At 39.8% G+C, this 144,179-nt stretch overlaps 2 protein-coding genes across 6 annotated transcripts; both read right to left on the minus strand.

Moving 5' to 3' along the window:
* Window positions 1–15,120: 15,120 nt before the first annotated feature.
* On the minus strand, window positions 15,121–18,178 carry GP5 (glycoprotein V platelet). Its single transcript, XM_032630975.1, has 2 exons — window positions 18,147–18,178; window positions 15,121–16,951 (listed from the first exon to the last, which is right to left on the minus strand). The coding sequence occupies exon 2, from the start codon at window positions 16,924–16,926 to the stop codon at window positions 15,232–15,234; it is 1,695 nt and encodes a 564-aa protein (XP_032486866.1). The 5' UTR covers window positions 16,927–16,951; window positions 18,147–18,178; the 3' UTR covers window positions 15,121–15,231.
* Window positions 18,179–22,132: 3,954 nt separating this feature from the next.
* Window positions 22,133–101,810, minus strand: ATP13A3 (ATPase 13A3). Of its 5 annotated transcripts, XM_032629289.1 has the most exons (35): window positions 101,718–101,810; window positions 100,897–100,940; window positions 85,812–85,869; window positions 79,752–79,850; window positions 79,140–79,313; window positions 78,311–78,493; window positions 77,945–78,015; window positions 75,916–75,996; window positions 74,692–74,761; window positions 72,575–72,709; window positions 72,022–72,094; window positions 69,552–69,683; window positions 67,880–68,059; window positions 67,577–67,734; window positions 66,664–66,852; window positions 64,998–65,059; window positions 61,306–61,456; window positions 58,610–58,726; window positions 57,980–57,997; window positions 57,681–57,834; window positions 57,464–57,584; window positions 53,519–53,643; window positions 51,660–51,835; window positions 51,016–51,138; window positions 50,858–50,937; window positions 50,067–50,109; window positions 49,869–49,978; window positions 49,464–49,560; window positions 48,273–48,345; window positions 46,446–46,623; window positions 45,585–45,781; window positions 40,109–40,197; window positions 34,013–34,093; window positions 32,314–32,403; window positions 22,133–25,591 (listed from the first exon to the last, which is right to left on the minus strand). In XM_032629289.1, exons 4-35 carry the CDS (start codon window positions 79,800–79,802, stop codon window positions 25,394–25,396), a joined length of 3,780 nt encoding a protein of 1,259 aa, XP_032485180.1. In that variant the 5' UTR covers window positions 79,803–79,850; window positions 85,812–85,869; window positions 100,897–100,940; window positions 101,718–101,810; the 3' UTR covers window positions 22,133–25,393. The 5 variants fall into 5 exon arrangements, with proteins under 5 accessions (XP_032485180.1, XP_032485181.1, XP_032485178.1 ...); XM_032629290.1 differs by lacking the exon at window positions 32,314–32,403 and having other exon boundaries at window positions 25,394–25,591; XM_032629287.1 differs by lacking the exon at window positions 85,812–85,869 and having other exon boundaries at window positions 25,394–25,591; window positions 101,718–101,806.
* Window positions 101,811–144,179: the final 42,369 nt, after the last annotated feature.

Raw genomic sequence — 144,179 nt, forward strand, 5'->3', positions numbered from 1 at the left:
AAATTTTATATTTTTATCGAATAAAATAAAATATCGATAAAAAAGATAAAATTTTTTATCGAAAAAAAAATATATATTTTTATCGAATAAAAGCGATTTATTCGAGTTACATTTAATTGTACATTTTAATATGAGACTTCCAAATTTTATGCCACAATAAAACAGAGCAGCCTTTGAAATGATTAAACTAGCAACTTCGTGGTCCTCACGGCTAGAGCAGCTTCCAGCGCGTCACCACACCTAATTAAAGGTCAGAGATGAGTGCTGTAAGAGCTGCTGTGTTTTCCTTAATTATTACATGAATGAACAAGTCTGTTTTGAATGCCCTAGATGACTGAAGTTTGCACAAAAACACAGGGGCACCTGCGCTCAATCCAAGGGGCCTCATTCTTCCCCTGCTCCCCACTCTGAGAAACCTGCCTTGATCAGCACACTCTCTACAGATTCCTCTCAGTGTACAACCCAAAAAGGAGCAAGAAAACGCAGTTAGCTAGACAAACACGTTCAAGAAAGGCATAGACGACAGCTGGGAGCCCAGAACATGGACCTTAGCAAGTCACTTCCCCTTCTGGGTATCAGTTTTCCCATCCATAAAGTGGGGACATTACACGAGCTAACTACTTATGACAGTCTGTTATTCTATGAAAAAAATCATAACTTTTCTCCCTATCTCATCTGATAAAGGAGAAGAAAGGAAGGAGGGAGGGAGGAGGGAAGTGATGGAGGGAGGTGGGCAAATTTTGTTCACAGTTTATGTTTGCATTCGCCTTGACTAATTTCAGACTGTCTTGACTCTGCACTGCCCACCGCACACATCAGTGCCCAGACCCGACAGCTTCCAGCTTTATTTATTATTATTGTTATTATTATCATTTATTACGTATAAATGGTAAACGTTTTTCTGGCGTTCTCTCACCGCACAGGTGCATAGAGTGACCTAGGCTCCTCCCCAGGCTGGGCTGGGGAGCAGCGGCTCTTGCAGGATGGGAATCGGCTGGGCTGGGTCTGGATAAGTTGTGACCAACTCCTTCAGAGGTTTCGTTGCACTTGGAGCCTTCAGCGACTCAGTTCCATCGTAAGGCCTGAAAAGAGCATTTCAGATTGGAGCCCCTTCAGACGGCTTGCCTGAGCTGAGGTCACTGTAATTCTACTGCCTCATTTGCCTTGAAAAACTCCAACCTGTGCTTTTAGGCCATTTATTCAATCCAGTACCTCGAAAGGTTGCAGCACCTGTAGTTCAGAAAGTGAGACATTCTCATGGCAAGGTTCATCTCAGGCCTTTGGCCCCTATTCCCTTTTTTAAGGACTTGTCCAAATAAGAAATGTCTAGCAAAGTTTTCTAAATAAAATCGGTATCAGAAGGAATTGGGGTTTCTTCCGTTGTTCAAACAGTTGCTTATACATATGTTATTATCCAGAACCATTTTTGGTACCTAAAAGTAGTCAGGGTTCTCACACCACTACCCACCCAAACCCTGTGCTTTGGGGGAGGGGTTGGAGGAGAGCGGGGCCCGGAAAGGAGCCCAGACTTCATCTAGTTTAAATCTATGCTCTTCTAGAAAAAGAAACTGAATTCTAGAGAAGTCTCAGTCAAAGGTTGGGATTAGAATCCAACATTCTCTGCGTTACACCACACCTTTTTATTTTTTTGCGGTACGCGGGCCTCTCACTGTTGTGGCCTCTCCCGCTGCGGAGCACAGGCTCCGGACACGCAGGGTCAGCGGCCATGGCTCACGGGCCCAGCCGCTCCGCGGCATGTGGGATCTTCCTGGACCGGGACGCGAACCCACGTCTCCTGCATCGGCAGGCGGACTCTCAACCACTGCGCCACCAGGGAAGCCACATACACCACACCTTTGACTATTAGTTTCTGTTCTTCAGAGGAGCAACACATTATTCCTGAAGACTGCCTTCTGGTCAGCCTTTGCATAAGAAATGAGACAGCTGAAAGAGCGGCGGCTCCTCATAAATGAAGCTAGCTGGTGGTTATTGCTCTGAGGGGAAAACAAGACTAAATGACCGTGGTGCCTGGGTTCCACTGTCAGAGCCGTCACCTGAGTCCTTGGAATGACAGGCTGTCTTCTCTGGCATAGGCCATTTCCCTGCTGGCAAATTAAGGGAAATGACTAAGCTTCGCTGCTGACAGCAGAGGATTTGGAGACAGGAATGCAGTGATAGTGCTTATTACAACTGGGAACCTGGAAGGTAGGCAGGAAGTGGTTAACAGGATGGATGGCGACCCAGGTGACAAGTGATGCGGAGGAGAGAGCTGGCGTCAGGGCAGAACGAGGATGACCCCGGGCTCTCCCCTGCTAAAATCACCACCCCATCCCTGCTGGGAGGCATTTCCTCATGTCTAGGATGGAGTCATGGCCCTCAGGACTGGTGGCTCTGGGTGGATCAGCTTCCCAGTCATCTCAGAGAACTGTGTTTTCATCCATCAACCCATTCATCTTTCTGTGTATTTACTCTCATCCCTCCTGGTTCCAGAAAGGATGTGAGGTAGCTCAAATAAAATGTAACAAAATAACCTAAGTTAAAAGCAAGAAGGGGGACTTCCCTGGAGGTCCAGTGGTTAGGACTCTGCACTTCCACTGCAGGAGGCACGGGTTCGATCCCTGGTCGGGGAGCTAAGATTCCCACATGCCGTTTGGGGCAGCCAAAAAGAAAAATAAAGTTTTAATTAAAAAAAAAAAAAAAGCAAGAAGGAAAGAAGGAGGAAAAACAAAAGTGAAGGACTCAAAGGTACTCAGGAATGCGACTAAAAGTGAATACTTCAAAATCCATTTCGTGGTCATTCATCCAGTGGCACACACGCGATTTATGTACTTTTCTGTATGGATTTACGGATGGGAATTTTTAAAATACATTTACAGCTCTCTACACCTCTGGCTTGTCTGAGAGACATCTTTTAGGGTACCTGGGGGAGTGTATGAGCCACTTCCCACGTCTTCTCTTTCCAGCAACTCGCCCTAAAGATTGCTCCTCTCACCTGAGCTTCGAAACAACATCAAGTGGCCGTGAGGCTGACCCTGCTTTCTCGGCCAAGTGTTGAAGTGCAGGGTTTCCCTCCAGAAAATCCAGACCTGCCCATCTTCGACTTGACTTCTTATAAAATCAAGCGTTTTTAAAAGGGAGAGTCTTTAAATGCCCAACAAAGGGACCACCTGGTTAATCTGAGCAGAAGCGGGAATTCCTCAGGAAGATAGGAAGATGCAGGAACTGGCTTTCCACTGGGCGTTTATGTGATGTCCCATAACTCAATCTAGAAACCAAGTCCAAAGGGCTGGGCTCTGTTTAAGAGGCTGGCACTGCAGGCCTGTCAGGAGAATGACGTGCCCGGGAAGCTGTACCATCCACCATGCGGGCGGGCCCCTGGGAATCAGCCTCACTTCTCCCCCTGACTCCTGCTCGGTGAGGGAGGCCTGTGGAGGATGCAGCCCAAGCAGGGATCCCCATGGCCCCACTGGCTCCCTCCTCCAACCACTGAGCTACCCAGACCACTCTGGTCTCCCTACTGCCTCAGCCTTGGTGACAACTCAGGAGCTGTGTGGTCCAGGAGTCCCAAGGAGGCGGAGAAGAGGCTTGAGTTCACAGAGCCTCACCGATAGTGGCGTGTGGATGTCTGGCATTGAAAGCAACCTTCTCGCTTTACAGTTGAAGTAACTGATTTTAGAGAAAAGGAGAACTTGCCGAGGGCCGTGCAGTGAGGGGCACAGCCAAGATGGGGTCCACGCGTACTCTCACTCTCTCCGTCTTTCTCTCTCTCTCTCTGTCTTGCTCTTGTTCTGGGTCGCACTCTTTTTCCAGGAAGCACCTGACTCAACACATCTAAGCCTACATACAGTAGCATCTGCTGACCTAACACGCCTCCCCAGATGCTACCAGGGAGAACCCAAGTCCTGGGGAGGCCCTACCTCACTGTCCCATGGGTGCCCAGTGGACCTCCCAGATGTAGTCATTCCTCACATGGAGCTCTTCAAATCACAAAGCACTTTCTCACCCATGTCTCACCATGATTGTTCCAAGAACGTCTACTCCCAGCCATCGGCGGCGGGCATAAGAGCAGGGCCACGATAACCCAGGGGATAGCTGGCCATCGCACTAGGATGAGTGAGATTCTAGGCTTGAGGATGAGCCTTCTCTTTGTGGGCAGGGACTGGGCAGCAGGTAGCTGCTGCGGAACACGTGGGCTGTGTTCCTGGTTAGCGGGGAGCCTTGGACTCCGCCACAGCACGGACTGAACCTGGGGCTCAGAGGGGGCCTCGCCAGGGTGCCCTCCAACCATGAGTCACGAGCACCACCAGCCAAAATGCGTTTCTACAAAGTGTGGTGCCGGCAGTAGGAACAAACATGGGCACGGGGACACCTGCACAGGCACTTAGACTGATTCTCCACTCGTTCTGGGAAAAGGCCCTTTCTGTGGCTGCTTAAGTGTTAGGAGGGAGATGAGCAGGGTCAGTCATTCAAGGGCAGCCTGGGGTGGGCAGGGAGGAGGGGACAGGGATGTGTCTTTGAAAGGACAGAGGTAAATGTACAAGGAAGGGAAGTGATTTTTTTCAGGTCCTAGACTCTGGGTTTCTGTAGCATCAGAGTGGGAGTGACCTCCTGGTCCAGACCCCCATTTTACAGATGTGGACACTACAGCCCAAGGAGGGAAAAGAGCTCACTTACAGTCACATAGCTGGTCAGTAGCAGAGTCAGGACCTGATCCCTAGGCAGGGGGCTGGGTATCTAGAAGAGGCACAGGAAGAGGGGAGAAAAGCAGACACACACTTTGGCCGGGGACCAGCCCTCTAAGGACTGTGTGGGAACCTAGGATTGAGCTTCTCCAAAGCAATCTGGGAATATAAACCCCTGGGAGGCCCTGCTGGCCAGTGAGAGGTCTCCTCCCCGGAAAGAGCAAACTGCAAAAAGCCTGCTGTTGGGATGGCTGGTTTTATGTTTGAGGATGTGGATTGACCCCAGGGCATTAAGGACCCATGCTGACACAGAGCCCGCAAATTGCTCTTCCTCTCTGTGCAGATCAGCTCAACAAGGCCACGGCCAGTGTCTCCAGCGGCCAGAGTCTGGACAGCAGGGTACACCCATATCCACCCAGTTCAACCCAGGGCAGGGTCGAGTAATCACAGGCCGTGTGAGGGAGAAGGGACCTCAAAGGGCATGTAGCAGCCTCACATCTGTCTCCATCAAACACTGGAATTCCTTCCATCTCGGGGCTGCGCGGCCACAGCTTGAGGAGCTCACAGAGACAGCTCATGGTCCCACGTGATGGCCACGCCAACCCTGGGACCAAGCGTCTCCTCCACCACCCACCCTGTGTTTCCTGCCAAGTGGTCCTCGTTCTGTCTCTTGAGACCCCATGGAACGAATCCCTTCCTCTTCCCCATACCAACCCTTGGACTGGCTAAACACAGTGATCAGCCCCCCAAATCCTCTCCTTTCCAGGCTGAACACCCCGGCTCTCTCAACCAGTTTCCCTGTGACGGGGTTCCAGCCTTTCATCAGCTCTCTCTCCCACCCTTCATCCTAGTCATTTTCTTCTATACTCTCTCTACTAGGTTAATTATTAATCCTGGCTCCCCAGGATTGAACATAACATTCAAGGTGAAGGCCAACATCTCAGGGCACCCTCCTAGAGACCTAATCCACGTGCCCTTTCCCCTTCCTGTTACCTCGGGTTTAGACCCTCTGTTCCAAGCTTCAGAGAGACACACACGAAGGCCACACTTGCTCAGAGAACAGTGATGGGAACCTGTGTTCATGATTAAGTGTGTGGCAAATCCTGACTTTCCAAAACCTGAAAAAGGAAGAACATTTAACTCTCTAAAGGCAGTGGGGTCAAAGATGAACTCCCTTAATAGCACAGCATGGGCCGCAGCTGACCTCTGTCAGGTCTGATTCTACGGGCCAGTGTAGACGTGACATATTCATTCAGGAGAGCTAACTCTGAGCACCTACTAGACCCAGTAGCACCATGACAGAGAGGCTACTTAATGTATAGCTTTGACCCCAAGGAGGCCAGTTAAGCAGATCCATACACGTAGAATTATGGTAGAATGTGCTAGATGCTGTAATTGAGGCATGGAAGTGGGGAAAGTTAGTTTCCTGTTGCTCTTATACCAAATGACCACCAACCCGAAATGGGTCTCACTGGACTAAAATCAAGGTGTCAGCAGGGCTGGGTTCCTTCAGGAGGAACTAGGAGAGGATCCACTTCCTTGCCTTTTCCAACTTCTAAAGGCTGCCCGCATTCCTTGGCTCATGGCCCCCTTTCTCCATCTTCAAAGCCAATAGCATCATTGTCACATCTTCAAATCTCTCTCCAGCCTCCTGCCTCCTTTCACTTATAAGAACCCTTGTGATTACATTGGGCTCACCTGGATAATCTTCCCATCTCAAGGTCCTAAACCTAATCACTTCTGCAAAGTCCCTTTTGCCGTGGAAGGTAACCTATTCACACATTCATAGGGGACTAAAACATGGACATCTTTGGTGGCCGCTATTTGGGCCATTATGTTCCACAGAGAACAACTAACTCTGCCTGTGGGAGTGGATCCTTTAAGGCTTTGTAGTTTTACAGGAGCACCCTGGCATAAAAGGGAAAAGAGATTTACAAGAATGTGCTTGCACAAGGCATGGGGACAGGATAGCCTGGCTAGTTTTTGTGCCCTTCCCCAACTTTTTTTAGATTGCTTTTCTTTATTTTCTTTTCCAGAAAGAGCCTGATTGCCTCTAGGGTTGTGTGATACATTACCTGTCAAGGCAGCTTGTTTCTTCCTATTGACAGATCTGAACAGAGAACCCTGTTGTTTTCATCATCACTGGAAATGTTAACAGATCTTACGGTGCCCAGGAGTTACTTTAATTGAACCAGAAAGGATGCTGGGCAGTGGGAGGGTCATGGCACACAGGGGTCTGATGCAGCCAGGAGGTTCATCTTCAGATAGACTCTGTTCCACCTAACTGCTCCTGGGCAGGTCATCGGGCCATTACCTTATTAGAATGATAGCATTCCCAAAGCTGGGTGGGCTGCAGAGTTTCACTGATGCCATCTCCTCTATTCCTGTCCTACAAATCAACTGAAAAGAGTTTAAACTGAGGCTGACTTTGACCTTGAGCTTGAAGGGGGCAAAACCTCAGAAACAGCGACATTTTCTGTTTCTCTTTTGATGTCACTGTGGCCATGAATTGCTAGGGAACTGGAGCCAGGGAAGAGGCCCCACTCTCTGCCTTCTGTCAAGCTGGGGTTCTGGCGGGCCTCAATCTGGCAGCTCCTGCTGCGGCGGTTAAGGGGAGAGCGTGGGAGCTCTGGGCTGCGGGGCCTGTGGAGGGAGGACAGGAGCATGGGAAAGGCTTGTGCAGAAAACACATCCTGCATCCCTTTATCTCTTTGCATCTTCTGTTGATGGTTTGCATTCGTGGGTCTTCTTTGTGCCAAGTGGGACAGTTCTGGGTTTGGCTCCGGGATGCGGAGGTGGTGGATGGAGAACCACCCTGCCCCCACGGTGTGCCAAAAACAGGGGACCCTTCGGGACAGAGCTCCAGCTTACGGTGCACTTTTACATCCATCTGACTCCTACACCACTCCAGGAGGATGCGGAAACCCAGTCAGTGGCATTGCTCAGACCCATATCTCAGACCAACTCTATCTTTCCCACCACACAACGGTGCCTCCCGTGGGCTCTGGACAGCTCCTGCTGGGTCAGGGCCACGCTTGCAGCCACTGTCAGAATGACCTGCCCTTGAATTTCTACCTCCTTCCTCTCGTTCCCTTCCCCTCTCAACTACCTCTCTCCCAGCCTTTTTTCTTCCCTCTTTCTCTCTCTTTATTCTCTCTTCTTTTCTCCTTCTTAGCAACCAAAGCCCCTACAAATAACTCACAGCTCTCGGGAGCCCCTAATAAGGCTTAAGGGACTAGAATGCTGAGGTCAGGATGTCTACAACCACGAATGAGTGTCCTCCTGGTGCTCGCCTCCCCCGATCAATAGGTCCTGGTTCGAGCAGGTGACCCGTCCACACCAGGAGAAGCAGTGGGGGAGGGGGCTTGGAATAGTCTAGGCCAGAAGCCAGGAGACAGCTCTGGCTTGAGCTCACAGACAGCTCTGCCAATCATAACCTTAGGTACATTACTGCTCCACTCTGGACCTCAGTTTTCTCATTGATAAAATGGGATAACAATACCTACCTCCCAGGGCAGTTGTAAAGGTTAGGAAAATTGATTTCATGGTACCAGGCATGTATTATATATTTAATAAAGCTTGGTTGAATGCGGCAGCAGCTGGAACACAGAACCATCCCAAGCAGTGGACTTGAAAATATCAATATCTGTGTTGGGGTAATAAAAGCTAGGAAGCACCTGGAAGCATCAACAGAGAGGTGGAAGGGAATGGAGGAAGAGTGTCACTGGGAAGAAGCTGTTCATTGTTTTTCCCCCTGGGCATCTCAGGCTCCCCAGTACCCTGGATCCAGTCACACTGAATTCAATTAATGCTTGTCTCTTCATGATGCGATGAAATCATCTTGTAACATTCCAGATGCCTAATGAGGGTGGGCACAGCTACTGCACAGAGAGTCCTGGTGTCTCCCTGCCTTAGGCACGCCCTGGTAGTAATGGTGATTTTTAAAAGCTGGGAAGCCCAAAGTGACTTCTCCCAAAACAGACTTGGTCAGTCCCCATGTCAGCAGAGATTCAGAGCCCAACCTGCAGTTGTTCCAGAAAGAGAAGCCAATTACAACATGCTGGGGTGGGCGGGCAGAGAGGCTGGAAACTTGGAGAATAGAAATGGAAAGACTTGCAGTTAAACATGCAAATTGCTTGTCCCCAATTATCTCCTCTCCCTCCAAGGACCCCACTTAGATGGTAACAAAGGAATTGAAATGATAAGCCCACTACATCACAGGGAAGGGAAGAGGATTATCACTGGACTAGAGATTTCAACACATTTATGGAACAGAACAGTTGAAGGTAGCTGAGCAGAGAGATCTCATTTTCCTAACGGAGCCCCAGAGAGGTTTGAAAATTGATTACACCAGGTACAATGCAGGACAGGTGTGTGTGAGACGGGGAGTAAAAACCAGGGCGTTATTTGAAAGCTACTATATAGAACATTTGCCTTTGCTCCCACACATAGGAAAACAAACAAGTTATTTTTTTAAATTACAATGTTCTAGAGAAAACAACCCTCCACGAACATTCTGGCTTGTAGACGTTCCCAGTATAATACTCAGCCTGCTACCCCAGAACCCAAACATGAAACTTGCCATGTGTACAGAGCTCTATGATAGTGACTTTTATTGCCTCCCTTTTAAAATATGAGCCAACAACCATGGATTTAAGGGAAGCAAACAACAATCAACAACAAATCCCAGAGAAAATAGACATAGCTCAGAAAGGAAAAGGTAACTTTAAAAACTACAAAATTTTAAACCCTAGCATCCTAAGAGAAATCCAAAAGAGACTGCATCCATTAAACAAGAGTAAGAATCTATAAAAAGGAACAATTAAAGAACAGGCACCACAGAAATTAAAAATACAACTGCAGAAATTAAAATTTTAATTAAAGTGTTGGCAGACAGAGTTGAGAAGTCTCCGGAAAGTAGAAGAGAGAGATTTCAAAGACAAGACACAAGAGAAGATAAAAATAAATAAATAAATAAATAAATAAAGGATTAAAAGAGAGGCAAAAAATTATCAAGGAAGTAGTGTATGATAATTTCATAAAACTTAAGGACATAAGTCTCCAGAGGACCCAGGATGTTTCCAGCTGTGTGAATGAAATAAAGAGGAATACATAGGACATCATATTGACAGCAGAACACAAAAGACATAGAGAAGATCTTAAAGGCTCCCAAAAAGAAAAAAATGAGTCAGCTGTAAATAATGACAATGAATTCTTACCAGTAATCTTGGTGCAAAAGACAATTTGAATTTAGAATTTTATTCCCAGCTAAACTAGCAACCAAGTATGAGGGGAGAATAAAGAAAATTTCAGGTAAGGACTCGGAAAAAAGGATACCCTCTGTATCCCTTCTCCTAGGAAGTTATAAGATGGGAGAATACACTAGAAAGAGGAAGACATGGAATTTAGGAGATAGTGGATGCAACCAATTAAAGCCATGGAGAGGAGTTCCCAGAGGCAGCTGGGTAGAGGTCCAGAGTGGTTTCCACAAATTCTAGAAAGATGAATGAAGTGTTAGAAAGGAAATGTAGTTACAATGTACTACCTGACACTATAGTAAACAATATTTCCAAAGAAACAATAACATCAACTCTTTTGTATTCATTTTCAACAAACACCAAAATGTTAATTACAGTAAGAGAACATAAAAGTCATCAACCTCAACACAGTCCTTAAGGGAAGTTTACGCCCCGAAAAAGAAGAAAGAGTGAAAATTAATGGGCTAAATATCTGACCTAAGAAGTCATGAAGAGAAAAACAACTAAATAGACTCAAAGGAAATGGAGGAAGGAAATAATAAAGCCGAAAATGAATGAAATAGAAAACAATGATACAGTAGAAAGGAGCAGCAAAACCCCAAGTTTGTTCTCAGTAAAAGTAGGAAAATAGAAAAAACACTCGTGAAGTTTATCTAGAAAAAAAAGATGGATATAAACAATATTAAGGATGATTAAAAGGGGGACGACAACAACAGATACAACAGAGAAATTAAATATTATGGAAAATGTTAGGCTAACAAATTTGAAAATGTGGGGACAAAATGAACAATTTCCTTAAAAATATATAATGTGGGCTTCCCTGGTGGCGCAGTGGTTGAGAGTCCGCCTGCCGATGCAGGGGACACGGGTTCGTGCCCCAGTCCGGGAAGATCCCACATGCCGCGGAGCGGCTGGGCCTGTGAGCCACGGCCGCTGAGCCTGCACGTCCGGAGCCTGTGCTCCGCAGCGGGAGAGGCCACAACAGTGAGAGGCCCGCGTACCACAAAACACAAAAAACAAAAAAAATATAATGTAACAAAAGTGAGGAAATAGAAAATTGAACAGATTTATGACCATTGAAATTAAATCGGTAGTTAAGAGTAAACCACAAAAACTTACACACCCATGGTAGCCAGGCTCCAGAATGGCCCCAGTGATCCCTGCCTCCGGGTGTTCTCACTCCAGCTGGTGCCCTCGTACATTGACGAGGCTGACCTGCGTATACAAGTAGGATACTGAGGAACTGATGAAATGTGACTAGCAAGGCTAAGCTATAAAAGACACTGGCTTCTGTCTTGATATCTCTCTCTTGAACACTCGATCTGGGGGATGCCAGTTGCCTATCAGAATTCCAGCAGGGTTTCTCAGTGGAGCTTGACATGCTGACCTTAAAATATGCATAGAACTGCCAAGGGCCCAGAATAGATGAAACTTTTCTGAAGAAAAACAAGGTAGAGTGGTGACTCTACTGAGAATTATCAAAGCTACAATAATGAAGACAGTGAGTATAAGACTAGATAAATAGGCCAATGGTTTAGGCTACAGGACCCAGAAATCAACCCACGCATATAAGGAAACTTGATAAATGACAGCTTTGCAAACCAGCGGGGAGAGAATGGACTGTGTGATTAATGGTCTGGGACAATAGGATGTATGTTTGCAAAAAATACAGTCGGCTCCCTATATCTCACCGTATACTAAAATAAATTCCATGTGGACTAAAGATCTAAATGTGAAAAACTTTACAACTTTTAGAAGAAAATAAAGGAGAGTAATTTCATGGCTTGAGAGTAGGAAGATTTTCTTTTTTTATATATAAATTGATCCATTTTATTTATTTATTTTTGGCTGCGTTGGGTCTTCATTGCCGCACACAGGCTTTCTCTAGCTGCAGCGAGCAGGGGCTACTCTTCCTTGAGGTGTGAAGTCTTCTCAATTCTCATTGCGGTGGCTTCTCTTGTTGTGGAGCATGGGCTCTAGTCTTGCGGGCTTCAGTAGCTGTGGCTCGCAGGCTCTAGAGTGCAGGCTCAGTAGCTCTGGCACCCGGGCTTAGTTGCTCCTTGGCACGTGGGATCTTTCCAGACAAGGGCTCGAACCCGGGTCCCCTGCACTAGCAGCAGGATTCTTAACCACTGCGCCACCAGGGAAGCCCCAGGAAGATTTTCTTAAGACAAGGGTTTTTTTTCAAAAGCCCAAACTATAAAGTTTTATTGCTAAACTTCACTAAATTAAAATTAAAGTTTCTGCTCCCCAAAAGATGGTATGAATAAAGTGAAATAAGAACAGAAAAAAGATACCTGCAAAGCATATAATTTACAGAAGATTAGTATCCAGGATATGTAAAGAGTTCCTAGAAATCAATACCAAAAAGACAAAATGCCCCATTATAAGTTGGTTGACAGATATGCACAGATAATTCTAAGAATAAATCGGAACATTCAATAGACATTTAAAAATAAGTTCAACTTCACTCGTTATCAGGGAAATATAAGATAAAACAACAATGAAATACAATTTCCTACCTATCAGATTGACAAAAATTAAAAATTCTGACATTATCAAGAGGTGGTAAGGATGTAGAGTAATGGGCCATAAAAAGAAAAGAAAAAACACTGGGAGTAAATGTCCATCAACAAGAGAACAGATAAACTGTGGTATATTCATTCAATAGAATATTATGTAGCTACTAAAATGAATGAACTAGAGCCAAATGCTTCATGTGGATAAATCTCAAAAATGTGTTAGCCCAGAAAAAACAGTTGAAGAATACTATATGCAGAGGATGAGTTTTATGCTGTAGGTAGATTCAAAATTGGAGCAATGTAAATAAATAAGCCAAGGAGGCACATAAACACACACACAACCCCTAGAGTGAAGGGTGAGCAGAACCAGTTGGAGTGGGAGGGTGCCTAGTGCCAGATAGCCTGAGAGGGGGGCACACAGAAGGGAATGCTTTAATCTGCTAGGACAGTCAGGGAAGACTTCACCAGGAGGAGACATGTGAACTTGGCCTTGAAAGAGAAGTGCACCTACAATGCCAGGAACCCAGCTCTTTCTGCTCCACATCCAGTGGTTGTTGGAGGACCCATTTCTCTGGACCCTGAGCACAGAGCCTGACCACACAGGGCTGAGACCACCCACAAGTGAAGACTAACTTGAATGTTATCTCCAGTTTGAGGATGTTTGCTCTCATCTTTATATACACAGAGGGGGAAAAAAAAACAGCTCAAAGCTCTTCTTTTGAAATGATGACAGCAGTAATAATTGCTTGCCCTTTAATAATAAGAGCTACCATTTACTGAGCATTTACTATATGCAGGGCACTGGGCTGTCATCAGATGCTTTATTGCCTTTAGTTCTCACAGCAATTCTAAAAGGCACGTACTATTTACACCTTTCCAGGGATGAGGAAACCAAGGCTTTGAGAATTCAGGTGCCTTGCCCACAGTCCTATGGAGTTAGTAGGTGGAGGTGGGATCTGAACCCTTCCGACTCTCCAGCCTGCGTTTTAACCACTGCTTCTCACAAGCAGACACCCAATGAAAGCAACAAGAGTTTTATGCCTTCAACTGGAATGAATGAGAACGTGATCCGAGCATAATAAACTAAACCCCAAGCTTATCATTACATTCATGAACACCTGTCACTGTCAGGTGCTCCGTAAATGCTTGTGAAATGAGGTAGCGTTTAGTTTCAGGAAATGATAACCAACCCAGTGTCAAAATGACAGTCTTCACCCCTGTAGGAAGCAAGTAGTAACTCACAGGCCCCGTGAACAAGCAGGGCAGCGCTTCACGGGCACGCATCCGTGGACAGTGGGCGCTCCCGGCCCCACACTTAGACCCCCCGAACACCCCCGCTCCTCCTCTAACCCCCGTCCCACCTGCTCTCGTGCCCGCCCCTCCCCCGCTCCTCGGCGCTCAGCCCGGACCCTGCTGTAAGGGCTCTGCGCTGGGCACCGACCTCCCAGAGGGAAGGCTGGGTTTTCTCTCTCTCAGCCTATCACACAGCGGACCTGCTCTGAAAATATGCTTTTGTGTGGATGGAGTTCATCGCTCTCCCCCAAACCCCACAGGTCAGACATACATAAAGTGAGAAGAAACAGGACAGAAAAAGAACTGGAAAAATTCTTTTTTTTGTTTTGAAAAGTTCTTTTGTTTTTAAGATAAATTTGTTTATTTATTTTTGGCTGTGTTTGGTCTTCGTTGCTGCGTGCGGGTTTTCTCTAGTTGTGGCGAGCGGGGGCTACTCGTCCTTGCCGTGCGCGGGCTTCTCATTGTGGTGGCTTCTCTTGTTGTGGAGCACAGGCTCTAGGCGCGCGGACTACAGTAGTTGTGGCTCACGGGCTTAGGTGCTCCGCGGCATGTGGGATCTTCCCAGACCAGGGCTTGAACCCGTGTACCCTGTATTGGCAGGCGGATTCTTAACCACCGCGCCACCAGGGAAGTCCAAGAACTGGAAGAATTCTGCTTTTCAAATAAAAGTAGATAAAGCGAGCACTCCATCTTCTCCGCTAGGAAAAGCCATTATCACTGGATTCCCCTGTATTCATGTTATTCATTCATTTCACAAACATTTACCAGACACCTGCCAGGTGCGGGAGGCGGGCCCTGGACTGAAGCTGGCTGCCTCCTTTGCACCTTCCCTCCGAAAAGAGTGGAGAGAACCCTCCCTCCTGCCGGCACGGCGGGCACTGGGAGGGGCCTTCACAGCCCGCGCCCCCTGATGCACAACGACGGAGAAGGAGACAAAGGCACAGCAGGCAGCCACAATTTCTGACTGTAAATGGTACGGGGCGGGGGCGGGAATGGGAGGTGAGACTGAAAGGGGAAGACAGAGGGAGAGAGGGAGAGAGGGAGGGAGGAAGAGAGGGAGAGAGGGAGAGAGGGAGAGAGGGAGGGAGGGAGAGAGGGAGAGAGGGAGAGAGGGAGGGAGGAAGAGAGGGAGAGAGGGAGAGAGGGAGGGAGGAAGAGAGGGAGAGAGGGAGAGAGGGAGAGAGGGAGGGAGGAAGAGAGGGAGAGAGGGAGAGAGGGAGGGAGGAAGAGAGGGAGAGAGGGAGAGAGGGAGGGAGGAAGAGAGGGAGAGAGGGAGAGAGGGAGGGAGGAAGAGAGGGAGGGAGGGAGAGAGGGAGGGAGAGAGGGAGAGAGGGAGGGAGAGAGGGAGGGAGATGGGAGAAGAGGAAGAGGAAGCAGGGAGAGGAAGACAGCGGCAACCCGTCGGGACTCTCTCCAGAGCCACGTCTAACAATACCCTGGTCACGTTTTAATTAATTGCAAGGTTTCACCATTGCCTCAAACCAGAGCTCTCTCTCTGATTAATTTCCGAAAGAGCCTGCCGAGTCGAATCATCGCAAACACTATGATCCCGGTTATTATGGCCTGAGCAGCTAAAAGCAGAAAATAGAGACCCCAGAACAGGTTCTGGTCCTGACTTTTGCCTTCGGCCACCGGCCGGGCCCACGCCCAGGACTCGGAGCGCTTGGGTCCCAAGGAAGCGCGGGCAGGGGCGGCGGGCAGGGTGGGCTGCTGGGGGCCTTCGGAAGAGCCGAGGGCGAGGCTGCGGGAAGGCGGGCAGCCGGGGTCGCCGAGGGGCAGGGCCCAGAGCGGCAGGCCGGCGTGCGGCCCGGGGCCGTGACACAGCGGGGCCTCGGCTCGACCCACAAGGCCCGCGTGCCGCCGCAGCCACGCCAGGAAGGGCCCCAGGCCACAGTCGCAGCGCCAGGGATTGTGCCCCAGCAGGACCTTCGCCAGCCGGGGCAGAGCCTCAAATACGTCTCCGGGCAGTGTCTCCAGCTGGTTGTGGTCAAGCTGGACCTCCTCCAGGCTGCTGACGTTGCGGAAGAGCTCGCGGGGCAGGGTCCGCAGCCGGTTGCGGCGCAGCGACAAGTGGCGCAGCCCGCCGAGGCCGCGGAGCAAGCCGGCGGGGAGGGAAACCAGGCCGGTGGAGCGCAGGGCGAGCACCCGCAGCTCGCCGAGGCCCCGAAAGGCGTCCTCCGGGAGCGCGCTCAGCCGCGGGCTCAGCGTCACCCCCAGGACCCGCAGGCCGCTCAGGTTGCGGAAGGCGGCGGCAGGCAGGGTGCGCAACTGGGTGGCGTTCAGCCACAGCTCCCGCAGGCCGCCCATCACCCCGAAGAGCACCTCGGGGAGTTCCTCCAGCGGGTTCTCGAACAGGGTCAGGAAGGTCAAATTGTGCGAGTGAAGGAAGAGGGCAGAGGGCAGAAACTCGAGGCGGTTTCTGGAAAGAGTCAAAGAGCTCAGGCTTCGCAGACGGTCGAAGGCGCCGGGTGCGACGGAACGGATGTGATTTCTGTCGAGCTGCAACTCCATCAGGGCGCGCAGGCTATCCAACAGCCCCGAATCCAGAGACACGAGCTGGTTCGAGTGGAGCAGAAGCTTCTCAAGCTTAACCTGGACCCCAAACAATCCCTCGGGCAGGTGGGTCAAATTATTTCCCGATAAATCCAACAATTTCAGGTTCCCCAGGTGTGTGAAGAGGCTAGCAGGGAGGAAAGCGAGTTGGTTTTGGTTCAAAAAGAGCTCCTGCAGGTTAACCAGTTTCTGAAACATGTTTTGGTCAAGGCTCTTTAGTTCATTGCCGTCCAGAAACAACTGTTCCAAGAGCACCAGCTTATCCAACAGCGCGCCTGGAAGATGAGTGATCTTGTTGTGCGATAACCTCAGGGTTTTAAGTTTTATCAGGTCGTTGAAAGTGCCGGGAGCAATGGCCGAAACTTGGCTGTCGGACAGCATTAGGCGCTGCAGGACGGTCATGCCACTGAAGCTGCTGTTCAGCAAGGCGCCGGGGCCCATTCGGAAAAGCAGGATGTGCGTAAGGTTGGTGGGCAAGCCGAGCGCCGCGATGCGCGCCACGCTACCCTGCGAGCACTGCGCGGCGTCGCGGAAAATGCACCTGCAGGTGGGTGGGCAGGGGAAGGGCTGGGCGCGCAGGAGCCCGAGCGCGGCGCACAGCAGAGCTCTCCTCAGCATGTCTGGAAAGGCGACCGCGGCAGATCTGTGGGCAACACACAAAGGACAAACGCTCCAATTTCAGTCTTGTAACCCTGCATGATCCTTTCGCCAGGATTATCACTGACTTTGAATGTTACCCAGGTACAAGTGAAGTCTCCCTCTTAGGAGTGCTGATTTTCCTGGGTGGTGAAAAGACGTTCATTCTACACTACGAGGCCTCGTTCGTTTTACTGATTTTCCACTCTTAGTTCAAATCGTTGAAATGAAAGCAGTTTCAAGCTATGGAAAAGTCAACACCTTTAAATCTTTACATAGAGAGAACTAATTAAAACGATCTTTCTCACAGTCAAGCTCACAGACATCACAGAGCAGTGTGCATTGTGAACATAGCCCTGCTCCTGACTTCATGACTTAGCCTGCGGTGGCTATGACCTACAGCCCTGAAGGGAACAGCAAAGTCTGTTAAAACAGCAGCAACCATCACCTGATTCCTTTTATCACAATCATGCTGTATCTTCAGTGCCAACTTACCCTAAAACAGGACCACCCCATCATAGTGAACCACACTGAGAAAAGTAGGTAATAGGGGCTTCCCTGGTGGCGCAGTGGTTGAGAGTCCGCCTGCCGATGCAGGGGACACGGGTTCGTGCCCCGGTCTGGGAGGATCCCACATGCCGCGGAGCGGCTGGGCCCGTGAGCCATGGCCGCTGAGCCTGCGTGTCCGGAGCCTGTCCTCCGCAACGGGAGAGGCCACAACAGTGAGAGGCCCGCGTAACGCATAAAAAAAAAAAAAAAAAAAAAAAAAAAAAAGTAGGTAATAGTAGGTAATGGTACCTATCACTTTACACCACGCATTGTTCTCGGCACTTTATTTAAATTAATTCACTTAATCCTTACAATAACCCTATGAGTTAGGTACTAATATTATCCCCAATTAAAAGGATGATGCAACTAAGGCACAGAAAGGTTAAGTAACTTAACCAGGGTCACAGAGCTAGAATTTGAGAGTAGTATCTCTGATTGAGCCATAAATAAGGAGCTATCACTTCTAAGATGCTTAAATAAAAATTAGTACTCGTGGCACTGAATTATCTGTGAAATACATACAGTAATACTAATTTGCCAAAACAATGTAATTTTAAACGAATTGCTTCTTGTACTAAATTTTATTTCTTATTCGTACAGACTAACCGAGCCCTCCAGTTGCCCATACTAATTTTTAAAATATTTGGCCTTACCTGAAACGGTGCTGCACCCCAAAGCAACTGAAAGGCTTAGAGCTTTGCATGTGACCTGGCACTTTCCAGAGGAAGAGGGAAGTATCCTTGCATCCTGAGGATAAAGGCTTTCCCAGAATAAAAGTCATGTTAAGGACCCTATCTCAGAGGGCATATTCTGGTTTTTAATGACGAATATCTTCAAACTTTGAGAAAGAGACCATATATCACCCAAGTCCTATGGCCAAAGCCGAATGATAAGAGCGGGAGGGAGAGCAGTTTCTCCCCAGAGGCACAATATGACTCTGTGATGTGTGTCCAGTAGTGACACAGCTGGGCCACTGCAGCAACCACACCCCTGGTTGGGCTACACTTCCTTTGGGTGTTCCTTTTTCTGCCGTTTCGCTCCAATTCTACTCCAGTTCCCCTCTCCCCCTTTTAGGAATAAGGCTAAGGACATTCTCAAGTGCCCTACTCATTTTTTTTTTTTTTTCATTTTAGGAGTAGTAAAGCTAAAACCATTCTCAAACATGTTCCATAATGGCCTTGCTGGGTTGAAGGAAGGGTGTCCACATGTTCAACTGAGCACAGGGATGTCAAACTGCTTTGCGAAGTAGCTGTGCCAATATATGCTGCCACCTACTGGGTATGACGGTTCCTGTACATCTCCACCCATGCCTTGGAATTGAATTTTTAAATTTAATTTTTGCCATTCGTATGAAATAACTGTCTCGGTATGGTTTTAATTTTTCATTTCCCTGTTGAATTATGAACTTGAGCATCTTTTCATATTTTTAAGGGACTGTTGTGCCTCATCTTCTGAGAAATTTGGGTTCTTTTGACCATTTTTCTATATGCAAAGTATGTATGATTGTGTCTTTAAAAAACTGAATTGTAGGCATTATTTATGTATTCAGGATACTAATCCTTTGCCAACTGTAGGTGTTACAGATATCTTCATCTAGTTTGTGCTTTGCCTTTCCACCTGCTGTCTTTTGATGGACAGAAATCTTGATATAGGCAGTTATTAATCTTTAAGATTTGTTTTTTATGCCTATTAAAATAATTCCTCCTCTCCTCTCAAGCCAAAAAAATATTCTCCTATAACACCTTATTACATTTTAGAATTTTGTCCTTCGCATTTAGGTCTTTAATCTGTCTAGAATTGATTTTTGTGTATGCTGTAAGTCCAATTTTATTTTTTTCCATTAGGATAACCAGCTGTCCTATATATGTATATCCCTTCTTCCCTCAGAGCTACAACGTCAGCACTGTCATAAATCAACATCTGATGAATGTTGTGTGGGTCTGTTTCTGGGCTATTTGATAATCCCTATACCAACACCACACTGAAATGTAAAGCCTGAAAACGTCCAGTGTTTCATGAAGTGTGAAGAAGTAGATATTCTTACACTACGTTGGTGGGAATATAAATGGTAGCAAACTTTGGGGAGGAAAATTTAGTAGTATCAACCAAATTTTAAACATACATATTCTTTGTCCAGCAGTTCCACTGCTAAAAATATGTCCTATGGGAATGCTCATTAAGACATGTACACAAAAATTTATTTGCAGGATTTTAATAGAAAAAAAAGAAAATCTAAATGACCATCAATAGGGAAGTAGTCGTTTAAATTATAGTATATCCATGCAATAGGATGCCTTGCAGACTTTGAAAAGAATGGATTTGAGCTGCAAGTACTGACATACCTTTTAAAAATTATTTTTGGCCGCGTTGGGTCTTTGTTGGTGCGTGTGGGCTTTAGTTGCGGCGAGCGGGGGCTACTCTTCGTTGCGGTGCGCGGGCTTCTCATTGCGGTGGCTTCTCTTGTTGTGGAGCACGGGCTCTAGGCACGCGGGTTTCAGTAGTTGTGGCACACGGGCTCAGTAGTTGTGGCTCGTGGGCTCTAGAGCGCAGGCTCAGTAGTTGTGGTGCACGGGCCTATTTGCTCCGCGGCATGTGGGATCTTCCCGGACCAGGGCTCGAAACCACGTCCCCTGCACTGGCAGGCGGATTCTTAACCACTGTACCACCAGGGAAGTCCCTGACATAACTTTCTAAAATACACTGGATGACATAAAACAAGGGCAGCATAGCATATAACATGGGGTTCTATGTGTGTAGGATTTTTAAAAACATATGAGCATATGTATTTTTTCTAGAACAATACACCCAAGAAACTTTAGTATTCCCCCTTCGGGGGAGAAACCAGGAAAAAAGGTGACTTCCTTATATACCTTTCTGTGAGCTTTGAAATTTTATCAAATGTGCTTAATGTCACTATTAAAATTTTTTTCATGCAAATATAAAGTGATTTGGAAGGGAAAATGGCATTATTTAAGAAAAAAGGTAGGAATATAGGTATCTTAAAATACTGGGAAAAGTCAATGCTTGAATTGCAAAAGAATAAACATTAACCTCTGGAATCTGAGTGCAGTGGTACAACAGAAGTGGTTCTTAAATTATTTTATTGTTGGGAAAAAAGTCCCCCAAATCGACATTGTCAGGTGTTATAGAAAAGGAACTGAAATCTATTCAGCCTTTAGTGTAGCCAAATGCAGTCGAAGCCCATTAAATGCTGAAGGGACTGAAATAATCTTCTAAGCATATGCAGTCCTAAAACACAGGGAAAGCCACTGAGCCGTCTTTCCGCTTAAATCAAGGGAAGCAGCTCCAGAGCCTGGAACAGCTCCCCTGGTGACCAGTGAGTCAGTGACACGGGCAGACCAAGTGAAAGGCCCCTTGCCCATCAAATGCCACAAGCCAGCATGACAGAGGCCTGGGAAAAGGTACTGTGGGATAATCAGAGTACGACTTCGAGTCAAATTCGGGTGAAGCTTCTTTAGCCCATTTCCCCAGGAAGATCTCCCGTGAGAATTACCTCCAAGTTTTATTTTGAAGAGAGGACATTATGATGGGCCAAGAAGGGAACACTGGGCACAGAAGTTGCAGACAGTGGAGGAGCAGAGTTGATCCAATGAGCAAATTGATGAGAAGTACTTTGAGCACTGAAGTAATGACGGCACCCGTGTTTCAAGTCCTTTGGATTTTGGAATCCATGAAACAAGTCAGGAATCTGCTGTCCTAAGTGGCAGCTTCTGTATCAGTCACAGAACCCTGGCTTACAGGGTTTGGCCATTCAAAACCAGGTATCTACCGAATGAGATATGCTTTTCTTCCTCCGTGGGAGAGACTCCAAGGCCAGGGCGAAGCAGCGATCTCTGCACTTGTAGAGTAACCACAACCCCAACTTGGTACGGGGACAATCTCATTCAAACTCCTAGAACTCCCTCTGTCCTTCCCTGCAGTATATACCCAGAGTAAAGCACCTGGCAGTGATGGAGGGGGAAAAGGAAGGAGCGACATGCAGAACTGTACTGCCACCTGCAGGCTGTGGTGCAAGGGACACGACCATTTGCTACACAACCCACAGAGAATGGAAGGAACTTGGGGCTCAAACTAGGTCTCACACCAGCCAACCATCCACATGGCCCACAGCAGAGGACACATGGCTCCTGCAGAACCTGTGACACAAGGAAAGCCCTCCTACCCAAGCACAAGGCCCAGCACATCCTGCCCTCTCTGGGATTCCTATGGCCGGTAGTTAGCTCCAAGGTCTCCTGTACCATGGAGCGCTCTTTTTGCATCCATGGATGCCGCTTCCCCTCAAACTTACCATGGCTTACATGGCATTAGCTTTCCGTCTGATCTTCCCAACTACTAATAAATTCTAAGTCCCTAGTCTTCTATTTCACCACTTCCCTCAGACCTCCTGATGCTTAACATTTCGCTCTACGCTGTATCTGACTGATGGGTTTCCATGGGCCGGTCACAGACATGACGTGGTGTGTGGCAAGTTACATTATTTTCTTGAAAAACTCAAAGTTAAAAAGAAAGAGAGAAATGGGGGAAGTATTAAGCAGGAAAATAAATCCAGAGTATTTGGGCAGTATTCATGCAACTAAAGAGCAAACAAACGTATATAAAGACACAGGAAAAAAAGAAATGTTATATATATTATTCAAATCTTTATTTTGAACAGCTTCAATCAAAAATTTTTCATAAGGTTATTTACAGTGCTGAATGTACAATTCTGAATGTATGCCTTTTTGACATCAGGGTACCATTCTTGAGCAGCAATACTATTTAAAAAATAGAAAGATGCAGTATCATTTCTGATATAAAGTTACTTAAAAAAATCCAAAGTCTTAGGGAATTCACAAATCGTAACAGGAAGTAATTATTTTATTAATTTCATGTGCACATAATTACCAAATCTTAATACATTAAAAATATGTGTAAATGCCTACAGACTGTACAAAAATTAACATTTTGTTAAAAGTTCCCAACCACCTCCCACCATAAATATACAAAAAGCGTATTTTCAGATATGTCAAAACTGCATGCACGAAATCTTAGAATGTCTTCTAAAGCTGGAATTTTGCTCTTCTCTGGACATTGGATCCATAGCCGTTTGGGGGAACAGAGTACATAAACACTGATATAATTTTCCATGCCTTTGAAACTGTGCAGTAGTTTCATAAACACGGGAAACAAAATGAATAGTAAAAACTGCAACAGTTTTATTTAAATGCAAGTACAATTTGGAAAGCTTTCGAATGTAGGGATTATAAAACATATAAAAAGGTTTTACTTTGTTGTTGGCTTAGCCACTTTTATTCAAGCATTATTTGCAGCATTGCTTTACAGCAGTTGGTGCTAGAAGATACAAAACATATAGTTACCACTATTTATATCTGAGGGAGGAAAAAAACCTTTAAACAACCCTGAGGGAGACACACATTAAAAATCTTGTTATTTATTTAAAAAGTTAAAAAGTTACATATTATTTAACAGTTACTTTCCTGGACATTTCTGTCCTTTAGGTATGTGCATAAATAAAATTTAAATCAGCAATATTTATTCATCTTAATACGTCAAAATAATATATGTACAGATTTTAAAATTTAGATCTGTATACACTCAAATAATTTAATGTGAAATTCAAAATTACTACGTAATGGTGACCTACAGAGAGAGGACTCGTCTATCTATGGCACTAAGTAAGACCCACACCTGGACTCACAGGCGTTCTTCAAATCACATTCTGGAAGCCATCCATTTCAACCTGAACAACCCACCTTGTCTATGTTCAAATCTAACCTCCTACAAATGCTTTGTCCACCTACCTAAAAACCTCATTCCTTTGAAAACAATATGGACAGATGTGATATAAAACCCTTATAAAATCTAAATGTTAAAAAAGGGGGGAGGTTGTCAAAAATATAGCTCTTTATGATCATGCTCTTAAAGATGTTAAATACAATCTGATAGCTGGATTTTTAAGCTGCTACTTCGCAATTACTTTAATTATATGCTTCAGTATTTAAATCAAAGAATAAAATTTACAATTGTGGGAGATCACTGAAGACTATCACTCGTATGTATTGGAAGTGAACTGAATGTGGAAATTATAAAATGATAAAGAGAGTAAGTAACTATAAAAACAGTGCTAATCACAGCTCAAGAGGTCTAAGATGCATAGCTTCATAGAATCATTCATGGAACAATTGTTCTTATCATCTAATGTGTATTAATATAGTATCATACTTTTTTGATGGAAAACTTTGATTATATTTTTGTAAGAATCATCAGTGGCCACAGCAGTTAACAGTGATCCTGAGTGTAACATACATTTTTCTACAGTTAACCAAAAATCATCAGGTCTCTGCAGCATAAAAAATGAGAACCATTTGGTCTTATGGTTCTGGGTAACATTTGATCAAATTGGTAAATATGTATCAGGAAAATAATGATCAGTTAGAAGTAGAAAGCACAAGCATGCTATCGGTCAAGGAAGAGCACAGGATAAGATCACACAATCTGAGTAGTTTAGTGTCCACTTTACAGCAGTATCAGTTTTCTTGTTTATCAGAACTTTGGTCTTTGCCAAACTGCTGGATCTTACCTATAAAGGCATTTTTAAATTACCTTAATTTTGTTTAGAATTTAAACATTAACCAGGCAAAACAGAAAGGTGAAAAATATCTTCCACATTTCTTTTGGCTCAATGAATGACTTTTCTTTTTAACTTTATTTCATTTTTTTTTCTCCCAGAAATTTCCACAACCAAATATGCTCATTCGCAAACACCCAATCCAAAATAGGTAAACTCTGACCTCTGGCGCCACCTAATGGCATAAAACAAACTCGCCAGGTTCATACAGCTTTGAAAAAACAGCAGTCATTCAAAACCACTCATTTTTTTGAGCCTCATTATTAACAGGAGAGACATACATCAAACCTTTAAAATTTTAGGAGGTAAAATTCTAACTCAAAAAACAAAAAACTATTATCCTATGTCTTTAGGTAATTAAAGACGTAGAGGAAAATAAAAAGACATTTAAAATAATATAAAGCCTGAGAGGAAAAAAATAGGTATGAAGAGATATTAGAATGGTAGATCTACATCTACTGCCAAAAGAAATCAGCTTTTTTCCTACTGAAAAGGCTTCAACAACATTTAACTAAAGCAAATTATACTACTGACACCAGACGTAGCACAAGATCCATTTAATAGCTTTGAGGGACATCTCAAGAAGGCAGTGAAGCACCTTGCTGATTAGAAAAAATAAAACCCAGGCAGTTTGTACAGAAAATATAAAACCATAAATGGAAATTACCTGAGTTACAACACCATAAAACTCACTCCTAACTCTATGCTATTAAAGGGAACTGGTGGTATGCATACTAAGTTTTCTTTGGGAGAAATACTGAAATCAAATAAAAACAGGCTTTGTACCTATTTTCACTGGAGGCTAATTAACACCCATTTTATTTATCAACCACAAATTTAGGGCCTGTATATAAATGATGACTTTTCCTAATAAGGGGGCTGTGAAAATAAATTTAAAGGCATAAACTAAAGTCTTAGAAGCTAATATCTAAACACCTTCCAGATACCAACTTTTTTCTGTACCCTATAAAGAGTATCACTGAGGATAACAATCAAGCAAGTTCTGGAAATATATATAATATTTAGAGTTACTGAATGAAGGTATAGGACTTTGAAGTTTGATTATTAATTTAACTGACAGGCTAATCTCTTTTTGTTTGTTTTGTTTTAAAAAAAACCCTCAAATCAGCTCCTATATTGGAAGGGACATAAATTGAAAGGGTGCCATTCTGACGCACAGGATCAGATTAAGTCCTACATTTACATTCTCCTCAATACTGCTACTAGAATACCACTGAGACCGATTCACTGCTATGTTATGGTGATGATCTGACATGATCCATTCTCCTTTACTAAAGCTTTCGCTTCTGTTGTTGTTTGAGGTTTTGGTGGCCATTCCGGGTCAACCAAGAGCTCCTGGGCCAGATACATGTACTTGGCCTTTGGCATCTTCTTCCTACAGTTCAGGGCCCAGGACAAGCAGCATTTTCCCCACCAATCCACTGACTCCTAAGAAAATAAGGAAAAAGAGGAACACCCAGTAGATTAAGAGCTGTTGTTTTTAACAAGTTCGTTAAAGCACAGTTCATCAGCACAGAAAAATAAGAGAAAATTACTTCTGGGCACAACAAATACATGAAGGAAAGGAAAAAAAAATCCACGCTTAAAAAAAAAGTCAGCTTTCCATTATTTAGGAACATTATTTTTTTAAGATTATATTTCTAAAGTATCCATGTAATTTATACTTCATTTTATTTAGTTCTATGTTCCTACTTCCTCCTGTATGCAGATACATTTTAAAAATAACTTGTATATCTGGAGTCTGATTCCATAACATAAAACATCTGATGTATTAAGAATAACTTCCAAATATTCAGAGAAAAAAGTTTTAATATTTAATATGAAAACCCTCGTTCTATCCTAAACTATCTTTTGGTACTACTGCTTCTAGCAACTTAACCACCTGATCATTTTTGAAAGAAAACAGTGTAAAGATACCACTGCTACTGTTAATATCACCTTTCAAAGCATTCTGTAAATACTGTTGGGTCAAAATCAGAACTTAGATCATGTTTAATGTCAATCACTTCTTTTAAAACCACATTCTCATGAACATAAAAACAATTTTATTTTATAATGATGGTTTCCCCATGGTGCTCCACAACTGGAAAGAGGTACATAGAAAACTATAAAGCAAGTACTAATTCTTCGTATTATTTCATTATAAAAAGCTCTGCTGTCACAGAATTCCTTCGGATCAATCCCAATGTTTTTACTGGATGTGATCTTAGATAAACAGTTCTTGAAGGACAAGAAAGCAGAGTCCCTGGTTATTGTACAAAAATGTAAATTCAATACAGGCCCTCAGAATTCGTCTTAATTGGAACCGGAAATAAATGAAACAAAACTAAATGACTATACTGAGACCTGTAGTTATATTCACCTCTGAAGAACAGTCAATTCTTAACTATTTTGGATGTTTCTTCTACAAAGCAAAATTTAAATCCCAGGTTGTTTTGTTTGGCCTTCAACATATAACCTAGGCTACAACCAGGTCTAAGCTCAACTGAAGTAAAGATGACCCTTGAGCAACACCGGGTTTGAACTGCACAGGTTCACTTACATGTGGATTTTTTTAGCAAATACTACATGATCCACAGTTGGTTGAATCTGCAGATATGGAGGAACCCTGTATACAGAAGGCCTATAAACTATATAAATCATAGCAGATTCTTGGCTGTGGGGAGGGTCAGCAACCCTAATCCTGGCATTATTCAAGGGTCAGCTGTAATCTCACAAAATTCCGGAAGCATTCTAATGTTAACTCGCAAAGTATCTTCATGATCAAGAAAGGCAAATTTGCTATAACACAGATCCTGAAACACGGGTTTCTAAATTGGCCAATGGAGAATAGCAAAACTACTTTAAAATGAAAACTCTTTAAAACTTTTTCACACTTTGACTTGGTAGGTCTCATCGTACTGAGACAACCATCAGGAACCTACTACTCTCTCCTTCTTCAGAACTGGGGGTGGGCATGCCGCAGAGAGCATGATACGCAATAACGACATGCTTTTGAAGGCCTTCTAGTTTACTCTGTCGACAAAACAGTGTAAGCTGCACCATTACCAAGAATTTAAAGGCAAAAACGGTGGTTTGTCACAAGTAGGCTATATTAAATTAGGGGTGGGGTGGGTTAGTGGGGATACAGATTTGAGGATTATTCATCTAGTAGCCTCTTTATTGTCATAGCTAAAAGGAGAGTTATTACCATCACCTCAAAGGAAGTCCACAAGAAAACATTTAGCATTAGAATATAGAAGAGGTTAGCTATAGGACTCTTCAGGTGATCCAAATAACAAATAATTCCTTTTCGGTATAGGTGTATACATGACAAACCTTAATATTTAATCTGAGGCGACAGTTCACTACTTGGACCTATCTCTTCCCCGAGGTGTTTAAATTCTTCCGTCTAATTGCAGGGGAAAAAAAAATTTATTGTTCCTAAATCAATGTGAAAGCTGTCACTTTTTATCTTACAGCAAGTAGCACTGTTAAAGGATCACAGAAAAGGGTGAATGGTGAATGCTGACTTTAAAAAAAAAAAAGGCAGAAACATATAAGCCTTGTCTGTCCAGATGAGCCAGCTGTGCTGAAAGCAATGCAAAACAGGCTGAGTTAAGGAAAGTCACAGCCAAGTGTATTCAAATGTAAGACATACACACACACACACACACACACACACACACACACACACACAAAATAATAAAATCCATCATTTCCCCACCTGTGGAAAATGAGGCAAGCAATAAAATTAAAATGAAACCCACTGCAAACAGAATCACAATTGAATCACAATTCTTTTCACATTAATGTGCATGCTTTTTAAAAAAAGAATCCTCAGGTCCCTATTAAAAGCAACATACACTTGTTACAATTTTAAAAATAAATTCAGTCACAAGGAACACTAGGGATTCCCCCTCCACTACAATTAGACTCATATTTTGTTCTTGTACCCTCACCTCCCCCAAACAGCATACACAAAAAATACACTATAAGCAAGCATAGGCTTGTTCATTTACAAACACAAGCATACCACAGACATCCTTAAACAACATAATTCACTGGTACAGAAAATAAACAGTGCTACAGGCATGCTAGAATAGAACTAAATCAAGGGAGAAAAGACAGTGGCAACAGGACAAAGGCAAGCACTGCACAAGGAGAGGGAAGAGATGAAGCATCACGGGGCTTAGAATGAGCATCAAGACCTCGCCAAACATCTACGGTAAGTCTCTGAAGCAGAACACAGGAGCCCCAGCAGCTGGATCTTGTGATTTGCTCCTGACAGGAGTGGTTAAATAACCAAGTGTATCCCTCAGAGAAGGCAAAGTGGCTACCACAGCCCAGCAGAAAAAAACACAAAGAACTTTTAAAAAGATCTACAGCTAAAATTCTCCTGCTTCTTAGACCAGTCCAAGCTGTTCATTCTAGAACCCCAATGCCAGCTAACTCCTAGCAGTGTCTTTTAGGAAATGTTTTCATAGGCAGTATGTAAGATATAAAGCCATGCTTATGGGAAAATGTAATGGTGCTGTGGTTTTCATAAAACTCTTCTTCCATACCAATCCTGAATATAAGACAAACAACCAGAATGAGCATTCTATCTAAATAAACTCGAATAATATCCTAAGTGGCAATAAAGACTACAGCTAACATCTGGATTTTTCCCCCAAAAGGGAAACATAATCAGGACACATTCTCAGGCATTATCAAAATACATGATGGTATGACTCCAGTTCCACATCTAACCACTAAGCAGCCTCAGTTTACCAGACACAGGGTAGGCACAAACGCTTCTTCGAAAGAGAATATGAAGCACAGATCTCAAACACGGGTAAAGCTGTACAGAAAAACACAGGTGATGGGCCCCTCCACTGAAGACTTCTCATTCAGTAGATCAAAGGTGGAGCTCAAGGCATTTGTGATGAATATCCTTACTTGAAAATCACTGCATCTCAAGAATCTTTTGTTTTTCTTTTCTATTTTTGTCAGAGAATAAGTATTAACATCTGGAGCTGCTAAAGATCACTACAGAAAAAAAAATAATTAGTTACATAAAAGTTTTAACTTTGATTATTTACAAATGGTTTATTTAACCTGTTTTCAATTTGATTCAATGGACATTTACTGAGGCCACTGTGCATTAATAAGAAAAAGAACCACTGTAGGAAATAAGTGACTATTATATAAAAATCTTTCTGTATCTAAATTAGATTAGCTGTATGTATGTTCAGTGGGCCAAATAAACATAATATCTAAAATGTCTACTATTAAATAAAATGACACCTAAAGGTTTATTTCGTTTTTAAAGAACAGATGGAGGCTTTCTGTTATAGGAATATTATGTCCTGGGCCCAGATAAAACTGAACCTGAATTCCAGTTCTAACACTGTTTCTTCATCTGTGAAGACAGGGATATCTTCAGTCTCTCTACCCTAACCTCTTAGGTGGTTGTAACAACTAGAGAGAATTTATACAAAATGCCTCACAGTATCTACCATAAAAAGTAGGTTTTGAAAACAGCTGTTCTTTGTCTCCATTTTGTCACTTGATTGTTCTATTAGTTTGCATCTCTGTGGCCTCACAATGTGAGACAGTGTGGCACAGTGGAAAAAACACTCCTCTTGAAATCAGAAACCTTGGCTTCAACTCCCAGCTCTGCCACTCATAAGCTGCATAACCATGGCAAGTTGACTGAATGCTGTTTCTTTATGTATAAAACGAAGTTAGAAACACCTTAAGATTGGAAGGATTCTGGAGGTGTTACATAGCTGCCTTGCAGATCACCAGATATTTTGGACGTGGTTACTTGAGATTTCTAGGTGAGGTTCTCGACTTCACAACTCAACTGCATTAAGACCTGGAGCCTAGTCCAGGGTCTTTAGCTGTGAAACTTCGAACCTTACTCAGTGGTCTCTGGGTTTATGTAGTAAGGAAGGAATGAAGACACATGGCTGTTCTTCCCCTGACATTAACAGAGAAGGTTGAGAGCTGCGATCTTAGAAGACCTCATGGGACTCTTGGTAGGAAAGAGCACAGAATGGGCTCCTAGGTGTAGCAGGTCACTCTCATCTTTACTTGCTTTTTCACCTTACGGCAGGCTTTTTCAGCCTCGGCACTGCTGACATGTTGGCCCAGACAGTCTCTGTCGTGGGCGCTGCTGTAGGATGTTTACTCAGCAGCATCTTCAGGCTCCACCCACCACATGCTAGTAGCAACCTCACCCCCACCACCCCCCCAATTGTAACAAACAAAAATGTCTCCAGATACTGCCACGTGTCCCCGGGAGGATGGGGGGATTACCCCTAATTGAGAACTACAGCCTTACAGTAATCTGACTAACTGATGGGCTCTCCAAGGGTCACAAATATGAACAGTGAGAGCAAACTACAAACGGAAGCGTTGGAAGATGAAAGCACAGCATTCTGTGCTAAGAGGTTATAAGAACTCTCTTTTCTGAAGCCAATGATTTAAAAAATGCTTTCTTAAAACATGACCCTAGAAACTGAAGGCCAAACTTCTTGTGTACTCAGTGGTGCTCAGAACTGGTAAACACATGGGGCCGGTGGGAGCCTCCCTGCTCAGACCACTCTCTCCCCAGAACACTTCAGAGGTACAACCTCACATAAGAGGCACAAGTTCACATAAGAGGCACAAACTCTTAAAAATAATGAGGACACAATTTTAGAAAAAAGATGTAGCAAATGATAGAATTTTCTGCCATTTAATTTTGGTTGAAAAGTGAGGAAGGCTTTCCAATTCAAATGTTTTAAAGGAGCTTTATGATACCCACTTTTGACTTAGGGTACAGCTCCTCTTCAGAACCTGCGTTTCCTGTTTAGATCAATAGTTGGAGATCTCTTTGGAAAAGCTAAAAACAAGGGAAATGTTTTCCTTGGCCAAGGCCTTGCCAGTACAAATATTTTATATGAAGACTGATGACAGGACCCAAAGTTAACCCTTTGAAGCAATGTAGTGAGGTAACCAAGACACAGAGGAGATGTAGCTCAGGGACTTGAGCCTCTCTCTAATACAGCTCTGGTCATACTTACTAGGGACAACTGTGCCTTACACTGCTTTGAGAAAAAGAAACTAAAGCAGATTCCAGACTTATCACATTATTACAAAACTATCCTTACTCATCATCAAGCATTAGAAAAGGAAATGGTGCTCTATAGAACTTCTTATAAAGTGATCCTGTGATACTACTACACCAGGCATCAAGCCTGATGAATTACCAAAGCAAAGCTCAGGACATAGCTATTCAGGTAAAAGAAGGCTAAAAATAAGTGAGTGACCCAGCCAGGGAATCCTCTTGAATTCGGAACGCTGCTTTCTGGCTTGGGATGAGTGAAAGGTTTAGAACTCGTGTATAAAGCATATCGCCCACCTACAAACAGCAATGGGCACAATGAGGGAGTGGAACTTTATGCTGTCAAGTTCTCTATACTCAAAAAGCTGCTCAGAGCTGTGATTCAATGGTACTGGTTTAAAAAACAAGACTAACCTATATTTTCTATCAAGAATTTCAACATCCTAAAAAAAAAAAAAAAAAAAAGAATTTCAACATCCTAACACCAAAAAATGGGTTTTATTCATCTGCTTCTCTTTTCTTTTCACCACAAAGAAAGTCAAAAGTCCTTAAACCATGGTTTGTATAAAAATGAACACTATCTCTCTGAAAATGTTTCTAAATGATGAGAGACATATGCTGGGGAAAACCAAAAAGTCACCCAAAATTGGCACAGTAACTGACAAGAAATCAGAAATAATTCCTCAGAATTTTGACCTCTGGACTCTGATACATGAAGAAACAATTCCCATTCCATAACTTTATTTACATGAATCTCATTTAGCCTCTAATGGGACTCATAAAAACTGAAAACATAAAATTTAAGCCAGACAGAAATGAAAAAATTTACCACTGAGAACAAGACCTTCACACACAGAGAAGATATGGATTGGAATGGAGAAGAGCCTTATGAAATTTCTGAAGTCCTAAAAAGACTGTAACAAATATTTGCCACGAATCTTCTAGGACTCCTTACAAAAAAATGAAATGCCAGGCATAGAGGAAAAGGTTGAGCAACACACAACAGAACACCACCCTACACAATGCAGAGTACACAACTGACGTGAAGAATTGAGAGTAAGGGCTGATTTCCAACCTGTGGTGGCTGTGTGGTGGTGAAGCGATATTCTCCTTGTTTGTCTCGATTGAACACAACTTTCCAAAGGACCATGTCAAGGAAGAAGTTCTGAGAGATAGTCCAGCGAGTTAAGAATTAAAAATGACTATGTCATTCTTTATTAATGCATACATTTAAAAAGGCTCACACAATGCTGAGACATTCGTGAAAAACATGATTTGGTTTTCATATAGAGGATTTCAGTTTATATTGCAAAAGGATAAAGAATAACAACAAGACTTTTGTAACAAATATAAATCATCATAAAATTCTTGATAAATTTTCTACAAAGTATAGCTTTTATATGAATCCTCAGGGTTTTCCCATATTAAAATAATGCTTATAATCTGAAGTATTTTTCTTAACAGTGTATTGAGTTATCTCTATCTATATACAACTATATCTATATGCATATGATGAAAAATAATTCTTTTGATAGTAAGCAAGAATAAATTAAGGGAGATTAAGAAAGGATTCCCTAGAAATTCTGTTTTATAAAAAGATTTTATCTTAAATAACATTTGAGTGAAAAGATGAACTTATACTATAGAAAAAGGAAAGCTTTTAAAGTACAGTATCTTGGACATGCTTTCTACTGTCCATAAAACAGCAAAAATACATTAAAATGGGCAACCTAAAAAGATCAGTACCGTAATAACCATGCTGTCCACTATGGCCCCAATTTAAATACCAAGTCATCTTTTAGAAAAATATCAAATTAAACATAATTTCCAAGTCTACAGCCATTATCTTTAAAGTATACATGTTTCCCACAAATTACCTAATTTTAATTCAAAAGCCTACTCTATGAAACCCTTAACTTAAAAATCACAACTGTATCTCCTTCTTCATTTGGCATACTGCTACTGTAAGAGTGAATAATAGTAGCTCTGAGAACAGACCAAATCTTATTAATAAGCAGCAAGTGAGAACTTACTATCTCCTTTTAGAGAAGCTGACCTAAAGGAATCCTAGTAGAGAATAACTATACAGTATAAAATGGATCAAAGAGTACTTAAGACCTCTTCCCTCTAAGGAAAACTTAGAAGTAAATACCAAGGAAGAAGTTCCAGCAATCAGGCTGAGACTGGGGAAGTTCATCATGGTCACTATTTTACAATTTCAATAAACTCTCTAATGATTAAGATTTACTCTACTTCATGGAGAGAGCCCCCTCCCTTTCCTCCCTTAAATGGGAGATTTTACTGTACATCACAGGACTTGGGTGGTGCTCTGATTTCATGGCCACTGGTTTACCAGTTTATGGGCCACCTGAGCACCAATCTTCTCTCCTTTCTCTCAGTCACTAATTTTTTATTTATAACTGCTTATTTTCTCCCACCTATGACTTCAGCTAAATCATCTCCCTCCTTTTTTGGCCACGTCGCGTGGCATGCGGGATCTTAGCTCCCCAACCAGGGATCGAACCCATGCCCTCGGAAGTGAAGGCACGGAGTCCTAACCACTGGACCATCAGGGAATTCCGTCCTATCTCTTAATATGACTATTATTAGCTCACGGAAAAGTTGAGAAGAGAAGGCTAAATGAATTTAACTGCAATGAAACGAAAATTCTTTGTGGGCTTCCATAATGTTACCGATCCATTTCCCCCATTACCATTAAATCACCGAGAATTGCAAAGCAGCAAGGCAGCCACTTAATTATGTAAAGTGCTTACCTCTACCATGATTGAAACAAAGGCATTGACAAGAACAATGATGAGCATAGTTACACGCCACTGATATGGTACACACACTATCTGTAAGACAAAAATTACGTTAATATAGTACGTAGTTGATATTATAGCATTATATCGTAATTTCCAAATTTATTTAATTCCTATTATATACCAAACACTTTCACATACACTATCTACTCAATCCTCAACAATGCCACAAGGTAGATACTATACCCACTTTTCAGATGATAAAACGCAAAGTGAAGTAACTCAAGGTTTAAAAGATACATTAAAGCGGTCGAACTTAAGAGACAAATCCTATTCAAACTCAAAAGCCCATGCTCTACTAGATCATGAATTTCTAACAAGTCTCTATTTTAAAAATAAAGTCCTTTAAACAATGAAGTAGATATTGGTCTAATAATGAAGTACTACTCAAAACTCTACACTGTTTAAAGACAAATTCATAAAAAGAACTGTGCAGATCAATTTAAGAAGGAAGTTTTCACTTTAAAACCTGTGATTAATTTCTAAGGCCTAAAAAAAAAAGAGAAGAAGAAAGAAGGAAAAAAAATCTCATCCATACATTCATCTCTTTAGTCAGCAAATACTTACTGAGTACCTAGGTACACACTAGTACCTGTGTCAAGTGCTGAGGAGTGGCATGATAAAGCATGTTTCAGAAAGACACTTACGGCTCAGCAAGGATTTGAGGGGTGGAGATTGCTGTACTGATCCAGGCAAGAGACGATGGTAGCCTGAACTACAGTGGTGGTAGACATAATGAGAAATAAATATATCTGGTCTCAGATATATTTATATCTGAGAGTTGAGTTATATATAAATTGAGTTTATATATAAACTCAATTTCCTGAGTGGTGGGAGAGATAGGAATATCTTAAACAGAGCTTCTAAATCCCCTGGAATTTCCTGGGTATCAGGAATGTTTTCATTCTAATAAGGCTACTCTTTTTTTTTTTTTGCGGTACGCGGGCCTCTCACTGTTGTGTCCTCTCCCGTTGCGGAGCACAGGCCCCAGACGCGCAGGCTCAGTGGCCATGGCTCACAGGCCTAGCCACTCCGCAGCATGTGGGATCTTCCCGGACCGGGGCACGAACCCGTGTCCCCTGCATCGGCAAGCGGACTCTCAACCTCTGCGCCACCAGGGAAGCCCTAATAAGGCTACTCTTGATGGGCTTTAGGATGTGGGCTGGTCACCAGAAAGACCAGGGAGAGGGGAGGGGCTAAAGATCGAGTTAATAATTGATCATGTCTATATGACGAAACCTCCATTTTAAAAAAATCCCTAAACTACAGAGTTTGGAGAGCCTCTGGGCTGGTCAACACATCTGTGTGCTGGGAGGGTGAAGCATCCCAATGGCATATGACAGAAGCTCCTGCGCTTGGGACCCTTCCAGACCTTGGCTTATGTACCTCTTCATCTGGCTGTATCCTGTACCTTTATTATATTCTTTATAATAAACCAATAAACGTTAAGTGTTTCACTGAGCTCTGTGAGCTGTTACAGCAAATTACCAAAGCTGAGAAGAGGGTTGTGGGAACCATGACTTATAGTTGGTTGGTCAGAAGAAGTACAGGTGACAATCTGCGACTTGCATCTGGTGCCTGGAGTGGGGGCAATCTGTGGGACCATGCCCTTAACTCGCACGGTCTGTGCTCGCCCCAGGTAGTTAGTGTTAAAACTGAACTGCAGGGCTTCCCTGGTGGCGCAGTGGTTGAGAGTCCGCCTGCCGATGCAGGGGACGCGGGTTCGTGCCCCGGTCCGGGAAGATCCCACATGCCGCGGAGCGGCTGGGCCCGTGAGCCATGGCCGCTGGGCCTGCGCGTCCGGAGCCTGTGCTCCGCGGCGGGAGAGGCCACAGCATTGAGAGGCCCGCGTAACGCAAAAAAAAAAAAAAAAAAAAAACTGAACTGCAAGACACCCAGTTGGTGTCCAGAGAACTGGCTGGTGTGAAACAACCCCACACATCTGGGGTCAGAAGTGTTTTGAGTAGGAAACAATAGTTTCCTTTTAGGTGGCAGATGGGATTGGAGTAAAGAGAGAGACAGGGATACAGAATAAGAAACCTGAGAAAATCTAGGACCAGACCGGCCATGAAAAGAGAAGGAAAAGACAAGTATACACACACACTTCTGCCTTAGATAAATGGGAGTATCAAGAAACAGAATCGAAAAAAAAAAAAGAAACAGAGTTGAAGCAGGGTTGAGGGAGAACATGATGAGCTTAGTTTTTTAAATGTTGACTGAGAGAACTGATGGGTGAACCACGCATATAATGTTCAGTATGTTAGTGGATATTCAGGTTAAAGCTCAGTTGTGAGACTAGGCTAAGGGTATAAAGTCAGGAGTTTTCGGGCTTCCGTGGTGGCGCAGTGGTTGAGAGTCCGCCTGCCGATGCAGGGGACACGGGTTTGTGCCCCGGTCCGGGAAGATCCCACATGCCGCGGAGCGGCTGGGCCCGTAAGCCATGGCCGTTGAGCCTCCGCGTCTGGAGCCTGTGCTCCGCAACGGGAGAGGCCACAACAGTGAGAGGCCTGCGTACTGCCAAAAAAAAAAAAAAAAAGTCAGGAGTTTTCAACACATAGATGGCAACTACAGGGGAAGCCACAATTAAGGATGAGGTCACCTGAATGGATAGGGTAAGACAAGAACACAAATGTGTGGAACAGTAACATTTAAGACACAGGCACAGGGTTTGGAACCACAATGGAGAATGAGGAGTCACAGAAGAAGTAGGAAAAGGTCAGAAGAAAGCAAAGCATCATAGAATTCCAGGGAGAATGTCTCAAGAACGATGGCATGGCTAACTTGTCAAATACTGCTGAGGAGACAAGTAAGACTGAGGGGGAAAAAAGACCACACACACGTCAGGGGTACAAATCCAATGGACTTAACAAGAAGGTTGTTAATTGCCTTGGCAAGGGCAGTTTCAGTAGACTGGCAGGGGTAGTAGCCAGATTAGATTAGTTGATGAGTGTGTGAGAGGTGAGTTGCATGTAGCATTCTTTCAAAAAATAATTTGGCTGTGAAGTAGAAGGCATGTGGTGAGAGAGAAATATTATATAAATGTGTTTTATTTTCTTCTTTTGCCTAAAGTGGTTATCTAAATCCCTGAATGAAGCGTGTGGGGAAAGAGATGCTCATACACTCTTGGTAAGACTATAAACTGTCAACCTTTTCAAAGTTCAATAACATAGTATTTATAAAAATTCAAATTCTAGATACCCTTGGGCCAAGCAATTCTACTTCTGACATTAACTTCTAAATATGTATTTGTCCTTCTTAATGAAGTGTGCAAGAATCTGCAAATACAGCATTGTTTATAACAGCAAAACAGTGGAAACAACCTAAATATCCATTAAAGGGATTAGTTAAAATATGGAAAAGTGCATGAAACGGAATGCTCATCCATAAAGTGCTTATAAGCTTGATGCCCAAACCTGTCAATACATCAAGAAAAGAAAACTAAGTTTGATCTCACTCATGCAACCACAAGCAAAAATCCTAAACAAAATCATAGTCAACCAAATCCAGCAGATATAAAAAGAATGCATCATGACCAAGTTGGATTTATTCTAGGAATGGTGTTGGTTCAACATTTGAATATCAGTCAACTGTAATTCACCACATTCTCCTGGAAGAAACACTATGTTATCATTTCAACAGCTGTAGAAAGAGGATTAGATAAAATTAAACGTCTATTTATGTTAACAACACCACAGAAATAAGCTTCCTCAACCCGATAAAGAGTATATACCAGAAACCTACAGCCCACAATATATCCAGTGGTGAAATACTAGGAACACTCCCTGTAGAGTCAGGAACAGGACAAGTACATCACTATCACACCAACATTCGTGTGGTTAACAGACATGCAAAACACATAGAAGGACTAAGGACTGAAATGTCAGAAACAAAAAAAGTCACTATTTATAGATAACTGTCTAAAACAAAATCCTAGAGAATCTAAAATTTTTAAGAATAAAGTTTGACAAGGCTGATGGATACGAGATGAATATCCAAAATAACTGCACTGTTTCCACCAGCATAAAAGGACTATAAAATGCAATTTTAAACAGATACTTATCAGAGGAACAAAAACCGTAATACTACAGGAATAAATCTAACAAAAATGTGTATAAAAACCTTTAGGGAGGGCTTCCCTGGTGGCACAGTGGTTGAGAATCTGCCTGCTAATGCAGGGGACACGGCTTCGAGCCCTGGTCTGGGAGGATCCCACATGCGGCGGAGCAACTAGGCCTGTGAGCCACAACTACTGAGCCTGCGCGTCTGGAGCCTGTGCTCCGCAACGAGAGGCCGCGATAGTGAGAGGCTCGCGCACCGCGATGAAGAGTGGCCCCCTCAAGCCACAACTAGAGAAAGCCCTCCCACAGAAACGAAGACCCAACACAGCAAAAATAAATAAATTAATAATCTCCTACCACCCAACATCTTCTTTTAAAAAAAAAAAAAAACACCTTTAGGGAGAAAGATATTCTGAAGAAATAGAGATATTCTCCCCCTCAATTTTTTGATAAACCCAGTGTAATTCTAATAAAAATTCCAAGAGGCCTTATCCTGGTATAAACTTAAAATGTATACGGAGGAGGAAAAGCTCAGAAACAGCCAAAAAGATCATGATGAACAATGTGAGGTGGGGATAGGGGTCCTATCCAACCATATATCAAAATTACTTACAAAGTCATATCACACTTTACACCCACTAGACAAACATTGGCAAAGATGTGGAACAAAAGATCTCATACACTGATGGAAGTATAAATTGGTATAATCACTTTGGAAAACAACTGGAACCTCAGAAAGCTAAAGAGCACATGCTCAAACTTATACTAGAACACACCAGAAGACGGTCTGCCCTAGTGGTATGCCAAGGTAGGGCAGGTGGTAATGGAAGGAGTATTTTACCACTGACATTGTTTAGAATTCCCACGACAAGGTGATATTTCTAGCAGATGGACGTTTAGTGGGCTTTACTGCTGGTTTTAAATTCTCAACAGCATTGTACCACCCCCTTGCTGCTTGTACTTGCGATGAACTCTTTGATGTTACTCACTCCCTTACACTAAGAGACGTGTATAAGAATGTTTACATCAGGACCATTAATTCAGGAAAAGTCTACGAACAATCCAGGTATTTACCAGTGGAGAACTGGGAAGTGAATTATGGTATATTCCTATAACGGAATACTATATAGAATGAAAATGAAATGCATGCAGCAGCATAATAAGGCTTTTGGGAAAAAGCAAGTCACAGTAAAACAGCAATTACCAGACACCATTTTCATAAAGTTCAAAAGTAAGCAAAACTATCTTTTAAGACTTCATACATATATGGTATAGTGAAAAGTAAGACAATGAGGTAGTGGTTCCCTCTGGGTGTTTGGAGAAAGGTGCACAATAGAGCCTTACTGGTGTTGGTAATGCTACCTTTTTTTCAGGTTACATGATGGACTCCTAGGTATTATTTTATTGCTATTACGATTAACAACTTAAACGTGTATGCATATTCGTTTGTATAAAACAAGTATTTCACCTTTAATAAAGTTTTTAATGAGAACGAGAATAAGAACTCAATGGACAGCACGTGATGAGGCAGCACAGGCAGACTACTCAAGAAGTAGGTTGGTAAGGGACGGGTCAAATAATGGAATCAATGTTCTTTTATTTTTAAAGACCAAGGGACATTTAATTTGTTTGTGGACAAAGGGAAATGGAACTAGAAGCAAAGACTGAAGAAACAGGAAAGAAAAATATCAGGTAGTCAAGAAAGGCTGCTGTTTTAATTATGCTCCCTTTGGGTTAATATAACTGGATCTTCGAAAATTAGGAAAGAAGAGATCCTGGAAAAAAGAAACAAAGACAGTTTAGTTTCTTTCCCCAGTAACATAAGAGCAGAGGAGGGGGACAGATCTTAAGCCCTAGCAATCATCCAGAAGTCCCATTTGGCTATGTGATACTAATGTGTCATTTTCCACGACTGTCTTATTTACCACTGCTATCCCAGATCCTATTACTCCTCAGACAATCAGTAATAATTGATGTGCTTAAGCCTTACCTGAAGAATCTGGTCAATAGAGGCAACTGGATGCAACATGATGAATAATATGAAAACATACAAAATAATCAGAGACACAACAAAAAAATCTGAAACAGAAAGTAAAACAATTAAATTAGGGAGTTCCTTTAAATAAAAAGGCACATACTGGTATACTGGCGATCTTAAATTTGGTTTTAAATACTTCTATCCAGGTTGATGAAGTATATAAAATGTGTGTTCTATGATATTTCCTAGAGTATGATACATCATGCAGGCCCAAAGGATTTATTTATGTAATGTGAAAATAATCAGCATTTATAAAAAATAAGAGACAGACCTTTACGAATATTTATTTGTGTATCTCACAGATAGATAGCTACTTTATAAGACAACCAAGCCAATCTATAATTCACAAATAGGAGACTAGACTACGTATGGCAAAATTAGATTATCATTTAAAACATACATGCAAAGACAACTGATTGTAAAAATGCTGATAACATTTATTCTCAGTATTAGTTATGTTATAATCCTAAACAGAGGCACTCTAAGCTGAACGTAAGTATATTTCTGTTCAGTGAATCCCACTTTTTCATTAATTTCCTCCGTGAAAATATTTCCACAGAAAACGCTAGCTAAAACCCAGAAACTGAGATGATCTGCTACTTTAAATGTGGGCTAACCCTGTGGCTTGCTGTGGTAGGTAGGGATGGTAAATTCCATCCATCAGCACTTTGTATCACTTTCCTAACTCAAAAATAAAACTCCCTGCTCATTTTGTTAACTGTGTACATTTTGTTAACTGTGTACATACATGCATTCACATGCACGTATACAAGCACACCCTTATGTAACAAGCCATGGGGGTGGAGGGGGCTCAGAAATAGTCTCAATTATATTGACAGACCCCAACTTTTCCCCACTTTTTTCTTTGGTCTGGATATTTATTTCTAAGTTCCTATTTGAGGTTGGCTTCAAAACTCAAACTTTAGTATGACCACATATAACCAAAACTTTATCATGAAGCCTTCAGACTGAGTAAAGAAGTTTAATATACTATTTACAGATTGTAAATGAAGGAAGGGGTCTCAATATTTTTAAATGTGGGAGTCATTTGTAAATATGAAATTTGTTAATCCATCAGTTGAAAACTATAGGCCAACAGTTATTATTCTATAGAAACAATACTGTGTTATATATATATATATGTTTATTGTTTTATATATATATTTATTGTTCTAGAAGCTTAGACTGAAAGTTATACTAACATTCATGCCAAAAGTGGGGAAACTCTTTTACTATGAGCCACTGACCAACAGGGTGAAAAATTTGGAACCCACTTAGATAAAAAAGAAATTTTTTTCTAGATTTTTATCTTTTCCAACAGTCTACTAAATTGCAAACAGGATGGGACTTCCCTGGCAGTCCAGTGGTTAAGACTGCGCTTCCAATGCAGGGGGCGCGGGTTTGATCCCTGGTCAGGGAATTAAGATCCCACATGCTGCGCGGGGTGGCCAAAAAATAAAAAAAATAAATAAAAATTTCACCAAATAATAAAAAATAAATTTCAAACAGGGGATACAACATTCTGTTCAATAAATGCAGCAATGAAAGTAATACATGTTATATAGCCATTCAAATATCTATATAGTCAGTTAAAGAAAAAGTGTTCGGAAAGTGCTAGTTGGAAGTACATGAACACACACACACACAAGCACACACACACAAAGGCTAAATCAGAAAAAGGACCAAAAAAAAAAAAAAACAGTCAATATAAATCCCAAAGAAAGACAGAAAGGTCTTGTTTCAATAAATAGCCCATATTGAATGTTTTTCAACTCCTATTGCATTTTTATAACAATAAGCAAAAACAGACTTGCAATCTAGTCCTGACGTGTTACCAGAAAAAAAATTTTTTTTTTTACTCAAGCTCAAAAACTTCTTACATCTACCTCAACAGTATTTCTCAACTCTTCATCTGTCCTTCTCCTATAACCACCCGCTTTGATCACACCTCTAAAAATCTGCCAAGATTTCCATTTGAAGGAAAAAATAAATAATTGAATCTTTCCTTTGTTTAGCCAGGGGAGAAAAAGAGGCACTATTCAAAGGAATCTGACAGGGGAGGTGGATGGCTAGCAGATTTAGATAACCACCAAAATGAAAAAAATCAATAAGGATTTCAACCAAGAATGGAAAAGTCAGGGATTCATTTTGGAGAGGTATGAGTTTCTAGTAGACTGTGCTCTCAACTCCGGGATTCTCCTGGCATGGTCAGTGATTCCTTAGTGATCGTACTGAAGCGCAAGGAATGCTCTTCACCAGAAGACAGCTATCAAAACAAATTCTGTGTTGGTGGTGACTGGCGGCTGAGGGAGAATGTTCTACAAGTTAAAGAATTAGCTTCTATTTCAGATGCTGCCACAAAGCTATGTGAACGTCGAGTCATTCAGAGTCAAATTATTTTAACTATAAAATGGGGATATGGTGATGATCCTGGAGGAAACAGATTTAAGTTATTATTACATACATCCCAGCTATGGCATCACAGAACTGTTCTTCTAATGATACCAGTTCCTTTTGATGGAATACGGCATCAAAATAAGGCACCATAAAGGATTTCCTTCATATTCCCCTTAGTTAAGTGACTCAAAAATAAAAACCTACATGGAGTAAATAAATCCGCAATACTTGTCCATGGCTCTGATATATACCTCTCTTGTTCCTTCTTCAAAAATACTAACCAGGACTGCCTGATCTATAACACAGATTTCAAGTCTTTCGTACTTCTATTCCCTCCTTCCTTACTCAGTTACTTGTCTTTCAAAGGCCACCTTATTCTGCAGGGCCTCTAGGTATCTGCTCCAACCAATTCAGGCATGGCAGATGAACAGGCAAAAGATACATAGGCCTGGGCTTCCCTGGTGGCGCAGTGGTTGGGAGTCCGCCTGCCGATGCAGGGGACACAGGTTCGTGCCCCGGTCTGGGAAGATCCCACATGCCGCGGAGCGGCTGGGCCTGTGAGCCATGGCCACTGAGCCTGCGCGTCCGGAGCCTGTGCTCCGCAACAGGAGAGGCCACAGCAGTGAGAGGCCCGCGTACACCAAAAAAAAAAAAAAAAAAAAAAAAAAAAGATACATCGGCCTGAACAGGAAGGATACTGGCATGTCAGTAATAATGCCTTCATAAACTGAGAAAGAACCTGGATTTCACAAGCAGTAAATTATAGGGATCAAGTAAAAAAAAACTGTAGCAAAAATTGAAGCCAGATCTCAAGAAATCACATCTAGTTAAGAGAGAGGGTTAGAACTAAGTCCGTAAGATCGTGGCCCCTGAAATGATAGCATAGTCAAACAAGAAAATATAACTGGGCTAAGCTAAAGTTAAAAATGGGTAACCACAGGCTGAAATAAGGTTTTACTTAGATTAAACTGAACCACTAGAAGACAGCAAAAAACTCTATAATGCCTTAAATGCCTAAGATTGAGGTTAATTCTTAAAAATAATCACCTCAAGATAGACTGAATACATTACACTGTTTAGATATTGAGAAGAGCAACTAGCAGGTCCCAGTGAAGACCTGTTAACTGTCTATTGTGCAGGACAAAAGGAAAGGCTAATTAATGTCAGCTCTAGGAAAGCCTTAACCTTTTCCCCACTCTTTTCCATCTATATTTATACTTTACATTGTATATCACTTTATACAGTAGTACTTTATTTCTGTCATTTCTTACTTTCTTCTCTACTTTTCCTTCTTTACTACATTCCAAGATCAGGGGACTTCAATGACAGAAAGACAGACAGACAGACAGGATGTGAAAATCACAAAGTATGTATACGCTAACTTTCCTGTTCCTATTGTATTTTCTGGGAGGCATGTTTTAATGACAGCATGCACTTCTGTATGCACTGACAGACACGCACAAGCTGCTTATAGTAAAGACAAAGGTTTTGTGGCTATATTTCTACTAAAATATAAGTTTTAACACGTTTTAAAAAAAAAAAGTCCAGCCATCAACAATTGAGTTTATTTAAATCAATTTGAAATTAAATAGGAAATCAAAATATTTGAGCCTTTAATTTTTTTGGAAGTTTCCCAAAATAATATAAAAGATGTGTTTAAAAAATAGGCAACTAAAAAAAATTTTTTTTAAAATAGGCAACTAATATTCTCTTTCTTAATTGGAGAAGTATGGATAGGGTGGATTTACTTAGACCTCTAAATTAACTTTCCTGGTGCAGCTTGTCTTACTTATTATCAACCAGTCTGAACACCAGTTTTCTTCATGTAAAGAAAGTTTTGTTCTTTGATAGATGTTTTAGCTACCCCTGGGCATGCTCAGTATTTCCTTAAAATTTAAAAATATTGAACTAAAAATAATAATTAAGGTTGATATACATGTTTTAAGTTCACCTTATAATAAGGTAACTTAAGTTACGAAGTTCTCTTAAAAGTACAGTGATAAACCTTCTATGCAAGGCTTTTTGTCCCCCCTGGTTTTAATATGACTCTCAGTCATACAGCCTCCATTTATTGGATAAGAAATATCAGTTCTTTTTAAAAAAGAGAAAAATCAGATTTCAATTATTATCAGCACTTATATTTTTAAACAGTCTTACCTGTCCAACATATAAAGTAATAAAACCTTCCCTACAAACCAGAGGGTAGAAGTAAAGACTAAATAAGAAAACATATGTGAATATGCTTTGTTAACTCTAACATGAGAGAGAGATGTGAGTAGTTATCACCCCTGTAACACACCAAAACCTGTGGCCTGACATTCTGCCAACTAGAACACTGGCATTTCTTTACAGCAAAAGAATAACTACTACTCATCCCAAGATACTGCAAAAGTCTACAGTTTTATGTGAAAAAAAATTTAAGTTATTCCATATATTAATTAGTACAGTCTCAAATTTTTAAAACTAGCAATTTACATATAGTGAATAATTTTTTCCCCCCAAAACCCTAATTGTAATCAATCAAAATATGCTATCTCCTATTGCCACAGGCAGACAAGCTTACATAGGCACAAGCCTCCATTCTACTGGCCCCTTAAGTGTGGTGGATGCAAAGGTGACAGAAATGAAGAATTCCAGGTGAATACTGGCTGGAACAGTGTCAAAAATGGGAAAAGACAGCTGGTGCTATGCAGACCACCCAGAAGGAAAGTATAATACCCACTGTTCCAACTGAGGAACCTCTGTTCCTGCTTCTAATTCTAACTCTCCTTGCAATGGGCTGTAAAAATAAAAGTTGGAGCCAGAAGTAATAGGATGTGAAAACCAGGAATGTTTAGAACTGCTGGCTTTAATTTTAAACTTAGGGTGGCAGTTACCATGAGAATAAAACAAGACAGTAAACATCTAAATCACTAGGTTCATTCTATTTGTGAAGATCTATTTTACTTTGAAAGGACAGTTTTAACTCTACTCTTGCATTACTTTTAAAGAAGGGAAGCAGGATGGGAATCACAATAAATGCCAAACTTACAATTCTTGTAGCAAGGTTGCCTGAAGGGTTTTCCTTTTGAAAAGGCAATTGCCACTATGAGGTACTGAAAACTGGAGATAAAAAACACTGTGGTATTTTCATAATTTTCTATATTATGTCTATCAGGATTGGTTTCATTGTACAAATGTGAAGAATTCCCATATAGGCTTCCTGTTGTATTAAAAGCTTCCTGTGTACTAAAACACACACAAAAGATTTTATATTAGTAAACACAATATGTATGTTTCCCAAAGGAAACCAGTTTTTCTCTCTAGTCACATTCCAATCAATTAAAAAATTACAAGAAAGTAAGAAACTTCATTAATTAATAAGCCTCTCTTACTTAACCCTTTCCCCATTCTTTAAATTTGAGGAGTAATATTAGCATAGTAAAGGTAAACAGACCTTGTGTTTACCTATATGTAACTGATTAAAATAATGTTATCATAATTTGTGAACTGGAAAACACTCTGCCCATAAACAAATGAAAGACCCACTTAATAGCTTTACTTAAATTTTTTTAGGTTTTAAATGTCATTTCCCAAACTGGGGATAGAGAAGTTAGGAACACAAACATTCTGGGTTTAGAAGAGACCCTAGTGATTAATTTCAACTTTCTTATTTTACAGATAAGGAAAGCAAGGCTCAGCAGCAAATTAAGAAACTGGTCCATGTCCCCATCTTGGTAGTGATTAGGACCTGGCCTGACCACCTTCCTACAGATAAAGTCAAATACAGGCCAAATTATTTAAGTGCTTAGTCAAGCTGCATGCAATTTTTACATAAATTTTAAACTTATTTTTGCATGCATATATATTACATACATTTTACACATACTTTTTAATGGATTGACCAACTTACTCTGAATGTGGATGCGATTCCTTATACCACGTCTGCTGCTTGACCCAAAAAAACCCCAAAGATTGAAATCCAATGCAGATGATAATCTGAGACAAGACGGAGAAGAGAAGGGCCCCAGATATAAGACCTGAAGGTGGTCTTTGTGCCACAAGTTCCTTCCAGGCAGGATTTAAACTCACTACATTGAGAAGAAAGAGAGGAAAGGTTTATATCTAAATTCATCTGTCAGATTCATTTAGGAACATTTAGGGAAAAAAAACCCCTGTTTTTCTCTAACAAATATTTAGCATGAAAAATGTCCAAAAAACAAGCCAGATGCTATACATATCTAAATAATCTGTAAAAGTAAACAATTTAGGCTTTTTCAAAAATGGCTCAGGAGTACTTTTTACATTAGTCTATTGAAATTCAAAGGAAACACTAGTACAAGTAAAAAGAATAGTAAATATTAGCATATATCATCACCACCCTTGTATGTTTATTTCTGAATCTTTAATTGCAAAGCTACAGTTAAAATAATACATATTTCCTCCTCTTAGGAAGATATTAACAAAGGTTTGAAGCTATATAAACATAACAGTAACATAAAAAAAAAAAGGCTCTGATCGCTTATTAAGGTGTTCCACCAAGTTTCTCCACTGTAGCGTTTCTATTTTTCTCTTTGTAATTAAGTAATTTGTAGAAAGATACTAAGACTGTGTAAAAATCCTGTTCCTTATCAACTTTCATTCACTAGTTGTAGCATCCACTAAAGACTGTCAAACTCAGTGGTTCTCAACCAAAGTGATTTTGGCCCCCAGAGAACATGTGGCAATGTCTGGAGATATTTCTGGGTGTCACATATCGGGGAGTGTTACTGGCATCCAGTCGGTAGAGGCCAGAGATACTGGTAAGCATCCTATGACACACACAATAGTCCCCCACAGTGAAGACGCAGCCGGCCTAAGATGTCAGTAAGACAAGGGTCTTTCCATAGTATAAGCCAATCATTCCTTCTGTATTATTAGTTAGCATTTTACTGTAAGGAAGAGCTTTCCCTTCTCTACCAATCACTTATTTATTTCCACTATGGACTTATGAATTTTCATTTGATTAAATAGATCATATCTCATTACCATTATTTTTTATTTTGATGTTAACATCACCAATACTGAAACAAATCAACATCTTGTCTCCTTATACGATGTACTCAGGAGGACAGAGCATCACTTCTTTGGTATTCCTGCCAAGAATGCATAGCCTGAGTCTAATGAGAATACATCAGACAAACTTGGGTAACTGGATTATCTTCTTTCATAAATGTCAACGTCAAGAAGCACCCCCCCCCCCAAAAGGCTGACATACTATTTTGGATTAAAGATGACAAAAGAGATATGATAACTAAATGAAATTTATGAGCCTAGACTAGATCCTGGGCTAGGGGACTAGGGGGGTGAAATAGGTATAAGGGACCTTACTGGAACACATAACAAAACCTGAATATGGGTATGGATTACGTAAAATTGTATCAGTGTTAAATTTCTTGATCATTATAACTGTGTTTAGCTGTATAAGAAAATGACTTTGTTTAGGGCAATATATACTAAAACATTCAGAGGCAAAGGGTCATGATAACATAAACATATTCTCAAATATTTCAGAAAAAAATGGAGAAAGAATAAAACAAATGGGGCAAAATATAAATAACCACTAATAAAAGAACATACTTGCAGGGAAAATGGAGAGATATGCACTGTGTTACAACCGTTCATGTAAATTCACCAAAGTTTAATAAGTCACATCAGAATTTCATATGCTTTAAAAACAATAACAAAGCAAAATACTCACTTGTAAATACCACTACCAAAATGATTGCCAGATCAATGAAGAGAAACTGGAAGTCTCCCAGGTTACTTAAGATCTAGAGAAGGGATTTTTTTTAAATAGTTAGTGTTCAGGAACTATTTTTATAGCACCACTTTTATACCATTTCCCCCTGGTTTTATTAGATTTTTCCTCCCTGGTTTTAAATGACAACTTCAAAATGACACTTGGACATGCTTAAAAATTGAACAGATTTGCCTTTAAATTAGTGAAATATAACATATTTGCAAAATTCAATTTAATATATTAGTATAAAAAGTAGCTCCGGGCTTCCCTGGTGGCGCAGTGGTTGAGAGTCCGCCTGCCGATGCAGGGGACGCGGGTTCGTGCCCCGGTCCGGGAGGATCCCACATGCCGCGGAGCGGCTGGGCCCGTGAGCCATGGCCGCTGAGCCTGCGCGTCCGGAGCCTGTGCTCCGCAACGGAAGAGGCCACAACATTGAGAGGCCCGCGTAACGCAAAAAAAAAAAAAAAAAAAAAAAAAAAAAGTAGCTCCAAAAAATTCATTCAATAAAAACTTTAAAAGTTTTTTGGCAAAAAGAAAACACAAACTTCTACTCACATAATTTGGACATTCTTGAAAATTAGTATCCTGAAGCTTCCTTAATATCTAACACCACCCCGCCTGATACTTTCCACAAATGGTAAAAGGGGATAGTTTCACAAAGACTCCTTGGGATCTCACCAATGTTCACTTAGAGAAAAATCTAAAGTGAGATCACTTCAACTACAAAACCCTATGGAGTACCTAGGGATATCACTTGTTTATACAAGTCCTAAAAGTCCTAAAACTACAGCTGAAACATCTTTTCTCATTCTGGCCTTTCCTTATAAATGGATAGCAAAGCTAACTGCAATTCTAAAGTATGTCACAGCTTGACATTTTGCAGAGTTCTTAAAAAGATGTCCAATCTGCACTAAAGGCAAAAAAAGAATACAATCATCTTTCATTCACAAGGCCGAATCCACAGTTAAGGAAAATGCTATTCCAGATTAATGAGATTTTCAATTTGCTACTCGAAATATAGTACACTAAAGGAATATTTACAGATGCTAGTTATTTAAGTTCCACAATTAATGGATGCATTCAAACTGAAACATATATGCTCAATATCTTAATTTAAATACCATCTCTGTTAGCAATGTCAGTACTCACAGAATACAGTAGAGTAACACTGAAGTACTGTATAATGCTGTACAAAGCCATAAATTTAAACACACAGAAGGAAGTCATTAAAGCAGCACGGCCTTCCCTGTGAAAACAAATGTCAGCATGTGAACAGAAGTATTCTCAATGCCTCCTCCAAACCACAATTATATCTTGAAGATGAACATCAACATTCAACCGTTACAACAAAGCACTCTTCTACCTAAAGAACTTAGCCAAAGCAGAACTGGAAGAAATGAGGAGTAGCAATCGATCTGTTGCTAAAGAGTTATAGATCAAATACACTAACATACCATTAAAACAAATTCAAATTACTTTCTATGACTTTTTTTTTTCCTATATTCTTAGAGCAAGCTACAAAAAGATAATGGGAAGTTTTTCAATGTATACTACCTGATAAGGTTAGGCACACAGGAAATACTAGGAGTTTTGGAGGTAAAGGGAGATGCCACCGAAGCCTCGAGCTCTGATAAGGAAATGCCTCCATGTGCCCTCTTCAGAGCCTAATGGTTTGAAGAATAAAATTACTTGCGTTTTGTGCGTGTGATTTAGGCCACAGAAAGAACTACAAATCACAAAATCTATACTTACACCACAATCATTTGCCCCATCACCGCACATCCCAACAAAGTAACTAAGAAACAAAAATTATGTTAAGATTTTGATTAATTTCTAAAAACATACAACTTTTAACTTAAGATTTCCTCCAACACAGCATTTTGAAGAGCTGACAGATCCCGATTCCCCCAGTGGGACTAATGAATTTTTTCATTACAATGACCACAGGCATGCTGCTTTGCGAACAGCACCAGCCTGCAAGTCAAATGACCTGGGTCACTGCTCCAGTACTGTCACAAGATGGGCAACCATTAGTTTATCATTTTGGCATCTCAGTTTCCTAATGTTTAGAGCAAAGATTGGGCCTGCCTAGTCTTTAGTACACTTACTTTTAAGGCTGTCAGTAAAGACTTCTCCCTTAAAAACTTGAAACATAATTAGTTACTAAAAGTATAACATCACTTCTACCATTCAAGAGTGAATGATATCCTCATGGATATCACCTGGAAAAGGAACGGTGGATATTGTACTTTACCCTAAATAAATAAGCAGATGAGCCTCTTTTAAAGAGGCACTTACCTATCTTACAGGTGACAAGTTTATATACATGAAATATTAGTTACTTTTCTGGTTTTGAAAACAAAACTACAATTCATAAAAAATTAAAAAAACAGGGAATTCCCTGGCGATCCAGTGGTTAGGACACTGTGCTTCCACTGCAGGGGGCACGGGTTCGATCCCCGGTCAGGGAACTGAGATCCTGCATGCCTCGCAGCAGAGCCCCCCAAAAAACCAAAACAAAAACAAAATCCACCAATACTTACTCTACATTTTGCAATGCTTCTACTAACTGTGTCTTCTGATCGGGTGCCATACGAGCAAACACAGTGCCATGTAGCATCAACTGGAAAAAATATAAATTTCTTTAAAATACTGTTCACAGTGTATTTGTATGAACACATACATAACCCAAATCACTAACCTTAGGAACAAGGTCTTGAAAATGTTCCAGTATCACCGAAAATGATTTTCCATTCATTGCAAAGTGATAACGAGTCACCTGAAGATCCTCTAAGTTATCATGGACCAATTTAATTGGAATAGCCTGTGTATAAGACATTCAGAACAATATTTAGCCAAACCAAGTAACACAATCCTACTTTAAATATATTTGATCCAAAACTAAATTCTTTCATTTGATGTTTTACACAAGACAACTGAATGTTTAACATTTATTGAAAGTAAAAGAAAATTCAGTTTTAAGGTAATCTGTCTATATTGTTTATTTAAAAAATAAAACTTAAGGAAGGCTAAATATCAGCTTCGGTTTGAAATGATCCATGAGCTAAACATTATGGATCACTTGCATCATTTACCACTACTTTTAAAATAGGATAAGTATTTGGGATTCTTATACTTTAAAACTGTGCTTCTCAACTTTGGCTAAATTTCAAAATCTAAACACTGAGAGACCTACATCTGCCCCAGTCCTAATGAATCAGAGTCTCTGAGGAGATGGCCCAGGCTTCTGTTCTTGTTGAGTTTTTGTTGTGTTTTTAATGCACATTTTTTCAGAATAAATTAAAACAAGCAAGTTTTGTAAAAGAAAATTCTACTTGATATTACCTCTGAGTCAACTGCTGATGAATCACTACTCTGTGTTAGGGTGTCTGCATAATGCCAATTTATCTTGGCAACTTTCCCATCCTTTGGAGGTAATGCTTCAGCAATAATAACTTTATCCTGAGGTAGTATCATTCCACAGTCTCTGGCCACAGAGACAGCAGTCAACATGTTGTCACCTAATTTTCAAAATATTGAAAATACATTAACATTACAACAGAAACATGAATGCATTAAACAACAAGTACTTACTGAGAATCTACTACAGTCCCCATTACTGGGCTGGGCAAAATGAAGTTAATGTATGGTCCTTACTCTTGGAGTTTAAAAATAATAAAATCAGGATATATATATATCAAAAGAAGCCTCAAATAATTCAAAAGCACACAGATACTAAATATTCAGAACATTCTCACCCACCATTTTTAAAGACAAATACAGTCTCAATCTTTCTGAGTCATGGACTAGTGGTACCCACTCAACGCCTGGCACAGTGCTCAATAAATATTGTTGAAATAACCTGGGAGTGACTGGTAATCTGTTCGAGAATATGAGAGTAGCATCACAGAAAAAACTGAGTTACAAAAGTAAGATTACACAAAACAAAAAGATAAGCAAAGTAACAAGAACACAATCTTTACAAGATATAAAGAGAAGCAAGACAGACAACTTCTCAGTCACGAAAGGAAAGAACTAAAGACACCGTAAAGACAAGATCAAGAGAGGAAAATGCAGATGTACAGGAGAAGCAGGCAAACGTCTGGGAAGCCCACTGCTACCAGAATGGAAGGGCACGATTGTCTCTTCCTTCAATTCCCACACACTATTTCCAAGCGTGTCTTCCTATGACCTGACAGATCCTTGAGACACAATGCCATATTCTGTCCGGGGCAGGAAAACAAGGGCCAGTGATACAGACAAAGTGCTCTGAAGCAGGATCATGAGAACCAAGAACTGCTGGGATGCTCATAAACTTGGTTACTTGAGCTATCTGCTAATAAGTATGGTATTAGATGGATCTCAGAGCCTAAAACAAAAATGTACACGAGCTTTTTCCATATGTCTTACTGTACACATAAATGCCATAAAGTGAATATCTTAAATCTGATTATTTGCTAAGAAAAAAACACTTTAAGAGCTGCCACAATTTCATACGACTAAGAAAGGAATTATCTAATATCATCCACAGTACGATAAACTGTTGATTATAACAGTATGATAAACACCAGGAGAATCATTTAGATGTAGCAGTCAAGAAAGAAACCAAAAAATGGCTCTTTTCACGGTTACACACAAACAATGATAAATGTACTATCTTGTATATAAAAATATAATTGTAACAAATATCTATTAATCATTTTCCATGTATGTGGCACAGTTCTAAAAATTACAGACAGTCTCAAAATAAGTAAATCACATTCTTAACCCTCAAGAATCTTATATTCTAATAGAGAAAACAAATCTACAAATAACTAACACAAGGCAGAGTAAAACAACTGCTATAAGAAATATATGATTAAAGAGAGATAACGAAAAAGAGCTGTTAAATATTTTACAGTGTGCCTTTCACTACTGTATTATACTTATTATATACAGATTTGCTAGACCTCCAAAGTGTATTGTAAGGTTGTCCTCTATCTTGGAAAAGTATTCAGAGCTGAAATAGGGCAATGTAAGAAGGAGCAACTATATAATAAATTTAATTACCTGAGTTATAGGATAATAGTGTGGTATTAGATGGAGCTATACATCAACAGTAATAAGTATGCTTTTACAACTAACTGATCATTCCTCAATATTAGATAACCTGAACTCTAAGAGTCACACTCGATTTTTTTCTGTGTCCTTTTATAAAGTCTAACCTGTGACCATGACAGTGCGAATGTTGGCTTTATGCAAATCTTCAAGTACTGCAGGGGTTTCTCGCTTTAATTTGTTCTGCATTATAATTAATCCCATAAAATCCATGTTGTTCTCAATGGCATCTCTGCAGAAAAAGAAATTTTAACATTATGATTTAGTCAAGAGAACAAGTATTTGTTCATTTTATGTTGATAAGGCGATTTAAAATAGCCAAAAATTATAAATTAAAACATTTTCTATGCTGAATAAACCATAAATGTATAAGTTTATGAGTTCGATCTCAATGAACTTAAATCTGAAAAAAACAATTCCCAAGAAATACATTTTGAAATTAAATTTTACCCTTGAAACACGGGCATATAAAGATCCTTAGGAAATGTATATCTTTGTCTAAGACACTAAATACTTCTAGTACTAAGGAATATTCATCTTGTATCCTACCTACAAAATGAATGACCATAAAATATATCTATTTTTTACCGTTCCCCATCGAATATACTCTAATTTAAATGTTAAGAGAAAAGGAAAAACTGTACACAGGCACATTCAATAGTTATACTGGATTCATTATCAAGTCTTTGAGGAATTTTATAAAACTCCTGATCAAATTCTTGATGCTGGAAGCGTGATACAAAAACTATTAGCAGTCCAACAATGAGATCTACTCAGGATCCAGAGATGGGTCTTTTAGAATATTAATATTCAATAGTTATCAAGATGCTATTTCTTCAAATAGTCGATCATCTACTGTGCACCAAGTAGTACACTCATCACTGGGAAGTCAAAGATGAAAGGCATGATCTCTACTCTCAAGACCCTTTTGTGGGGAAACAGACATGCAAGCAAAGGGATTATGCAAAAATAATATGTGCTTCAGCACTACAATGGAGATGAAGTCTGTTCAGTGACAGCTGCATTCTTAAAAATTCTAAAGCTATCAAAATTATATCACAGAGGGCTTCCCTGGTGGCGCAGTGGTTGAGAGTCCGCCTGCCGATGCAGGGGACACGGGTTCGTGCCCCGGTCTGGGAGGATCCCACATGCCGCGGAGCGGCTGGGCCCGTGAGCCATGGCCGCTGAGCCTGCGCGTCCGGAGCCTGTCCTCCGCAACGGGAGAGGCCACAACAGTGAGAGGCCCGCGTAACGCATAAAAAAAAAAAAAAAAAAAAAAAAATTATATCACAGAAATATTCTTTTCAATAGTGAAAATGGGGTTTGAAGATAGGGGCCAAAATTTCAGACTTACAATAACCAAGTGGTTTTCCTACACAAAATTCAAAATAAGGGTGCTTAAGTAAACAGCGACAAAATCTAAACATCTTTGAAATTATATAATTATACAATGAGTGGTAAAGATATTAAAGAATAGTTAGAAAACTTAATATGAATTATCCTGCTGGTGGTAACAGGAGAAATAAGCCTTGAAGCCTGAAAATGCATTTCAAAGCACAAAGCTGTACCGATGTGAAACTACTGGGTCAAAGCTCTGTAACCACTTTCCTGTGAGGTTCTAGTTTCTGGCTGCAGCTGGTTTCCTAACTCTCCTAGGAATGATACAGGTCATGGAAATCTTGCCCTCTAGTTAATGAACGGTACAATATTCAATTCAAGATATACAGGTTCAAGCTGTAAGAGAAATGCCAAAACCTGTTCCTACAGGTAGAATGGAAACACAGAGAAGATCTTGGTTGAAAGATGAGGAAGGGGAGTAGAGAGAGAGAAGGGTTGATAGGGAGGGTAGGGTATTCTGCACAGAGGGAACAGCCTGTCCAAGGCACAGAAGGATGCCTGAAAGACAGGCTCAAGAACCATAGGCAACTCAGTTCTCAGTCTTTAAGGTGGGGGAGGAGAGGTGGTAAAAGGCAAAGCCGTAGAGAAAGACAACCCTTAATGTTCCCTTCGTAGGAATTAGGGTATAATATTTTACACGTGTGGCTCCCAATCACACGTATGCATGCATCAGATCATTTGGTTGCCCCTGTCTTTTTTTTTTTTTTTAAACGTCCCTGCTTAGACCAAATTCCCCCAGTATTCTGTTTTAATAGGTAGAATTCCTAAAGTTGTTTTTACTTATAGTTATTATTTGGCTATCCACTCCACTCCTTTAGTTCTCGTCCAGAAAAACAGGATTGTACTATAAACACTGTCCTACCCTTTTCACATAATGCGCTTAGAATAATTAACAGAAGTATTAATACTTCAGGATTTAACCACTATCATATCATGTTATTTATACTATTTAAATTTGAACCTTATGCTCACATAGAAATATTTCTTTAGGCTGGATTCCTAGAACTGCACTTGCTGGGTCAAACTGTATAAGCAAGTTGAGATTTTGACAGGTACTATGCATGTTCTTTACAAATTTACAATAGTGCGGTGGCAGTATGCTGTTAAAAATTTTCTCAAGCCTTCTCTAACACTTGATATCATCAATCTTTTCAATTCTGTAAACCTTAAGAAAGAAGTCATGTCTTGCTGTGGTTTAATTCTGTAGTTCCCCAAGACTGAAGTGTCGTATCACTTTCATGTGTTCAGTGGCCATTTGCATGTCTTTTTCTGATAATTATCTGTTTGAATCATTTACTTTTTTTTTTTAACTAAGTATGTATTCTGTTGTTTATTTCCTGATTCATATTCTTGCTTGTGAACTCTGCCAGTAGATGATGGGGAGCTATTTATAAGAATTCCAGGTAGAAGACTAGTATTAGATTTGAATGTTAAAGAGCTCTCTGTAGATATAGTGTGGTACACAGATTAGATATAGGAAAGACTGGTCTAAAGAGCCGAGTCCCTGAATTAGAGACAATGGCAGCAGGGCAGGGATGTGAGAAGAAAAGTCTGTTTGATAGGCAGAATTAGCAGGATAGCCAATAAATATTTCTTTCTGCTTACAAAATGCTAGGTACCCCGTGAAATATTCCTAAACAAAAGTGTTATCCTCAAAAGGTCGATCTGTTATCAGTTATAGTAAAAGTGACAATCCTTGAACGTGAAACCCATAGCTATAACTGGAAGTAAACGTGACGCTGGTAATGGCCATCTGACCTTTGCGGGTGAGGGTGGGAGGGTGTGGTTATTGTGACTGATGGTACTTGGTTTCAGCTACTGGGCAAAAGCAAGTACAGGTGACCCCTGAACAACACAAGTTTGAACTGTGTGGGTCCACTTACACACAGATTTTTTTTCAATAAATACTACAGTACTACAAAATTCACAGTTGAATCCGTGAGGCAGGTCCTGGAGCCAATCCCCTACAAATACCAAGGAATAACTGTAGATCACTGGGGAAAAATAAACTTCTGTAGAATTATGTTTACCAAAAGCATAATTATGTTCCTAAAACATGCCTGACACATAGCAGGCACTCAATAAATATCTAACAAATAAACTAAAAGTAGTTCCAGAGGGACTTCCCTGGTAGCGCAGTGGTTAAGAACCCGCCTGCCAATGCAGGGGACACAGGTTCAAGCCCTGGTCTGGGAAGATCCCACATGCTGCAGAGTAACAAAGCCCATTCTCACAACTACTGAGCCTGCGCTCTAGAGCCCGCAAGCCACAACTACTGAGCCCGTGTGCCTAGAGCCTGTGCTCCCCAACAAGAGAAGCCACCATGATGAGAAGCCTGCGCACCACAACGAAGAGCAGCCCCCGTTCACCATGACTAGAGAAAGCCCGCGCGCAGCAACGAAGACCCAACACGGCCAATAAATAAATAAATAAATATTTTAAAGGTAAGGTAGCTTTAAAAAAATAAAAGTAGTTCCAGAGAGTTGTACTTTTATCTCAACTGCCTAAAACAAACATTGAACTGTTACATATTTGCATATATCCAATAAATATTTAATAAATAGTAATTGAATATAAATTATTGTACAAGACTTTTATAAACATAAATGATGCTTTATTGGAAAAACTGTAGAAAAACCATTCACCAACCTTACCTGCTGATATTCTGCACTTTGTGCCACGTCAGTTTTGACTCCAATTTTCTGTGTGCAAGAGCAATCACACGGAAGCCCTGTTTGGTGTAATTTTCTAAAACTTTTTCAAAGTCAACAGGAACTTTGAAGAAGGAGGAAATAAAGGTCATTATTAGAATTGTGACTACAAGCTTACACAAATAACAGAATCTCACTCAAAGCCTAGCTGCTTCCTTACCTGTTTCAGGTTTACAAAGACCGGCAATGACCTCCGGCGCCCCTTTCACGTAGGCGTCCATCTTCCTGTCCCCTAGCACCCTCGCAACCACACTCATACGTTGCAAAGCAGAAGAAAATGGGAACTGGCGAACAATTCCTATCTCATAAATAGCCTATGTAATTTCAAAAGATGCACAAACCATTTGTTATTTTTTAAGAATTAAAACAGATACACAAGTATATCTACTATACCTCAATTTAAAAAAAAAAATTTTTTAAAAGATATACTTAGGTAACAAGTAAACATTCTTCACTTACTGGAAGTTCAAACAGCTCCTAAAAATAAAACAAGACAAAAAGAATAAAGTAATAGTATAAATTAAGTCCATTGACACACTCAAGCTAAAAAAATTTTAACTACACATCCACAAAACATTATTCGGAAAACAGTAAGGAATTCTGAATATTTCAAAGTCAGGTTTTAAGATTGCTTCTTTACCACCTCCCATTTCTTAAAAAAGTATATTCTTGAGTATTTTAAAACATTCTGCTATCCTAGAAATATTAAAATATTAAGTTCTAACATAAACTAATAGGAACATATTTAAAAATTACCCTAAAAATAAAGCCTTTCACATATTATTTTTATTAAGTCCCAGGAATACAGATGCAATTTAAAAGTCTTAATAACCACCATGCATCTAAATCATAAGGCACTAAGCCACTCAGTATATAGGAAAAAAGTAATAGTACTGAGAATTGAATCTCAATGTTTTACACAGAAGGCCTGCAACACACCAGGTGTAGTTTCTGATAAATGCAGTAAACATATTCATATCTCTATTAGAGTTAGAAAAAGGACATGTGACTTCATCTTCCAGCAATATTTTAAAATGAGGACAAAATGTGAGCACCAACAGTATTATCTAGCTTAAAACAATTCTGCACCATTTCTTGGTTTCCTGCAGGTGTAGATTCAGGAAGCAGCTGTTTTGGGGGACGAACCACAGTGGGCATAATTCGATTATGAAGTGCTGTTTCCTCTTCAGTTGCTTCTTCCAGAATCTGAAAGGAAAATATTCAAAGTATTGATCCATGAAATTCATAAATTCAATTCACTGGTTCCATTTTAAAATGAAACATTACGGCTATCTTCAGTTAAGTTAAAAAAAAAAAGTAAAACAATATATAAACAAAGCTAGTTAGTTAAAGTCCTAGCAACTCATGGGAGAGGGGAGACAGAGGTTAGTAAAGAAATAGAGAAAAACTTCTCTAATTTTGCTCCTACAACCAGTTGGGTTTAAAGACTACTTCTGCAAGATAAAGAAGGTCCTTGCAGTTCCAAAAATTGTCAATCATCCAGGGATTCCTTTCTGCCAACAGAAGAGGATTCAAAAATATGTGGAACTCAGATACGGTTAGCAGAACCACTGGGTCAAGAGCACTCTGAGGAACAAAGATGTGAATTTAGTTTCCCACCTTGAATATGTCTAATTAAAGTACTACTATCCTAACTCCTTGAAATTTAATTTTAAAATATTTCTGGTGAAAAATTCTATCAAAAACTTGTATTAAATACACGCACATGACAATACAACTAATTTGGCTCTATAAGTGAAGGAATCATCAACGGGAAAATGAAGGGGAAGAGAGCTGTGTCCAATTTACACAGTTCTTAGGAAACATTTTAACACCTTACATGGTATTAATCACATAAAATAATAGTAGTGCCCAGTTATGTGAAAACATTCCATAGATACTCTGTGGTAAGATCAAGCATCAAAGCATCTCAGAGTCAAAAAAGCATGCTATTATACAAACTTACTTATTTAAACCCACTTTTTAAAAGATTCACATACAGAACAAAAAATCTACTGAAAATCTATTCAGTTGGAGAACAGCTTTAGAGAATATCAGAGATGAATCAGCTGTACTTTGTTCTACTCCTTACAAATGAAGTGGGTCTCCTTTAAGGAATTAAATTTAATGAGTATTTATTGTGGGCTTTCAGAAAGTGGCAGAGTACTTCTTCATTCATCTCCCTCCCTTTCAAAATACTAACAAAACACACAAAAAGAAATAACCCTGTAAAAGTAAACAGAAAGCAAAGCAAGGAGACTGAAACATATTGATGGATATAGCAATGAAGGAAATAGTAGCCCAGAATAAACACAAAAGGACATACAGGAGAGGTGGGAACATTTCTTATCAGCCAGAATAGCTGAGCAAAGCAAAAAGAAACAAAAAAAACCCCAGGAGTCATGCTCTACAGATACGAACTACCTACCTGAGAGGAGGAAGGGCTGCTAATATGAGGGGCAGCATTCCAGAGTACTGCGTGTGCAAGCATTGGGGGAGTGGGCGGGGAAAGCAACCTAAAGACTACTTCTGCTCCCCTGAAACTGAAGAATGCCTGCTGAAGGCGCCCCACCCTCAGTACACAACAGGCTCCCCCAGTCAGCCTTCCCATTCAGGGAAGACACTTCTCAGGCAAACAGACCAACATACATATGAACAAGGATGAAACCTTGTTGCAGCTACCCAGAACTATCAAATCAGACCTTCATTCTTAAATATAAAAGTACCATCAAGATGCATAATGAAAACCAAAAGCATGAAGGAGATGTCAATGACACCTCAATTTTTTCTAAAAGCATAAAGGAGAAGATTAATATAGGAAGCAGGGGAAGAAAACCTGACCCAGAGAAAATTAAAAATTCAGAAGCAAGAAAGGAACTTTAAAAACAAACTATTATTACATCTATAAAAGAAGAACAGAGAAAACAAACCAGAGAACACAAGCGAGCACTCAGAAATTAAAATAATCAAGGACAAAACAAACAAAGAAGTGAACAGACAGAAACCTCTGCGCATGCGTGTGTGTGTAAGGACACAGGAAGTAGTACATGGATGGGGACTAAAGAGCACTGAAGACACATGCCCACTCTATACTTCTGCCCTATGCCCAACGAACTGTGTCACTGAGATCTTCTTACTGACTTAGACCTACTGCCTCAAGATACTGATACCTGCTTTCTCTTGTAAACATGAAGCAGGGCCCTGAGCAGGTCATCCTCTATTAAAGGTCGTTTGAATGAGTCAATTTAACTAAAACAGACTTTTTAGACAATTATAAATATCTCTCCAGTGATGTACCTTTAGAAATTACAGGGCTTCCCTGGTGGCGCAGTGGATGGGAATCTGCCTGCCAATGCAGGGGACACGGGTTCTATCCCTGGTCCGGGAAGATCCCACATGCCATGGAGCAACTAAGCCTGTGAGCCACAACTACTGAGCCTGCACTGTGGAGCCTGCGAGCCACAACTACTGAAGCCCACGTGCCTGGAGCCTGTGCTCTGCAACAAGAGAAGCCGCCGCAATGAGAAGCCCACACACCGCAATGAAGAGTGGCCCCCGCTCGCCGCAGCTGGAGAAAGCCCACGCGCAGCAACGAAGACCCAATGCAGCCAAAATAAATAAATTTTTAAAAATAAATTAATTAATTAAAAAAAAGAAATTACATAGTTCCTTTTATGGTACAAGATAGACCACTGTCAAAACAATGTGAAGAAACAATTCTTTGCAAGTTAATTTTTACTATTTTCCTAAAGTTAATTAATTGTACTTTAAAACACTGAACTTACCCATCCAATGGCTTCAAACATCTTCAAATCAAGTGGATCGCCAGAAAGCACTCCTTCAATTTTTGTAAGTGAATGACAAGTAGCCATACAAGCGACAAACTGAGACTTTACCAACATCTCATTGCAAACCTTTTCTTCTGGCAAAAGAAAACTATGTAGAAAATTCACTGAATTAGATTCATAAATCCCAAGACTGAAGACAATAGTCTAACAGGACTTTTCAGGTTTTATTATTTTAAAAAGTAGAAATAAAATGTTTGCATTTATGCATGTATTAATTTTCACTATAGATTTTGACATTCAAAAACATTTTCTTCCATGAAAATTATTATACATGACTAAAACACACTATTACCTTAGATTCTGAATAACTAGACCAGACATTAACAGTATAGAAAATGCTACATACTAAACAATAATTAAAACTCCTGCCTATGGACACATGGCAAATTAGAACACATAAAAACTCTCTTGTAAAAACATAAAATGAATGTGTAATGCATTACCTTTCAAATGCAAAACTGGGCTCATAAGAAAGAAAAGGAAAATTTCAAGTGCCAGAAACAGGGAAAGGAAAACCAGAGGGGTGTGACCTTAAACAGATGCTGTGACTGCCTGGGGGAGAAGGAAGAGGGAGGAGAGCCATCTCAGTACCCTTAAGGCCTTGGGTTTTAATAACCACACGGGGAACAGGAGACAAAGTTGTGGCCACATACAAAGTGGGGAGTTGGAACGGAGAGAATCCCTCTCACCTAAGACAGCCAGTGCTCTTGAAGAGCTACACCCTTGGAAAAAGAGTATACTAGAAAAAATTTACCCACAGACAAAGGCATAACTAAGAATAAGCTTACCTCTTTTCCCCCACCCAAAGTTCAAGAAAACAGTTAATATCTATATAACATATTTACTATGCATTAGGCACTGTTCCAAGAACTTTAAATTTATTTGACTCCTCTCATCCTTATACCACAGGAAGGTGTTTTATTATCTCCATTTTACAGATGAGAAAACCGAAGCAGAGTGCTTAAGTAACTTGCCAAGTCACAGCATATAAGTGGCAAAGCAAGGATTCAAACACAAGAGGTCTGGTGTCAGTACCTAAACTCTAAACCATTACGCTACTCAGGATGGCATTTGGGCTTGAATGTATGTTACTGCCTGGCCTAGAAATCCCCAAGTTATGAAAGTAACATTACAGCTTGTCTGGCACCACTGACACTACTTTTGGCCAAAGTCTAAACTCTCTAGAGAGGAGCTCCCACAACACAGCCACAAAGGAGACTCACAGAAAAATCCTGCTAAGGATGAGTCCATAATTTAAAAATGAACCAGGAAACAATTCTCACGACTCAACAGAATTAGAATCCCATAAACTTGAGATAATAGAATGGCAATCTGAAAGAATGCAAAGAAGGCATTTTAAAATTACAGACTTAGAAAAAGAACAAGACACCATGGCGGGGAAAAGGGGAGAGGCAGATTTGGAAAGAACCAAATGAAATTTCTTGTCCAGGGTATGGTTAGGATTCCCAGATGGAGAGAAAACAAAGAATGGGGGAAAAGCCATAATGGAACAGAAAAAGGCTGCAAATTTTCCAGAATTTAGGAAAAGCATGAATCTTTAGAATCAAGAAGCAAAATGAGTACCACACAAAGAAAAAGATCATGGTAAAACTGCAGAAATCAAGCATAAAGAAGTATTTTTTTAAACAAAGTAGAAAAAAAAATTACTAAAGAAGACTAAGACTTCTCAGTAGCAATAACAAAAGTAGTTAGGAGAAATGGAATAACACCTCCAAGGTGCTGAAGGAACACAGCTGTCAACCTAGGAATCTATACAGTTACATCATCATTCACGAGAGAGAACGAGAAAAGAACTACTAATGAATGTAGTTACGGAAGATGGCAATTTAATCCAGAGGAATGGGATACAAGAAGCAATGGTTAGCAAAGGTATCCGTAAACCTAGGTAAATCCTTGCATGCAGACTGTATAAAACCAAAATCATAATCATAAAATGTTATGCAACAAATACATATAAAAAGGGAGGTGAAAGTAAAAGTAGTGTACAGTGCATGGGTTTTGGGGGGTTTAGAAACTAATAAAGACTTTATTTTAGTTTAGACTAAACTATGGACTAGTTTAGACTAAACCATGGACTTTAGACTCGAAATATGAATATTAATAACTTAAGGACAAGTAGTAAAAGATTAGGACGTATAAATTCTGAGAAAATGAGAGAAATATGAGAAAATGTGTTTGGGAATTGGGGTGAGGGATGGCAGAAATAATTTCAAATATATCTGAAATCACAATAAATGTGAACACGATGGCAATAAATGTGAACGTAAAGACTGAAAAGTAAAGAGATAGAAAAAAAGATATAGGAGGCAAACATCAGGCAAGAGCAAGCTGGTGTAAAACTATACAAATATTAGATGAAACAGAATTTAAGGCAAGATGTATCACTAGGGATAAGTAAGGTCACAATGTGACACGCTATTTACCAAGAAGATGTGAGAGCTCTGACATGACATGAACCAAACAATAGTCTCTCAGACTGTATAAACCAAAATCCCACAGACTTTTGAGAGAGAAAAAATAAAAAGTGGCATAGACACAGCTATAGTAGTAAAACTTTTAAGCATCAAAGACAGCAAAAACAAAGTAAAAAGATGAAACAGAGACTGGTGAAATATTTTTAATGTATAGTACTGAAAAAGATGATCACCCAGAAAATACAAAGGACTTTTACCAAGTGAATAAGATAAAGACAAACAACACCATTAAAAAAATTAGGATATAAACTGACAATACAGAGAATGCTAAATGACCCTCCTTCCAAAAATGTGAAAATACGCTCAAACTCCAAACAAAGAAACTCTGAACAAAGCCACAATGAAATACCATTTCATATCTATCCATTTGGGAAAATCAGAAGTCTGACAATGGCAAGTTTTGCAAGGATATGGAGCAGCAGGGTCTCTCACCCACTGAGGGAGAGAATGTAGGTTCGCACCATCACTTAGAGAGCAAGCAGACGGTACCTACTAGAGCTGTGGCCATGCATGGGCGGTATGACTCAGCAGTGAAACTTTTAAGAAGCTGGTTTACTGAAACTCAACCACATGCTCACAGAAGTTGTGTGCCTAAGAATTTTAATTGCGACACTGTTTGTGAAAGTGGAAGGAAAAAGGGAGAAAAAATGAAACTGTCCCTTGGCTGAAGAACAAATATTATGGTTTAATCACATAACAGCATACTAAACAGCAGTTAAGATTAATAAATTGGATCTATACATATCAACATGGATGAATCTTGAAAACAATGTTATGAGGCAAAAAAGCAGCAAAACACATACAGTACATAACAGTTGTGTATATTTATTTATAAACAGATCTTGTTTATGGGTAGATATATATGAAGTAAAAATATAAAAACATGCAAAGATAACAATACAACTTCAAAATGGTGGTAGGGATAGAAAAAGGGATAGGTTAAGACTTTAGCAATATCTGTAATGTTTTAAATCTTTTAGGAGATCTGAAGCAAATATGGCAAAATGTCAACTGTATAATCTTAGTGGTGGGTACATAGCTATAATATTACTTTCTATATGTTTGAATGTTTCATATATTAAAATATTTATTAAAATTAACTAAAATAAATGATCAAGTCTAGCTAATAATTACCGTGTATTTTCCACTCGTTGAATCCCCCAAAGATCTAAACCATCTTCAGTAAGAGTTCCAGTCTTAAAAAAAAAAAAAAAAAAAAAAAAAAAGCACACATTTACAAAATCATGAAAAGCTATGCTCCATCTACATAATGGAGTATAATACAGCTATAAGATGGGGAGGAAGATAAGTAAGATCTCTGTGCGTGTACTAATAGAGTAACTTGCAGGACAAAAAGTGAGGAAAAGTGTGCAGAACACTCCCTATGGTGTGGTTCCTCTTTGTGGGTGGGGCGGGGTAGGGGGAGATATGTGTAGAATAGTATACTTATGTACTTATAGTATTAAATGGTGGAACAATGCACCAATCGACCTATCAATCAATGAAGGATGCCAACACAAGATGGGGAGATTAGGGCATAGGGAGCCAAAAAAGGGAAGAGGAACAAGTTAAATGACATCAAGAGGTGCAATAAGGCAAATACAGGATATAAATAACCTGGTTTCCTCAATAAGATGACTGGGAAAGAGAGGCAAGAAAAGCAATGGTCACAGATTAATTATAACTAATGAAATCCTTATTTGGATTCTGACTGAAAACACACACTGTAAAAATTTGAGATATTTTTGAGAAAGGCAGAGCAACCTGAATATGAATTGGATATTAGGTAATACTAAGGAACTGTTAATTTTGTTAAGTGTAGTAAGCAGTGATAATGGTACTGTGGTAAGTTCTGTTAAAACATTATCTTTTAGAGCTATATACCGAAGTATACGGATGAAATAACATAATGTCTGATGCTGCCACCTTCAAAATGAGGGGATAGTGAAATAAGACTGACAAAATGTTGGTAACTGTTTAAGTTGCATAATGGGCAAACGAGGATTTATTATACTTTCATCTTTTTCTCCACTTTTGTGTCTGCTTAAAAATTTTAAAAACATTTCCAAAAAAGATTAAGCAAAATTTTAAGTAAAATTTTCTGAACAGATTCATATAAAACACAGTCATGGGATATGACTTTATTTTTCTCTTAATAAAATACATCTCATATTTTTTTCTTTAATAATGAAGATGCACAAAAATCAAATTCTTATCATGTTAGTCACCCAGAAGAGACAGATGGAAAGTTTTCTGACCAAGGTTTAATTCTCTAAACTTTTAGGAAAACTAATTTCAGGTGAGGAAAGAAGAACCCTTTGTAAGAGGCAAGGTATATTTCACACAGGTACAAAATTTGTCATTTTCACATAAAATCATATAATCAGTGTCTTTCATAATTTTGTAACACATTCAATGAAATCATAGAGCAAACACTAAATGTATATACTTTACAGCAATAACATTCCAGTACCTATATCTGTATAGAGCCTATTCTGTTAAAAAGATGAAAGAGAGGATAAATTTTACTCCTACTACTATAAGGCATAATTCTGGATATGAATGGTAGATTTGGGCAAATAAGCAATATCCAAAGTATTAAAAATTGAAAAATAATGAGAAGAAATAATACAAAAATGATGCATGTGCCAAATAAGTTAAAAGAGAAAAATGAGAAGAACATTTCTTTTAAAACGTGTGCAAATTAGTTGATAAAGAATACAGAAACCATTAATCTAAATACTTTAGACTTACAAAGCTACAAAGTGACCTTTGACAATGATTATGACATTGAACCAACCTTGTCAAAGCAAACAAGATTCAGTTGTCCACAGATGTTTATCCTTTGGGGACTGATACAGAAAATGCCCACTTTTTTCAGTCTTCTTTGGGCATACACAATGCCAGCAGTCATTGCGGCAGGAAGTGCAGGTGGCACAGTAATTGTAATGATATCAAGAGACTCGATAATTATATCCCCAACTTCTACCTACAGTTAACATAAAAATAAATGTCAGACCCCCAATATTAAATATTTATTAACCCAATGGGGGTGTTTCTTTAGTGAAAAGTCTATAAACCATTTTTAATCTTATATATAATAAGTGTGTTATGTATATTCATGTATTAACTATAATTTTTTTCCCTTTAGACATTCTGCAAAATGGAAAGCTCAATGAATTGTCAGTGGACTGTGGGAATGAACTATTTTTAAAGCTAATTCTTACTTTAATAGCCCCATATACTTCATACACTACATACTTCAAAGTCAACAAATATTATCAGATATTGACTCTTACTACTATGCTAGTCTCTATAGGGGATAGAAAAAAGAAATTTGACAAGGTCCCTTAGAAATACCTTCAATTCAGTAATCACAAATAATTTTAAGGCTGTATATACCAGAGGTTAAAAAAGAAAAAATAAAGCTTTTGGTGAGTAGGGGATCACTCCTCCCTTTTTTAAAGTAACTAGAGAGCAAATAAAAGATCATCTAAACCAGAGCTGATCAAAACTTTCTGCTTTGACGGTGATGTTCTAGATCTGTACCTTCTAACATAATAGCTACAAGTCTCATATGGCTTTTTTTTAAGTTAAATTAATTTAAATTAAAATTTTAATTTTTTAGTCTCACTAGCTACATTTCAAATCTTCAAGAGCCACACGTGAATCAAACTAAGAATCAAACTCTATTAAGGGTCCCATGTACATACCTCATTTAAAATGCTATTGATAATAGTGTAGATAAACCCAATGCCAGCCACCGCCACAAGACACAGTAGAAATAAGTAGGCATCTCTGTAGAGTTTAAAATCAGTTGGTTTGGGATACAATATGGAGCGGACAAGCTGTCCTTTGGAAGTACTAAATCCTTTCAAAAAAATTAAAGAAGAAAATGATTATATAGTATTTTTATAAGAAAATGAGAATTATCTCTCAAAACAGAATCTCTTATTAAGCATTCGATAGGCTTCAAATATGCTAAACCATGCAAGACAAGATTAAATATTTTCTACCTGTTCTAACTACTATGGCTTTGACAAGCTCTCCAGTGTAGAAACGAGTTTGAATAACAGTTGTCCCACAAAACAAAGTGTGTCGTCTATGTGTTTCTGGACTGTATAATTCATCTCCCATTCCTTTTACGTCCACTGAAGGATTTGGCAAATTAGTCTTTGTCACTGGAACACTCTCTCCTTTAAAAAAAAAAAAATCCATAAGTTAAAGCATAGAAATCAGTATCAAACACACAAATCTTGAGTTGTTAAATATCCTAAATGTTATCATACTGTTGACAACAGTTATTAACAGTTCTCACATGTGAATAACATAGCTTAATCAATTAGCTTTTGGTCTAACAATTTCCTTTCCCAGAAATATCAGATTTTGTCTTCCACAATAATTCCTGAAAGTGATCTGTGACTCAAAGGTTATCAGTTGGAAATAACTGTGCCAAGTTTCAAATAAGAAGACGAGGTTGCTACCGTCGCCTCAGCACCTGTTCTGGTATCCCTGAGAACTAACCTAGGAAGCACTCTGCAACCCCAAGCACACACAACATGTGAAGATCCACTCCTAATCCCACCCACTCCCCGACCACAAGCGCGTGCGCACGCACACACACACACACACGAGTAAGAAGAGAACAAGCATCCGAGCAAGGCAGAGGAGTATGGTAATTCTCTAACAGTAAAAAAGAGCCAAATTCTTTTAACATTAAAATGTAGTGCTCTGTATCATTCACACTTCTTATGTCAAAGGTGACAGGTGTGTGGGGATATTTATGTGTATGAGTGTGTTTTATGACTCTTAACAGTTCAAAAATGTATTATATAGGAATCACTTTCTTGCCAGGTTGACTATGACAATTAAAAAATAGTCATGGGGCTTCCCTGGTGGCGCAGTGGTTGAGAGTCCGCCTGCTGATGCAGGGGACACAGGTTCGTGCCCCAGTCCGGGAAGATCCCACATGCCGCAGAGCGGCTGGGCCCGTGAGCCATGGCCGCTGAGCCTGCGCGTCCGGAGCCTGTGCTCCGCAACGGTAGAGGCCACAACAGGGAGACGCCCGCGTACCGCCAAAAAAAAAAAAAGTCATGATAAAAAGATACATACACATAGCTGATTCACTGTTATGCAGCAACTAACCCAACAATGTAAAGCAATTATACTCCAATAAAGATGTTAAAAAAATGTTCAAAGAAAAAAAATTTTTTAATTAAATTAAATTAAATTAAAAAAAATAAAGATATAAAGCTCTACCTCCAGATTGTGAGTTTCCAAAGGGAAGCTATTTTAAAGTCTATTTCTCCCCAATTTAATAAAAATATCAACTCTCCTAATCCCACTTTTTGCACATCAAAGTGAGAAGTAAATATGCTGTGGGCAAAGGATTTCTTTCCTCTTCCCTTACTATAAAGCATTTCCTCATGTCAAAAGAATGGACAGAAGAAGGACGAGATATCGTGAACAACAGCATTGTGCTTTAGTATCACAGCTGAGTATAAGGCAGAATTTGGTTCCCTCAAAATAAAAGAAAATCTTTTCACAAATATCTATCACATTCATGACATTCATGAGTAAAGGACACAAACAGCACAGTTAATAGTGACATAGCTTAATCAACAACTACTTAATCCTAGTATCATTATAAACAACTCATCTGGATTTTACTCATTTAATTTAGTTTACCTGTTAACATGCTTTCATTTACAATACAAGTCCCATTAATAAGTACTGCATCACAAGGCATGACTGTCCCATTTAACGGAATGACCATGACATCTCCTGGCACAAGATCTGTAGAAAAGATCTCTTCGATTTCTGAATTTAAAGAAAGAAAAGTCTGAAAAGAATATTCTTTAACTTGGAATAAGAATACAGCAAACAAAAGATCTATCCAAAGGTCACCTGATCTCAAAAATACATTAAAAATATAATGGAGTTAAATAGAAAAATCCCAATAGATGAAGAGTTTTGATAAATAAGATTATTATTCCTTAAGCTAACAAAGCATGGTGTCTAAATGTGTCAGCTAGTTTGTCCCTGGATAGGACGCCAACTGCACAGAGTTGATGCCAAGTCCCCTCTAAGCTAACAGGTAGGTGGGCTTCAACACTCATTACAATGGTGGATGCTCAATCTTAGCTATCAGCCCTATGAGTAAACAGATGATGAATCCACACAGGAGACCCCCTGCAACAGGTAAATAAACTCAGATTTCTGTAATCCCTTGGAAACAGATAAAAGCATTGAAATTTTAGCACTTTCTTTTTTAACAGCATTCTTTTTCTTGTTGCTACTATTTATAATCCATAATGTCTCATTGTTTTCTCAATATTCCTAAAATAGTCCCAAAATATCTTAGACATTTTAAATCAATTTATAATATAAATTAAACTGTGTCATACCTAGTTCATTATTTCCTTAGAAATTTATGTATTATATTCAAGTTAGTTAAACATTTCTTTAATGATCTTCCCAAGTAAAAGGTGGCCTTATATTTGGGCATTCTCTCTCTCTTCCCCTACCCCTAGATTTTATTAAACTATGCTTAGAAGAGACTTACACTAGTTTCTAAGCAAAGATGGGTGAGGAGAAAACTACTGTTTGTGATGTCAGTCTGCAGGACAAATACTCTTCCCTTTCTAAAAAAAGGTAGAAGTAGTTTACTAAGCTATGAGGAAACAACTTTTAAAGAATTCTGATGCTATTTTGCATGTAGTAAGTATAATAATCTTCATTTCTTAATAAGATCCCTTATTTTAAAAACGTGACTCAATGCCTTAATGCCACGTGAAATTCTAACCCTCTTAGGTGCACTGAGAAACTAAATATCAATGATCTGTTGGACTATACAAAGGGGATAAGGAAGCTAAACACTGAGCAGTGCATCTGTCCCAGCATCCTCAGGATCTTCGGCAGCGGCAGAGTGCAGAGAGGAGGAGCACCAATAAGCTACACATCTAAGACTGCAGCTAGGGAGGCAGAAACTATCAGCTGGTACTCTAGCAAGTGACCAGGAAGCGCAAGGAAGAAAGCAACCTGCCAGGCCAACTTGGGTTTACACCTGGATGTAGTATACTGAGCCAAGAGAATGCAGACTGATTTGGTTTTCCTGATCAATCAAAGCGGCTACTGTCTCCAAGGCCCATGATGCTGTGCTGCCTCCCCTTTATCTCCTTTACCTCTTCAATTATCTCACCAAACTAACGTGTCCAAAACATTATCCTTCCCTACAATCCTGCTTCTCCTCCAGTGTTCCCTATTTAATTAAATGACACCAACGTCCATGCCCCCAGCCTGACACCACTGTATCACCTTGCATCCAATGAATCATCAAATCTTCTTCAACGCCCGCATTTAAGTATCTCTCAAACCCATCTCACCACTCTCCATCTCCACAACCCTCACCCTGATTCATTTCATGCATTTAATATTAATCCCCTCTAAATAAGTTCGAACATGGCAGCCAGAATGATTTTTTCAAATAGGCAAATATGATCATATCACTCTCCTACTTAAAACTCTTCAATGGCTTTCCACTGCCTTTTGGGAGAGTCCAAATCCCTTAACAAGCCTTAAAAGGCTGTCCACTATCTAGTTGCTGCCTCTGCCACACTGAATTTCTTTCAGTTATTACAATGACAAAACTCTCTAATACCCAGGCCTCTGGGCACTTAGAACCCTCCTCTATCCCTCTCTCACCCCCACCTTACCACTTTCTCACCTACTTTTTATCTGTCTAATTCAATCACTTAAGAATACTTTTTCAAAGAAGGCATCCCTGACACCTACAGTAAATGAGCTCTAATATCTAACCCTGACTTCTCCCTATCATAGCATTTATCACACTTTACTGTTTCTGTTTATCATGTCTTTCCAACTAGACTGAAGTTCAATGATGGCAAGGACTATGTCCATCCACTGTATCCCAAGAGCCTAGTATAGTATGTGTCACATTATAGAAAAAGAAAAATACAATTTCACATAAATAAAAGAATTTGATACAGAAATATGAGTACAAATCCAAACACACATTTTTATTTCTTATGGAAATAAGTGCATATGTATAATATATTGGGCTTGCTTCACACATTAGGGCTTAGTGGAAATCTTCTTAAATTTACTTTTCCAAGAGTAAACTGAAATACTTACTTACCTTCATTTACTCTGCAAACTGAAACTCTCACAGTACTGTGAGCTGCCACCATGTCATGCAACATAATATATTGCTGAATCAGGGAAAAAAATTTTAACTCGTTAATATAAACTAACTCTTCAAGCTATTAGAAAGCAAGGGTAATATAAAATAAGGTAAGCTAAAATAATAAATTCATATCACTCTGCCTTTGAAAAGGTCAAGACCAAAAGATTCAAAGATCGTTCAATATTTTAGCTCAAAACATTAGACAAAATAAGAGCACTTTAATGAGACAGCCCTGAAAACAGCAGAATCAGCCCTCCAGTAGTCCAGTCTTAGATAAGCAACTATAGATCCTACAGCCTCAAAGCAGTTAAGTGATACGTTGACTCTTAAAAAGCAGCTGCCTTCCCCCACCTCAAAAAAGAGGGAAAGGGAACACATATTCACGTAACTAAAAGAATAACTGTATGGAGTACTTACGTTATACCAAGTATCATTCTACACACCTTACGTGTTATTATTACAAAATACAAACACATTTGTGAAACCCATAATAAATTGGACTTACCTTTCTAATGGCATATAGGGAGCTTATAATTGATACTACAGACATAATCACAATGGCTATAGCATAGTAATAGTATTCATCTGTGCTCCACAGTATAACACTGAACAGCTGGAAAATGTAAAATGGGTTGAGAACCTAAAAAACAAGATTTTTAAGTCAAATTGAATGAGATATTTATAAGCACACAGATTTAAGAAATAACCAACAGGATACTTACAGGATAAGCTCTGTAGTATCCTACGGTAACAAGTAACTACCCAAAGAGCAGGGCAGGATGTTACTTTTTTTTTTTTTTTTACCATCAAACTACTAGAGTTTGACTAAATAAGCTTAATTTATTTGCATCCATTTAGGTTCATACCAAACCCAAACACAGATTCAGCTAGAAACAGCTAACACGTGTGAATTTAGCTGTTCTTCATTCTGCTTTAGCAATAAAATACATTTACTTTCAATAATTACTGTGCTGCTAAAGGATACAAAAACTTTTAACCAACTGGAACAAACATTTACTTATTATGTCAAAGGTTCACTGGAGTCCAAAGAGAAGACAAACATGAAATAAGTTACACTGTTTTGCTTTCTCTAAGGAAATAATTAAGTATTAAAATCTGAATTAAACAAAAAAGATAAGGAGTCCTGGCAATGGACTTTGTTTACCCAAATTTTATAGAATTTTACCAATTTCATTAATAACCCCCCAATGTTTTAAAATTGATGCTTCTGTACTTTTTAAAGCACTTTCACATATATAGTCCCATTTTACTTCAATATCAAATGAGATGGGCTTCCCTGGTGGCCCAGTGGCTAAGAATCCGCCTGCCAATGCAGGGGGACACGGGTTCGAGCCCTGGTCCGGGAAGACCCCACATGCCGCGGAGCAACTAAGCCCGTGTGCCACAACTACTCAGCCTGCACTCTAGAGCCCATAAGCCACAACTACTGAAGCCCATGTGTCTAGAGCCCACGCTCCGCAACAAGAGAATCCATTGCAATGAGAAACCCACACACCGCAATGAAGAGTAGCCCCCGCTCAATGCAACTAAAGAAAGCCCGCGCAGCAATGAAGACCCAAAGCAGCCATAAATAAATAAATTAAATAAATAAATAAATAAAAGTTCCCTTAAAAAAAAAATCAAATGAGATCATTAAAGGATTTCCTACAATTTTACCAATAAAAGAACAGCAGGGAGAAAGGTCTTCTAATGACCAAAGCTAGTTACTGATGAAGTCACATTATAAACCAGTGTTTCTAATTCCTAATCATTATTACACTTTGCTATGCTCTAAAGCAGCATTATATGGCCACTCTCAGGAACCGACAGAAAACAATCTGTACCTTCTACTAAAAGTATTCACTCAATACAGCTAATTCTATACTTTAGCCCCAAACCAGAAAGACTGGAGAGCCCAACTCTCCTTGGCAAAACCACTTACTCCTTCCTTTACATGCCTGCAATCCCTCATTCCCACCGCTTCTACGGCTCTTACAACTGAAGGGTCACCACAGTAACTACTGACATGTATTACTCCTGGGCTAAAGTGCAAGCTCCTCGTTGTTACTCATCATGTCATGTTTTTAATTCCAAACTTCTGGCACAATGCCTAGTTCCTAAGAGTGTACCACCTGAAGAAAACATGATTAATCGTTTTTAAAATTAGAAGGAGGGACTTCCCTGGTCGTCCAGTGGTTAAGATTCCACGCTTCCACTGCAGAGGGCACAGGTTCGATCCCTGGTCAGGGAACTATGATCCCACATGCCACACAGCGCGGCCAAAAAAATTAGCGGGAAAAAAGAAAAGACAGGTGTATACATCTGTAAAATAGGGCAAGGTTTAGATGTGCAACTTCCTGAGAGTAAAAAAACAAAAAAAAACAAACAAACAAAAAAAAAACTACAGACTTCGAAAAGAAAAAAATTAGACAAAATAAAAAAGTAATCATGCTCCCAAATTACTGATCGATCAGAGGAATATCTTTCTGTCCTTCCAAGTAAAAAAATAAGCAAAGAGAAGTTAGGAAACAAAACACCAAGGATATCATTACTTAAATCCTGGCTCTTTTCAAATGGCAAACCTATTGATCACAAATGTTGAGACAAGTACAATTGTCTTACCTCCTTAATCAGAAGCTTAAAAACTGAAGGCACTTTCACAGCAATTTCATTTACTCCATAAAGCAACTTTCTATAACAGGAAAATACAATAATAATAATATTGCATTATATTATATCATAATAACAATTTAGGGAAGGCATTGCATTAGATAAGGCTCAAACCACCGACTGCTCCTTAAATCCAGAACTTAAACGTTCATGTTTCTAAACAGTTGTCTTCTACAATTTAAACTCTCTATCTACAGTATTTAAATCAATGTAGTCCATACTGGATAACTATACTGTTATCACTTTATCTTTTTGTGTGACAAGTACCTCTCCCACTAGTCTATAATAACCATATCAACAAAAGACTTTCTTTTCCACCCATGAACACAATACATCTCAACAATTTTGAATTGCAATTAATTTTTGCAAGAGACTACGTAAGTAAATTTGAGGGGTCCTGTACTATTTTTCTAATAAGAATACTGTACTAAAAATGTTTATTTCAAAACATTATACATTTGGCTTTTTTTAATGCTTAAGTTGCTTAAAACCTTCCACTTAAATTCCTTATAATAGTACTTCCTATATGATACATTAATTCTTGCCTTTTATGAAGTAGAAGCCTGAATGAATAAATTTATATTCCAACCCTTTGAAAGAACATGCTGTAGGAGTACAAGAAAATTTCTAGTGTAGCTGAAAAAGGCATTTATCTCTACGATATGTAATACACTGGTATACTTTTATACTTTAGCAAAGAATAACACTATAAAAAGGATTATGTCTCCCAATTTACAAATTTTCATTGTGGTAAATTTGAGCTCGTGCTTACAATTCCCAACATTTCAGTAAATCTAAGATTTGAATTGTAAGACATTCCATGATTTTATGTACTATCAAGAAAGACAAAAATGCTGTCAAGTAAAGGATGACACTCCACCCACTGTATGACACACCCTCCTTATAGAGATGTTAAAATGCAGGGAAGTGTGCACCTTAGAACTGATGAAATACAGTATATTATCAGGGATATTCACTTCAAAATCAGCTTCAACATTTTTATAATTCTTAAACTGAGAGACAATGCTACCCAAATAAAATATCAATAAGTTGTCATCTACTATAATACTTAAATACCTGTTAATATTACAACTATATGGTAAAAGGGTAGACTATATATACTACTTTATTTAGGAATTATGATAATAGGTCTAACTTTAGTTGGATAAAAATTACCTGTAGGCATGCATCCCCTTTGTCAGTCCTGCACTATGCTTTTCATAAATTGACGTACAAGAAACACCTTCATCCAGTCCCCTAAATAAATCCAAAGTTTTTACTTTAAACAAAGTTTAAAATATCCAAATTTCTCCATGCCTCATTTTTCTATATTCCTGGTTTTAAAGTGTGACTTCCTTACAAATAGAAACCCCTAACAAAAACTGAGATATGGATGACAATTTTTAAATCTCCAATTCCTAAGATAAAACAATAATGAGAGGTCTAAGTCTCAAATGTGGCAATTTCTAAATTATCCAACGTGTCACATAATAAGATGGCTCTCAATACTCAAGCTTATGTAACAATATTATTATCCTTTAAGTCTGTGCCAAAGTTGTAAGAGCTAATAATTAATAAAATTAAAGTATGACTAACTCAAGAATTCCAAACTAAAGATGAAAAAGTTTTTACTTTTTATCTAGTTTTCCCTCTTCAATTTTTAAGCTTCACTCTAAGAAGTCCTACTCATTTTTCTTTCTACAAAAGCATCAATCTAAATCCTTCCCTCATCTAATACATACTGAGAAGAGAAGTGCTGAATCTGTATGAGTCACAGGCAATGTCTAAAATCTGTAACAATTAAAACTGGGATTCAATTAGCATATCTACTTTCCACCACACATGTCTTAATTATGCTTATTTTAATTGAGATGCTATTCAGAAAAACTCTAAAGAGAATATAACACATCATTTAACTCCAATCCTTTTCTACTTTTTTCGGACAGAAAAACCAAGCCCCATGATTAGCTGTTATCACTGGGATAAGTTTAAATTCTACAAGTTGGTATGGTTGGCAAAGGCTACACAGCAAATATGTTTGACTCTTTTTTCGCACTGAGATTGATTACTTCTCCAAAGGTAGCAGGGATCAGGTCCAAGTCAAAATTTTTTTAAAAAACAAAATGACAGTTTATAGGCAGTGTTCTATAAAGAAATCAATGGTTCTTAACTAGGAATGGTCTTCAAAAGTAGGCATGTGGAACTGCCCTGCTCCATTCCAGAATATACCAATTCTTTAGTGTCTGAGGAACAAAATCCAGGCATGAACATTTTAAATGTTCACAAGGTGATTCTTTTTTTATTGCTAATATTAAGAATTCCTTTGCCACTCTCAAGCAACAATACTTAACAAGTGTTTATAATAATCACTTTAACAGCAATAAAAATAGAATCCTAGTTAATTTAGTACTTATATCATTTGAAGCCTCCACAAAAAATAAATTTTAAAGGATTATTCCAATATGTCCTACCCAAGGCTTAACTTGTTTGATGATGTCCCATCTTTATCCACATATTAAAGTGAAATTTATGTTTGTCTATCACTCCATCCCTCAAGTACAAGTGGATGGAACTGTCAGGAAATTGAGAGGTGACAATTCAGATACTCTGACAGGCTAAAAGGTACACTCGAAATTCACTTTGAGGTGAACCCTCAAAAAGAAAAAGAACTGAAAGGCTAAAAGGTATACTCAGGGCTTCCCTGGTGGCACAGAGGTTGAGAGTCCACCTGCCAATGCAGGGGACACGGGTTCGTGCCCTGGTCCAGGAAGATCCCACATGCCACGGAGCGGCTGGGCCCATGAGCCATGGCCGCGGAGCCTGTGCGTCCGGAGCCTGTGCTCCACAACGGGAAAGGCCACAACAGTGAGAGGCCCACGTACCGCAAAAATATAAATAAATAAATAAATAAAGGTATACTCGAAATTCACTTTAGATGAATCCTCAAAAAGAAAAGGACTCAGACTGGATTTTGGGAGCATACTGCTTCTAACTTTTATGTACGTTTTGCCAAGGTACAAGTTGCAGATAGGATTTATTCTAAAATGGTTAGTAAGTATTCAAATAACACCAAGGAGTTATTAATGAAGTGAATGAAAGTTATGTAACAAAAACCTCTTCAATTTTATGTAACACTAAAATGAATTCTTTTCTAGCTAAAACATTATCAAGATACTCATAATCCAAACAAAAGGAAAGTACGTACTTTAAGAAAACAAAATTGTGAAGGGTATCATTCCAGAAGTATTTTACACTATGGTGGGTGAAATAACGAATCTGTAGAACATACATAAAGGTTACATCAAAAAGCATTATTATCACTTGCTAACAATTAAGTTTACTAACACAAATTTAGCATATAATGTAACAACTATTAAAATTAAAGCAATCACATGTAATCTATTTCTTCTAGTAAATAACTAAACTGTTATATACAGTGATAAATAGGCATTTTATATGCATATAATCTCAAACAAAAAAACTGCAAGTACAAAATTATAGACTATCCGTAATAGTATAAAATGTAACAATTCTGGTTCTTAAAGGAACTTTGAGACTAAGATCACAATACCTGTTGTGATTGAGGCTGTGAATACTTATTCATCTCAAGCCTATTCTCTTCAGCCAGATTTTCAGTTAAGTGAACTGCATGGCCATTCGAAACCTTATTAGCCATAGATTTGGGGCTTGAAAATGGGGGAGTTTCCAGAGAAAGAAAGCGAATTTTTGCACAAAACCACATTCTGAATTCATCCTTAGAACAGAAAGGAATAAGGATAAAGAGTCAATTATGCGTATTACATAACCATATATATTTGGTTTCCATTCTTTACACGATATATTATTTACTTATCTCTAATTGAGAAAGTCTCACTTTCCACTCACTAAATGTTAAACCATTTCGAAATATGAAGATGTATAAATTCAAACATGAAGTGCTTTCAACTGCTCACCATTTTATATGTCATACTTCACTGAGAGGATCTCATAAAAGATCATAATTTCTTAATTTATCCAACTATATACTGAGACTAGATATTAAAGCCTCTTATAAAATGCTTCCAATTAGGATTTTAAAACAAATCCTAGGGTGCAACAGCATCGCACAGTAGAAGAGATCTGGGATCCTGTCAAGAGACCTTGATAGACCAACCACTGATCCAATCTCTCAGTGCATCAAGAACTATAAAAAAGGGTAGATGTGATCATTTTTAAGATTCCTTTAAAGTCTAATCACTGGGATAATAGTCACTTCAAACACAGATGCTTTAGAAATACTAGGATTAGTATTCCTCATTGTATCCTAGCAGTGATGTTCTCTTCGTATTTTATTTTGAATACACACAAAGACATTATTTTACTCCTCAAATAATCAGCTACAAGTAAACACGTGGACTTACAGTAGTCCTCAGCAGCACCACTTCACAGTCTTTAACTGCAGCTCTAATACAGGTTGCCTTTACCCGCCACTCGGGCATCCAATAGAGGAGCAGGAGAAGAAAGCCGCCAGTACACACCACTCCGAGAGAAACTATGGCAAGCTTCCAGCGACACAAATTATAGCCATAAATCTCCTGCATGGACATAGTGATTACACATCAAGTGACATGAGAGGTAAATTTCAAAGTGAGAACCCTATCTTTCCCCTCACATACCACCAACAAAGACTTGAGTTTTATTAAGCTGACTTTAAACATTTTTTATAAATGGAAAATTAGAAATTTTGCATTTGAGATATATTTAAGCATTAGCTAATGTAACTTAAATTATCAAATGAAAAAACATATCTCTTTCCTCTAAGTTTTAACAGTTCACAAGTGAAACAGGAACTATACTGGAACCAGAGGTGTTACATAATTCCAACTCAAAAACACAGTCAGAAAGACGACAGCACACTGATTTAGCTGTTGTTTTATTGTATTTTAGTTTAGCAGTTCTTTAAATATACTTTTCTACTTCCCTAGAAATATAAATTCTTCACACTTTATAAGTATATTATAAAAGCTGGCTACCATTTCATCTTCTTGACCCTGGTTGATAGTCTTTCTTTCTTCTTTGTCCATATCTACAGTGGTTGGAAAGGTCTTGTGCTTCAGAACAATTGAAGATAACTGAGGGAAAGAGGAACAAATATTAGAGCATTATCTTGTATCTTGGTAGACTATATCTGATACTAACTTCATACTACCAGATTTCTTGTTTTGATACAAGTTTAACTGATATTTAAGTAGTCATTGAAGTGCTGATTCTCGTGACATTTTCAATGGTGTGCCAGTTCTTGAAACTGCCTGGCTTACTCCTATCACAAAACTTGGCATATTTCATTAATTAATTTATACTAGCACTAGCCTTGCTACAAAGCCATTTAAATTCTGAGAGAAACTATTTGTACAGACTCTTCCGTTTTCATTCCCCAGACTCATCTACTGAGCACCTATCACATGTATGGCAATTGCTGGGTTAATCTCTAAGGCAGGTGTACCTCTATTGGAGACCACTCAACTGACTATGTCATTCTGATGCCAAGTCCACTGAGCAATCTTATTGTTCCTGACTACCCATAATGCTTGTGTAGGAAAAAATTCATTGAGCCTACTGACAAAAATCTTTTTCCTGTATTAAAAAACAGATTAAATTCAAATATTAGACATTCAGTCACACATTAAAGAGAGTTGCAAAATGTAAAACAATGCCAGTTTTCTCGTTTTTTTTGCTTCTGGAAAATATATATATTTTTGGAAAATATGTTACTTAACATGTAGTATCATAACTGTTCTATTAAATTAATATTCTTAAAGATCTATAAAAACTAATGTGGCGATAACACATAAACAAAAGCTCCTTAGGGTTCACAACAGTTTTCAAGAATGTAAAAGGGTCTGAGCCCTGAGCCCAAAGAGTTTGAGAGCCACTGCTTTAGACTAGGCTGATCTCTGCAGAACACAGTGGGAATATTACCTCCCTCATTCCAGATGCCATACCTCCACTCATCTATATGGTGTATAGCACAAGTCTGACACATGGTAGGCACTCAAAGAATACTTGCTGAATGAATGATCTGATAAAGAATTTGTGCTAAGACAGCAATAGCCACATGTAATGTTTACATGATATGAATTAATAGCAAAGTAAAACCAACTGCAGGATTTCAAGTTAATCCCCCCGCCATAAGACTACTGAAATCTCCTGATTTATGTCATCAACAAAATGACCAATAAAAAATATTGATGCCTCCTGAATGGGCAAAATTTCTCTACTTTCTGGTAGCCCTGAAGACAGGGTTAGGGCTAGGTAGAGTCAGGGCTTTCCACAGAAATAAAATGCAAGAGTTTAATTACAAACACACACATACACACACAATATATTGGACTCAGTGCCATCTTGGAAAAGAAGCCTCAGAGATATCTTGTTTCTCAGAGGAAAACAAGACACATTATCATACAAAACCTTTTAGGCAATTTAGTAACAATTTCTTCTCAGTCTAGGGTGCTGTTAGAGCCCTGAAAAGTATAGTACCAGAGTCATCCCACCATTTTAAGACTGTTCCATCAAACCAATACAACTTGAGGCAGCAGTTATTCTCAAGGGCTATACACCTGCTGCTACAGACTTTGGGGGAGAATTAGCAAGCCCAACCTCTTTCCCTGTAGAAAAGATCAGCTGTTGTTGCCTGAACCTGTAAGGTTTAGCCCAATCCTGCAAGGTTTCAAATGTGCACATGCCTACCTTCAAAGGGTAATAAGGCAAAGGAACTCTGCCCTGACACTGTCCCCACTAAAGATTCCAGTCTGGGGTTCTTAACCTTTAATCCGTGGTTCTTCCTTAAGCTCTGGACTGTGTCTCAGGATCATCACTCAGGATTTACCAGTCATTTTTAACAATCAAAACATATAATTCTGATCCCCATTTCCCACCACCACCTAAAATATGTTTCTCGAGGGGAAGAACCTCTTCAAATTCTTAAGTGGAGAGACTTCTGCTTCCAACCAAGACCAGCCCTCCTAACTAAAACAACAAAATGAATAAAATATATAAAACTATATAGTCTTCAAGGAACTGGACGTCAATGAAAGAAACTGATACAAAAAATGGGTGAGCTCTACAATTGTCCCAGTTTACAAACTGAATAATTTACAGGATGCAAAAAAAAAAAAAAAAAAAAATGTAGGACAGGAAACCCAGGGGGAGCCCAGCAATCTTCCTGAGTTGAAGAGATGAAGCTGGGAGCCTGGGGAGGCACCAAAGTGACTGGGTTTGCAGGGCAGATTACCAGAGAAGAGGTATGTACAGAGAAGGAACACTGAAAATCTGCAAAGTGGTCCCTTCTCAAGTCTTCAGCTGAACACTGATCAGCACTTGTGTGTGAGGAAACTACCAAGACCAGGGGAAAATCCACCCAAAAGGTTTAAGGGGAAAAATGCATCAGGGCTCACACAGGGCTAGAAAGAGTACCTGTTCCCACCAATCAGTGGGAAAACCTCATTAGCTGCATGAAATCAGGCGGAGTACTCAGAGGGTTTTGCTTCAGTAGTGGGTTCAAATTACCCTGAAACTAAAAGCTACTCTGATCCTGCCTAACAAAACTTTTAAGACTTGAAAGAATAAAATTGTTTCCAAGTAACTTAACTGCTTCACAGAACACAGTCCAAGGAGATTTATAGGAATACAAAATATCCAGTTACAATGTCTGATATCCAATTAAAACTTAACAGGCTTGGGCTTCCCTGGTGGCGCAGTGGTTGAGAGTCCGCCTGCCGATGCAGGGGACGCGGGTTTGTGCCCTGGTCCGGGAGGATCCCACATGTCGCGGAGCGGCTGGGCCCGTGAGCCATGGCCGCTGAGCCTGCACGTCCGGAGCCTGTGCTCCGCAACGGGAGAGGCCACAACAGTGAGAGGCCCACGTACCGCAAAATAAATAAATAAATAAATAAAAATTAAAAAACTTAACAGGCTTGCAAAGAAGCAAGAAAATATGACCCACAATGAGAAAAATCAAAGGACAGAAGAGGACCTAGAACTGACAGAGATAATAGAACTGGTAGACAAGGACATTAAAATAACTGCAAAGGAACTCTGCCCTGACACTGTCCCCACTATAGTTCATATGTTCAAAAAGCAACTATAGTTCATATGTTCAAAAAGCAAGAGGAAAGACTGATCATGTGAAGCAGAGACATGAAAAATATAAAAAAGAACCAAATCAAACATAAAATAAAAAGTACGATGTCTGACATGAAAAACACACTAGATGGGATTAACAGCAGATTCGATATTACACAAAAATAATCAATGAACTTGAAGACATAGTAATAGAAATATCCAAAATGAAAAATGGAGAGAAAAAAAGACTAGAGGGGAAAAAAAGCTAACATAACAGCATCAGTAAGCTGTGTGACAATCTCAAGCACCCTGATATACATGTAAGGCAGGAGGGAACAAAAAATATGTAATTCTATAATGGCCCCAAAATTTCCAGATTAGATGAAAAAAGTCCAACTAACACTAACCAAAGAACATAAGAAATTAAACCAAGGCATATCATCATCAAAACCCATGATGGAAAATGGGATATATATATATACACACACACACACAACACACACACACACGTACATATATACATGTATATATATATATATATATATATGTGTGTATATATATATATATATATATATATATATATATCTTGAAAGAAGCCAGAGAAAAAAGACATGTCACATACAAAGGAAAATAAAAATAAATGACATTAAATTTCTTGCTAAAAACAATGCAGGTGAAAAGATAGCAGGGCAACATCTCTGAAGTACTGAGAAAAAGAAACTATTCTGAGAATTCTATACCCAGCAAAAATATCTTCCCAAATCAAAGGTGAAATAAAAGTCTTTTTCAGATACAAAAGCTGGGAAAAATTCACCTACACTATTTAAAAAAATTTAAAAACCTACACTATTTAAAAAAAAAAAATTGTAAGCGAATTCCTCAGATGGGGGGAAAAAAGGTAACCAATGGTAATAAGGATCTCCACAAAGGATTGATGAGCACCAGAAATGGTAACTAAGTGGGTAACTATACACAGCAAAAGCACAAAGAACATGGAGAAATGAAAGTACACTCTTACAATGCTCTTAAGAAAGTAGAAAAAGAACAGCAAGTTATACCCAGTGTAGGCACTTAAGGGAAAGACTAAAACTCAGAGAAGAAATAAATGAAATTTTAAAAAACAGAAAAATGAAAAAAATCAATGAAACCAAAATCTGGTTCTTTGACATTAATAAAATTGATCATTTCTAGTTAAACTCAAAGGGGGGGGCTACAAATTATCAATATCAGGAATAGAACAGGAGACATTGCTATAGATTATGCAGATATCAGAAGGATAATCAAGGAACCAACAAACAACTTTATACAAACAAACCAACTTTTCTGCAGGTTTGAACTTACTTCCCGATAAAAAAACTTAAAAAAAAAATATCAGTCAGGGGATGGCTGTGAGTTGATAACTGCTAAAGCTGACTTAAAAGCTGAGTGATGGAAAAAAATTAAAATTAAAAAAAGAAAAAAAAAGCTGAGCGATGGTCCATGAGAGTTCATTATACTCATCTTTCTACTCTTTAATATGTATAAATTGTCCATAATGGAAAAGTTTTCTTAAATAAATAAAAGCCATCCATTTGCTAAAATATGGCACAAATGAACTTATCTATGAAACAGATTCAAAGACATAGTGAATGGACTTGTGGTTGCCAAGGGGGAGAGGGTGTGCGGGAGGGATGGACTGGGAGTTTGGGATTAGCAGATGCAAACTATTATATATAGAATGGATAAACAAGGTCCTACTGTATAGCACAGGGAACTATATTCAATATCCTGTGATAAACCAAAATGGAAAAAATATGAAAAAGAATGTGTGTGTGTGTGTATATAAATATATATATATATATATATATACACACACACAATTGAATCACTTTGTTATACAGCAGAAATTAACCCAACACTGTAAATCAATATACTTGAATTAAAAAAAAAATTCACCCATCTGAAGTGAAAATAAAAGAAAATTTTCAGAGGATCGTCATTCCTGGCACAAAGGGATATGAATCTTGAGGACTCTGAGTCCCAAATCTACTGACTCAACCTATTATGTTCAGGTATTATCCATAAACTCTTACCCCTGGGTTTTGAATCTAACTCTTCTTCACTCTTGTCTTTCATCCATTGCCTAGAAATATAGACGTACTTCCCCACCTCTGTAAATTCTAAGTTTTCAATGTAGAATATATTTGCAGATAAATAAGCATGCTTTTCATAATTTTAGAAAAAGAACTATCATTAAAATTCAATGTTTTCCTTAATTCCATATGCTCATAACTATTTAAATTCTTTTCCCCAAATATCTCTTGACAGAGTTCAAATTAGTCCAAGATAACTATATTTTCATCTCATCTTCTACAGGTAAAAACTGACCACAGCAAAAAAAATACTCAAATTATTTTTAAATGAGCCATTACACATGGTGCACTGCCTACAACAATCTATGTTCATACTTTTCTAAATACAATTCTTGACTGTATTATCTCACTACTCTTTTTATAAGTGTTATTTCTCTGAAATTTAACTTACTTTTTGAGGCAAAGTTCTACTTTTTAAGGCAAAGTTCTTAAGTCTTACCAAACTTTACCAAAGATGCAATGTTGAAAATAATTTAAGTAATTCAAATTAAAAGTTGCTCTAAAAGTCACCAATTATTATTCTCTATAAACATATTATACTTCATAGGAAATTACTAAGAATTCACTCGTCACATAAACTTTTAGTAAAACCCAGTGGGACAACTGCAACAGCTTACATTTAAAACATATACATATCATAAATGTATAAATTTTAAAAACATGTACATATATAGAAAGCCCTTAACATTTTTATGACATCATGAAGATAAAAATCTATATAACATATTTCAAAATATATTACTTATCAAGATGAAAATACATATTAAATACTATTCTACCATTTACCCAGTTAGATATTTAAAACATTAATATCAAACTTCTAAAATCCATTTAACTTACAGAAGTATAACTTCCGGTGGTTTGCTTGAGGGCATGTGCTTTTTAATCAAGTCAATTTCTAGATCATAAAAAACAAAGAAATTTTTCTTACCAATAGCACTGTATCATCATTCTTTCCAACTGTTGATATTAGCAGAGCTTTCAAAAGCCGGCTCTTAATAACAAAAATAAAATGAAACTAAGCATAAAAATCCATTCAAATGACAACTTTCTGCCACATACTTGTTTGGGTTCTTTTTGAACTGTTTTCAAAGTGACTAAGACATTAAAATTTAGGATTTTTTAATGCTCCAATTTTAAATGGGTTTTCAGAAGACATACCTTCTGCCATCTGACTGTCACTGCAGAGCTCCTATTACTTGAATAAATCATATCTAGCTAGCATACTGAAGTCCCAATTCCATGGTGCATGACTGAGCCTTGATGTTATCTAAATAGCAAGCAGCTTATAGGCTATTGTGCTTAACCAAACCCTTCCTTGCATTTACAATGAACCTGATTTTTTTGTGTGAGTAAAAACAGCAGCACAGGACAAAGTAAAGCTATCAGGAATAAATCACACAAAATCTAATGCTAATTTTTGTGAAAGTTAACTCATTTTTTCATATTATGTAATTACTAAGAACCATTTAAGGTATAGTCTTAAACCTAGGGTTAAGAGTCAGATCTCATTTCCTAAAACAAGATGAGCTTGGCCTTAACAAGCACAGAATCCCCACACCTAAGGCATCTTTGCTTCAAACCTGAGTTTCGCATGAGCTGTAACAATATTATAGTATTATATGTGGAGGGTTTTCTTTGAGGATACTCAATGTATGTGCTTAGATTTCCAAAGTAGGTAATTTTATGAGGTGAATTAGGGAATGAATGATCTGCCACTCAAGTAAAACCTCAAGCAAATTCTGAATAAATATTTTTAATTTAATTTTTTACTTCTGTTGGTATTTGCCAATTTCAGGGAAACTGAAGTTAAAAAAATAAAATTAGGGCTTTCCTGGTGGCGCAGTGGTTGAGAGTCCGCCTGCCAATGCAGGGGACACAGGTTCATGCCCCGGTCCGGGAAGATCCCACATGCCGCGGAGTGGCTAGGCCCAGGAGCCGTGGCCGCTGAGCCTGCGCGTCCGGAGCCTGTGCTCCGCAATGGGAGAGGCCGCAACAGTGAGAGGCCCGCGTACCACACACACACAAATTAAATTAAAAATGTACTATTCAATATTTGCAAAACTAAATAAGTATTAAAAATTCTCAAATGATATTTTTTATAAGTTTGGAACATGTACTTCTTAAGTTTTAAAAATTAAAACTGCACTAAAACTTTTGGGCCACCTTGTATTGTTGAAAAACAAAATGAATCATCCCACTTTATTTTGTAGTTCTAGGTTTTTTCCTGAGAATTAAACATACCTATACATGTTAAATAAAGATTTGATAAACACACCTTTCAGAACCACAAAACAAAGGGTGTTTCAAAGATTCTGAAGTATAAACAGCAAAGCCAGCATTCTGTATTATTTCATCAATATTTCAATCAATATTATTTCATTGTCAAATTTGTAGCATCCACAGCAATTAAGATGACTTTCTGCAATTCAAAAGCGTTCTACCTTTACAACTGAAATATGCCCTATTAATATAAAATCCTAACTCTACTCACTGTCCAACCTTAATTTTAGTATCTATACAAATATTTGTGTAAAAAGAATGACAAAATCTCAATCTCCCAACAACAGTAACCAAATTGTGACAACTTTATGAGGGCAAAACTGAACACTTCAAGTCAGCTCCTAACAATAAGAATGACATAATATAATTTAATGAATACATGGAAATTTTACGAGGATACCAGCTAAATCTTAACAAAGCTCTACTCAATACCCATTTTATCACTTCCCATCTTGAACTTTCTCTTATAATACATGCTTTTGTTTCTGTGTTTAGGCTTAAGGAAGACCATTGTATCCAATATACACCAAACTAAAACTGTATTTACATTTGTAAAATGCAGTCTTTGTAAAATTATTTTTTTTTGTAAGTTATAAAACAATGTGATAGCTGTAACAAAATAAGTTATAATTAGGAAAGATAATGCAATTTTCTGTCTTAGGGTCAATTCAAGAACATTAAGAGTCATAACCTAACCTGCACTATAACATACATGCATACATTTTTATCACTTTTATTATATACGCTATTTAAAGAAAGAAATCAACCCATTTATTCAGAGAAACCCCATGTGGTAAGACTATCATTAGACAAAATAATGGCTTTGAGTATTAGAGTCAACTGTATAGTATTTAATCAGTAAAAACTGGGAGAAGGTACCTTTGCACTGACAAATGGTATCTATGCTTTATTCTCATTATTAAAAAAAGGAAATGAGTAAAATATATAATTTATATACAGCATAATTAAGTTTGCATAATTAAGTTTGTCTACTTAATATGAATGAGAGATTTTTTTCATTTATTCAAGTTACTTTGAACTTAAAACTTTTGTACTTCCCCTTAAACCTTCCTCATGTATGTGACTTTCTAAAACTCCATACTCAAGGACTGAGAGTTATGAAAGTATTATAATTGCTAGACTGATTTCAAAATCTTACCATCTATTATGAAAAATGCTACAGCAGACAACTGAAAGCAGTAGAAAGGCTCACTATGATAAGACCAGTCCTAAAGAGTGAATATTCAAAACTGGCAGAACCAAAAAGGCCTCAAAAGAAAACTGGCACCCACCCCTAAGACAACCAAAGGATGAATATATCTGTAAATTGGTGACGTAACTATCAGGGGTAACAGTGTGTCAGGATGGGAATGAGGGAGACTTTCGTGCTCTTTGAATGCTTTCACCATCTATGTGCAATAATATTTTTAAATAGTTAAAGAAAGAAAGGAAAGGAAGAAGGCTGAGCATATGTACAGAATTCTAATTCTACCACACGTGGCAAACTGTGGGCCTGAACTTGTAGGACCCTCCAGATGGTCTCTATCAGACCATTCCACTCTCTTTGCCTGGATGCACTCTTATTGTTATTTTACCCCAGACAAGGTAAAGTACCATTTTGAAGGCTCCTTTAACAAGCATATTTCAAGAAAGCTACAGTTAGCTATTTTTATTTTTCTGTCTCCTCCATATTTTGGCTCCACTGAGGAAAAGTACTAGCCAGTGATACAGCATAAGCAACAGCAAATTCTAAATTATTTTATCAAACTAATTCAACTATAAGTATTAAGTGAGCATATATGACATATTCACTACTATATTAGGAACAGTAGGAGATATATAACTTTACCCCAAAATACAAAAAAACAAAACAAAAACAAATGAAAAGAGTACACAACTCAAGAATCAGCTTCAACTTGTTCTTAAATGTCAATTAATTCAACACGAACTATTTTGCAAGTTCCTTCACCCATCTTCGTTTCAACTTCTCCACTAAAATGAGACGGTTGTAATATTGGGTTGGCCAAAAAGTTTGTTTGGGTTTTTCTGTAACATTTTACAGAAAACCCGTACGAACTTTTTGGCCAACCCAATAACTCATGATTTACTCCAACCATGAAAGCTTCTGAGCTACACAAGTATCGCCTGTGTATATAGGCTTCTCTTGCACTCTTTCACCACTAGGTGACGTTCCAACATTGGTAAGAAAAGAGGCTGACAGTTTTCACAAGCCTTTAGCAAGGCAATCGCTGATCAAGAATGATTAAAGGTAAGAAATTTTATAGTTTTTTTTTAGTACCAATGGAAATACTAATAAGAGAAAGTAGGAGTTGCCTATAATAGAACTTCTATTTCATGTGTCTCAGTGGAAAAATAAGACATGGCAATAAACATAAAACATATGATAATGGGATGGAAAGGCAGGTATATTATTCCCTTTATAAAGATTACTGCCAAATTCACAATCATCTGAAACTAGAATTTAGGGATCTTACAATGCTGTAGAACCAGGGAGGGGGAAAACAGTAACAATTAAAGAGTACATGATCCTATTAGAAAACAAGATGAGGTAAAGTATGAAATTACGTGATAAAACATTATTTGCCTATTAAATTGGCACACACACACAAAAAAAGAGCACCTTTATACACTGCTGTTAAGAGTGCATATGTACTAGCTTTTTGGAAAACCAATTGTCAGTATACAAAAATTTAAACTTCCTACATACTTTGATCCAACAATCCCAATTAGAAATCCATGTCACATGTACCTATACATGTATGTTACTACTAACAGTTTCTTCAAATTCCTCTCTGCATTGTTAGACTTATGAAATAGACTATAAATGTTTTGTGCTTTTTTTTTTCTTTAGGGGTGAAAGTGGGTACCTACAAACAAACAAGCCTAGCTGAAACAAATGAGAGTATTTTAAAACACGCACAAAAGAAATTGTGTGCCATGGGCATTTAATACAATAGGAACTGACAAATCAAGAGCTCTAGTAACAGGGTCCAGTGGTTAAGAATTCACCTTCCAATGCAGGGGACACGGGTTTTGATCCCTGGTCAACCCTGGTCGGGGAACTAAGATCCCACATGCCGCAGGGCAACTAAGCCCACGAGCCACAACTAGAGAGCCCATGTGCCACAACTACTGAGCCCGTGCGCTCTGGAGCCCACGTGCCACAACGAAAAGCCCGTGCACCGCAACGAAGATCCCATGTGCCGCAACTAAGACCCAACGCAGCCTAATTAATTAATTTATTTATTTTTAAAAAGAGTTCTAATAACAACTGTATAAATAAACCAAATTGTTTGTTTGTGCCTAAGTCCCCAAACTAAAAGTTACACTTTTAGGGGTAAGGGATTAAGAGGTACAAATTATTACGTATAAAGTAAGTTACAAGGGTATATTGTATAACATGGGGAATATAGCCAATATTTTATAGTAACTATAAATGAAGTATAATCACTATATTGAATCACCATATTGTACATCTGTAACATATAATATTGTACATCAACTATATTTCAACTAAAAAAAAGTTACACTTTTCAGAGGTAAGGGTTCTTGTTAAGCAATATATACGTGAATGTTTCTTCCATTTTAATGCAAATTAGTGACTATTTCTTCTAAAATGTAATGCTATTAATCCAATCCCTAATAACTTGTTTGACATTTCAGTCAGCAATTTAAAAGGTGGTCTTTGAAATTTAAACATCCATTAATTCTAAGACTCGTATTTTCCACATTTTAGCATAGTTAAAATCGGGATATAACTTACAGATGAAATCTTACTGCTGCAGTTGACAGGTAACCGTGGTGACGCAGTGATCAATGCATGCACACACTCAAAGTTGGTGTCAACTGGTTATAGCATTGTCATTTCAGTTGAGTAAAGTGCATTATTGGCAGTACAATGCTGAGTTTAAATTGATTATTAAAAATATTCAAAAAGATTACACTGTAGTTGCATACTGAAACAAGAAGTAATCATTTGCACAGAAAAGTATCAAAATAGAGCAGCAGAGTGGAAAGGAAGAACTAGGATCAGAAGGGGCGGGGGGATAGGGAAAGGTAGAGAAGGAAAAAGGAAGAACAGAAGAACTTCCCGGAGAATTATACTTCTAAATCTTCAGTATGTTAAGGAGTCACACATAGACTACAGATATGTTCATTTTTCTTATAACAACAAACTCCAAAATAATTTTTCTTCACTAACTCAGCATATGTCACTTCAGGATTATTGTATTATGCTTACAAGAAAACAAAATTATGTCACTTCAGGATTATTGTATTATGCTTACAAGAAAACAAAATTAGTTTTACTCATGATCTATACTATAGTATGGTTCACATTTCATTTTTCCAAACATTATAAAGGCTCAACCTCAAAGAAGCACAAAATCACCAGGAAACCATTCTGTACAAAAAGTACAATCCTGCAAATTTCCACTTACAACTGATAGGCACCTGGATCAACTTTTTTCAATTATGTGAATTTTTTTCCGCTTTACTCCTTTTCCCCAATTTGAAACCTACTCATGCTGATTCAGCACAGAAAGGAAGTATAAAGGCCTTAACATTTTCATTCAGCAAATATTTCAATAATACAGAACTTTAAGTTACTGCTGAAGAGGATAACGGCCTTACTCATGGTACAACCATCACAGAAATCTAAACTTCCTCATCTCCTATGGTCATTCTATAATCCATTATTCAGGATTAAAAAAAAAAAAATCAATGTATTTGGGTACTATGTCAACCGTAATAATAGTGACTGACATTTGAAAAGGGATTTTTAGTTTACAAAATATTATCATTTACCAGTTTTCAATCAATACTGTCTTTTAAAAACAGGAAAAAAAATAATCTTCACTTAACTAAGATTAGCATTTTTCACCTTCCCTAGAAAGTCAAGCACGGGGTGACTTTATACCGAAAAGCCTTGCCAACAAATTAATGTAGACAGCACCATCCATTTTCCAAAACTTCATCTGAAAGCAGCGTGTACTTGAAATACACGCTTTCATACGGAAAACAGCGTAGGTTCCTAAGACGGCCCGCAAATGACCTTTTTACCTCTCACAATGCTGCTGATCTACTTCATATTATACTAGCCTGGGTGTTGAGGCAGGTAGCCAGGTTACCAAGCCTCTACCTCCTCTGTCCACTTCTTATTAATATTCCCCAAGCCTCTACTTCCTCTGCCTACTTCTTAACTATTAATTCCTCCATGCTTCTCTCTCTGTAACAATATCATGGGCAAAGGGTGGCACCACTGGCCCATCTAGAGTGGCAACCACCAATCAGTATTGTCAGCACTGCTCTCTCAGGAGCTCCAGACCCACGGATTCAAACATCTACAGTCCATGTTTGCAGACAGCTAAATTCAAATGGCTTGTTTCAACTTTCTTCCAAAAACCTGCCCTCTCACCTGCTGCTGCCACTACCAATTCCCTCTACTCCTTTAACGAATACGACTTGCCTAAAAAGCCATGCTAGGAAATTGGAAGTCATCCTAGACTCCTTCCTATCCCACACCTTCTACATCCATCTGGGCACTAAGTCTTATCATTCCTACCTTTCTCAAACCCATCTCACCCCACCCTATCTGCACTGGCATGCCTCACCTTGGGTCCTGATCCCCTCTCCAGTCTCCCTCATTCTAATCAATATACGAACTTGATGTGATCGTTTCTCTCTGCTTAAAATTTCAAGGGCTTCCTACTGTCTGCAGCAGCATTTCCCAACTGCAAGTCCCTCCAAAATATATATATATATTTTTTTGGCGGTACGTGGGCCTCTCACCGCTGTGGCCTCTCCCGCCGCGGAGCACAGGCCCCAGACGCGCAGGCCCAGCAGCCATGGCTCACGAGCCCAGCCGCTTCGCAGCACGTGGGATCCTCCTGGACCGGGGCACGAACCCGCGTCCCCTGCATCAGCAGGCGGACTCCCAACCACTGCGTCACCAGGGAAGCCCCAAAATAAAAAAATTTTAAAGGCATTGACTGCTCATATACATTGAAGAAAAGTACTGCATTAAACAAAGTTAAGTAGCCCTCTTGCCAGCAAGACTTTGGAAAGTCTTACAACACACGATACTATTATGTGTTTGCCTACCATGGGAAACTGGGGCAAAAGAGAGACCCAATTGGGCTCCAAGGACAAAGGCACAACTAATTGGGAGACACAAAATCCTTCAGAACCTGGCCCTGCCTAGTTGTCAACATCACCTTCCATTCATCAATGGTTATTATTCACCTCCTACAAACCTTACATCCCATCTATACAGAACACAACTTGCTGTTCCTCAAAGAGCCCTACTGATTCCTGATTCCATTCTTTTATATACATCATTCCTTCTGCTAAGAATGCCATTCCCTAACTTAGGCTGGCTGAAGAGCTCCTGTGAGTCCTTCCAGCCCCTGGTCAGTTATTTTCTCTACTAAGCTTTGATTGTCCCTTCCACGCCGCAGCAGACTTTTCCCACCTCTGTCGCTCCTCTACACGTGTCAGAGCAGTCAGCACTTGTCTCACAATATTGGGCTTACAGACTAAAAACAGACTTAAAGTTGGGAAGCAGGCCAGCACCCAGCAACATAGCTGACTGAATCAGACAGGGCAAGACAGGAGGTGAGTGTGAAGAAGGGGTAAAATCTTTCCTTTTTCTGGGCAAAATTTCACAACAAAGTAAATTTTGTTTTTGCCCCACTCCCACATCTCATCCCTATGCCCCTTTCCCTTTCCTGACTCTCCCAACACCCTCTCTCCAGGTCCTTAGTGACCTCACCTAACTCTATACAACCGCCGCCACAAGACTATGCTCATCAGTATCAACTACTTCCTCATCCAGTTCATCAAGAGTTATTCTGTTCAGAAGTTAATACATAAATGGGTTACAGCTTCTCAAAGCTGGCAAATCTAAGATGAATCTCTAGGCAACAATTTATTTATTTACTTATTTATTTTGGACTGCACCATGAGGCATGCAGGATCTTAGTTCCCTGACCAGGGGTTGAACCCATGCCCCCCTGCAGTGGAAGCGTGGAGTCCTAACCACTGGACAGCCAGGGAAGTCCCCAAAATATTTTTTCTTTAAGCATGAAGGAGATACAGGGAGTGGACATTACGGTTCTACCACTCAGAGAGGCTGGCCCATAAAAATCTGGGAGTCCTCCTGACTGAGTCTCCCTGCTTCCCAGGAGCAGCAGTGGGCACTACTAGCAGAGACAGATGGAGCTGGTGCTATGGCAATCCTACGGATCACCCATTCTTTTTGGGTTGAAAAGTTTTATTTGCTTTAGAGACCAGTGATGGTCAGTTTTTCATTATTATGGACAGAAAGTCTCACCAACACGGTCACCGATGAACTTAAAACAGTGCCTCTAGGGCTTCCCTGGTGGCGCAGTGGTTGAGAGTCCACCTGCCAATGCAGGGGACGCGGGTTTGTGCCCCGGTATAGGAAGATCCCACATGCCGCGGAGCGGCTGGGCCCGTGAGCCATGGCCGCTGAGCCTGCGCGTCCGGAGCCCATGCTCCGCAACGGGAGAGGCAACAACAGTGAGAGGCCCGCATACTGCAAAAAAAAAAAAAAAAAAAAAAAAAGAAAGGAAACATAAAATCCTATTAAATAAACATATTTTTAAATTTTATAATGCAGCCAGGGAGAGAGACAACAGGCAACATTAACACAGAGGATGGGGGAAAAAGAGACTACAAACACACCCAGAAACATCAAGATAAAAATATACATCAAATGTACATTAGAGACCCATGAAATTAACATCTTGAGCTTTATGGGATGTCACTACCAAAGATGCAAAATCATGGTATTTTTGCTATAAAAGCCTGAATTAAACAGTATGTCATTATTGCCTGCTGCTCCAGTTGAGAAAAAGCAATCCTCAATCACAACCCACACACACACTCTCTCACGACACACAGATACACACAGGAGTGTGACTTGTTTTGAATATGTTAAATGTTATTAAACTAATTAATAATAGTAATTTACCAATTACTGAGCCTCTTATCCTCACAATTCTCTATGTTTTATTACCTCCATTCAGCCAATGAAGAAGCTAAACAGGGTTAAGGGACTACAGAGCTAGTAAGTGATGAGGCTAGAATTCAAAATCACTTGTGTATGGCTCTGAGGCCACATTTTAACCAATACACATGCCCTCTCCCAGGGCATATGACTGTTAAATCTTTAGTCACCCTAACATTTCTTTAACGACTGGCGTTTTCTTACTGTGCTATCCCCAGAGTGATATTTAAGTTCAAATACTTTAAATTTCATGGAAAACATTAACTTACAGAGTTGTTTTTAAATAAGGCAAATCTTGCTAGCAGTAAGGAGACATTAACTCTTAAAAACACTGATAGTCAGGGCTTCCCTGGTGGCACAGTGGTTAAGAATCCACCTGCCAAGGCAGGGTACACGGGTTCGAGCCCTGGTCCAGGAAGATCCCACATGTCACGAAGCAACTAAGCCATGTGCCACAACTACTGAAGCCCGCACGCCTAGAGCCTGTGCTCCACAACAAGAGAAGCCACCGCAATGAGAAGCCTGCACACCGCAACAAAGAACAGCCCCCACTCGCCGCAACTAGAGAAAGCCGGCGAGCAGCAACAAAGACACAACACAGCCAAAACAAAATAAACAAAACAAACAAAAACAAAAAACACTGATAGTAGCTGAATATCCATCTAGAATTATAAAAAGTACCAACAGTGCCCCAATAATCCCAACTTTATTACTTAGCCCTTTAATTATGCTAAGTTTTTTGTGTGGTATAGAACACCCAGTATAACCCTAAGAAATAGCAGATTTTCCTAAACACCTAATTTCTTTCTCCATTATTCACACTGTGGAATCACATTACATATGGATTTAATTACAATTCAACTATCTGTGCTGCAAGAAAAAAGAAAAACAAGAGAGAAAAATACTCTAAATAATGGTGGCAGGACGCTTGCCCTCACATCCTTGTCCCAGAGTGAGCATGCAGCGGAGACTAAATCTGGTGTTCCTTGGTCAATCCAAAGCACATAACCGATTATGATTCCAGAAAAAAGTAACCTATACTAATAGCTGAAGAAAAAACTAGCTGTGAGAATTGAAAAACCATATGTCAGTTAACCAGTTTTCAAACTGGTGCCTTCCTAAATGACTTTTTCATGGGTAATTTTGACTTCACAGGATTTTTATCTTAAATGAGAATGTAGGCCCAAAGCCCCTACATAAAAGGGGATTTCATTTTACTCAGCTGTTTAGATCAGAAAGAATTAGGAACCAAAACACTTGTCTTTTATATATCAAAGTAAGTTACTAACATATTTTTCATCCTACGTTACAAATAGGAAAAATAGAGCAATAGGGATGCTGTAAAGAAGCCATGCTAGACACATGTGGGAGTTGTTCCATGACTTATTTTAAAATAAACTAAAAATGTAATAGAAGTCTGTCAAGTGATCAAAATCAATCCTTTAAAGTTGGTTCTCAATAAGAAAAAAAAAAACACCCCACAAAACATACATTGAGTTTTGAGATGTGCCATTACTACAGAGTACAAACTAAAGACAAGGGTGAAAAGAACACCCAACTAATAGGAAGCTTCTCCTTTACCAACATGCTGTCACTTACCTCTCCAGACATCAGTTTCCTTTTCTATAAAAATAAGGGGCTAGTCTAAATAACCTACAACCACTCAGCATTATTATTTTCCAATCTCATACCTCCTTATTTCAATGTCCAACTCATAAATTCCTTTGTGAAAAAAATTAAAAAACAACAAAAAAACAGGAGTCAATCGAGCTTGCTATCACTGAGGCAGACCTGTCTTTCACCTCATCACCCAACAACAGATATAAATATTTTATTAATAATTTCTGAGAAAGATTATATAGATATCAGCGTGTTCCACATCATGTAATCAAGAAATTCTACTTTACAGTTAACTCACCTTTCCTGGAAATTATGCTTCTAATCTAACTAGTATCTGAGTGTCACTGGATATATATATATTTTTTTTTTTTTGGCCACGCTGTGCTGCTTGTGGTATCTTAGTTCCCCGACCAGGGATCGAACCCGGGCCCCGGGCAGTAGAAGCTCAGAGTCCTAACCACTGGACCTCCAGGGAATTCCCTCAATGGGTTATTTAAAAGCAAGATCCACAGCAAGTAAGTGAAAGAGTCAACAAGAGAGAAATTTTGATGAAGAGATTAATTACAAAAAAACAGATTAATTACAACTCACTTCATTCATCCCATCTTACATACAAAAAAACAGACTTCAAACACAGGGTACTACTTTCTTCCTGCATTCCCAGCTCATACTAGCATTAGTGGCCTTTGGTGATAGATAAGATAAAAGATGCATTTTCACCTGTAACTTCAAAGATACATGCCTCTGAGAAGCTCCATTTTCATAAATCTATATGGACCCTTCCCTTGGGGAGACACATACATAAGGTACATAAGTCCTTTTTTAATTTGGACAGTCTCAAAGTTTGCTATTTGAGTTAATATTTTACAATCTCAGACCTAGCAAAGGCCCCAATACAAGCCTGTGGGTTGAAGATATTACGAGGCCTGGTGTTGGGATAGCTCTCTGGAAACTCTTCAGCAATCCTCATCCTCAACTTTCCTCTGTCTCAGATATTCGATTATTTGGACAACTCTCCCTTTCCTTCATTCCACTTTTCTCCCTTCTTACTGAGGACCAAAAAATCATTTTCAACTCACCATTATAACAGTGATCGTTTTTTCCAGTTACCATTTATTCATAACATTTCACATTACTACCTCTATTTTTAATCTTACTAATATGTTTTTAATGTTTTTAACTCAATTTTTATAATTACTAGTTACCATTAACTTCAGGACATTCTACCTTGTAACTGATACATACTTTTCTCCAGATTAAATAAGCCTAGAACCTTTTACTTTTTAACCTAAATCTTAAAATATGTAGCCCAATCCTGATCCTCTCTCATTTCTCTACTCTCAAAATATGAAGATCAACAACATTAAAGTAAGACTGTAATGATAATTTCCTTGCTTCTTGCTTGTTACCTGGACTAGTTAAGTGGGTTAATTAGAATATGGTTTTGATGACTACAGATTTACTCTCTCCAACAGGCCAGTTGGCTTCATTTCACACAGAAAAACTATGTTCTAAAACCAAAGACTAAATCCCATCAGCTAACTCTTAGATCCAGATTTAACCAGATGAGCTATACAGCACATTCAGAACACATTCCATCACCGGAACAAACCTTCTGGTTATGTATCAGGTAGACGTCAGACACTAAATTATCTTCCTTTAGCATACCACTGTGAGTTAAGAATGTTGTCCAGTTAGTGATAAGCTGCTAACTCCTATTCAACTTAGGGTCTGTTCACAAGGTCCCCTACTTAGGTTACCCAGTATACCAGTGAACAAAAGCCAGCTTTAGATGAACCAAGTAATCAGTATCATTTTGAAATTCTACTTCTGTCTTCTAAAATTTTAGAAACTACAACCACCACCTCATTGTCATTCACAAGCATGAAGTTCCTATTTCCACCATCACCTAGACCAGTGGGAAAAATACAAAAACTAAAGACAAAACTCCACAGCATGCCCCATTATCATTCATCATTGCCCATTTCCTAGGACTGCTATCCATTTCAGCAATAAAGTATATTCACATTTAAAATCTTATATTCACAGTGGTTACAAAACCACCATGCTAAACAAGCACAGCCCTGATTCAGTATATGGAATGGAAGGGGAAAAGGAATATTTACTATGTGCCAGGAAGAGTGCTCCTTTCTTTACAAATGCTCTCAGCTAATCCTCAAAACTCTCTGATGTAAGTACTAGTATTCTCCTTTGTTAATTAAAAAAAAAAGAAGAAGAAATTAAAAGCAGAACAGGGAAGTTAAGCAACAGTATAAGGGACTTTCAACACAGCCAGAAACCTAGCTCTATGTTACTGTATGTGATGTAGAGGTTTCTATTTCTAGGTTTACCGGATTAGCTGCATGTGACTTTGAGCAACTTAACATCTCTGAACCTCAGTTTCCCCATCTGTAAAATGGGGTTTAAATGAGACAATTCACATCATGTTTAATTCAAAGCATAGTATACAGTAAGCTTACCCAATAACTATCAGCATTGGTCAAAGTCAATAGCTAGTTAAGAAAGTCAGATCAAACTCAGGTCTGATTCCCAAGTTCATGCTTCTTCTACTACAATATTCTGTAGCTGCAAACACACATTATTATCCACATAAGAATCCATACTCGGAATATAACAGATGGGAAACTGATGTTACCTAAATGAAATAACTATTTAGGGCTAACTAAACCAACAGAAGGATTTTAGCTCTAATAACTAATAAGCAGAACCAAGTAGAAAACTCATCAGAAAATACTGTTTAGACATTCAGGTTATAGAGTTTTGTTTTAACGACTGTGAAACTATTTTCCTATCTATATAGGAGTTTATCCTATTTATCTCAAATCAGTTGTAAATTAAAACTTTAACAACCAAAGCTACCCCAAATAAAGCTTCCTGGTCAGCCTGGACGAAGAACTCTGCCCTCTTACTACATAATTTGAACACAGAGTCGAAGTGAAGCCTGTCAACTTTATTGCTACTTAATATTTTTATTTTTTTATAATTGTACTCCTTAGGAAGTAACGCAACCAACCAATGTCAACATTCTTCATATCCAATCCCCCGACCAAAAACAGGCTTTGCTGTTCTGATAATGTTCAAAAATCTCACTTAGCCGTCTCATCCTCATCTGCTTTAATGGTGGATAATGCAAAAACAAGGGTAGCAGCAAAAGTAAACTTTCTTAACAATTATTAATAATAGGCTTACTATTTCAAGCAACTTCCAGGAACTGACTTGCCTTTAAAAAGGGTCGCTAAACCAGAATGGGATGCCCGCATACATTTATTTTGGCAACTGTAGCCTATTCAGCAAAGCAACAATCCTCCTAAGAAAAGAATACCACATATATTCCAGTGAAACAAAATTAATAAATGTGCCTTGGTACTAAAAGGCTGAATTCTAAGCAAAGGTAGAGCTTTTTTTTTTTTTTTGTGGTATGCGGGCCTTTCACTGTTGTGGCCTCTCCTGTTGAGGAGCACAGGCTCCAGACGCGCAGGCTCAGCGGCCACAGCTCACGGGCCCAGCTGCTCCGTAGCATGTGGGATCTTCCCGGACCAGGGCACGAACCCGTGTCCCCTGCATGGGCAGGCGTACTCTCAACCACTGCGCCACCAGGGAAGCCCGGTAGAGCATTTTTAACTAAGTAATCGCCCTTCAAAAGACAATCAAATCAGAACACCTTCACCTTAGCAACGAAGTCTTTAGAAAAGTATTCATTTTGCAATTATCTTAAACGTCCCTGCATTTCTTAGATTTTTAAAAAATTCTAACTTCCTGATTCATAGATCTAAAATAGTCATTACATACATAAACGTTCTACTCATTTCGTTTGGAATCACGTAGGAAACATAGGTTTCTGTTTCTAGGTTTACAACTCCATACCCATTCATTTTGCACTAATGTAACCATTCAATATAGCTCTAAAACACTGATGAAAAAGTAGTTAATTATCTGAGTGATTCATACCTCCTATGTCCAGACACCAAGATCCAAGGATGTCTCTGTCAGATCTGTGGGAAGAGGAAATGATAAACACCTGTCACAAAAGCTTTCCAAACTGGGAAGCTCTGAATTACTACTGTCAACCCCCAGTCAGATTCCCTCCGCTCCCCCTCCCCCCGCCCCCCGCAAAAAAAAAAAAGAGGTCACATATCCACCAGAACCTAACTTTGCGAATGATGTGGGGAGAAGGAAAGGCTCTAAAGAGAGCGGCCATGGAGGTACTGGAGAAAGGGCCCCGGGTTTTTCTAGAGTCAAAGTGAGAGGCCTTAAGCAAGTCATAAGTCACTTTTCCTCTCTGGGCCTCACTTAGCTTAATGCGGTGACTGGCCAGGAGCTCCACTACTCCGTGGCTAAGGACGAAATGAAGATTCCTCAGTCAGCACCCGCACAAACCCATCAAGCGCCCTGCCAATACCCCTACCTTCGATCTCACCATCTCCCGTACTTTCTGAAAGGGCTGGACCACCATCTCACTCTCAAACCCAACACACTCGCCTTCCCCCCAAGCGGCGTGTCCCAACCAGGCCTTCACACCCACAACGTGGTGCCCTCCTCCGCGCCTCACCTGTCCCAGACAGACATTCCGCAGTCTTAACGCTCCTCTCCCCACACCACACACACCTTCCCCGAGAAGTGATGCCCCATTCCGGCTCCAGGAGGCCGACCACGAGCTCACCTGGTACCCGCCACCCCCGACAATACCATTCACCTCCTCCAACCTCCCACCGGCTCCACGCCCTGCTCACCCAGCCCTCCGACGCCTCGGGGAAGCTGGGGCCACTCACCCGGCACCGCCGCGCCGTCTCCTCGGCGGCCTCCCGGCCGGAGCAGCCGAGGGGCCGCGCAGGGCCGGGGCCCACCGCTGTCGCCGCCGCCGCCGCCGCCGCCTCGCCTCAGCCCAGCCCCATCGCCCTCCGCCGGCGCTGGCGGCCGCGGGTCGCTCGAGCTCGAGGCGCCGCCGCCGCCGCCGCACGCTGCGGCTCGGGGTGAGGGGAGGGAGGAGCCGCGGCGGGGCCCGGGCCGAGGCGGGCGCAGGAGCGTCCGCGCTCTCCTCCTCTGCGCCCGCGGCGGCGGCGTGTAGCCGGAGCAGGGCGAGAACAAGGGCGGGCAGCAGGGGGAGGTAGGCAGGGGAGGGGGGCGTTCTGCACTCCGAAACGGCCTTCCGCCGCCACCGACGTAGCGAACCCCCCCTCCCCTCCGCGGTGGCGCCTGGATCACGCTGCGGGGAGAGCCGGCAGGCTGCTGGGGAGCGCGCGCGGCGAGCTCGGGACTCCCGAGCCGGATATGAGGTCACGTGATTGCCTCATCCAGCGCCGAAGGCGGAGGGGCGCAGAGGGGAAGTCGGGAGGGGAGGGGCGTGGTGGGCGGGGCGAGGGGCGGCCCCGCCCACCTCCTCCTGTTTGGTCCCGTCCCCGCAGGCAGGAGGAGAAAAAAAAGGGTGAGGGAGGGCACTACAGAGGAGCCGGCTGTTGGGGAGGGGATGTTCCTAATGGAGGACTTCATTTTTTTGGCGGGAGGAGGTGGAATTTGCCATCCTGGCCGTGCAGACCAGATCATAGTCCAAATCCCCATTTTATGAACAGGGAAACTGAGTCGCAGTGAAGGGCCTAGCTTAACTTGCGCAGAGTCAAGGTCACAGAGGTAGCTTGTACTAGAATGATGGAGAGGAGGTCAGATCCTGGCTCGCAATCCAGGTACCTTTCATTCCTTAACAGCAGACTCCCCCCTCCAAAAACAAACCAAAAACTATAAATTGCATTTAACAACCTGCTTGGCTCGCCCGACCTTGGGCTGAGGACTGGAAGACATACCCAAGAGAAAGCTCCCACGCACCCACTACACCGCCTCCAGCGGTAAGGAGTTTCTTCCGACAGCGATGGATGCAAATTAAATACTTCCCTCCGCAGAAGATTTATCTCGGAGAAGGGCCCCGGCCGGATGAACAAATCGCGAGTTTGGTTTTCGCGACGTCCCTTCGGTGACTCGCGCGAGGAGCGCGCTCAGCCATCTGCCTCCTCGGGTTCCCGCCATCTGTCGGCCGTGAGACTACCTTGCCCGCGCCCTTAAGGCCCGGCTATCACTGTTACTGTCATTCACCTTACGGCTAACAGAACTCCCAGCTGCTGGAGCTTAAGAAAGGAGGAGACTCAACGACCTCTGGTGCACAGCACTTGGGCATATTTGCCGAGGGCAGGGAGCGTTCATGCTCCGGTTCATAGCACATGATAACACTAGGCGGGGGGCTGCCACCCTTGGTCCGTGACACGTATTGACACCTCATCTGGGGGCAGCACACATCCCCAAGTCCGCGGCACCGATGTCACCTCACCGGGAGCCAGGAACACGCTGCTCCTGGCCCGTAGGTTGTGTGGAGCTGGACGGTTTCCACGCACTTCCTGGTACCACGTGGCATGGACTGCGCACGGGACCAGGATGGATCTACAGCTCTACTCCCCGATTCCTGGGCTCAGTCTCACCGTTTGTTTTCCCCCTCAAATGATTAAATGAGTTAAGGAGCGTGGAAGCGTTGGGCAAACTCTAAGAAGCTGTCTTGGCGGCGTGGAGCCCTTAAAGCCTCCTTCCTCACCTCTCTGGTCTCCTTGGCTCGTCGCTGTTTTCCCTCAGCCTTTAAACAAGCTTAGGTTCTAAAAACAAAACTATCTCTCTTCCTCTCATACAGACCTCTTAAACGGTGGTGTATCCTGCTGACTCCACTTCCTCCCTTCTCAGCACTAGGCACTCAAGCTTCCCCTCTTCTCCCTCCACCCCAACACCTTTCCTCACCCTGTTAGGGCAAGAGTAACCCATGACCTTCATTTTCCCAAATCTAGCAGGCATCCTGCAGACCCGTATCTTTCTGAATCTCTCTGCTACATTTGACAGCTTAGATGACTTCCACCTCTGGAATCTCAATACTGTCTTGGTTTTCAGAAGATGTGAGAACTCTTCCAGTTCTCGCATCTCAGTAAATAAAGCCTCTTCCTCCTTGGGTGGCACCTTAAGTGCCACTGTTGCCCGTGAATTTAAGGTTCTTTCTTCATTGTGAAAGAATTCGGAGACTATGTGGTAGGTAAAAATTAGATTTATTTAGAGAGAAACGCACTCCACAGACAGAGTGTGGGCCATCTCGGAAGGCAAGAAGCAAGAGTCCTTGAAATATGGCATGGATTTCGTAAGCGAATGAGTGGGAGGATTATTCCAACTGTTTCGGGGAAGGGGTGGGGATTTCCACTTTTTGACGTTTTATGGTTGGCCTCAAAACTGTCATGGGCCTGTGGGTGTGTCATTTAGCATGGTATTACAATGAGCGTATAATGAGGCTCAAGGTCTACTGGAAGTCGAATCCTCCACCATCTTGGACCTAGTTGCTTCTCATTAGTTTTTGTCATGTACTATGGCTGTGTCATTTTTTTAAAAAGTTGTGCCCTGCCCCTTTCTATCCTGTTTTACCACCAATTGTGAGTCTGCACCTTATATGGAAGACTCCACTGCAAGCCCACAGCTCGTCTCATTCCACTCTTAGGAAATCACCTCCATCCTCACAGTTTCGATTATCAAATCAGTGATCACCAGCCCAGACCTCTTCCACAAAAGTTAGACCCAAATATCCAACTGCCTACAAGGCAGCTCTATCTAGATATCACAGGGGTGCTCCGAACTCAGCTTGTCCAAAACCGAACTCATCCTCTGCCTTCATAGCAGCTCCTCCCTCAGCTGTTGGCACCACCATCCACAGCCATCTGAATTAGAAAGTTGGGAATGAGTGTGAGTCATTCTAGATTCAGCCTCTTGTGTTATCCAATCATCCAGTCATTTCTATTTCACCTCAGTAACCCTCAAATCTCTACCTCCATTCCCACTGGCAAAAGTTCCAGCCATCCTCTCCAGCCTGAACTATTACAGCAGCCTCCTAACAGTCTCCTTCAGACAAATTCATCCTCCACGCAGCCTCCAGAGTGAACTGTCTAAAACACATACCTATCTAAAATCCTGCAGGGGTTCCCCCGGCTTCTGGCTGTTGCTTGTATCTCCAGCATGAACTTATCAATGCACTCAGGCTTTTAAAAGACCACGCAAAACTCCAGACCTCAAAAAGCAGCCAACAGGGCTTCCCTGGTGGCGCAGTGGTTGAGAGTCCGCCTGCCGATGCAGGGGACATGGGTTCGTGCCCCGGTCCGGGAGGATCCCACATGCCGCGGAGCGGCTGGGCCCGTGAGCCATGGCCGCTGAGCCTGCGTGTCCGGAGCCTGTACTCCGCGACGGGAGAGGCCACAACAGTGAGAGGCCCGCGTACCGCAAAGAAAAAAAAAAAAAAAGCAGCCAACATCCCCAAAATAAGGCAACACACAACCAAGCAAGGGAAAACTATAGGAAGAACAAGAGCTGATGAGAGGAGTTGCTGAGTCACTGGGTAAAGCTTGAGCATGTTTATAGGCTGAGGGGAAAGACAAGCCAGAAAAAAGAGAAGCCCAGGATGAAGAGAAAGGGAGTGGAGCAAGCCTTGAGAAGTTCTGGAAGCCTGGCTGGCTCTTGGCCCACGATGATTCTGTGCCCACACTTATACTGAGCCCAGCCCTTCCCTCCTCTGATCCTACTCACTCTTTAAGACCCAACCCCTGATCACAGCCCCAAATAGGTAACAGTCCTCTTACTAAGCTCTTCACTTTCCACCCTTGTTCTCAATTGTCTTCCTCTCTCACCGTCACCTTACCTTCTAGTTCACCGAAAAAAAGGCAGGCCATCAAGAGGGAACACCTGCAAGTCTACACATCAACCCACCTCTGCATCCAGTATCTCTCCCTCACTCCAGTTTTTGCAGAGGAGCAGGCAATGCCTCCTTCCGAGAGCTCTAACCCTTCATAAGTACAGTCCTGGGCCTCCCAAAGATCACTGCTGTTGCCAACCTCAGTGGACACTTCTCAGTCTTTATCTCTCAGGCCTCTCAGCGACACTTATCTCCCATTCTTGAAAGGCTTTTCTCTCAGTTTCAATAAGTCTCTTTTGGAATTGCTCCTCCGTCTTTGTCTATGCCATCTCAGACTCTTGTGGATACTTCCTCTGTCTCACCTCTAAATGGTGCCGCTAGCCAGGGCTCAATCCAGGGCGTGTTTTTCTGTATATACAAGTCTTATTGCTTGGGTCTTTTTTTTTTTTTTTTTCCATTTGTCATCTATGGACCTTACAGGAGTTGTGGATGGGCTTCAGGAGGTCTATAAATTCCTTAAACTTGAATGAAAATACTTTAAACGAAGAAGTATAGTGTCTATCAGCTTTTCAAAGACATCTGGAACCTCAAAAAAGGATGAGAGCCCTGATCCACATTCACTCCCCCTGATGACCTCAAATACCATGGCTGTAGCTATTGTCTGCATGTACATTAATAACTCACAACCGTATATATATACCTGCAGCCCAGGTCTCACTTTAGAGTCTCTGGGCCATACGTCCATATCATCTTCACATGATGTCTCACTGGTACCTCATAAATTCACTAATCCAAAACCCAGCTCCTCCCCTCCTTCTCCAAACCAGCTACATTCTCAGACTTTCTCGTCAGCAAAAGACACTGTCACCCACCCCAGCTGCTCAAGCCAGAAACCTGGGTGTCATTCTTTCCATTCCAATATCAAATCCACTTCAAATCCTTCCACCTCTCTCCATCTCTACTTCCACTAGAATAATCCAAGCCACCTCTCAAGTTTCTCTCTCACCTGGAACTACTACCTTAGCCCCCAACTGATTTCCCCACTTTCACACTTACCACCCTCCAATCCATTCTTACACAGCAGCCAGAGTGTATTACTGTGTGTGACTCCGAGCATAGCTTCTGATAAAAGTTTTCAATTGCTTCCCATTTCACTGAGAATAAAATGTGAACTTCTTTGACCTACAAAGTCCAGGGTTAGACGCGGCCTGCCCATCACTCCCCTTTCTGTGGCATTCCTGCACCCTCACCTTCCCCCCACCCTAGATCCTTCCCTACCTCACCTCATTCCAACCACAGTAAGCCTTCTTTCGGCTCTTCAAACATGCCACACTCTTTCCTGCCCCAGGGCCTTTGCACAACCTTTTCTTTCTCTCTTTCCCTTGTTTCCTTGCCTGGCTAACTCGTACAAGTTCAGCTCATGCCTTAAATACGTGTACCTCAGTTCTTGAAAAAGGCCTTCCCTGGCTATTTATTCTTTCCTTTATTTTCTGATGACCTCCATTTATTTTCTTTATAACCATTACCACAATTTTAATTACCTGTGAGTTTATATATGTATTTAACACCTGTCTCTCCCACCAGATTTCAATTCTGTGAAGATGAGGACTGATTACAACTCAAGAATTTTTCTAGAAGGGGCTTAAAAGTAGTGGTCTTTTTGGACGAAGAAATGAGGGTTTGTCTTGCGGCTATGCTTCCATGACACTTTATGTAAAACTGAAAAAAGATCAGTTGTCCATGTTTGTAAATGGGGAAAGGATTTTTGGAATTAAGGGGAAGGGACACAGGAAGCACTTCCCCTGCCTTCCCCAGAAGCCATCTTTTGGTGCAGCTACTGGCGAAGACTGAATCGGTTTGGTTTATCACTGTATATCAAGCACTAGATGAAGCCTGGAATATGGTAGACTCTCAAATGTTTGTTGTCAAATGAATGAATGAATGAATGAACTTACATTCCCAAATATCATCTCTGTTAAATGCCTTTCCTGACTCTCAGGCTAAGCATCCCTATTCTGTGCATCTTTTTACTGCATTTGCAACCTTGAACAAGTACCTGTTTAGCGTCTGTGTCTTCCATTAGTCTATGTTGAATTTGTGTTTTTGTTTCTACAGTTTTAAGTACTTTTGTGTGTTATTTGATCATTATAACAATGCCGATACTAAAAGCAGCAGTAGTTACTATTATCTGTATTTTTAAAGAGATTTTTATTTGTATTATCTGTATTTTTTAATAGATTTTATTATCTGTATTTTTTAAACTGAGGAAGCTTTACATGTATTATCTCATTTAATCTTTGGAATAATCCAGGAAGTAGGTACTATTATCATCTCAATGTTTAAAGATGAAACTGAGGAGAGCTTAAAATTCCCTTTTACAGAATAGGAAAAGATACTAAATAACTCACTCAAAGTCACAGAGCTAATAAACAACACACAGCCAGGATTTAACACAGGCAACTTGGCTCCAGGGTCAAACTCTTCATCAGTACGACCAAATGAAGCCACAGGGATCCAGCCTCTGGGATCCAAACTCTTTGGATTATCTGTTTAAACACTCAGATTCTGATTTTCGCATGAGCAGGGACCCAACTCACCCATCTCTGGGTCCTTACCACTTAGTGGAGGACCTGGCTAATGATGGTACTCAGTAACAAGTATGTCGACTGAATGAATAACAAACTGTCATTGATTTTCACAACCACCATGTCAAACTAACAATGGCATGATTAAGCTTCCCATTTTATAGAGAAGAAAAATGAGATTCACAACTTCATAAGAGGAAGTGATTTGTCTTACTGTCCTTCTGACTGACTCCAGCCCTCTTTTGTATTTCTTCCGCTGCTCCCACAGTTTAGAGGACAGTGTTCAGGAAGACTTCACCTTAGAAAAGACTAAAAAAGGGGCTTCCCTGGTGGCACAGTGGTTAAGACTCTGCCTGCCAATGCAGGGGACATGGATTCGAGCCCTGGTCTGGGAAGATCCCACATGCCGCGGAGCGGCTGGGCCCGTGAGCCATGGCCGCTGAGCCTGCGCGTCCGGAGCCTGTGCTCCACAACGGGAGAGGCCGCAACAGTGAGAGGCCTGCATACCGCACAAAAAAAAAAAAAAAAAAAAAAAAGTACTTTATGATGTTTGCCTAACAAGCTCTCTCTTTCCCTTAGCCCCTCCTAAGTCGTTTTGTCCCTATTTAGCTTGAACCATACAGGCCTCTGTCTGTGTGTGCGTGCATGCACACGAGTGTGTTGGAACAGGAATAAGAAGAAAGCTGTGAATCAGATGTATAGAAATCAGAGTCCAGAGGCCACCACTGACTCATTTCTGTTGCTAAACAAAGCATGTAATCTTTTCTGTCTCTGCCACGAGACAGAAAGCCAGGGATGCGCATTCTTCTCAGGCCATGGTACACTAGGATATGGTGGGTCACATGCCGCTGAATATTGTTTACCAACTCGCTTAGATCATAGGACCCCTGCTTGGAGGGGTGCTCACTGCTGACATGTAGCCAGTCATGTGCTAGTGATCCAGGCCTCCTGGAGGAAAAAAGCCCTGATTTGGAGCACCTGCCAGTTTCATGGTGTAAATACTCCCACCACGGCCATTTTCAAGCTACCAACAGTTTACACAGCTCACAGATTCCTGAAAATTCAGCAATCTGCTCTAATGAGCCAACACAAATCAGTTCCAGCACACTACTGCTTATAGGGCCTCCTCGTGTGGACAGGGAGAGGAGAAATACAAGCAGCTCTTTAAATGACGGTTTTAGGGACAAAGCCTGCCCCCTTAGGCTGTTCCCAGGATTTCTCTGTGTTTAGAGGTAATGATTTCACCTCTGATGAGAAAAGAACAATTGTACTGGAGATGGGAAAACTAGGTTCCAGTCTTAGCCTTCTTAGAAGTAACATATTTACTTCTTCAAACTTCAGTTTTAATAGGAATAATATTACCTACTTCACAGGATGGTTAATTATCTAACAAACACTTGTATAACACTTACTATCTGCTAGGCACTGTTTAAGTACTTTATACATTTACTTATTTAATCTTTATAACAACACTGTGGTGTAAGTACTATTATCAGTTTAGAGATGCGAAAAGAGCAAAGCACAGAGAGGTTAATTAAGTTCTTTAAGGTCACACAGCTAGCAAGTAATAGTGCCAGGATTTGAACCTGACTCCAAAGTCTGTACTTTTACCCTTTAAGGCCCCAAGTCAAAGCCAGCTGCCTGATTTTAAAAATAGAGTTTTATTGGAACACAGCCATACTCATTCATTTACATATTGTCTATGGCTGCTTTTGTGTTACAACAGCAGAGTTGAGTAGTTGTGACAGAGACCATATGACCCACAAAGCCCCAGATATTTATAATATCTGGCCCTTTACAGAAAAAGTTGGCTGATCCCTGCTCTATGGTATCCTGCCTCTTTATTCGGGGAGAGGCAATGGTTATTATTGAGCCTAGTAGTTCCCAGGGTCAAGCTGGTTCTGAAATTGTGTTCTTGGCCAATAAGACAAGTGAAAAGTAATGTCAAGATTGTAACTGTACCCTGACATTCGTACTATAACAATTTTCTCAGTGAAACAGCATTAAGGTATAAACTTCAGTAACAAATGATCCATGAAAACAAGTACTAGTAGAAACATAAACCTGATGTCATGGGATCCCAACATCTCAGGGTTGGAATTAATTCAGAGATTGTTCATCGCAACCTTGACTCTCCACTTGGGCCTATTGTGTTGGGTTTCTGCAGTTAATGCCGTAAATCCTTCCTGATCATCCTTTGAGTCCTGAAAGATGATTTCCCTATACTGTATATAGTCATAGGCTTTTTGTACAACAGAGCAAAGGCACCTCCTTCATGGGACTTAGGCACCAGGCTCACATCTCCACACCTGTCAGTCTGTCTCCGAGGCAGCTCCTCCACGTGGCTGTTTCAGATGCCAAGCAGAGAAACTCCTGTAGGCCTGTCATTCACTGGCCTCTTAGATAATCTTTAAAAACCTCCCTTGACCTTTGCAGCTACTTCCTGTGAGCCTCTCAGGGACTGCTGGTCACTTGTGACCTATTTTCAGTGCTGGCAGTTCTGGCTTCTAGAGCAAACAAGGAACAAGCCCAGCTGTAGGTGATTGTTTCCTTTAGGCTCCCGGCAACAAAAAAGAATTGCTCGGTAATGGTGAAAAGATTGCAGGTCAGTAGGTGGGTATGATTGTCTCATTCAAGTCGACAGATGTTCATCCCACTATAAACTACGGTCCATATCTCAACTCCAGAAGGTTGTTTGTTATCGTCTGTTTGCTGAAGGCTGTTGCTTCTTGATAGTAATAAAGAAAAAGAACCCATTTGTTCTTCTTGTTTTGTTTTTGTCAAAGGAAAAAATGCCTCACCAAAATTGGCAAATTAAGGCAATACTGATTGAGCTACTGTATGGAAGTCCCATTACCAAAGAATTTCTTTCAGAAACGTTTCAAAAGTAAGTTGATCCAAAATACACCTCCACCATGAGGTTACCTGTAATCTAATCCAGTCTAGAAAGCAGAGTCCAAACAGCTCAAAGTTCTGCAGATTCCACAACAGCTGCAGGCACAAAATGAAATAGAACCAGGTGTTCAAGTGGAGAACAACAGAAACATGTCACTATTTGCACACTGTTCTTTGTCACTGGACTCTTTAAATATACTTGAATAGTTCATATTGCTCACAAAGAAAGCCAAAGTGAAACCTCTTGGGGCTTTACTAAAAATTCCCTTCATAATTTTTTTAAGCTTATGTAATTTTTTTAGGGTACATCTAAATACATTTATGAACTTAGTTTCATTTTTAAAATATAATTTTATTTGTTAAAGAAGTCTCAGGACCCTAAAGATCTCAAATATCCCTTCAAGAGGTACCACATAGCTCCTCTGAAATACCTGATTTTATCTCTTCATGAGAAATTATGTGTTCCTACAATTAAAATTCATGCTCAGTTCCACGCTCCTTCATACCAATTCAAATGTTCATGGACTAATTACAAGGTCCAAGAGAGAAGGTATAGTTCACCTTTTTATCCTCCACATGTGGATGCTGTAGCAGGTGGTCAGTATTGTTATGGTTGCTATGTAACCTCCACGAAGACAGGATTTTTCTCTATTTTATTCATTCCTATAGTCCCAGCAACTAGAACAATAAACATTAGGTAGTAACCACTCAATAAATTTTGAATAAATTAGCCTATAGCCTTAATAAATGTAGTATAAGGAGGTTTCGAATTTTTAACTTTTTTTCATTAAATTTGGTCCTCCTTGTAAGAGTTAGTGATCAATCAGAAAAGCAGGATCAACAGGATATACCTATTAAGAGGTTTAGTTCAAAGAACTGGCCTACACGATTGTGGAGGCTGACTAGGCAAGGCTGAAATCCATAGGGCAGACCATCAGGAAAGGTCGGCTGGAACACTCAGGTGGATTTCTTCTTCTCCAGGAAAGAGTCAGCCCTGCTCTTAAGACCTGTCAACTGATTGAACCAATTGATTGTCTAGGATAATCTCCCTTAGTTAAAGTCAACTGATTAAGGACTTTAATCATATCTACAAAATACCTTCACAGCAACAGCTAGATCAGTGTTTGACTGAATAACTGGTCTAGCCAAGTTGACACATAGAAAAGACAATCACAACCCTCAGATACCTATCTTGGAACTTTGGAAGTGGCTCCTTCCATATCTATATTTATTTCCTTTTCTTATTTCATATAAGAAGGAACAATAAAAATGTATTCCTTTATGTATCAAGTTTTTTAAGAAATGTTCATATCCCCTGCCCAAGATATCTCAATCATAGAAACCTAATAACATTACCTAGGTGCCAAGAAAGGATTAACATCCTAAAGGGATGTTAATCTCTAAAGAAACCTAAACTTGAGTAACTTGTTCAATGTCAAATAGCTGGGTAAATTAAAGGACCAACGTGTCCCTCCAAAGCCATTTCTCCTCTATTAACGTATATAAGTATTTGAAACAGAGAAAATGCTTACACAGAGATGGTCACTCAGATATCATTTATAATGGGGGAAAAGGGAGGAAGAGAAAACCTAAAGCCCAAAGATGGTCAGCAAAATGAGAATGTAGTTTATAACACATTATGAAAACATTTAATAGTATATTTACCAAGGAGAAAATAATAAAGATTAGAGTGACAATAAATTGAAAAGAGAATAAGAAAGCATTACAGAAAACTGATGTCCCAAAACTTGATTCTTGGAAAATTTTGACAATGTTGACAACTCTTTATCCAGATAATCAAGAATAAAAGAGGGAAGACTCAAATTACCAAAATCAAGAATAAAAGAGAGGACACCATTACCTACATTACAGAAATTAAAAGATTTATAAAGGAATACTATGAATAATTGTATGGCAACACATGTGATACCTAGACAAAATGGATACATTTCCAGAAAGATGCAAAGTATCAAAACTGACTCAAGCAGAAATAGAAATCTATATAGACCTATAACAAGTGAAGAGATTAAGTTAGTAATTTTTAAAAGTTCCCTCAAAGAAAAACCTAGGACCAGATAGATGACTTCACCGATGAACTCTACAAACATTTAAAGAAGAGTACCAATTCTTCACAAATTCTTCCAAAAAATAAAATAGGAGGGAATATTTCCCAACTCAGTCTATGAGGCCAGTATGAACCTGATAATCAAAACTAGCCAAAGACAATGCAAAAAAACTACAGACCAATATCCCTTATAACTATAGACACAAGTATCCTTAACAAACTAGAAAACCAAGTCCAGTAACATGTAAAAAGTGTTTTATACCATAACCAAGTGGGATTTATCCCAGGAAGGTAAAGGTTGATCTCACATATGAAAATCAATAAATGCAATACACTATGTTAAAAGAATAAAGAACAAAAACCACATGATCTTCTCAATAGATGCAGAAGTATTTGACAAAATTCAATATCTTTTCAGGATAAAAAAAACATTCATGCCAAAGTTCATAGCATTATTCATAATAACCAAAAAGTGAATAAGTATATCCATATAATGGAATATTGATTGGCAATACAAAGAATGAAATATCAACACATGTGACAACATGGATGAACCTTGAAAACATTATGCTAAGTAAAAGAAGGCAGTCACAAAAGGCCACATCTTGTATGATTCCATTTATATGAAATGTCCAGAATAAGCAAATTCACAGAGACAGAAAGTAGACTAGTGTTTTCCAGGGGTGGGGGAAGGAGGTTCGGGGGGATGAAGAGGGAGTAACTGCTAAGGAGTACAGTGTTTCCTTTTGGGGTAATGAAAATACTCTGAAATTAGACAGCGGTGATGGTTGTACAATTCTGTGAAAATGCCATAAGACACTGACTTCTACGCTTTAAAAGGGTGATTTTTATGGTACGTGAATAATAGCTCAATAAAGTTATTTTTTTAAATAGTATGTTTACAAAGTGCTTTTAAAAACATAATAAGGGCTCCAGGCCACGGTTCAGTTGTGCCTTTACTTAAACCTTATATTCCTCCAGGTACCATAATCCAATTCTTTAATCAAATTAGACCATCAGAAGGCTCCAAATGGAATCATATTAATCCAGTGCCTCACAGAGTCACCCTAAAGGCATTTTATCTGAATATTTTCCCTATAGCTTTTATCTAAGTCGCTATAATAAATAGCCATATGGAACTTACTTCTGCATTTTTTTGCATGAATACCGAGACTATTGCCCATCCCATCATCAGGTCACTCATTGCTCCCTGTATTATAAAACACTTTTTGAAAATTATATTTTATAATTTATTTTAGGGAAATCAATGTCCTTTAGGAGTTACCCTTTGTAATAATCAAAGTCATACAACTGATTGTGATTTCTTTTAAGTCTTGGAGGAAGCTCAGTTGAACTGTAGCAATTATGTTAACTGAAATGATTAACATATTTGCATCTCCATTTTTTTCTTTCTGTTTTTCTTCTTCTGTGCATAATTTACTATTTCATGGCATGGAATTTCAAATTCCCAATAGTTATTTGAAGGATTGGTCTAGGATTTTGGACTAAGGTCCAATATTTAATTGTGCCTTATATGAAATCAAGGTTTCTCTATATTGGCACTATTGACATTTTGAGCAGGATACTTCTTCGGCTGGGGGGTGAGGGGGACAGTCCTGTTTATTGTAGGATATTTAGCAGCATCTTGGCCTCCACCCACTAAACACCAGTAACTGCTCCCCAGTTAAACAACCAAAAGTGTATTCAGACATTGCCAAATATCCCCTGGAGGGCAACATTTCCCCTGATTAAGAACCACTGCCTTAAATCATCTTGAAAAACTGACCCCCACCACACTTTCTAGTCACTCTTGAGAAATATCAAAACTTCATTACTCTAGATGGATAGGTGGGTAGGTAGGTAGGTAGGTAGATAGATGATGATAGTTAGATAGAGATGATAGATAGATAGATAGATAGATAGATAGATAGATAGATAGATATAGATAGATAGATAATAGATAGATGATAGATTGATTGATTCATACTTTGCTCACTTACTTGAGATGAATCAAGGATGTCTGTGAACTGGATGTCAGTCCCTGAAGCAGAGCTGCTTCCACATAGATCTTCTTATTTCACTAAAAAAAGACTTTTCTGATCTTTCATTTGAAACCAACAATCCATTAAAAAGAAACTTATTCTAAATTTTAGATGAGGAAACTGAGAAAGGGATATGATCAACTTTAGGGCTAAACTCCAAATTCAGTGCTCTTCCTCTTAATGCCAGGGAAATCTTCCTCTCTCTCCCTCTCTGTCTGTATATAACCATGCATCCCTCCCTAGGTGGGTAAAGGATAGGAATGGAGTCCTATAAGGCTAAAGATGATCTTCTAAAGTACCAACAACTTAAAATGTTGTTTAATATTTATCATTTTTGGCTGCATTGGGTCTTAGTTGTGGCTCGAGGGCTTAGTTGACCCGCAGCATGTGGGCTCTTAGTTCCCCCACCAGGGACCGAACCCACATCCCCTTCATTGGAAGGTGGACTCTTTACCACTGGACTATGAGGGAAGTCCCCCAAATGGTGTTTAATCCAGTCAATACCTAGAAAATGGATCACCACTTCCCAGAATACACTGTACTTTCATCTAATTAAAACTCACAAGTTTCCATTAGATCTAACTTCCAGTTTACAGGGAATGCAGGGGATAGAGGAGTGAGTTAGACACTAGTAGTACTTTAATCTAATTAAAACTCACAAATTTCCATTAGATCTAACTTCCAGTTTACAGGGAATGCAGGGGATAGAGGAATGAGTTAGACACTAGTAGGAAACAATCAATCAAATCCAAAAGTGCGAGCATTCTGTAAGACAACTGGTCTGAACTCTTCCAAAATGTCAATGTCTTGAAAATAAACAATCAGAAAACAAAACCATGGATAGACTATTTTAGAATAAAACAGACCAGCACATCATAACAATCAAATGCAATGTATGAACCTTGATTGGAATCCTGGTAGTATGTAAAAGGATTCTTAGAAAGAAGGGAATTTTGAATTTAGATTTCATCAGTTTTAGTTTTCTGAGATGTGATATAATAGGAGATTGTTTCTGAGGATAAAGTCCCATGATGTCTGCAACTTTCAAATGGGTTGACAACAACAAAACAACAAAGATAAATATATATACAGATAGATAGACAAAATAAATATAGTAAAATATTAACATTTTTAAAAGTTTAGAAGGCGGAGTCAAGATGGCAGTGTGGGAAGACGCAGCGTTCATGTCTCCCCACAACTAGGGCACCTGCCAGATGCTGGTGGGGACCCTTGATGCCCAAGGAGACGGAAGGAACCCCCAAGCAAACTGCCTACAAACCCCAGCATTGGAAGCCTCAGGCCAAACAACCAGTAAGACAGGAACACAATCCCACTCACCAAAAAATAAATAATAATAATGAGACAGCAAAAAAATATGTCACAGAAGAAGGAGCAAGGTAAAACCCTACAAGACCAAACAAATGAAGAGGGAATAGGCAAGCTACCTGAAAAAGAATTCAGAGTAATGATAGTAAAGATGACCCAGAATCTCGGAAATAGAATGGAGGCACGGATTCAGAAAATACAAGAAAAGTTTATAAAAGATCTAGAAGAACTAAAGAACAAACCAACAGAGATGAACAACACAATAACTGAAATGAAAAATACACTAGAAGGAATCAATAACATAATAACTGAGGCAGAAGGACGAATAAGTGAGCTGGAAGACAGAATGGTGGAAATAAACTGCTGAGGAGCAGAATAAAGAAAAAAGAATGAAAAGAATTGAAGACAATCTTGGAGACCTCTGGAACAACACTAAATGTACCAACATTTGAATTATAGGGGTCCCAGAAGGAGAAGAGAAAAATAAAGGGGCTGAGACAATATTTGAAGAGATTATAGTGGAAAACTTCCCTAACATGGGAAAGGAAATAGTAAATCAAGTCCAGGAAGCACAGAGAGTCCCATACAGGATAAATCCAAGGAGAAACAGGCCAAGACACATATTAATCAAACTAACAAAAATTAAATTCAAAGAAAAAATATTAAAAGCAGCAAGGGAAAAACAAAAAATAAAATACAAAGGAATCCCCATAAGGTTATCAGCTGATTTTTCAGCAGAAACTCTGCAGGCCAGAAGGGAGTAGCAGGATATACTTAAAATGATGAAAGGGAAAAACCTACAACCAAGATTACTCTACCCAGAAAGGATCTCATTCAGATTCAATGGAGAAATCAAAAGCTTTTCAGACAAGCAAAAGTTAAGAGAATTCAGCACCACCAAACCAGCTTTACAACAAATGCTAAAGAAACTTCTCCAGGCGGGAAACACAAGAGAAGAAAAAGCCTCAAAAAAACAAGCCCAGGGGCTTCCCTGGTGGCGCAGTGGTTGAGAGTCCGCCTGCCGATGCAGGGGACACCGGTTCGTGCCCCAGTCCGGGAAGATCCCACATGCCGCGGAGCGGCTGGGCCCCGTGAGCCATGGCTGCTGAGCCTGCGCGTCCGGAGCCTGTGCTCCGCAACAGGAGAGGCCAAAGCAGTGAAAGGCCCATGTACCGCAAAAAAAAAAAAAAAAAAAAAAAAAAAAAAAGGAAAAAAAACAATTAAGAAAATGTTAATAGGGACATACATATCGATAATATGTATAGATAAATGCCCCAACCAAATGACACAGACTGGCTGAATGGATACAAAAACAGGACCCATATATATGCTGTCTACAAGAGACCCACTTCAGACTAGGGACACATACAGACTGAAAGTGAAGAGGTGGAAAAAGATATTCCATATAAATGGAAATCAAAAGAAAGCTGGAGTAGCAATACTCATATCAGATAAAATAAACTTTAAAATAAATATTGTTACAAGCGCTAAGGAAGGACACAACATAATGATCAAGGGATCAATCCAAGAAGAAGATATAACAATTATAAATGTTTATGCACCCAACATAGGAGCACCTTAATACATAAGGCAAATGCTAACAAACATGAAAGGGGAAATTGACAGTAACACAATAATAGTAGGAGACTTTAACACCCCACTTACACCAATGGACAGATCATCCAAACAGAAAATAAATAAGGAAACACAAGCTTTAAATGACACAATAGACCAGATAGATTTAATTGGTATTTATAGAACATTCCACCCAGAAGTGGCAGAATACACTTTCTTCTCAAGTGCACACAGAACATTCTCCAGGATAGATCACATCATGGGTCACAAATCAAGCCTCAGAAAATTTAACAACATTGAAATCATATCAAGCATCTTTTCTGACCACAATGCTATGAGATTGGAAATCAATTACAGGAAAAAAAACCTGTAAAAAACACAAGTACATGGAGGTTAAATAGTGCGCTACTAAATAACCAAGAGATCACTGAAGAAATCAAAGAAGAAATCAAAACATACATAGAAACAAATGACAATGAAAACATGACCCAAAACCTATGGGACACAGCAAAAGCAGTTCTAAGAGGGAAGTTTACAGCAATTCAATCTCACCTCAAGAAACAAGAAAAATCTCAAATAAACAATCTAACCCTACACCTAAAGCAACTAGAGAAAGAAGAACAAAGAAAACCCAAAGTCAGTAGAAGGAAAGAAATCATAAAGATCAAGCAGAAATGAATGAAATAGAAACGAAGAAAACAGTAGCAAAGATCAATAAAACTAAAAGCTGGTTCTTTGAGAAGAGAAACAAAATTGATAAACCCTTAGCCAGACTCATCAAGAAAAAAAGGGAGAAGACTCAAATCAACAGAATTAGAAATGAAAAAGGAGAAGTAACAACTGACATGCAGAAATACAAAGGATCATGAGAGATTACTACAGGAAACTATATGCCAATAAAATGGACAACCTGGAAGAAACGGACAAATTCTTAGAAAAGCACAACCTTCCGAGACTGAATCAGGAAGAAGTAGAAAACATAAACAGACCAATCACAAGCACTGAAATAGAACTGTGATTAAAAATCTTCCAACATGGGCTTCCCTGGTGGCTCAGCGGTTAAGAATCTGCCTGCCAATGCAGGGGGCATGGGTTTAAGCCCTGATTGGGGAAGATCCCACATGCCACAGAGCAACTAAGCTCATGTGCCATAACTAGGACTTAATTTCAGCTTAAAGGGAACCACAAAGAAGCAAATAAGTAGGAAAGGTGAAGGAGGGAGGTTATACTGGATCTTTTTGTGATTTGAAAGGTGGGATTTGATGAAATATATGAATGGACATATGACCAGAAGCCCTGTCCTGGTTTGCACAATGTCAGTTAGCATTGCTCCATACATGGAACAGATTAGCAACGTCTTTTCCTGCCTGAGGGCTTACATGTTGCAATTCTCTTGTAATAAGTTCCTAAATATTTAATGCTTGAATGACTTCCTAATAGGGTGTTGATTTACTACATCACAGGCATAATTAAGAAGCATCAATTCAGGTCTGACGGAATTGAGTTTAAAGCCCCAAAGCTTAGCTTTCAGAGCCAAGCAAATAAGAACGCAGCATGGGCACGACAGAGAGAAACATTTACACACATGCTAACACTGGCAGCTGTGTTTTTCTAAGATCCCACCTTTGCTTCGGGCCCACTGAGTTTTCTCCTGTTTTGAGTGTGTGAGTGAAGCTAAGATGAACCCAGAGTGCTGAGCTCACAGTGGGGCTCTATGGTAAGTGCCACAAATAGTCACTCTGCTGTTTTTAAGCTTCGGAAGGAAACCTTGACCTAGTATTTATGAGAGAGGTCCACTCCCATCTATAAGTGTGGATGTAGATATTCATTATTAAATTTCACCAGAAACCGAGGCTAAACTTCAGAGAGCAAAAAGTGTTAGCTGTGGCAACTAGACACTCCATGTGTTTTGCTAGTAACTTTTCATTGTAAACACTCCTGTGTTATCTTACCATGACGTCAAGTTTCAGATGAACAAATTGACTGACTGGTAAGGGATTTTGAAGAAATCTGACAAAATACAGTCAGGTTTTCTTTCTCCACCCTCAGCATGTCGCACACCTGGGCCTTTCAGAAAGTTTTCCCAAATCACAAAACCCTTCTCTGCTCTGTGGACCCATTTTATCCCTTTTTTGGATGCAAGGTTACTTGAATCATTACTGGCCTCCATTCATAGTGAAAACTCTCATCTCTGCTCACATATTTCTGCATTGCCAGACATAAGAAAAAGAGGTTTAATGAGAGTTTCCTTAAAAACAACAACAAAAAACTTTCATTTTTGTGGGTGTTATTGCCATCATGCATTGAAGAATTATTTAGTGAATGACTAAATGTTTAGTGTTTAATACGATATGCCAAGCACCAGAGAAACCATAGTACAAAAGCACTGCTCCGGTTGCAAGGAGTATATAGTCTTGACTAGTAAAACGGTGGAATAAGAAACCAGAAAACTGAAATACAGAAGGAGAGATGCAACAAAGGAGGTCAGTACAGATTGACTTTCAATAGGAAATACCAGGGGTACAAATTTCCAAAATAGGAAGCAAGAACTAAGGCAAATATCCATAACGCCACTACCCGGGTGAGGCGCTAGGAATATTTTGCATAATTCCTTTGAGTAGCCTTCGATTCATTTTAATATAGTTGTGCCCATCCTGAAGGTAGAATCTGTTATCCTACCTTTTTTTCACTTAATATAAGAACATAAGCATTTCTCCCACGTTATTAAAAATTGGTTGTAAGCATTGTTTTAGTCATGTGAATATAATTTGCGTATCCTGTTCCTCATTGTTCCTCATTTACATCGCATATTGTTTTCATTCAGAGTAATTAATTCATTCTGCATTTATTGAACCCTTGGCATTCAGGAGCCAAGCACTGGGCTTGGTTTGAAGATATAAAAGTGAGTAAGTCTAGACTTCCAGGAACTCAAAATGTGGAAGAAAAATGACTGGGAAGCAGACATATACAATTAAAATAAGATGACAAGAGGAGGCACGAGGAGTGCCATTAACCCAAAGGGGAAAGGACCTACAAGTACCATAGACTGGGTGGCTTAAACAACAGAAATGTATTTTCTCACAGTTCTGGAGCCTAAAAATCCAAGATGAAGGTGTCAGTAGCTTTGGTTCCTTCTGCGGCCTCTCCTTACCTTGCATTTGGTGGCCTTCTCACTGTGTCCTCATGTGACCTTTCCTCTGTGTGTGTGCACCCCTGGTGTCTGTACGTCCAAATTTCCTCTTCTTATAAGGACACCGGTCAGATTGAGTCATCATACCCTAAAGGTCTCGTTTTAACTGAATCACCTCTTTAAAGGCCCTATCTCCAAACACAGTCACAGTCTGAGGCTTTGAGTGGGGTCAGGGCCTTAACACAGGAACTTTAAAGAGACACAATTTAGCCCCAAAATTTAGCGACAAGAAAATGCTGGAAGGAGGTGACACCTAGCTCATTCTAGAAGCATGGTAAAGAATAAAAAGTGAAAGGAGATAGAAATATTTTATATATATAAAGTGGGGATGTGAAAAAAAAATGCAGCAAGTTCAGAGGAACTACAAGTACTTCAGTATGACTGGTGCAAGGAGTGGAGAGAGAAATAAGGAGAACAGAGGCAATTATAAATAATTCTGGGGTGTATAAAGCTTTGTCCATATTTCACTGAGACTATTTAACAGTGATTATTTCACTGAGATTGACTCCAGTGGAATGACTTAGCCAAAGGATGGGTTCTCGCCACACCATGCCCTACTTTCCCCATGGTTTCTCTGTTGATACTTAGCCGATAATTGAAGTCTCCTGCAGGTGCTGCTTAAAAACAGAGTGCCCCACCCACCCACCCCCCTGCCAGGCCTCTCCCTAGAGATCAGGCACTTGTTTCAGGGTGGTCACCAGCAGTCTTCAGCAGCCTGCCATCTCTCCAGGGGGCCATGGATATACTTCTAGTCACTTCTGTGTCCTCTTCTCTTTTAGGTTTCACTATGGTCTCTCCAAACTTGCATGGAAGATGCAGCCTCCTAGGTCTCCAGTTCACCCTCAGAAGCATCGGGCATTCTATTGGGCACAAACAAGGAATTAAACACCATGGGTTCCATTTCTTAGTGCTATCTCTCTTGAGCTAGATTATCAATTACTTGCATGTCTCATCTCCTTAAATCCTCACAGCCTGGCACTATATTTAAAATAGGGAATGATCATCGGTGAGACATTTTGCTTCCCAGGACCTCAGTTTCTCTATCTGTAAAATGTGGGGCATAAGGTTTTCGAAATCTATGAATCCGCCAAGCACACGAACATTTTTTCACAGTGCTTTAAAGTTTTAAAATGCTTTTGCCAAGTAGAATTTTATTTAATACAAAAATGCCCAATAAATATTTGCTGACATGAGTAACAGTGATGACTCTGTGTGAACTGAAAAGAGCCCACTTAATGTCAAAGTTCCCTCTAATCATTAAGTCTGAGAGCCAATTAAGGTTTTGTAAATGACTCCCAATCACTATATGTAAGAATTAATTTTAATTCCTAAGTTTAATTCCTAAATATTGTCCAATCTGAGGAAAATGGTCTAAGCACAGTTGCCAGCTTTAAAAAAGGAGAAGGCACCTCCTCTGTGTAGTACTACGCCACTACGTTGTGGAAGTAGTACTTTATTTGAAAAAACATTTTTCTCCCGGTGTTTGTTTCTAAGTTGATTGGCATGCATTCAACATGTTCATTATTCAGCCTAGGTTTTGTCATTCTATTTTACTTTATGTGAAACTCCGTTTCAAAATGCAGCTCTTCTCAGAAAAGCGTCTGCCCATTCTCCCACAGCCCTCCTGAATGGAAGGCCCGCTGCACGCACCAGCCTAGGGCCAGTTCCAGGTGCACCTGGGCAGGTGATTCTCCTCCCCCTCAGGTGTGCCATGTGGGTAAACACAAGCTCTCCTGGGCTGCTGCCACCACCAAGGGTTCCATTTTCACTGTCGCTGTGTTTCTGATGTCAGTGCTAAGGACAGTGAACTTTTAAAAACAACCTCTCCTTTCTTCTCTAATCTGGTAGTAAAAACAAAGCCTGAGTCAGGAACCACTCAAGTGGAAGATGGTGCATCTAAATCAAACACTGACCTTGACTTTCTCCAACACTGCTCCCAGAATCTCTTGAGAGGTGCAGGGATCTCTGGGACAGGCTGTTTTGGAGAGCCTGTCCCAGAGATCCCTGGGATCTCAAGAGAGGGGGCCTTTGCAGGACCTGAGGTGCAATATTTAAGGGCACATGAAGAAAAATAAGGGGGCACCACCTCACACCTGTCAGAATGGATGACTATTATCAGAAAGACAGCAAATATGTGGAGAGAAGGGAACCCTCATACACTGCTGGTGAGATTGTAAATTGGTGCAGCCACTATGGAAAATGGTTTGAAGGTTTTTCAAAAAAATTAGAAATAGAACTACCATATGATCCAACAATTCCACTTCTGGGTATTTTTCCAAAGAAACCAAAAACACTAATTTGAAAAGACATATGCACCCCTATATTCACTGCAGCATTATTTACAATTGCCAAGATATGGAAGCAACCTAAGTGCCCACTGATAGATGAATGGATAAAGAAGAGGTGATATATATATATATGGAATATTACTCAGCCGTAAAAAGAATGAAATCTTGCCATTTGCAGTGACACAGGTGGATGTAGAGGTATTATGCTCAGTAAAGTAACTAGACAGAGAAAGACAAATACTGTTTGATTTTACTTATATGTGGAATTTAAAAAACAAAACAAAACAGAAGCAGACTCATAGATACAGAGAACAAAAACGTGGTTGCCAGAGGGGAGAAGTAAAATAAGTGATGGGGATTAAGAGGTACAAACTTCCGGTAACAAAATAAATGAGTCACGGGGATGAAATGTACAGCATAGAGAATATAGTCAATAATATTGTCTCAACTTTGTATGGTGACAGATGATAACTAGACTTATCGTGTTGATCATTTTGTAATATATAGAAATATCAAATCGTTATGTCATACAGCTGAAACTAATATAGTGTTATATGTCAATTATAACTCAATTTGAAAAAAAGAAGAAGGGGGGGAGTCCCCTTCTTCTGTTATTGCCTTCCTCCTGTCACCTACCCTTGAACTTCAAAAAGCCTGAGCCAGGCCATCGGCATCAGTCTCCCTTTAGGGCACTCCCAGGTGAGATAGGAAAATATCTGAGCTGGGAGAGAAGTTTGAGATCTCAAGTGTAAAAGCATCATTTTGCTGATGGGAAAACTCAGAGGAGGAAGGAGGCTTTTGCCAAGCTGGTGGCAGAGCTAGCAATAGAACCCAGAGTCCTCTTGACGTGCCCCCCATGCCTTCCCTAAGTGTGGTCTTGGCCCCCAAGACCTACCTCCTCTCCTAGTGTTCCTGTTGCTATTAGAAACCCTTTTCCTCCCAGTTAATGACACCAGGAATCATTATTGACTATTCTTCTTTATCCCACATTTCTAGTTAATGAACCTTATTGAATCTTACTTTAAAATATCTTACTCTTTATTCCAGTTGCCATCACCCTAGGCAGTGCTGCTTCAGTCCTTGCCTCCTGCTGGCCCCCTGCCTCTGACTTCTCTCCAGTGCATCTAGCAAATAGCTAACATATTGATAGTAGCTAACAGTTGTCATACATGTATGTGCCATCACTGTTTCTAAGTGCTCTACATTTATTATCTCATTTACTCCTCATAAGACCCTAAAAGCGGGATGCTTTTGTTACCCCCATTTTATAGATGAGGAAACTGAGGCACAGAGCAGTTAAATAATACATCTAAGATGGCACAGCTGGCAAGTGGCAGAACTGGGATTTTAGAAAAACAGGTAGTTTGGTGCCAAAGTCCCAACTCGTAAGTATTGCACCATACTGCTTTTTTCCTGAAGCACCCATATTACTACCCATATTACTGCTTCAGCAGCTCTCTTCTGCCACTGTGGGAGTTCAAAGTCCTAGTTTGGGCTTCAAATCCCTGCATGGTTTGGCTTTCACTAGACTTCAGGTAAGTTAATTAACTTCTCTGCGTCTCAATTTCCTGATCTATTAGTTGAGGATGATTATAACAGTAAACACCTCATTGGGCTGTTGTGAGGATTAAAGGAGGTCACCCATGTAAAGCACTTAGCTGAGTGCCCAACACGAAGTGACTCTTGATCAATGCTAGCTATTGCTGAGTTACCTTTACATACAACTTCCTTAGAGGACTCCTCGGACCAGAATGTTGCTGCAAATAAATAGTGCTTGTTGCTGAACTGAATGCTGGTGCAGTTTTTCCCTTCTAGTTATTTTCCCCACGGCCACTGTCATTTCCATATTCCAAAGTAGCCAAATCTTCCCTTCCTCCAGTCTCCCTTCCTCAGTGCCCCCCCCCCCACCCTACAGTAATCTGAATTCCTAGAACACTTTTTCCCATCATACTTTTTTTCACATCATCATTTGTCTAATCATTGGCTAAACTTTTGTCAAGTGCTAACTCTAATAACAAAAATTGTATTTGACAGTATAATTTAAAGGGCTTCAAGTGACAACTATGCCTCTGTAATCTTTACAAAATTGGTGGACGGTGGTTCCCATTTCAGAGCTGCTCTGGTTTCCCCAGCTGTTGCGTGTCAGTCCCAGGGACCACGGGGAGCAGGGTGGTGATGAAACCAAGTCCCCCTAAAACTGAGTTCCCCTGCTAAGTTGATAATTAACCTCTCTATCCAAAACTGTATTCCCTATCTTGTCCTGCCCCTGTTCCCCCTCAGGATTGAGGAGTCTTAAAGAAAAAGAGAGCCTCTGGGGTACAAAAGCTCCTCTGTGTCCCCTACTTCTTGTTTGGCCTTCCCCAAGTTTCCAAAGAACAAACTCAAGCAGTTTATGATTAGAATGATAGAGTCACAAAACTCCTAGCTCTTCCTGAAGGGATACAGATTACAATCTAATGCATAATTTTGTATTGTTCTGCAGAAACTGACCACCCCCTCCCCCAGGGTCACCACAACTAGGATGGTGACTACATGCTGACTGCAAGCATATAGACCCCAGACTGATTAGAACCAGAAGGTTGATGATTAAGATCCCCAAATACCACCCTGTTACCTCACCACCAACCAGTCAGAAGAATGTCCACGAGCTGATCACACACCCTGTGACCCTCACCCCTAAAGGTTACCTTTAAAGACACTTCCCTGAAAGCCATTGGGGATTTCGGGTCTTTTACGCATGAGCTGTCCATTCTCCTTGCTTGGTGCCTTGCAATAAAAGCTGCACTTTCCTTCACCACCACCTGGTGTCAGGAGACTGGCTTTGCTGCATATCAGACCAGCAAACTCGAGTTCATTTTGCTAACAGTGAGGCAGATGGGACTCTCAGCCTCGCAGGCAAAGCAAGGCCTCTGCACGTGTGGTTACAATCCAGGGCAGATGGTGGCAAAATCTGGCAGAGTGGATGAGAAGTGGTGCCATGACTTTTCAGGCACAAGCATGGCTTCTGGCTGGGCAAATCTACACCTCCCCAGACAGTGCCTGCAGCAGAGGTCAGCACACCCTGCTGAGGGGAGTCCCTCTGGACAACAGGGTCTGACTGATGATATAGCAATAGCAAGGAAGATAAATTCATTCTGCAGGAGCAGGAACAGGCTTCCTAGGAGCTGCCCCTACTGGGAAGTTTAGTCCTTCGTTCTTTTCTTCATTTATCCATGTATTGACCACACAAGTATCACATGTCTGCTATGTGTGTGCTTGAGTACACCACAACATCACAAGGCCTTAAAACACAGGCCCAAAGCAACCATGTAGCATAGAAAAAAGATAGTGATTTTGAAGTTACAGTCAGCTCCAGACCTGGCTCAGCCACTTTCTAGCGCTGTGACCATGATGAGTCCTAGCTCAGAACCCAGTTTCCTCAGGAAAACGGGGCTAACACTCCACCATTTTGTTGTTATCAGAATTAGAGATAAGAGCTGGAGAATGCCGGGCAGCATTCCTGGCACACATTAGCTACTTCATTCATTACTGAAGAGCAGGGTGAGTGCCCTTGGCCATTTCTCTTTCTGGAGTAGCTGGTACACAGAGTCCAGGTGATAAGTCCAGGGTAGAGGGACCCTGGAATTCTCTCTTCCTGTGCTAAAAGGGAAAAAAACAAAACAAAACTTCACCTGAACATCCTTCCCCTTCTGCAGAGCTTTCAAATTCACCTCCAGGCAAAATTAGTACCGCCTCCTTTCTCCACAGCATTTCCACAAGTCTATTTTAACACATCATTGATTCCTTTTATTAGTGTGTTTTTTTAAATATACATCTGTTTCTTCCCACTGGGCTATAAACTTCCCTAGAAGGCAAGAGTCTTCACAGTCTTTCTTCTCCCTCCTAGGTGCTGAGCATAGCCTCTGGCACACTGCAGGGCCCTCGAAAACTGCTTACTGCTTTGAAAACAAGTCCAACAAGGGCCAGTTATATGGGAGGGTGGAGGGGGGAATGAGGAGAGCTTATGTTTCTCCTCCACTTTAAGCTCTCTACCATATTGTATACACAAATGGAGACTGAATCCCTTAAATTTATACAGGTATAGCATTTTATGGTGTATATATACAAAGCTTTTTAGTTGTTATTATTAATCTTACCATTTAAACCTTTCAAGAATCCAATAAAATTCCTCATTGGAATGCATTCCATACCTTCTCTCCCTTTTCCTTAATACTGTAGAGGTAATAGAATTTTGTCTCAATTCTCTGTGACCTTCAGATAGCACTTGTCTCCTGGATACAGAGGGACAGGGATTCTTAACCTGGAGGCTACAAGTTTCAGCTGTCAGTGAACCCCTCAGATTGCAGGCAAAATTTTACACGTGTGCATGTGTGTGTGTGTGTGTGTGTGTGTACATAGTGCATTTTTGGGTGGGGTGATGCCCCCTGGTTTTTAAGCGCGTTCTCATATGGGTCCCTGACCTTACAATGGAGAGAAAAATAATGAAAAATGCTAAGTGTTCACTGAAAACTCTCTATTTTTAAAAGATGGCACAGACCATATTCACTTCTGTTCAGCAAATAAGAGGAAGGTGTGATATTATGATATAATAAATACATTTATATTTGGTCTTCATCTCTGGTTCCTTGGTACAAGAGCTTCTAAAATCCCTGAAATTTCTTGAGTGATAGAAGTGTCTTTTGTTATTCATAATAAGCCCCTTTCAACCTTACCTGAGGTTATGCTAATGAGGTGGTTGGTGGGCCCCTAGGTAACTTCGTGGGGGCTGGTTGCAATGGGAACCAACCCTGTGATTTGAGGTTTGGAATTTTCAGAACTCCCAACTCTGGGAGAGGAGAGGTGCTGAAGATTGAGTTAATCACTGCTGGCCAGTGATTTACTCAATCACACATGTGTAGTGAAACTTCCATAAAAACCTAGGGCTGGAAGAGCTTCCATGTTGGCAAACACAGCTCTGTTCTGGGAAGGTGGCACAACTTAACTCAACAGGGACAGAAGCTCTGTGCTCAGGACCCTTCTGAACCTCACCCTATATACCTCTTCATCTGGCTGTTCATTTGTATCCTCTATAATAAACCAATGGTAGAAAGTAAAGTGTTTTCCTTAATTCTGTGAGCCATTCTAGCAGATGATGGAACATGAAGTTGGTGGGGGAGTTTGGGAACTCTGACCCTGCGGCCAAATTGGACAAAAGCGTGGGTACCTGGGGGACCCAATACTTTCAGCTGACATCTGAAGTGGGACAGTCTTGTGGGACTGAGCCCTTAAAACTGTGGAGCCTGTGCTAACTCAGGGTAGTTAGTGTCCGAGTAGAATTGAATTGTAGGGCACCCAGCTGGTGTCTGGAGAGTTGGAGAACCGGTTGTTGGCATGGGAAAATCCACAGAAGTGTTGTGAGTAAAAACACCCCAAGAGAAGGAAACATCTTTTAAAATAATCTTAATGTATTTTATTACTGTATCAAGAATGCTTCAATAATGAACCTCCTGTGGAAAAAGGAGACCCAGCAGACAGGAGAGTGAGCATGAAACATAGTGATAGACGCCAGTGAAGAAACTTGAGTACATATTCCTAAAAGACATCATACTATACCATCGACTTGGCTTCTAGAACTCTAATTACATCCATCTTCAAGGTTCTGAAGGCAGATTACCGTGAAAAGAGAATGTATGTCATGGTAAGGAAGAAAATAACTTTCCTGCAAAAAGGCATAAATAACGAGGCACATTCTTCCCTCTGGTTTCTCGTTTCTGCTTTATTTTGGCGAACCTTGTACAGAACTGTGATGTAAGCGCTAACCTCCTAAGTTGTCTCCCTGACTTGGTTATCTCTTTTGTTCCAGATTAATCATCAAACAAAATCACCTTATTCAAGTTGCTCAACACTGAAAAAGACAGAATGGCCCTTTTTTGTCCACAAAGATTTAAATTCAAATTCCTTAGCCTTGCATGTAGGACCCTTCCTAATTTGACCTTATGCACCTTTTCTCAGGTTCTCTCATATTCCCTGCACACACCCACCCTTTGGCCCAGCAGGCTTACTCAGTCTCTTCCAAATATATATATATATATATATAGGATATATTCCATTTGTTTATTCTTGGAATGTCCTATACAGAAGGCTAACTCCCTATCACCTTCCAAATGGCACCCACCCTTCAAGACTCCATTCTGTCCCCTGACGCCTCACTATCCCACCTCCCCAGCCAATCGTCTTTCCCGCCCATAAATCGCAACATTTCACATTTATTCCTTGTTATATGTGGCTCTTTATCTTTGATTGGCTCCCTTATATTTGCTCATGTCTTACCTTCTTAGCTAGTCTGGGAGCTTCTTTTTTTTTTTTTTTTTGGGAGCTTCTTAAAGGCAGTCCACATCATTGCATCTCCCTTGGCCCTCAGGACAGGGCCTACCTAGAGTAGATATTGGATCATTTCTTTTTCATTGATTGATTTTGGAGTCACCATGAGTTTTGAGAACTCCTTAATGCAACCTACAGCCTCTGCATGAGTTGGGCTCTGCCACCCTCTTTGGCCTCGCTAATGGCTCTTCTCCCTTAACACTTCATAACTAGCTATCTCCAGTTCCAGTTAGTTCCTTAAGTGCTCCAGTCATGATACCTTGTGTCACATTCTCTGCCTGAACACTCAGTTCCTCTTCTTTGTTTGGTTGACTCTTACTCAACCTTTGGGTCTAATTCCAGGTATTGCTTCCTTTTTAAATTAATTAATTAATTAATTTTTGGCTGTCGGGTCTTTCCTTGTGGCACACAGGATCGTTCTTTGCAGCGTGCAGGCTCTTTGCTACGGCACAAAGGCTTCTCTCTAGTTGCGGTGCATGGGCTTAGTTGCCTCCCGGCATGTGGGATCTCAGTTTCCCAACCAGGGACTGAACCTGCATCCCCTGCATTGGAAGGCGGATTCTCAACCACTGGACCACCAGAGAAGTCCCCAGGCATTACTTGCTAATGAGAAGTCTTCCCCCAGCCTCCACTAGAAACCATAGGTTAATAAGGTGGGGGCAGCCAAATGTAGGGTGTGTGTGTGTGTTTAGCAAGAGGAAATGAGAAACATTTCCATCCACCCTCTCATGAACTCTCTCCAGCTTCTTCTTTTCCTGTGCCCTTTGGGTGCCAGCCGCCTGAAATTACTCACAGGACTGCTGAATTGACTTTTCTTTCTTCCCTGGTACCTTTATACACACTTTTCATTCTGACTGATTCCATTTAATCCACAACCTTTCTTCACCTAGTTAACCTAGTTAATTCATCATTCAACGCCCAGCAAAGGAATCTATAAAATGGGAACAGTAGAAATAGTTTCTACCTCAGAGCACTGTTGGGAGGATTTAATAAGTATATATATATAGATCTTAGATTACATCCTGGTACATAATAAGGGCTCAATGATTTTTAGCTATTATTATTACCATTATCATCATATTCTCTCTCATCATTATTATCAGTGTATGACACATACACAAGTATCATGTTATTTAACATGCTATATAGTATTGCTTTTTGTGTCTGTCTCCCCACTATCATATGAGCTCCTTGTTGATTGGTCAACAAATAACTAGGTCATTCTACAAGCCCTAGCAAAGCATCAACAGTCAAAACTCAGAGGACTTCCCTGGTGGTGCAGTGGTTAAGAATCTGCCTACCAATGCAGGGGACACAGGTTCGAGCCCTGGTCCAGGAAGATACCACATGCTGCAGAACAACTAAGCCCATGCGCCAGAGCTACTGAGCCCCCATGCCACAACTACTGAAGCCTACACGTCTAGAGCCTGTGCTCCACAACACAGAGAAGCCACCGCAATGAGGAGCCCGCACACCACAACGAAGAGTAGCCCCTGCTGGCTGTAACTAGAGAAAGCCCGTGCATAGCAACAAAGAACCAACACGGCCAAAAATAAATAAATAAATAAATTTATACAAAAACAAACAAACAAAAAAAAAACAGTCAAAACTCAGAGCTAGAGAAATCCTATGGGAGCTGTGAAAAGGAAAATATTAACTGCACAAAAAAGCTGTGGGAAAAGGAACAAGTAAATGAGCTTGAAAAGAATCCCTTAGATGGAAAGTAAAGAGATGAAATAAACTCTGAAAGCATGAATTAAAAAAAAAAAAAATCCCTTAGAAACAACCACAGGACTCTTACTCACCACTGACAAGAATGCAACTTGACACCACCCTATTCTGTAGGGCAATTTGATACTTACTGCTAAACTTTTAATTGTATATAACCTTTGACCAAGAAATCACTTTTAGGAATCCATTCAATAAAAACACTCAAGTATGCAAAGATATATGATAAAGTTGACTATTACAACTTTATTTGTAAAGTAAAATATTGGAAACATCCCAAATGCTCATCAAAAGGGGACAATTAAATTAACTAAATTAACTCTGGTATTATTGGGCTCCATACACTGGAATACTATGCAACTGTTGTGGAAAGAAGGTAAGGTTATATGCCCTGAAGCTAGAGTCCATAATACACAGGTAAGTGAAAAATTTGTAAATTCATCTAAATGTATTAGCCCCTTTTGGGGGTCGGCTTTATGAAGGTATAATTTAAATACAATAAAATTCATCAATATTAAGTGCACAATTAGATGAGTTTTAACAAATATATAATGTCATAAAACCACTACTGCCATCATTATATTGATAGAACAACTCCATCACCCCCAAAAGTTAGCTGGAAACCATATTCAGTCATTCTGTATCTTCACCCTCTGGGCCCTGGCAACCACTGATCTGCTCTTTATCATTATGGTTTCTTACTTTTCTAGAATTTCATATAAATGGAATCGTAAAGTATATACTCCTAAGTCTGGCTCCTTCCACTTAGCATAATGCTTTTGGCATTCATTCATATTGCTGCCTATCAATAGAACATTCTTCCTTATTAGTATTCCACTGTAAGGTGGTAACACAATTTATTTACTATTTAACAATTGATGGACATTTGGTTTGTTTCCAGTTTTTGATGATTATGAATAAATACACTATAAACATTCATGTGCAGTTTCATTTAATTAAACTCTTTATTTTGAGATAGTTGTAGATTGACATGCAGTTGTTAGAAATAACACAGAGATCCTTCTATCCAATTTCCCCCAATGGTAAAATTTTATACAAGTATAATACAATATCACGACCAGGATATTGACAATGATATGGTCAAGATACAGAAGAGTCTTATCATCAAAGGGGCCTCTTATGCTGCCCTCTTATAGGCCCATTCACCTCTCTTTTCCCCTCCCCAGACCCTGGCAACCACTAATCTCTTCTCTGTATCCATAGTTTTGCCATTTAAAGGATATATTATAATGGAATCATACAATATGTAATTTGGGGGGAATTGACTTTTTCATGAAACATGTTTCCCTGGAGATTCATCTAAGTCATTGAATAGATCAACAGTTTGTTCCTTTTTATTTCTGAGTAGTGTTCCACGGTGTGGATGTACACAGTTTGCTTAACCATTCACTGGTGGAAAGACATCTGTTTTGTCTTCAGTTTTTGGCTATTATGAATAAAGTTTCTTTGAACATTTCTCTACAGTTCTTTAGCGGGAGCACGCGTTTTCTTTTCTCTGGGATAAATGCCCAGCAGAGCAATTGCTGAGTTGTATGGTAGCTACATGTTGAGTTTTTTAAGAAACAGACAAATTGGTTTCCACAGTGGCTGTTCCACTTTACATTCTCACCAGCAGTTTGTAAGCGATCCAGTTTCTCTGCACTCTAGCGAGCATTGGGTGTTGCCATTTTTTTATTGTAGCAATTTGCTAGGTGTGTAGTGATAGCTCATGTGCTTTAATTTATATTTCCCTCATGGCCACAGATAGTGAACTTCTTTTCATGTGCTTATTTACCATTTGTATATCCTCTTCAGGATGTCTGCTCATGTCCTTTACCCATTTTCTAATTGGATTTTTCTTTTTTAAAATTCAGCTTCTGTTCATTTGCCAGTGGAGTCTTGGTTTTGTTCCATTTTTTTTTTTAACACCTTTATTGGAGTATAAATGTTTTACAATGTTGTGTTAGTTTCTTCTGTATAACAAAGTGAATCAGCTATACATATACATATATCCCCATATCTCTTCCCTCCTGCGTCTCCCTTCCAACCTCCCTATCCTACCCCTCTAGGTGGTCACAAAGCACGGAGCTGATCTCCCTGTGCTATGCAGCTGCTTCCCACTAGCTATCTATTTTACATTTGGGAGTGTATATATGTCAATGCTACTCTCTCACCTCGTCCCAGCTTACCCTTCCCCCTCCCTGTGTCCTCAAGTCCATTCTCTACACCTGCGTCTTTATTCCTGTCCTGCCCCTACGTTCATCAGAACACTTTTTTTTTTTTTAGATTCCATACATATGTGTTAGCATACAGTATTTGTTTCTCTCTTTCTGACTTACTTCACTCTGTATGACAGACTCTAGGCCCATCCACCTCACTACAAATAACTCAATTTCGTTTCTTTTTATGGCTGAGTAATATTCCATTGTATATATGTGCCACATCTTCTTTATCCATTCATCTGTCGATGGACACTTAGGTTGCTTCCATGTCCTGGTTATCATAAATAGAGATGCACTGAACATTGTGGTACATGACTCTTTTTGAATTATGGTTTTCTCAGGGTATATGCCCATTAGTGGGATTGCTGGGTCATATGGTAGTTCTATATTTAGCTTTTTAAGGAACCTCCATGCTGTTCTCCATAGTGGCTATATCAATTTACATTCCCACCAACAGTGCAAGAAGGTTCCCTTTTCTCCACACCCTCTCCAGCATTTGTTGTTTGTAGATTTTCTGATGATGGCTATTCTGACCGGTGTGAGATGACATCTCATTGTAGTTTTGATTTGCATTTCTCTAATGATTAATGATGTTGAACATCCTTCATGTGTTTGTTGGCAATCTGTATGCCTTTTTTGGAGAAATGTCTATTTATGTCTTCTGCCCATTTTTGGATTGGGTTGTTTGTTTTTCAGATATTGAGCTGCATGAGCTGCTTGTATATTTTGGAGATTAATCCTTTGTCAGTTGCTTCATTTGCAAATACTTTCTCCCATTCTGAGGGTTGTATTTTCGTCTTCTTTATGGTTTCCTTTGCTGGCAAAAGCTTTTAAGTTTCATTAGGTCCCATTTGTTCATTTTTGATTTTATCTCCATTTCTCGAGGAGGTGGGTCAAAAACGATCTTGCTGTGATTTATGTCATAGAGTGTCCTGCCTATGTTTTCCTCTAAGAGTTTTACAGTGTCTGGCCTTACATTTAGGTCTTTAATCCATTTTGAGTTTATTTTTCCTGATTCCTCCAGCTCCGTATTTCTTTCTCAAGATTGCTTTGGCTATTTGGGGTCTTTTGTGTTTCCATACAAGTTGTGAAATTTATTTTTCTAGTTCTGTGAAAAATGCCATTAGTAGTTTGGTAAGGATTGCATTGAACCTGTTGATTGCTTTGTATATAGTCATTTTCACAGTGTTGATTTTTCCAATCCAAGAACATGGTATATCTCTCCATCTATTCGTATCATCTTCAATTTCTTTCATCAGTGTCTTATAGTTTTCTGCATACAGGTCTTTTTTCTCCTTAGGTAGGTTTATTCCTAGGTATTTTATTCTTTTTGTTACAATGTTAAATGAGAGTGTTTCCTTAATTTCTCTTTCAGATTTTTCATCATTATTGTATAGGAATGCAAGTGATTTCTGTGCATTAATTCTGTATCCTGCTCCTTTACCAAATTCATTGATTAGCTCTAGCAGTTTTCTGGTAGCATCTTTAGGATTCTCTATGTATAGTATCCTGTCATCTGCAAACAATAACAGTTTTACTTCTTCTTTTCCAATTTGGATTCCTTTTATTTCTTTTTCTTCTCTGATTGCTGTGGCTAAAACTTCCAAAACTATGTTGAGTAATAGTGGTGAGAGTGGGCAACCTTGTTTTGTTCCTGATCTTAGTGGAAATGGTTTCAGTTTTTCACCATTAAGAACGATGTTGGCTGTGGGTTTGTCATATACGCCCTTTATTATGTTAAGGTAAGTTTCCTCTATGCCTACCTTATGGAAATTTTTCGTCATTAATGGGTGTTGAATTTTGTTGAAAGCTTTTTCTGCATCTATTGAGACTATCATATGGTTTTTTTTTTTTTTTTTTAAACATCTTTATTGGGGTATAATTGCTTTACAATGGTGTGTTAGTTTCTGCTTTATAACAAAGTGAATCAGCTATACATATACATATGTTCCCATATGTCTTCCCTCTTGCGTCTCCCTCCCTCCCACTCTCCCCATCCCACACTTCCAGGCTGTCACAAAGCACCGAGCTAATATCCCTGTGCCTTGCGGCTGCTTCCCCCCAGCTATCTACCTTACTACGTTTGTTAGTGTGTATATGTCCATGACTCTCTCTCGCCCTGTCAAAACTCACCCTTCCCCCTCCCCATATCCTCAAGTCCGTTCTCCAGTAGGTCTGCGTCTTTATTCCTATCTTACCCTTAGGTTCTTCATGACATTTTTCTCCCTTAAATTCCATATATATATCATATGGTTTTTATCCTTCATTTTGTTAATACGGCTTGTCACATTGATTGATTTGCATATATTGAAGAATCCTTGCATTCCTGGGATAAACCCCACTTGATCACAGTGTATGATCCTTTTAATGTGCTGTTGGATTCTGTTTGCTAGTATTTTGTTGAGGATTTTTGCATCTATGTTCATCAGTGATATTGGCCTGTAGTTTTCTTTTTTTGTGACATCTTTGTCTGGTTTTGGTATCAGGGTGATGGTGGCCTCATAGAACGAGTATGGGAGTGTTCCTCCCTCTGCTATATTTTGGAAGAGTTTGAGGATAGGTGTTAGCTCTTCTCTAAATGTTTGATAGAATTCTCCTGTGGTGGCATCTGGTTCTGGGCTTTTGTTTGTTGGAAGATTTTTAATCACAGTTTCAATTTCAGCACTTGTGATTGGTCTGTTTATATTTTCTGTTTCTTCCTGGTTCAGTATCAGAAGGTTGTGCTTTTCTAAGAATTTGTCCATTTCTTCCAGGTTGTCCATTTTATTGGCATATTGTTGCTTGTAGTAATGTCTCATGATCTTTTATATTTCTTCAGTGTCAGTTGTTACTTCTCCTTTTTCATTTCTAATTCTGTTGATTTGAGTCTTCTCCCTTTTTTTCTTGATAAGTCTAGCTAATGGTTTATCAATTTTGTTTCTCTTCTCAAAGAACCAGCTTTTAGTTTTATTGATCTTTGCTATCATTTCTTTCACTTCTTTTTCATTTATTTCTGATCTGATCTTTATGATTTCTTTCCTTCTGCTAACTTTGGGTTTTTTTGGTTCTTCTTTCTTTAATTGCTTTATGTGTAAGTTTAGGTTATTTATTTGAGATTTTTCTTGTTTCTTGAGGTAGGATTGTATTGCTATAAACTTCCTGCTTAGAACTCCTTTTGCTGCATCCCATATGTTTTGGATCATTGTGTTTTCATTGTCATTTGTTTCTAGGTATTTTTTTAATTTCCTTTTTGATTTCTTCAGTGATTTCTTGGTTACTTAGTAGTGTATTGTGTAGCCTCCATGTATTTATATTTTTTACAGTATTGTTCCTGTAATTGGTATCTAGGCTCATAGTGTTGTGGTCAGAAAAGATACTTGATTTCAATTTTCTTAAATTACCAAGGCTTGATTTGTGACCCAAGATATGACCTATCCTGGAGAATGTTCCATGAGCACTTGAGAAGAAAATGTATTCTGTTCTTTTTGGATGGATTGTCCTATAAATAACAATTAAGTCCATCTTGTTTAGTATGTCATTTGAATCTTGTGTTTCCTTTTTTATTTTCATTTTGGATGATCTATCCATTGGTGAAAGTGGGATGTTAAAGTCCTCTAGTATGATTGTGTTACTGTGGATTTCCCCTTTTATGGCTGTTAGCATTTACCTTATGTACTGAGGTGCTCCTGTGTTGGGTTCATAAATATTTACAATTGTTATATCTCCTTCTTGGATTGATCCCTTGATTCTTATGTAGTGTCCTTCTTTGTTTCTTGTAATAGTCTTTATTTTAAAGTATATTTTGTCTGATATGAGAATTGCTACTCCACCTTTCTTTTGATTTCCATTTGCATTGAATATCTTTTTCAATTCCCCTCACTTTTTCTGTATGTGTCCCTAGGTCTGAAGTGGGTCTTTTGTAGACAGCAATATATTGGTCTTGTTTTTGTATGCATTCAGCCAGCCTATGCCTTTTGGTTGGAACATTTAATCCATTTACATTTAAGGTAATTATCGATACATATGTTCCTATTACCATTTTCTTAATTGTTTTGGGTTTGCTTGTGTGGGTCTTTTCCTTCTCTTGTGTTTCTTGCCTAGAGAAGTTCCTTTAGCATTTGTTGTAAAGCTGGTTTTGTGGTGCTGAATTCTGTTAGCTTTTGCTTGTTTGTAAAGGTTTTAGTTTCTCTGTCAAATCTGAATGAGATCCTTGCTGGGTAGAGTAATCTTGGTTGCAGGTTTTCCCCTTTCATCACTGTAAATATGCCCTGCCACTCCCTTCTGGCTTGCAGAGTTTCTGCTGAAAGATCAGCTGTTAACCTTATGGGTATTCCCTTGTATGTTATTTGTTGCTTTTGCCTTGCTGCTTTTAATATTTTTTCTTTGTATTTAATTTTTGATAGTTTGATTAATATGTGTCTTGGCCTGTTTCTCCTTGGATTTATCCTGTATGGGACTCTCTGTGCTTCCTGGACTTGATTGACTATTTCCTTTCCCATGTTAGGGAAGTTTTCAACTATAATCTCTTCAAATATTTTCTCAGTCCCTTTCTTTTTCTCTTCTTCTCCTGGGACCCCTTTAATTCGAATGTTGGTGTGTTTTATGTTGTCCCAGAGGTCTCTGAGACTGTCCTCAATTCTTTTTGTTCTTTTTTCTTTATTTTGCTCTGTGGTAGTTATTTCCACTGTTTTGTCTTCCAGGTCACATATCTGTTTTTCTGCTTCAGTTATTCTGCTATTGATTCCTTCTAGAGCATTTGTAATTTCATTTATTGTGTTGTCCCAATGTAAGGACCACTATGAAAAAAGAAAAAGAATTTCATGAAAGCTTCACTGCAGCTACACCAGCAGGTGTGAAAACATTGCACTTTTTGTGAAATAACTTTTTATCTTGTATTGAAAATGCAGCTTTTATGTGGGTTCAGAATTGCTATAGGGAAGGCATACCTATAGACTTCAATACAATTCAAGAGAAAGTAAATTCATTATATGACAGCTTAAAGCAAAATGAAGGTGAAGGATCTGAAGCTGGAGAAATCAATGTCAGTAAAGGATGGTTTGATCATATTAGAAAAAGATTTGACTTAAAAAATATCAAGATAATAGGAGAAGTAGCTTCTGCTGACCCAGAGGCAGCAGATGAGTTCCTAGATGCCATTAAGAAAATCACTGAAGGGAAAGGATACCTGCCTGAACAGGTTTTTAATGCAGATGAAAGTGTCTTATTCTGGGGGAAAAAAAATGCCACGAAAGACATTTATTAGTATGGAAGAGAAGTGAGTACTGGGATTTAAGGCCAGAGAGGATAGTCTAACTCTTCTGTTTTGTGTAAATGCAATCAGGTTTATGATCCGGATTGCCCTTATCTACAAAGCTGCTAACACCCGAGCTTTGAAGGGAAAAGATAAACTCCAGCTACCAGTCTTTTGGTTGTACAGCGAGAAGGCCTGGACAACAAAACCCTCTTTTTGGATTGGTTCCATCAATGCTTTGCCCCTGAAGTCAGGAAGTACCCTGCCAATAAGGGACTGCCTTTTAAAGTTCTTTTAATATTGGACAATGCCTCTGGCCCCCCCAGAACCCCATGAGTTCAACACTGAAGCTGGCAAAGTGGTCTACTTGCCCCCATACACACCGTCTCTAATTAAGCCTCTACACCAGTGGGTCATAAGCATCTTTAGGGCTCATTACACGTGGTACTCTCTGGAAAAGACTGTCAGTGTGACGGAAGAGAACCCCGACAGACAGATCATTGTAAAGTCTGGAAAGATTACACCATTGAAGATGCCATCATTGTTATAGAAAAAGCTGTGGAAGCCATCAAGCCCAAAACAATAAATTTCTGCTGGAGAAAGCTATCCAGATGTTGTGCATGACTTCACAGGATTTATGACAGAGCCAATCAAGGAAATCATGAAAGAGATCGTGGATATGAAAAAAAGGTGGGGGGGGGTGGTGAAGAGTTTCAAGATATGGATCTTGGGACTTCCCTGGTGACTCAATGGATAAGACTCCACACTCCAATGCAGGGGGCCCAGGTTCAATCCTGGTCAGGGAACTAGATCCCACCTGCATACTGCCACTAACAGTTCATATGTGACAACTAAGGAGCCCATGTGCCACAACTAAGGAGCTGGACAACCAAATAAATAAATACACACACACACACACACACACACACATAAAAGATATGGTTCTTGGAGAAATTCAAGAGCTAATAGACACCACACCAGAGGAATTAACTGAAGAGGACTTGACAGAGAGGAGTGCTTCTAAACCAGTGCCAGATGATGCGGAAGACGATGTAGAAGAAGCAGCGCTAGGAAACAAGCTGACATTAGACAATCTGGCAGATGGGTTCTGCTTATTCAAGACTGCTGTTGACTTTTACAACATAGACACTTCTATCGTTCAGGCACTGAAACTAAAGCAGAAGGTAGAAGAAGGATTGATACCACATAGAAATATTTTTAGAGAAATGAAAACACAAAAAAGTCAGAATTTACAAGGTATTTCTGTAAAATTAGACTGAGTGTGCCTGTCTCTCCTTCCACCTCCACCTCTTCTGCCTCTGCCACCCCTGAAGGAGCAAGACCCACCCTTCTTCTTCCTCCTTCTCAGCCGACTCGATGTGAAGACGATGAGGGTGAAGACCTTTATGACGATCTACTTTACCTAATGAATAGTAAATATTGAAAATCTAATAAGTGCATGGCAAAAACTGTATGAGACATTTTTGTGTCAGCATCATCACCGTTACCTAAGTATTCATCATGTAGAACACCATGTACAAGACTTGTATTGAAGTGGAAGCCTATCCTTACATTGGCATAAGGTGAGTGATACCTAATATGAAATTAAGAATGTGTTGGTTTCTTACTATTTTATAGCTTTGCTTTCAATGAATTATATGACTGTAAAGTACGCCTCTCTCTCTCTCCCCTACTTGGAGAAACTGTGCTTCAGCCTATCATCACAGGAAAGTATTTTTTTTCACAAAATGTAACAAAGTTCCAATACTGTATTATGAATATGACAGTAATACTGTATGCCATATATAACGAGGGACTTCCCTGGTGTCACAGTGGTTAAGAATCTGCCTGCCAATGCAGAGGACATGGGTTTGAGTCCTGGTCCGGGAAGATCCCACATGCCTCAGAGCAACTAAGCCCATGAGCCATAACTACTGACCCTGCACTCTAGAGCCTGTGCTCTGCAACAGGAGAAGCCACCACAATGAGAAGTACACACACCACAACAAAGAGTAGCCCCCGCTCACCGCAATGAAGAGTAGCCCCCACTGGCCGCAACTAGAGAAAGCCACAGCAACGAAGACGCAATGCAGCCAAAAAATAAATAAATAAAATTAATTTAAAAAAATTTTATAACGATTCATTTGTTAGTGTGTAGGCTAGGCTACCATGAAGCAATTATATTTCTGCTTCTTCATTATCAATGCATCAGTTGTTACACCTGTAAATAAATATGAAATTCTTTTTCACATTGTCTTTCATTTTTTATGTCATGTTAGTAATACGTGTAACATCTACAGTGTTTTGCATCACATAAGACGATACTGAGGTAGGTACTGACAGACAGACGATTCATCTTGTAAACAGACAATGTAAACTTATGGTATCAATAAATACAGTACAATACTGTAAATGTACTTTCTCTTCTTTATGATTTTGTTAACAACATTTTCTTTTCTCTAACTTACTTTAATGTAAGAATACAATACATACAAAATAGGTGTTAATCAATTGTTTATGTTATTATTAAGGTTTCCAGTCAACAGTAGGCTATTAACAGTTAAGTTTGGATACAAATACTAAGTTTTATGTGGATTTTCAACTGCACAAGGATTGGTGTCCCTAACCTCCACATTGCTCAAGGGTCAGCTGTATTTTATCCCAGCTTGTGATTTGCATTTTCATCTTCTTAACAGTGTCTTTTGAAGAGCAAAAGGTTTTAATTTTTTTTTTTTTTTTTTTTTTTTTTTGTGGTACGCAGACCTCTCACTGTTGTGGCCTCTCCCGTTGCGGAGCACAGGCTCCGGACGCACAGGCTCAGAGGCCATGGTTCACGGGCCCAGCCGCTCCGCGGCACGTGGGATCCTCCCGGACCGGGGCACGAACCCGTGTCCCCTGCATCGGCAGGCGGACTCTCAACCACTGCGCCACCAGGGAAGCCCAAGGTTTTAATTTTAATGAAGTCCAGTTCATCATTTTTTCCTGCTTTTTGTGGTCTATTTAATATATTAATATATCCCAACCCAAAGTCACAAAGATTTTCACTTATTTTTTAAATGTTATGTTTCTAGTTCTTACATTTATACCTATGATCCATTCCAAGTTAATTTTTGTATATAGTATGAGGTAAACATTTTGTTTTAATTTATTTCAACCTCTTTCTTTTTACCTTTTTTTTTTTTTTGGCCACGCTGCACAGCTTGCAGGATATTAGTTTTCCAACCAGGGATTGAACCTGGGCACTCAGTAGTGAGAGTACAGAGTCCTAACCACTGGACTGCCAGGGAATTCCCTGAAGTAAGTATTGAGGTTCACTTCTTTACATATGGATATCAATGATTATAGTACCACTTGTGGAAAGAGTGCCATTTTCTCACTGAATTGCCTTGGCATCTCTAAGAGGTTTTCCAAACTGAACACTCAGAGGGAACTGTCCCTATAAGACTGCCCTTACTTCAGACAACAGCTGCAAGTTTGGGGTTTTCCCAAAACCACCTTCAGATTTGATACTTTGCTAGAATGACTCACAGAACTCAGGAAAGCCCTATACTTACAATTACAGTTTTATTATAACAAAAGCATACAAATTAAAACCAGCCAAAGGAAAAAAATATATGGGCAAAGTCTGGGAGTGTTTAAATACAATGCTTCTCTCATCATCAGTGATGTGTTACCCTACTGACATTGATGTGTGGTAATATGCACAGAGTATTGCCAACCAGGGAAACTCACCTGAGCTTTAGTGTCCAGAGATTTTACTGAGATTTCATTACATAGGCATGATTGATTGAAACACTGCCCACATGATTGAATTCAATCTCTAGCCCTCTCCTCCCTGGAAGTTGGACTGATACCATCTGACCCAAAGCCCCAAACCTCTAATCTCGTGCTTGGTCTTTCTTACATGACCAGCCCCCAGCCTAAGTCATCTCACCAGCATATAATACCAGGTGTAGTCCCAGGGGCCCACCATAAAAAAGAAACACATTCCTATTGCTCAGGAAATTCCTAAGGTTTAGAGGTTGCTTCCCAGGTACTGGTACAAACCCAGACCTCTCTTTGGAGGCCACATTTCTTACTATACAGCATCTTTGTTGAAAATAAATATAAAATGTGGTTCATCTACAAAGGTTTAGGCTATTATGCATGAGTCTACTTCTGGACTCTATTCTGTTTCATGATCTACTAAACAGAACTATAGAAACCTTTTATTTTCTATGTAAAGTATTTTTGTAATAATTGTTAAATAATGTGCATATAATACTTTGTCGTTAAGAAACAGGATAAGAATATATGAAAGGAAAATTATCTGCCTATGTAAAAATAAAAAATTCAACACAGTCGTTGGAATACAACATTGGGACAATTCCCCAGCAAATAGAGCAAAAAGGCAAAGCGATAGAAAATAAGAGAGAAGAAGTAAGAAATTAGAGTACAAGTTCAGGAGGCCTTACATCTGAATAGCAGTGTTTCCAGAAAGAGAGCAAGAGAAGAAAAGGGGAGGAACAATCAATGGTGTAATTCAAGAACAGAATGAACTGCCAGATTGAAGAGCCAATGAGTGGCTGGTACGATTTGAGGGACCAGGAGATTTTCCTGCTTCCAGGAAGGAAAAATAAAGTGAGTCAAATACAAAGTTTAGGGATCAGAAGGGCTTCTGACTTCCCATCAGCAACACTAGAAGCTAAAATACCATGAAGCCTTTAAAATTCTGAAGATTGTCATTTCCAATCTAGAATTCTATACCCAGCCATACTACCGAGTATGAAAGTGGAATAAAATTTTTTTTCAAGTATGCAAGTATCATGCATCTTTAGAAAGCTACTGAAGAATGTACCTCACTCAAAGATAGAGTAAATCAAGGAGGAGGATCTAAAACAGGAGAGAGACAAAGATTCCCTAGGAGGATGGTGAAGGGAAATCCCATAATAATAGCCGTGTACCAGACGTAGAGATTAACCAGCTCCACTTGGAAAAGTGGGACTCAAGAAACAGATATGAGGGAATTCCTTGGAAGTCCAGTGGTTAGGACTCCG

This window comes from Phocoena sinus, chromosome 4 (genome assembly GCF_008692025.1).
Source record: "Phocoena sinus isolate mPhoSin1 chromosome 4, mPhoSin1.pri, whole genome shotgun sequence".
NCBI classification, from domain to species: domain Eukaryota; kingdom Metazoa; phylum Chordata; class Mammalia; order Artiodactyla; family Phocoenidae; genus Phocoena; species Phocoena sinus.

What these genes read in the sequence shown, in the direction of transcription:
- GP5 (XM_032630975.1), bottom strand. Translation starts at nt 16,926, where the DNA reads ATGCTGAGGAGAGCTCTGCTGTGCGCCGCGCTCGGGCTCCTGCGCGCC.
- ATP13A3 (XM_032629289.1), bottom strand. Translation starts at nt 79,802, where the DNA reads ATGGACAAAGAAGAAAGAAAGACTATCAACCAGGGTCAAGAAGATGAA. An exon ending in GAAGCATTGCAAAATGTAGA is followed by an intron (nt 50,110 to 50,857) that starts GTAAGTATTGGT and finishes TTTGTTTCTTAG; the next exon opens with TTACTTTGTTGGGATGTGCG. An exon ending in TTTGGTAGTGGTATTTACAA is followed by an intron (nt 46,624 to 48,272) that starts GTGAGTATTTTG and finishes TTCTCAATGTAG; the next exon opens with TGAGTTTAAATCCTGCCTGG.